A 120,667-nucleotide genomic window follows, 5' to 3' on the forward strand; every position below is an offset into this window, starting at 1 on the left:
GTGTGGACTGCAGCCCAGGCACATGCCGATGAAGCTCACCGCCTAGATATTAACTTTCCAGTGGGAGCAACAGCTGTGCCTAGGGAAGAGCCCAATTGGAATTATCAACATAATGCTCCTGGGCGGGAAAGCAGAAATAGGATGATAACTTGCTTAGTGGCTGGCCTTCAAAAGGCAGCCTATCTTCCTGTTAATTACGACAAATTAAACCACATTACTCAAAGGCCCAATGAAAACCCGGCGGAATTTCTTGAACGCCTTACAGTAGCGCTCCAGCGCTATACAAGGCTGGACCCAGAGTCACCAGAGGCTAAGGTGGTTCTCAATACTCATTTTATTGCCCAATCAGCCCCCGATATTAGAAAAAAGTTAAAAAAGGCTGAGAACGGTCCTCAGACCCCTCAACGAGATCTGGTGAGTATGGCATTTAAAGTTTTCAATAATCGAGAGGAACAGGAGATTGCCGATAAGACAGCCCGTGAGAGGGAAAACTATCAAATCCTGGCTGCTGCCATCCGGCCTCCTCTGAGGAGACGCACCCAACAAACACCACCTGGAGCATGCTTCAAGTGTGGGCAAGAGGGCCACTGGGCGAAATTCTGTCCCTCACCACGACCTCCACCTGGACCCTGCCCAAGGTGTGGACAACAAGGACATTGGGGAGTCGATTGCCCCTCCTCACCTCCACAAGGTAGGCCAGCCCCTCCCCCACCCCGCCCACCCAGGCAGGCGGAGCCAGACCGGTCGGAGATTTTCTGCTTGGCTACAGAATGAAGGTGCCCAGGGCCACCTGCTCCCAACAACCAGACCATCACAATGACGGAGCCCAGGGTGTGTTTCTATGTAGCCGGTAAGTTAATATCTTTTCTCTTGGATACGGGAGCGACTTACTCGGTGCTATGTCAATATACAGGCAAGACTTTTCCCTCCCAGATCTCGGTGGTGGGTGTAGATGGCCTACCTACCTGTCCCCCAACTACGGGACCAGTATCATGTAAAATAGAAGACTTTCCTTTTTCACACTCCTTCCTAATCCTACCTCACTGTCCTACCCCACTCCTAGGAAGGGACTTGCTCTCTAAATTTCAAGTCTCCCTTTCATTCCATATCCCCAAACAGCCCACACCTGTTCTACTTTTGTCTTTAGATGAACCTCCACCTGTAACTTCCCAACTAAATCCTTTCCCTTTACCTCCAGATCTTGTCAACCCTCTTATCTGGGATACTTCCACTCCTACTATGGCTAGACACCATACTCCTGTCCTCATTAAACTTAAAGACCCTACCCATTTCCCTGGTACTTCCCAATACCCCATTTCCCTTAGGCACAGGCAAGGTTTAAAACCCATCATCCTTCGCCTTCTTAAACAAGGACTTCTCAGACCCACTAACTCCCCCTTTAACACCCCTATCCTGCCAGTAGTTAAACCTGATGGGACCTATCGCCTAGTCCAGGACCTGCGCACTATTAATGCTGCAGTCCTTCCCATTCATCCTGTTGTGCCTAACCCATATACTCTCCTTTCACAGATACCTCCTGGTACCACCCACTTCTCGGTGCTGGACCTCAAGGATGCATTCTTCACAATCCCCCTGCATCCTGACTGCCAAGATTTCTTTGCTTTTACTTGGGTGGACCCAGACACTTCAAGGGCACAACAGCTGACCTGGACGGTCCTCCCTCAAGGGTTTCGAGACAGTCCCCATTTCTTTGGACAGGCTTTATCAAAGGATCTCCTCTCTCTTCAGGTGTCTCCTAGCATTGTTCTCCAGTATGTGGATGATCTTTTGCTTTGCAGCCCTTCCTTTGAGTTGGCTCGCCAACATACAGCTGACCTCCTCAACTTCCTGTTGACAAAAGGATATAGAGTCTCTCCTTCAAAGGCCCAGATAGCAAAGTCAGAGGTAACATACTTGGGTTTGTCCATAACTCCTACAGAGAGAAGAATTACCCTTGATAGAAAAGCCTACATTGAGTCTCTCTCTGTCCCACAGACCAAGGAGGACATTCTGTCTTTCCTGGGACTTGCAGGCTTCCTTCGTATTTGGATACCCGGTTTTGCTACATTGGCCAAACCTCTTTATGAGGCATCCAAAGGTTCCCTACTGGAGCCGCCAGACCCCACAAAGCCCATTGACACCCCATTTAAAGTTCTGAAGCAAGCGCTTCTTCGGGCTCCAGCACTGGCTCTACCTAACCTCAAGGAACCCTTTATACTCTATGTCACTGAGAAGTGGGGAATTGGCCTTGGGGTTCTTGGACAAATGTCAGGCCCCTCATTTAGACCTGTGGCCTACCTCTCAAAGCAGCTAGACCCAACGGTAAAAGGCTGGCCAGCATGTCTCCGAGCTTTGGCCGCAGCAGCCACCTTGGCACAGGAGAGCACAAAACTCACTTTTGGCCAACCCACTACCATTCGCTCTCCCCACAGACTAAAGGACCTTTTGTCTCATAAATCCCTGTCTTCCCTTTCCCCTTCCCGCCTACAGCTGTTTCATGTTACTTTTATTCAAAACCCTGACTTTTCACTGGAAAGCTGCTCCCCGCTCAATCCAGCCACCTTGCTTCCATCCAATTCTAACCCTCTTTCCCATTCCTGTACAGAGACCTTGGAGGAATTCACACCCCATTTTACAGGTATCTCGGAAACTCCTCTTCCTGACCCAGAAGACACCTGGTACATCGATGGCAGTTCCACATCTACCTCTTCAGGAAGCCGAGTTGCGGGCTATGCCATCGTTAATAACTCTACCATTCTTGAAAGCAGCCCTCTGCCCCCTAGCACTACCTCACAAAAGGCAGAACTTATAGCTTTAACTAGGGCCTTAATTCTAGCCAAGGGCCGGAAGATCAATATTTATACAGACTCAAAATATGCCTATCATATTCTCCATTCTCATGCAGCAATTTGGAAGGAACGTGGCTTCCTGACCACCAAAGGGACTCCCATAACTAATGCCTCACTTATTCTTAAACTATTAGAAGCTGCTTCCCTTCCCCAACAGGTTGCGGTCATCCACTGCAGAGGACACCAGACAGGATTGGATGCCATTACAGTCGGCAATTCAAAAGCAGACCGGGAGGCAAAGCTAGCAGCCCAGAGACAACTCCAGGGACAACTTCCAGCTCCCTTGCTTCTGGTATTGCCTTCAATTCAACCCTCTTATACCCCACAGGAGATCGAGGAACTTATGCACCAGGGAGCCTCCCAGGAAGCACAGGGATGGTGGTCTCTGGAAGGACGAGTTGTTCTTCCTGAGACACAAGCAGACAGCTTTCTTTCCCAGGTTCACCAGGCGCTGCATATTGGATACAAGCCTCTCTCCCACCTTCTTAAACCTTTAATCCATTGCCCTAGCCTAACTACTCGACTAAAGGCTATTACCCAAGCCTGCCCCACGTGTTCTCTTACTTCCTCACAGGGTGGTCTCCGACCAGCTGCATTCCCCACACACCAAGCACGGGGACACACCCCAGGGGAAGACTGGCAGATAGACTTCACTCACATGCCCAGATGTAAGCGGCTCAAATACCTTCTAACTATGGTTGATACCTTTTCAGGATGGATTGAAGCCTATCCCACAACGTCGGAGACAGCTGACACAGTTGCCTCTGTCCTTATTAAAGAAATTATTCCTAGGTTTGGCTTACCCAGGTCACTTCAATCTGACAATGGACCTGCTTTCATCTCCAAAGTGACCCAACAGGTGGCATCCTCTCTAAACATCCAGTGGAATCTTCACATTCCTTATAGGCCTCAGTCTTCTGGAAAGGTTGAAAGAGCTAATGCGCTCCTTAAGACACAACTTACTAAACTTTCTCTAGAGCTCCAACAATCCTGGCCAGAACTGTTACCCCTGGCGCTCACCCGCTTACGTGTTTCTCCCCGCAGCCCTACTTTCCTCAGCCCCTTTGAGTTAATGTATGGAAGACCTTTTCTCCTAGGTAATTTCCCTACTGACAATACCAAAACTCCACTAATAGACTACCTTCCCGTCCTAACCTTTCTTAGGCACATGCTGCGCCAACATGCTGACCAGTGTCTCCCTCAGCCTCATCAAGGCCCCTTTCCCACTCCCCCAATTTTGCCTGGTGATCAAGTGTTTCTCAAGACCCTTAATCCATCTGGTTTACACCCTAAGTGGACAGGCCCTCACCAGGTTCTGCTGACCACCCCCACAGCAGTCAAGCTCAAGGGACAGCCACAGTGGATTCACCTGTCAAGAATAAAAAGGTCTCCTGCTCCTGCCCCTTCTATGCCAACACTGACTTCGAGGTACACCTGTTCCCCCCTTGGGCCTACCAAGGTAAAGCTATCTCGCATCCCTGAAGATCCGGGTGAGTAACACTGAGCTAATTGCTCTCCTCCCCAAAGACCTCACTACCTCATCCCTTAGGTCACCTCCAAGCCATGGACATCCAATCTTTTCTTTCCAGTAATATATTTGCTTTTCATCTTTGTTCAGCCCCCTGCCTGAGAAGACTTCCTCCAGACTTCATCGAAGAGACTCACTTCTTGCAGACATCATGGAACTGGCAGACCAGGAAGCAGTCACCTCCTACTAGGTCACCTCTCTTCCCCCCCCTTTCCTTTTTCAGCCATGCTTCTCCACCATGCTGGGTGGGACTACAGTTCAGTAACTTCTTTTCCTGCCTGAATAGCGCATGGTGTTCTTTTCATCTACCCAATAACTACCCCTTTTGTGTGAACCAAAGTGCCTTGACACCATGCGAGATTTTTCACCAATACCATTTCTGGCCTTCACATCCACGTCCACACCACTTCTCTACTCTGGTGAGTGAAACTACTCTACGGCTCTCTGTCACTCAGTCTCTGTCCAGACGTGGCGCCACGCCAGAGAGCTCCTACGGCCTTTAGCTGAAAGGCCGGTCACCTCTGAAGCCGAGGACGCTTGGCTTTGGGGGCTTGGCCATTTCTCTCTAGAGGGCTCTGGGGGAAGTCGGGACGCCGCTTCTGCCTGGTCAGCTCTTATTCACTCACCAGACTGACTCTACTTTTTGGCTTGTGCCCTGAAGAGTGTGACGCAGGCTGGGTCCCGGGGACCCTCCCCTCTAGGTTCCCTCTCAAAGGCTAGCCATTCTAGGTTTAAAAATTGTCAGAGTTTCCATTTGTTCAGGTTTCCGTCAATGCCTCATGAAACTTCTCCAGACTCCGTCCAACAGACTCGCCTCCTCCAGACTTCATCGAGGAATCAACACCCAAGTGACAGCTGCAGCCTGCTGCCTTCTCCCAGCATGGACCACATCCCAGCCTTTTACCCCTACGACGCCCCTTGCCAGCAGGAAGTAGCCAGAGAGAGTCTTCGCCCTTTTTCATAATTATCAAAAGGCTGGAATGTAAGGTCCATTCCTGGACGACGAACAGACCTCGCCCAGTACCTGCGTTACCTAGGCAACTGGGATACCTGGAAGAGGTCACGTCCGCATCTGCTGAGCATTACCTAGGCAACTGGGATACCTGGAAGAGGTCACGTCCGCATCTGCTGAGGTCACATCCTAACCTGATGTGGCCACACCTTTCTCCCACCTGATCCCACTTCCCTTTACCTGGACACACCCTTCCCCGCCCCCTACCCTATATAAGGCCTAAACCGCCGCCAGACCGCCCTCTTTTTTTTTCTTTTGCCAGCCGCGTGGAGTGCCAACCTTGCCTGGTCCCAGCAGGTCTACTGAATAAACCCCTTACCTGAATACCACGTGCGTGGTGCAGTTTCAGTTCTTACTCGGTCACCTCTTTTTAAAACCTAACAGGCTGAAGCTGGGAGTGGTATGTAATATGAGGGTGATATGAGCCAGTGATAGAACTGTACCAACCAGTCATTCACAATCTGGGGGATCCTCACACTTGGAACCCATTTTCACAGAGTAAGTGTCTTGCAGGACATACAAGGGTAGGGCTTCACTAGCCACTGTGCTAGGCTTTCTTGCTCAGAGGTTAGCCCCACAAAACTATTAGGTCAAGGACTTAGCATCTACTCAGCAATAGCACTCTAGTGTTAGCAATTGCTCTGGGCCAAAGGCAGTGCTTGGGATTGTACAAGACGAGGATAGGGAAAGCCTTATTGTTTAATTCCATAAATGCACAACTGGCAAGGCTCATTAACCTTACCCAAATGGCATGCATGAGTTTCAAGTGGATCATTTCTGTGTAGCACCCCTTTCTGGAAGTCTGTAAGATATCCAGAGTTCTATACTGACTTTGTAGAGCTAGGGTTTGGGAAAAGATTTGCAACTCAACTTTGGTAAGCATAGAAATGTTACAATTTCTCTGAGGTTATAAAAATAATTCTACATATAAAAGCAGATGTGGAAAACTAACAGACTACCTGTCAGAACTAGGTTCAACTTACTTGATGGATTTAGAAATTTAGAAACTCAGTTCTTACAGATGATGTTTGGGGTCCATGTGATGCAGGCAGATCAAAGAACAGCAGCCACTCCACCCATTCCTCCTGCAGGTCTAGTACATGACCCTGCTTAAATCCCAGGACATGTTTGCATACGACCCCCACTACCTCCTACAACATTCCCCACTTAATTAATTACTTTTTGGCACTTACTTTCAGCATTCCTTCACAGCTTATACTCCCACTCTAAAAATAACAATAATACATACACTGGGCAAATCTATTATAAAAATGAAGAAATGTTTATAACTCTGTAAGATCATAAAATGCACATGTTAATATCATGAGGTATTAGAAGCTGCCAAGTTGGTAAGGAGGAAAGAAGGGTCAAGTTTTTGGTAAATATTTAAAGTATGGGTTGAAACTTGGTTCAGCAGAGCCTTTAAAATTAATCAAGGGCTTATGTCACCATCTGTAGGACTAAACCATGCTGATTTTACCCAAGTAGGACAGGTCAACCAGGTCAGATTTAAGAAGTGACCCAGATTTCCCAACAGGCCTTCTCCTCTTGATATTTTGCAATCTGAAGCTTTCTACTGCAAAGACCCACACTGTTATGGGAGGCTGGGGCTGGGGAAGAAGGTAAGTGAGCCAAATTACTCAAATCTACATTAGATACCTTCAAGCCTAAGATAAAACTACCTTGCCAAAGGCTCCAGGTGGAAATACCCATAATTGATCAAAGAAATACAGCATCCATCACCGATTCTTCAAAATACACTATGGCATTTGGTGGTTTTCTAGAAAGTGCAGCAGAGTTTTAGACTTTCGCAGAGTTGGAAGTTACCCAGGAAGCAGCCAAGCCTGGTGTGGAGCTGTGTCACGTGTCATTTGCCCCTTTTCTGTCTTTGTGTTGCCGTCTAGAGATGAAAGGAAAACAGTTACCTGAAAGCCCAAACACTATCTGTAGCTTCTAGAACAGAAAGGTAAGCTGTACATTTACACTTCTAAGGGAGGGGAAAAGAAAGAGTACCCTGATGCCACCAGCCTTGGCCACGTCTTTCCCAGTCTAATCCCAGGCTTCTGGCCAGCTAGAGAAGAAATACAATTCTTGTACTACCAAAAAGAATTCTTCCAAAAGAATTCCAAGAGTTCTTCCAATGTCCAAAAGAATTACAAAATCACCCAAACTTATGGTACGGATGCCATTATTTTAGGGGACCCCCCCCCACAAAACTACAAGAACGGCATGAAGACAAGTTGCTGAGATAAATTCTTAAGTAATTTTGTCTTTCTCTAGCATTTGTTTTTGCTCTTTTTTCCTTTAATGTAGATCTTTTTTTAAAAAACAAAACATGTAGACTATGATATAAATACAACAAAAAACAGATAAGCATAGACTTGTAGGTAGTAGTTCCTGAAATCCTCTGGGAAAAAATGAAATTGAACAAATGTCATTGAACAAGTTGGTTTCTTACTGGGCACAATGTTAAGGGAAAAAAAGGTTTAGTCTGAAGTTATACAATACAAAAAACCAAGTTGCTATAAATCAGATTTCTTTGGTGGAAGGTAGAGAGGAAGTAAAGGTGATGAAGGCTTCCCTTGACCCTCTCTCTCCAGAGCCTGCCTCCTGGTTGCTCAGCCTTTCCCATAGCCTCTCACACTATCTGACATGTCTTCCTATCCTAGAATGGAAACATTTCCAGGGCAGAGATTTTAATCTTCTACACTGTCAGTTTCACCATATAGTATACCTAAATCAATGTTTGAAACACAATGGGTGTTCAGAACATATTCTTAAAGACATGAAAGAATCTAAGCATATTCCTTGGCTTCTTTCTCGACAATGATTTTACTTTTATACATATCCTAACTAAAATACATGTGTAAGGTAACAATTCCTTTAGCAGTTATGAAGCTTCTGATGCCTCTGTAAGTATCTGGTGCTTCCCCTCTCTCACATAGGCTTGGTTAGTATGACACGATCAAAATATCATTCACTAATGAGAGTACAGTAAACGCCAAAAGGCTGGCAGTTGAATTAAAGCTTCGACAGGCAAATGTGCAAGCAAGTAAAGCTCTCCCTCAATTCTGGTGTGGCCTTCTGGGAACAAACTGACCTGCAGAATTCATTAAAAATATATAGAGAAGACAAACAAAAATAGATTTGATTTTTCCTTTCTTAAAGTGAAATTTATACTTACAACAGAGTAGTGAAGGATGAGTGGTTATAAGCTACACAGACAAGGTAGAGGAAAGATCTGTGGGAAGCCAAAGGGAAAAGCCTGAGCTTCGGTATAGAAAGGAGGTATAGAAAGGAGGGCATCTGGGTACTGCCACCTACAGTCTGAAAACCAGGGAGGCCAAACCCTCTGGTTTACCTTGGAGGGTTATACAGATGAATTTCAATTATAGCTGGGCTCCTATGGCTCAGACCTATAATCCTAGCTACTCAGGAGGCTAAAATCTCCAGTATCATACTTCACAGCCTTGGCAGAAAAATCCCTGAGAGACTCTGGTTCCAATTAATCAGTAACTAAGCTAGACTGAAATGAGGCTCAAGTGGTAGATTGTCAGCTGCAAGTGAATAAAAACAAGCAAGAGCACAAGCTCTGGTACTGGCACTAAGTAAATAAATGAATGAATAAATTAATACTGTTATATGATTGCTGTAAAACCTGTGAAGAGATTTTACATAAAGCTAGGAAACATCCCAGTCACTCTGATAGGCCCCAAAGATGGTGTGTAAATTACAGCACATAAAAAAGGTGTAAAAACTGAGTCACTTCTTTTAGTTATTCAAACAGGGCAAAGTTGCTGGACATCTTCCAAACACTAATAAGGATACCCTTCCATCACCTCCTTAACCTGTCTTTTAGGAAGCAGATCACCAAATTTGGGTAACTGTTAGAGAAAGCAAACTTGAAAATACAGCAAAAGAAAATCTAAAAATAGAAGAAGAAGAAAACAAAAACAAAAACAAAACCAGAAACTCAGTTCTATTCTCAGGACTATTAGTACTATGTGGTCAAGCATATATATAGATGAAGTTCCAGAAACTGAGGGGAGAGCCTGGGGAGAACATAAGACTATTTGATAATAGTGGCCAGAAATGTTCTAAGTCTGATGAAAATTATAAACTCAAATCCATGCTTATCCAATTTTCAAATAAGATGAACAAAGAAAACAACATTAATATATAAATAACTTGTAAAAAGTATTATGAAACAAAAAAAAAACTATAAAAAGCCAAGGAGAGAATGCATTTATATAATGTGGAAGGAATCTTAAAAATTATCACAGATGTCTCATTAGGAATTATGCAATCCAGAAGGCAATGGTTCCTTGGATGGATAAAAGGAATTGATGAACTTTGCCTGTGCTAATCAAGAAAACAAAAAGACAAAAATGTCTGATATGGGTATAAAAAGGGAAATATCATTTAAATAGTAAGAGATAATGCAAAGATGAAATCCTATGCCAAAGAACTTGAAAACCTAAACAAAGCAGACATATTTAAAAAGATATAAATAATCAAACTGACACAAAAGAAAGAAGAAAAGTGAAATAGCTATACAGCTACCACAAAAATTGAAATTGTAAAGAAAATTCCTGGCCCAAATGGCTTCACTGGTAAATCTGTCTGCCTTATACAGAAGAAACAAAGCCAATCTCACAAGATCCTTCAGAATACAAGCTTTGATATTCCTAATTCATTATAAGACCAGTATTATTCTGACACCAAAACCAGACAAAGTTATAACAAGTAAATGAAAAGGCAACATCCCTCATAAGTAGATACATAAAAATCCATAACAAAATGTTAGGAAATAAAAGTTAATGCTGTATATGAAAAGAAATAATATATACACTGAGAAAACATAGTTTTTCCCAAAAAATGCAAGGTCAATTGAAGATTAAAAAAGCAATCGCTTATGCAGAAAGGAGACTACTGGAGGAGAGAGGGAACCAGTGGGAGGAAGAAGAGAAATAAGAGAGGGTAAGAAGATAACTATAACTAAAGTGCATAGTATTCAAGAATGCAAATGTCACATTAAAATCATCATTTTATGAAATTAATAAAAAACAAAATTTTAAGTGAAGGGAAAGAAAATTGGTTCTCTATGATTCAAACATTAAAAGATATTCCTTTATTGAAGGAAAACTATGGCCATCTCATTAGATACAAAAATTATTTGACAAAATTCAATACTCCTGTGTACCTGGGCCCAGGCTCATGACTGTAATCCTAGTTACTCAGGAGGCTGAGATCTGAGAATCGCAGTTCAAAGCCAGACTGGGCAGAAAAGCCCGTGAAACTCATCTCCAATTAGCCACCAGAAAACCGGAAGTGGCGCTGTGGCTCAAGTGGTAGAGGGCTCCCCTTGAGTTGAAGATCTCAGGGATAGCACCCAGGCCCAAAGTTCAAGCCCCATGACTGACAAAAACAAAACAAAATAATAACAACAACAAAAACTCCTGGTGTAAAAGGAATAGAACACCATTTCTTTAACCTAAATATTGACATGAAGATTTAGAAATTCTAATGACTATATAATTTGTCTCTCTCTCTCTTACTTACACAAACACACACACACACACACACACACAATTCCTAGCTTTGGACACTATTAGGTATTAACATGCCAAGAGCAATGAACATAACTACTACCTACTACTCTAAAGCTTTACAAAGGAACAGTGTTCCCTGGGGAAAAGATTCATTCAAGTAATAGACAGGGAAAGGAAAGGGCCTCTAATACCCTGCAGCAGAAGTAAGGAAATATGAACACAGATGAAAGTTATACTGCAAGAGTTCCGGGAAGATGGCGGAGGAGAAGCTGGAATCTGAACAAGCTCTCGCATAGAAAGCAGTTTTAGAGTTCCAGTGAACAGTCCTAAGCCAGAGAATCACACCAAGTGTGCCATCACAGGACAGAGAGTTAGTCAAGAGAGGGGAAGCCAAGGAGACACATCTGAGCGCCTGCCAGCAGCTGCCGCTGCGGCGGAAGGGTCGCGGCGGTGACCACCACTGCGGGGTCATACCTGAGACACAGAGAGTCCGGGACGAAGGAGCCAGACGCAGCGGACGAGCGGATTCTACTCAACACCAACAAGAACCGACAAGGAGCGGACATCTTCATCCTGCAGTTTGCAGACCAGAGACGACCCAGGATCCAAGACTCGGCTTGAGTACAAGCCCGATGTCCTCACTCCTTCTCAGGGAGCAGAGGAGGGAAGGCCACCCCTCCGCCCCCAGCACCGGTGATCTCCATCTTGGATACCGACAAAGCTCGGAGGAGCTGCTAGCTCCAGCTCAGGCCTTGGAATAAAACGAGTCTTTTAGCAGGTCACAAGAACTTGACGGCAAAGTGACCAGCCAGATTCAGCTCCATCCAGGGAAAAGTCACCCAGCTCAGGCGCCAGCCATTGGAGTGGCTTGCCTCACGGGGTAACCAGACCAGAGGCTGCCCCTCCCTCTAGCAGCCTCCACAATCAATTGAAAAACAGAAACCCTGAGAATGGCTCCAGGCTGGGCTCTGTGAGCTTTATCACAAAATAGCCCCAGGGAAAAGCTATTGTTTGTTGAAAGGCCTCAACTCTACCCAGAACCTAGCCTCATCACCGCATCCCCCTCTTTTGTTATTCTCAAAGCAGATCACCCTCCCAGAAAACTAACCTGGGAGGAGGATCTCAAAATCTTGAGTAAAGCAGAGCATTTTTCTGCCTCTTCCAACAAACCAACTTAAGAAACCAATCAAGCCACAGGACCTCAAGCTGACCAGAGACTCCAACAAGAGACTGGTTACAGACAAAAGGGAGATACAAGATTCTTCCCACCCCTCCCCCCCTCCCAAAAAAAATCAAGACTTTTTTTTCTTTTCTTTTTTTCCTTCTTCTTCTTTTCTTTTTTTTGTTTGTTTTTTTTGTTACCTTATATATATATATATATAATTTTTTTTCTCTTCTAAAACTTTTATTAATCTTTAATTTTTGCCTCTTCTGAAAAATAATTGTTTTCCAGTAACTTTTTTTTTCTCCTCTTATAATTTGTATTTTAGGAACACGTGAATGAGCGTTTTCCTTTCTTTTCTTGTCTTCTTTCTCTTTTTCTTTCTTTCTTAATTATCTTTTTGTTTTTTGTCTAGCTCTACTGAACTTCTGATCTTTTCTTCTCCCTTTCCCATCCTTAAAGTTTTTCACATCTCCTCCATGTCCCTCCCTTTCTCTCAACATATTCACATTCCTCTCTAAATAGACAGTCTTTTAATCTCTATAATAACATTAACTTTTACGTTTCTATTTTTTTTTTCTGGTCTCTTTTCATTCCTCTTTTCGTCTCTTCTTTTTCTCTCTCTCTACTTGCATCCTACCCAACCCATTTCCTGCATTGTGATTAGGACACAGTTAATTCTCCCTGTGCCTCCCCACACCAATCTATTCCTATTTTTTACCCACATCTCTCCCTAATCCTAATAATTTCTGGTTTTCCAAATTCTTTTCTGCGGTTCGAAGTCCTTTAACATATAGTTGTTTGATGTTGAATAGATGTATCTGTTGAACTAGATTGAATCTGTAGACTATTGACTGTACAAACGCAAACTTTGGTTGATGGTTGCCTTAAGATGGTGTTCTAGCACAAAACTAGTGCTATCTTCATCTCAAATGGGCAGAGTAAGCCGGAAAACCACAAGAAAAATGGCAAATTCGGGTATCTCAATTCCCAATCTTGATAATCAGGGATTAGAACAGATAAAGAATAATCCAGAGGAGAGTTCCCAAATAGCTCTACAATCACTACTAGCAAACATGATAAATGAGAAGTCTGACAACTTACAAAGGACTCTGTATGAGCGTGATAGGGAGAGAGAGGAGGCATCCCAAAAGTTTATACAGGAATATCATAAGCGTGAGGAAGCTACTCAAAAACTGATACAGGATTTGCGTGAACAACTTGAGAATACTCAAAGAGAAAGGGAGGAATGGCACGAGCAGGCTGAGAACACTCAAAGAGAACTGCAGGAATCCCACGAATGGGAGGAAAGAGAACTGCAGGAATCCCACAAACGGGAGGAAGCTAATCAAAGAGTAATTCAGGAATTGAGAGACCAGGTAGAGAATACACAAAGATCACTAAAGGCATTCATGGAATCCATTAACAAAGAGCTGAAGGAAGTCAGGGAGACCACAAAGGGAATGCTGAATGGAACCCAACAGAAGGAATGGGAGTCCAAAGAAACCATAACCAATCAACTAAGTGATTTGAGAACAAACACTGAACACCAAATTAAGGAAGTAAAGAAATTCATACAAGACCTAAAACAAAGCTTCAACAAAGAACTTGAAGCCATCAAAGCTGACCAATTAGAAGGAAAAGGGATAAAAAACAAAGTAGAGAGTCTTGACAGCAGGTTAGACCATGCAGAAGATCGAATCTCAGGGATTGAAGACAGCCTAGATATTATAAAGAACATACAACCATCCAAGACAAGTCCAAGAAATATGATAGGTCTATCCAACACCTGGAAGACACCATCAGAAGGCCCAATCTAAGGATAATGGGTGTAGAGGAGCACCTAGAAACAGAAGTTAATGGTCTAGGAAATTTGTTTAACAGGATCCTAGCAGAGAACTTCCCAAACATACAAAAAGATAGGCCTATTCATATACAAGAAGCTTTTAGAACCCCAAATAGACCAGACCAGAATAGGACATCCCACCATCACATTATAATCCACACAGGATCAACTCAGACCAAGGAAAAGATCCTTAAAGCTGTCAAGGAGAAAAGGTTAATCACCTATAAAGGGAAACCAATTAGAATCACCTCAGATTTCTCAGCAGAGACAATCAAAGCAAGAAGAGCCTGGAATGATGTATGCCATGCCCTAAAAACAAACAACTATCAACCAAGAATACTGGACCCAGCTAAACTCTCCTTCATAACTGAAGGCCAAATAAAAACCTTCCATCGCAAAGAAAAATTGAAACAATACATCTCCACCAAACCAGCCCTACAAAAGATTCTTAAAGATGTCCTACACATAGAAAACCAACAAGACCTCAACAAAGGCCAAGAAACTGCACCCAAACTGAGAATCCAAGAACCATAGGAAGAACCCAGTTTTTGCAGCCCCCAAGAAGGTGGATAACATGGCAGGAACTCCCAAATACCTCTCAGTCCTATCTCTTAACGTTAACGGACTGAACTCTCCAATTAAGCGACATAGACTGTCTAGTTGGATTAAAAGACAAGACCCTTCTATCTGCTGCCTGCAGGAGTCACATCTTGCCCGTAAAAACAAACACATTTTCAATGTTAAAGGCTGGAACAAAATCTACCAAGCAAACGGCCCTCATGATCAGGCGGGAGTTGCAATCCTAATATCAGATAAAATAGACTTCAAATTAAAATTCGTGAGAAGAGATAAAGAAGGTCGCTACATAGTAATTAAAGGATCTCTCCTTCAGGAGGATATTACAATTCTAAATATCTATTCGCCAAACAATGGAGCACCCAAATTTATCAAAGAAACACTACTTTCCCTCAAATCCCATATAGATCCAAAGACATTAATTGTTGGGGATTTTAACACACCACTCTCCCCACTAGATAGATCAACTCGGCAAAAACTCAACAGAGAAACCGCAGATCTAAACAGCTGCATAGATCAACTAGACTTAACAGACATTTACCGAACATTTCACCCAGCAGCATCAGAATACACGTTCTTCTCAGCAGCACATGGAACGTTTTCTAAAATAGACCACATTTTAGGCCACAAAGCAAACTTGTCTAAATTCAGAAACATTGAAGTTATACCTTGCATTCTCTCTGACCACAAGGGAATAAAATTAGAACTCAACACCAAAAGCCACCAAAGAAAGTCCGGTATCACATGGAGGCTGAACAACACACTGCTGAATCAAGAGTGGGTCATGGAAGAGATTAGAAAGGAAATTCAAATGTTCATGCTATTCAACAAAAATGAACACACAAATTACCAGCTCCTCTGGGACACAGCAAAGGCAGTACTCAGAGGCAAGTTTATAGCTCTGAGCTCCTACATCAACAAATTGGAGAGATCTGAAACTAGCAATTTAATGACACATCTAAACCTCCTTGAAAAAGAGCAGCAAGATAAACCCCAATCCAGTAGACGAAAAGAAATAATCAAAATTAAATCAGAATTAAATGAATTAGTATCCAAAAAAACTATAGAAAGAATCAACAAAACAAAGAGTTGGTTCTTCGAAAAACTTAACAAAATTGACAGACCCTTAGCAAACCTTATCAGAAAAAGGAGAGAACACACCCAAATTAATAAACTCAGAGATGAGAACGGAAACATCACCACGGAAACAACCAATATTCAGAACATTATAAGGGAATACTTCTCAAAACTTTATGCTAATAAGTTTGAGAACTTGACATAAATGGACCTTTTCCTAGCAAATATTAACATGCCAAAACTAAACCAAGATGAGTTAAACCAGCTTAACAGGCCCATATCAAGCATTGAAATAGAAACAGCAATAAGAGACCTCCCAGCTAAGAAAAGTCCAGGACCAGATGGTTTTACAGCGGAATTTTACAAGGCCTTCAAAGCAGAGCTCACACCAATACTCCTCCAACTCTTCAATGAAATTGAAAGAGAAAGCTCACTTCCGAACACATTCTATGAAGCCATCATAACCCTCATCCCAAAACCAGGCAGGGACTCATCAAAGAAAGAGAACTATAGACCCATTTCTTTGATGAACATTGATGCAAAACTTCTCAACAAAATTTTGGCCAATCGACTTCAACAATTCATCCAAAAAATCATACACCATGATCAAACAGGATTCACTTCAGGGATGCAAAGCTGGTTCAATATACGCAAATCAATTAATATTATTCATCACATCAACAGGAGCAAGAATAAGAACCACATGGTTATCTCAATAGTTGCAGAAAAAGCATTCGACAAGATCCAACACCCCTTTATGATGAAGGTTTTGGAAAAATTAGGAATCCATGGAACATTCCTCAATACAATAAAGGCTGTATATGACAAACCTACAGCCAGCATTATACTCAATGGTGAAAAACTAAAGCCATTTCCTCTTAACTCAGGAACAAGACAAGGATGCCCACTCTCTCCACTTCTCTTCAATCTAGTATTAGAATGCCTAGCTACAGCAATAAGACAAGATGCAGACATAAAGGGGATCCAAATAGGGAAAGAAGAAATAAAACTCTCCCTCTTTGCAGATGACATGATCTTGTATTTAAAGAATCCCATAGACTCCACTCCCAAATTACTCAAGCTGATTCAAAACTTTGGCAAAGTAGCAGGTTATAAAATTAACCCCCCAAAATCAATGGCTTTTCTGTATGCCAACAATGAGAAAAGTGTGGCTGAAATTAGGAAAGCAACTCCATTTGTAATCGCCCCACAAAAAATAAAATACCTAGGAATTAACTTAACTAAAGAAGTGAAGGACCTCTATGATGAAAACTTTAAAATCTTGAAAAAGGTAATCAACACAGAACTTAAAAAATGGCAAAACCTCCCATGCTCCTGGATTGGCAAGATTAACATTGTGAAAATGGCAATACTTCCCAAGGCTATCTACAAATTCAACGCGATACCTATCAAAATTCCACCCTCATTCTTCAAGGAAATAGAAGAGGCAATCCAAAAATTCATATGGAACAATAACAGACCCCAAATAGCAAAAACGCTCCTCAACGGAAAGAACACTGCTGGAGGAATATCAATACCAAATTTCAAACTCTACTATAAAGCCATAGTAATCAAAACAGCTTGGTATTGGCATAAGAACAGACCTCAGGACCAATGGAATAGAATTGAAAACCCAGAAATGAACCTACATACGTATAGCCATCTAATCTTCAATAAGGGAGCTAAAACAATAGAATGGAAGAAAGACAGCCTCTTCAGTAAATGGTGCTGGCAAAATTGGTTAACTACATGTAGAAAACTAAAGCTAGATCCTTATATATCACCCTGCACCAGAATCAACTCCAAATGGATCAAAGACCTTGAACTCAAAGCAGACCCTCTGAAAACATTACAGGATGGAATAGGAAAAACCCTAGGTCTCCTTGGCTCAGGCCAAAATTTTCTGAATAGAGACCCAGAAGCACAACAAATCAAAGAAAGGTTGGACAAATGGGATTGCATAAGGTTTCAGAGCTTCTGCAGGGCAAATGACATAGCTAGCAAGATCAATAGAAAGCCCACCGATTGGGAGAAGATCTTTACTAGCCATACAACGGACAAGGGTCTCATATCTAAAATATACTTGGAACTCAAAAAATTAAACCACCCAACAACAAATCCTCAAAGAAACAACTGCCCAATAAATAAGTGGGCAAAAGACTTAAAGAGAAACTTCTCTGAAGAAGAAAGAAGGATGGCCAATAGACACATGAAGAAATGTTCAACATCCCTAGCCATAAAAAAAATGCAAATCAAAACAGCCTTGAGATATCACCTCACTCCAGTTAGAATGGCAAAAATCAAGAACTCTAACAACAACAGATGCTGGAGGGGATGTGGACAGAAAGGTACCTTACTTCATTGTTGGTGGGAATGTAAACTTGTTCAACCACTTTGGAAAGCAGTATGGAGTTTCCTCAAAAGACTTCACATAGATCTCCCCTATGATCCAGCAATCCCACTTTTGAGCATTTACCCAAATGTATACAAACAAGACCACACTAAAGGTACCAGCACAACTATGTTTATTGCAGCATTATGTACCATAGCTAAGATATGGAACCAACCCAGATGCCCCTCAGTAGATGAATGGATCAAGAAAATGTGGTATATATACACAATGGAATTCTATGCCTCCATCAGAAAGAATGACATTTCCCCATTTGTTAGGAAATGGAAAGGCTTGGAAAAAATTATATTAAGTGAAGTAAGCCAGGCCCAAAGAAGCATAGGTCCCATGGTTTCCCTTATTTGCAATATCTAGTATAGGTATGAGCCAAGCGGAAAAGGTCAGATAATGTGATGTTAGGAAAACGAACCCTTAAATATGTATTTTAATGTTTTCGTTTCTTTCATGCATGTGTTTCTAACGCATTTATAAGATTATTTCTTTGTTGCTTTGTATGTCCCTCCCCCACAGTGTAACCCCCGCTTTCACTATATTTGATGTCAGTATAACATGTGGAGGAGATGGGGACAAACAAGTCGTTTAAGGATTCAGGTGGACCTGTTGCAACAATGAGAAGTACAAAATGTCATGTCAAAACCAGCTTTACAATGTCGTTGTGGGGGGGGGGAGGGGGGTATGATTGGTTGGGGGGGACGGGGGAGGCTGGGAAGGGAGGTGAAGGGTAAACAAAGGAGGAGGCTGCAATGCTTGGTAAGAAATGTATGCATTATCCTGCCCATGTAATTGTAACCCCTCTGTACAATATGTTCTCAAATAAAATAAAATAAAATAAAAATTAAAAAAAAAAGAAAGTTATACTGCAGCAAGTTTCTGGAACTATATGTACATTAAATTTAATAGAGATACTATATTATAGCTCACTATATAAAATAAACATCTACAAACCCATTCTGATGTGCATTTCTTTTATTTTTTATTTTATTTTTGCCTGTCATGGGGCTTGAACTTAGGTCATGGGCACTGTCTCTGAGCTTCTTTTGCTCAAGGCTAGCACTCTAACACTTGAGCCACAGCACCACTTCAGACTTTTTTTTGTTTGTACTGGGGCTGCATATATGTTCCACAAGCTCTCTACCCCTAAGCCACATTCCCTAGCCCTGATCTACATTTATAAATGCTTATGTAGTAAGCAGAAAGGGAAATCTGTTCCATACAAAAGGATGCCAATGGATACAGAAGATATGATAGAAAAATCATGAGTAGATCGTAAAACAAATGGGTTGGATATGGAATAGGATACTTATGTCTTAGACATTTTACCCACAAGTAATTTGTTAATTTCAAGGGCAGTTGATAGTAGTGTGCAGTAGACACTATTCTGAGTGACTGGGGTTAATCTGACTAGCATTGGGAATACTGATCTCAATAGGATGCACTGAAAATGACATCACTCCTCTGGTGTCCATCCAAAGTATACAATCAAGAAAAAAACAAAAACTGTTAGACAAAAACTGAGAATCATTCTGACAAATAGGTGGACTGTACTCTTAAAAAATGACAAGTAAAACAACAGAAGAAATTCTTCCCAATTACAGAAAAAAAATACAACAAGCAAATAAACTACAACAAAATTGAAAAAATCTTCAGTTCTAGACCCTTGTACTTTTGGTAATCTTTAAGTTTCCCAGAGATAGAATACTCCTTGCCAAAGTGTTTTCCAGTGTTTTAGAGAACAATGGAAAAAAGTAGAGAACTAGTGTATGTCTAACACTTAAGTCCTACCAGCAACTCTGTCATTAAAAATATAAAAATTTTAAAAACCCTAGAGATAATAATGGAAAATGGGTTTTGATACACACTAACCAGCCAGAGTGCATCCACAACATAATAAACAAATACCAAAGACAGTCATTGTAGTAATAATGGCTAGTTTCAAAAATCAATGGTAAAGCACATCAATAAAACCACAAGTCAGAGGCTGGGAAGGTGGCTCAGTGGTAGAGCGCTTGCCTTGCATGCCTGAGGCCCTGGGTTCAATTCCTCAGCACCACATAAGCAAAAAGAAAAAAAGCTGGAAGTGGCGCTGTGGCTCAAGTGGTAGAGTGCTAGCCTTGAGCTGAAGAGCTGAGGGACAGCACCCAGGCCCAAAGTTCAGGCCCCACGACCGGACTCCAAAAAAAAACAAACTAGAAGTCAAAGATGATTATTATTATTCTTTAACACCACTTTGAATATCCTAGCATACATAAGAATACAAAAGACAAAAAAACAACAGGTATAGGTACTAGAAAGAATTACATATAGGGGCTGGGAAGGTGGCTCAGTGGTACAGCGTTTGCCTTGAATGCATGAGGCCCTGGGTTCGATTCCTCAGCACCACATAAGCGAAAAGAAAAAAGCCGGAAGTGGCACTATGGCTCAAGTGGTAGAGCGCTGGCCTTGAGCTGAAGAGCTGAGGGATAGCGCCCAGGCCCAGAGTTCAGGCCCCACGACCGGACCCCCTGCACCTCCCCCCAAAAAAAGAGAATTACATATAAACTTTTAGAATTCATGACCTTATTTTGAGTTGAATATTCAGGATAAATAAAAACAGAAATATTTTAGATTGAGTTTAGTTAATTGATTATTTAAACAATACACATATAAAAATCTAAAATTTACCATAAAATGACCAGTTAATAGCCTAAATGAAAAAACAGATTCCATTCAAATAGGAAAATGCCGAGACATTCTACTAAAAAGAATTATCTCTGAGATGATGAACAAAATCTCAGTGAAAGGAATAGTTAGGATCTGAATAAATATAGAGAATACTGTGTTTCTGAATGAAAACAATAAATTCTGTAAGAAAATATTTGATTTCCTCAGAATAACTTATGAGTCTAACAAAGTCATAATGTAAATCCCATCAGAACTTACTCTTAAAACCCAAGAAATTAATCCCACAGGCAAAATGGAAAATAAAAATGGTAAGAAAAATAACCAAACCATAGCTTTATCTCATGTGTTGTTTAAAAATATTATCTGCGTGATTTAAGTAATTAAAACAAAATAAAAAAACTACCAAAATAGTAGAAGAAAATAAAAGCAACTAGTTAAGTTTTCTGTAGAGGAAACACTTAAGTGAAACATATTTCAATGTCATTACTAATCAAGTACAATAAATTTCTTTGAAATATATTTCCACATATATAAGCATATATATGGATAGATATAGATATATCTTCATATTATTATTTATTTTAGAGGTTGAACTCAGAGCTTTGTGCTAGGCAAATGTCTTACCATTTTAGCCATGCCCCTAGGTTACTTTTGCTTTAGTTTATTTTTAAGGGTGGGTCTTGAACTTTTGTTTAAGCCAGCCTGGAACCATAGTCCTCCTACCTCTACTACCTACAGAGCTGGATTATAGTTACACAGAAACCAGTAAATCCACATTAGAAAATCTGTTCTAAGGACAAAAATATGTGGACAAAATATTTACATATAATCTGGTTCTTCAAATACTGAACATTTGTAAATAAATGGGGACATTACTTAAATAACCAAGTATCTAAACACCTGAAAATTATAGTCATAAAGGCATTTATTCACTTATAGTAATCAATTTTGGTAGAACTGGGATTGAACCTGAGGCTTTAAGCATGCTAGTCTAGCAACAGTGTTTCACCACTGACCTATAGCCCAGCCCTGAAATATCTGTATGAAGAATATCTAAGAGCCTGGGAAAATGTTCACAAAATGATATTCCAAAAAAGAAAGCTACTAAAGCGTCTATTCCTTCAATTTTTTTTCAACATTTTATTGAACGAAAATACACCAAATTATCTTTGGGCAATGAAAAGGTAGGAGATTATAATGTTTTTATTTTGATCTCTATTTTCTGAAAAATGTATTTATAAAAATAAAAAAGCACTTTTAAATATAAGCTTACTAAAATGTACAGTCTTGTTTCTATTTCTTTCAATACTCTGAAAACTATGTTTATAAAAGTTTATGCAAAGGTGCATAAACTAGCAAGCCATTCCTTCAAATAGCTGGTTTATGAGGACACTTCGAGGCTTGAGTTATTTCAATTTACCATGATCGTGAAGCTATACAATTAGTTTCCATATTTTGTTCAGAAATACTAAATCCAAAGCAACATTGAAGGATGAAAATTTCTCCCTGCTAAAGTGGTGATTAAAGATCAACATGAAAGAAGAATGAAAATGGAACATGTAGGAAACAAACATTTTGTTTTGCTTTATGAGATTTTATTTCTAAAGTTTCAGATCTTCCCAATTTTTTTTTTACTTTTTGCCCCAAAAAAGGTTTCAATACTTTTCATTCCGCTCTTGTCAACTTTAGCCAAAGCCTTCTGAGCTGCAGTCATTTTGCTACTTTTCTGTTGTGAAGATAAGAGAGAAAAGTTGTTATGAATGTACAACATTTGTAAATTAAACATGCAAATCAGACAAGACCGTGCAACCCTCAAGGTTTTCTCAGGGAGGTAAGCATCTGTTGCTAACAGCTTCATAAAGGAGTGAAGCAAGTTCTGATATCTATTCAGAATTCAGACTTCAGAGATGGAATATGTTAAGATAAAACTGCCACCTTCCAAGAAGGAATGTTACAAGTGGTGGTTTACTTTGGGGGAGTAATTCTGGAGGGTGCATTAAGTGTAATAACACAAACAATGGGACTGCCACAGGCGGCAATTGTCAGGGGGAGGAATTATAGCCTTGTATTACCACACGATGAATAATTCACAGCAATTTACAATCTGATTTTATTCACTCACTCTATGGAAAACCAAGGACAGCCTATATTCAAAAGATGACCTGTATTGCCAATTATCCCAGGCCAGCAGGATAGCTGTCCTGTTTTTTTCCTCCTAAAAGAAATGCTTTCCATAAAGCTGCCTCCAATATTTCTGCCCTGTACATTTCTCTCTCTTCCTGGTCACTGTATATATTTTTATTATGTCCTGTAAAATACACTAGAAGATGATAAATAGCAACTGAGTTCACTAGGAGGCATTACAACTTTTTAAAACAAGAATCAATAATGGAAATCAGAAAAGAAAAAGAAAGATTTGTCTCCTTAGGAACTCTAAGACCAGATCCTTTAAGGACACTGTATGATTCTGCCATTTTGCTTCTCAATCTGCCTACCTTTGGTAGGCTTATTTTGTGACTAGATGGTGAAAAGTGACAGTCTCTTTCAGACAAGTTTTCCTGTGCATTTAACTATAACTCTGATCCAACCCTCTTCTAGCACTGGTGGCTGGCCAAGTGAAAATACTGGGAAGTGTTATTTCTCCTGAAGGCAGGGCAGAAAGATTCTCTGAGAAAATGAAATGTCTCTGTCGAGAGCTAGCTATTTAGGTCAGTCTTAAACTGGCTCATTCTCAGATTGATTTCTACTTATGAATAAAAGAATGACATTTATGCAAACATTGAACACTATTCAAATCTAAGAGGAAGTTAACTTATCTTGAAATGGGCATAAACACAATAAAAAAAACCCATCTCTATACTTAACTTCAGAAAGTTTAATTGTTTAAAAAAAATCAATTGAAAAGGCTAAAAACACACCAGAAAATTGTTGGTACCATAAATGGGTATAAATAAATGGCTTTAGTACTATCCCAACATAAAAATAGGTAAGGAGAAGTGGCAATAGGTAAGTGGCAAAGCACTAGTCTTGAGCAGAAAAAATAGGCAAGGGACAAAAATAACTATGCAAAAATGCAAATAGACAATGAGCAACTAAAAAACCTTCTTCTATTTGAAAGGCAAACATTTTCAAGAATAAAACAATATTTAATTCTGTTAAGAATGCTGGAAGTGAAGCTTTGGCTCAAGTGGTAGCATGCCAGCCTTGAGCAGAAAAGCTATAGTACAGTACCCAGGCCTTGAGTTCAAGCCCAAGTCCTGACACATTAAAAAAAAGTAAATGAATAAGCAAAATAAATATACATTCACAATTTCAGGGGCTGGGAAGGTGGCTCTGTGGTAGAGGGCTTGCCTTGCATGCATGAGGCCCTGGGTTCGATTCCTCAGCACCACATAAGCAGAAAAAACAACGGAAGTGGTACTGTGGCTCAAGTGTAGAGTGCTATCCTTGAGCTGAAGAGCTGAGGGACAGCACCTAGGCCCAGAGGTCAGGCCCCACGACGGAGGGGGGGGGGACGGGATGGGACAAGATTTGAGCACAATTTCAATTATGTCAAAGCTCACGGTCCCCAATTTAGTTCTAAATTGTGTCAAATGAAATAATCAGAAATGCAGGCTGTAAAAAAATTATCTATCCTTTCATTAAAAAAAATCTAGAAGTAATCTGTATGGCTACATGTAGAGGACTGATTCAATGCCAAATCCCATATGATGTAATAAAGACTTATGATTGGGTATCACGAAACCATGATTATGATTTCAAAGAATGTGTAATGATACATGAACATTTCCACAATATACCAGTAACTGAAAGGGGCAGAACCAGAAGCTATGTAAGTATTACAATGCCAATTTTAAAGGCTACCTGTTATTATAAAGCATGTACAACTAAGTAAAAAATGTTATCCAACTCACATTTGTAAGGTGAATGCTGACTAGTGGAATTATTATTAATAATTTTTATCACTCTAATTTCTGGGAAGCTCTGGAGAAGTTAGGGTGACAAAGGAGTTACCTATAGTGAAACTTCCCACCTACCAACAAACATGGCAAAACTTGAGGGCATTGATGCTAAGCAGAATGCTTTTCTTTGGTGTGTAAAAGGTCGTAATGCCTTAATGCTTTCACTACCATACACTATTTTGAATGAACTATTAAGCCACAGAAATGCAAGTGAATAGTTTTCCCCAGTCAAAACTGTATCCACAATCAAGCATGCAATTATTTCTGGATGTGTACTGTATCACTCACTGAGGTCTGAGGACAGACAGTAGCCACTACACCTGGACAAACATACCTTTTCAGTCTTCAAATCTTTAGTGTTAAACTTAGTGTAATCTTCTTTTGCTTCTATAGGCTCATCTGATAACTTTGGTTTCTGCAATGTTAGAGCAGTGAAGAGCATCAAATATCACTCTGCCACTTATACCAATCCATTAAAAACAACCATGCAACTAAATGTGCAAATTTGTACCTACACAGGAGCACAAAGCTGGCAATGATTTTACTTTTATAAGCTGCTTTTTATTTGGACCAATCCCTAGGGAAGGAAGCCACACATCACTTCCAGAAAGAAACCATGGTGATGATGGGATATGACACAACCTGGCCTCAGCCCCTTAACAAAATAAACGGTTTGTATATACCAGCTTCAGTGGGCATCTGGGTGCTGTAGACTTAAAGGATGTTAAGAGGCAAAATGCACATCATGAAAGCTAAAGATGAGAATTCCCTTATAGGGAGCCAGGTGTCCAGCTGGTTTATGCTCAAAATGAATATAGGGCAGCATTATTCTATTATTACCATCTATGAGTAGCTTCATATCCTTCCCTCTTTTTTAACTCAACTATCTCAATTTATCCACATGAGAATGGCTATATACAACAATCAGCCAGTAAGAGAGGAAACCTAAATTAATAGCACCTAGTAGAGGGCTTCATTGAGATGTTAATTTTTATAAAAGTGTCCTTTCCATTAGGCTCAATGTAGCTAAGTTGAATCTTTGTATTTTCACCTTTCACTTAGTGTTTTGCACTCTAGTGAATGCATGTGAGAATCCTAGCAAGAACCAGACCTTAATAATAAATAATGGCCTTAATAATTATAATATAGAATGGCCACACTTCATGGAAAAGGTAAGAAGCAGGTCAGATTAGTCTTGTTTGACATGGAGGATTGATCATATGGTAATTATAATTTGGAGTTTTAAAGACCTTTAAGCTGTTAGTGGAAATATGCAGCAAGAGTCAACACGGATTTCCCCTAGGAAAGAGAGATCAGTCTCCAGATCTCTTCTTCATACCCCTGCCTTGTTAACCAAAGCACCAGTACAGGTGGTGCTAACAGATGTCAATGCCTCCATGACAGGTGGAGATAAAACTATTAAAGTTTTTCAAAAGCTTTGCCATCAAAAAAAAAAGGAGAATTCCCTTCGCCACAAAGCAATCTCTAGCAAATAAATCATTAAAAGGAAAAGACTAATTTACCACAAATCAATGACCCACCAACACAAAGTGAATGGATGTATCTCATGAATACATGTTCATGTTTAAAAGAAAATCGCAGTTAGGGAATGCCTATCGTAACTAGAAAGTTACCATCAACCAGTAAAGTGGAACTTACAGCTTATAATGCTGAAGGCCACAACTGTTTCAGAACTTGAAGACATGAGGATATATTCAATGAACTGTATCTCACAGATAAGTCATTATAAATACTTGGACATTATTATAGGACATTATTCACATTATTCACTTTTGCAACTTGACAGTTCAAGTTGTAAAAAGTTCATGGCTAGAACTTAAGACAAATATATTTCCAGATGAATATGAAATGTTTATTAAGGGCAAGGAGTTGGTCAGATCTTTTAATAGCACACATTCAAACAAGACATGAGTTACAAGTGCATCTAACAAAAAAAAATAATTGTTACACTTTCTTCCCATAACTAATTTTTGTTATTCTCAGCACACTGTTGGAAATGTTGGAAAAATAGGATTGTCATATTTATTGAGATTCTTGTTATTTAAAAGACCAAAACCCTATAGTTTGGAGAGATACTTCAGCAGAAAGAGATGAGTGTCTCAGAAGCCAGTACAATGGACATAACCAAAGGGAGAGAGTTCTGGAAGAGAACAGAAGAGCACCACAGAGATTAATGTCAGGCCTGGACTTACCATCTTGCAAATAGTTTAGAAGAAAGAGATTGGGAACGTCTCCAAACCCCTGACTGCATTCAGCTCTGCTAGTTGACAATGACAAAAGACTAAAGAAGGAATGGAGGAAGTCCAGCTTCAGAACAGACAGATATGTGATAATAAGGGACAATGAGGCAAAAAATAAGGAGAGTGAACTCCACCTATCCATTACAAATACAGACAGAGATGCCCAATGGCTGTCGGAAGGTATTTCCTGAAAATAATCAAGGATGTTGCTGTAAAAAAAAAAAATCAGTCAAACCCAGGGCACACACAGGTAAACTAGTAGAAACTTAGCTTACACTTGTTTAACCTATAGTACAATATATACCGTGTACCCCAGAATCCCAGGAAAACGTACAGAGAGGAAAGCCTTGAAAAGCAACTAATACAACCTAAGAAGTGAGGCTGAGGTTCAGTGACAGTATTCTGAGCTCTAAATCAGAAAAAGAAAAAGAGACAAACTATGCCCCCACTGGCCAAATCCAGCTGGCCCTGGATTTTATAAATGTAATTTTGTTGGAACCTGGCCATACTAGTTCATTTACAATGTGTTGTCTGGGATGTTTTCTCACCACAAAAACAAGAGTTTAGCAGAGACTTATGCTTTAGGAACCAGAATCTAAACAGACCCTGAATCTAAGTCAAAATCTAAAACAAAATACAAATGACCTAAATTTTAGAAATAAAATACAAGTGGAAAAGAGAAAAATAAACTATGGAATGCATTACTCCAGGAAATAACAGAGGTTAAAATCTTCAAGAACAAGTTTAGATGAATCAGTGGATATATTTGGGGAGGAAAAGAAATATTCCTAATTTTTCTGATGGAGAGAGATAAAAAGCAATTACTTTTAGAGCACCTACCTTCTTAGTTATAGCAAGATGGTTATTTTTCTGTGTTCCCCAAGCTATTCTCAGAGATTAATTCCTAGTTTTTCTAAGAGCAACTGATTTCCATCCAATGCTATTCTTCAGAAGAGTAAAAGATATATCTGCTTTAATAATCTACCAAACATGGCTCTAAATTAATACATGTTCCATTTTCTAGTAAGACTCAAGGTGATAAATGTTTTCAGAGCTGCCACCATTACCTTTATATAGGACATGATACAAAAAAAATCCAAAATATGTTGGTCCTTCTGAAGCCCAAGGAATGAATGAATGAACAGTAAAAGAAAGTTATTTAGCACCAACAATGTGGGCACTGCACATTCACAAGGCATCCATTCCTTAACTGAGCAAGGACCAACCAAACATAGAAGAGGTACATGTGCTTATTTTCCTGGCTTGGAGCAGCACTATACTTAGCTGAGATGTAGCCTAGTCTGAGACATGCTAGATTGCCATCAAGTGTGGTTTATGACTGACTGGCTCCTCTAGTCTTAGTATCTGGGCAATTAACACAATTTGTAGAGGAGTTGTGGGTGGCAGTATAGAAGTCTAGAAGAGGAAATGGATTCCCACTAACAGATGAGATTTACATACAGATTCTTCATTTCAAATTCTGAATAAAAGCCAGGTTATCTTTCTTCAAAGGATTCTTTGTTACAAAACTCATGTTCTGTATACCTTTGTGTTAACAATAATTATATTCAGCAAACTATGTTTAAATTGTGTGTAGAGTATTCTGGGTGATTAGTAAAACTAGCGATCCATCTACCTTAAGATTTCAGCTAGGCATGATGGTCCATACCTGGCATGCAAAAGCAGAAGTAGGAAAATCGTGAATTTGAGACCAGCTTGGGCTAAGTAGTGAGAACCTATCTTTAAAAAATAAATAAATAAAGATGTATTTATAATACTTTTAGAGAAGTATCTTTCTAAAATGAATTTAGTTTTCAGTATTCAGGTAAAGTCTAAAAACATAAGAAATACTATTGGAGAACAGTCTACATTCCACATTGCAATACTCCATGCAAGATGGATTTTGTATGCTTTAAAATACATGAGGACAAGCTAAATTCGTGTGGTAAAATGTGTTATATTGTTCCAAGCCCCTAGAGATAGCTTGGCCACAGTCTCTTACCTTTGATGGAGGGTTTGGCAATGGAGTTGAAGGCTCTGGAAGCCTAAGGAAGTTAAAAATAAGAATCATAGTCATGGTTTTTCATAGAGAATCTGGGCCAATTTAAGACTTAGGTAGTCCTTATTATAGCTTTACCTCCACATGTCTTTTCAGAGTGAAGAATGCAGAATGCAATTTGTTTAAATGAATGAATCTTTATTTTGCTACTTAATTCCATATATGGGAATTGTCTAAGAAATAAAATTGGAACTCATTTTTTCTTTGGCCTCCATAATTTCTCATTTGACACTGGCGTGTTTTGTCTTCATAAATAGTTCATTTGCAAGTGCAAATTATTCTAATTATTATACTGTCCAGAAAAGCCATACAACTCTATCTCTTCTATTAAACAGAAATTCTATTTCCATTATTTCTGCCTCCCAAATCTTTAGCCCAAATTTAAAATTTTCAGTGGAAAAGATCTAAACAAATAATGAAGTACCAAGACATAAAGTCTCTAGACAAGCATCTAAGAAATCCAGGCAAACATTTCTTTTTAGAGAATGTCATCCCTGGGGGCTGGGAAGATGGCTCAGTGGTAGAGAGCTTGCCTTGCATGCATGAGGCCCTGGGTTCGATTCCTTAGCACCACATAAGCAAAAAGAAAAAAGCCGGAAGTGGCACTGTGACTCAAGTGGTAGAGCTCTAGGCTTGAGCTGAAGAGCTGAAGGACAGCGCCCAGGCCCAGAGTTCAGGCCCTGTGACCGGACCCAAAAACAAATAAACAAACAAAAATACCATCACCACTACTACCAACAATAAAAACAAAATCCCTACATTTCCATTTCCCGGAGTTTATTTTAGTAAATAATATTTTAAATGTTCAGAGAAGTTACATCTTTGCATTCCTCTCCTAAGGGTATCCTTCCATTCATTAGTCTGCGTATGAATGCCTAGGTTAACATGCCCAGTTATATTTTAGCTCTCGCTAAATGTACCATTCCTGTCTCTAAACTTGGCTTACTTTACTTGGCATAATTTGTTCTAGGTCCATCCATTTCCCTGCAAATGATATACTCTTATCCTTTCTAAAGAATAAGTAAAATTCCACTGTGTATCTGAACCACATTTTATTAATCCACTTATCTGCTGTAGGGCATCTGGGCTGTTTCCATAACTTGGCTATTGTGAACAGCTGTGCTAGTTATCTTTAAGAGTCTCACGTTGTGCCACCAACCCTCAGACCTCCATGCCTAGGTGGAAAAACAGGCACATACCACTGTGTCCAGTGAGATTGAAATATTGAATGCTTTTTGGCCTCAGCTGGCCTGAAACCTCAGTTCTCACAATCTCAGCTTCCCACACAGTTTAGGATAATAGTCACATGTCACCATGCATACCTACCAGATGAGAGAGGGCCTCACAAACTTCTCTGCTAGGACTTGCCTCTAACTGAGATCCTCTCAACTTCTCAAGTAGCTAGGATTACAGGTATGAGTCATTGTGCCTAGCTTCTCTTACTCTCAAAATATTCATGAAGAACCAAAGTAGTTGAGTCTCAGTAAGGGATAAAATTTTAATAAACCTCATCCTCTACAATCATACAAAGCAATGATTCTAATTTTAACACTCACTAGTTGCTGCAGATCCAAATCAATTCATTCCAGTCAGTTAATTTGTATTAGAAATTAACTCTGACCCATATATGACATAGCCCACATCCACCAAGGAAAGCCATTGTTGGGGAAACCAAGAGGCATGAAGACTTGTTAATTACAACTAAAGATGAAAGACACGTACTTTAAATGTTTAGATAAGCCATCACTTAATTCTTTAGGGATGTAATCAGAGATCAGACCATGAGCATAATGAACATAATCCTCTGAAAGAGAAAAATGATGAAAGAAAAAATTAGTAAGATTATGATAGTTTTATAGTCAAATTGACTTCAGTTCAAATTATTCCTATATCTGGATTTTTCTATCAAGAAATTCATGTATGCTCTCACTTCAGTTTCCTCATTAGTTAACTAGGGATACTAATACTTATATGTAAGGACAGGAAGAAATACAGAAGATAATTCCAAAAATATGATATATTGAACATTAGGTGGCCACCAGATGCTAGTAAACTAAACTAAAATTCAAGGTTGCTTTCTTAGTTGAGGTCTCTAAATATGAAAAGCCAATTGTAACAATACAAGATATTCATATGTCTTTTTTTTTTCCCTGTGCTGATCCTTGGGCTTGAACTCAGAGCCCAGGCACTGTTCCTGAGCTTTTATGCTCAAGGCAACCACTCTACCACTTGACCCACTGCTCCAAGTCTAGTTTTTTGGTAGTTAATTAGACAGTCTCACAGACTTTCCTGCCCAAGATGGGCTTGAACCACAATTCTGAGATTTCAGCCTCCTGAGTAGCTAGGATTATATGTGTATTTCTTTTTACTTTCTTTCTTTCTTATTATTATTATTCTTTTAGTCATTGGGCTTGAACTCTGGGCCTGAGCACTGTTCCTTAGCTCTTCAGTTCAAGGCTAGCACTCTACCACTTGAACTATAGAGCCACTTCCGGTTTTCTGGTGGTTTATTGGAGATAAGAGTTTCACAGACTTTTCTGTCTGGGCTGGCTTTGAACCATGATCCTCAGATCTCAGTCTTCTGAGTAGCTAGGATTACACATGTAGCCACTGGCACCCGGCTACATGTGTATTTCTTTTAAGGCACATGCATTTCTTTTAAGGTAACTTTTTTTCTACAATGTTTTCATATAGAATAAATGTAATAACTAAGCAGTAATGAGTATTAGGATTTAAGCAAAATAAAATAAAAATAGTAAATAAAATCATCTCTTTGAGTTGCCTGTTAGGTATTTGCTTCCTAACAGCATTATATACACTCCCAAATTAAAAAAATAAAACTTTTTCAAAAAATGAAAAAAACTTAATAATTCATTTTCTAGCATCTGGACCTTTAACAATGACATCACATTAAATACAGTTACAACGAAATCTGTCTCCAAATCCTCTTTCCTAATTCAGTATTGTGTGTAAAATATGATGAACAATTGAATTTGACCTTCAAATGGGATAAGCACAGGGGCTATATAAAATACCAACAGTTGACCTCAGGTTTGCTGCTGGGATGTTCACTTACTTTCTTCTTCCTTCTTTTCTCTTCTACTTTCAATGTGGCTCAACACTATTTAGAAAATTACTGCCATCTGGTGATCACCTGACTTAATTTTTTTTCTTTTTTTTGTACATTTTTTTATTGTAAAAATGCTATACAGAGGGGTTACAGTTACATGAGCAAGGTAATGAGTACATTTCTTTTTTTGGGGTGGGGAGGGGGTCCAGCTCGTGGGGCCTGAACTCTGGGCCTGGGTACTGTCTCTCAGTTCTTCAGCTCAAGGTTAGCACTCTACCACTTGAGCCACAGCGCCACTTCCAGCTTTTTTCTTTTTTCCTATGTGGTGCTGAGGAATCAAACCCAGGGCCTCATGCATGCAAGGCAAGCACTCTACCACTGAGCCACCTTCCAAGCCCATGAGTACATTTCTTATTGAGCATTGTTGCCTCCTCCTTTGTTTTCCCCCTACCATCCTTTCCCTCCCACTTCCACAACTATCTCTCTCCCACTCTCCTCTCCCCCTCTCTGCCCAAAGTTGTAAAGTTCATTTTGAACATAGTGTTTTGTACATCTCATTGTTACAATGGGTCAATCTCTATCCTTATTTAACCATTTTGTTTTTTCCTTCCTCTTCCCGAATTAAAAAGGTATATATACAAGATACAAGCACTGACATCAAACTGAAACAATAACAAGAAAGAAAAAAGATACTGTGTCCCTATCTTGTTTGGGGTTCATTTTGCTTAACAACATCTTATATGGTCATATGTACATAGCTTTTGACCTTTTCTGCTTGTCCTACACATGTACTAGTTATTGCAAATAAGGGAAACTATGGGACCTATGTTTCTTTGGGCCTGGTTTACTTCACTTAATATAATTTTTTCCAAGTCTTTTCATTTCCTAACAAATGGGCGATGTCATTCTTTCTGATGGAGGCATAGAATTCCATTTTGTATATATATGTACACAGTTTCTTGATCTACTGAGGGGCATCTGGGTTGGTTCTATATCTTAGGTAAATAATACTGTGATAAACATAGTTGTGCTGGTAGCCTTAGTATGGCCTTGCTTGTGATCATTTGGGTAAATGCCCAAAAGTGGGATTGCTGGGTCACAGGGGCGCTCTATATGGAGTCTTGAGTAACCTCCATACTGCTTTCCAAAGTGGTTGAACAAGTTTACATTCCTACCAACAATGCAGTAGGGTCCCCTTTTGGACACATCCCCTCTAGCATTTGTTGTTATTAGAGTTCTTGATTATAGCCATTCTAACTGGGGTGAGGTAGAATCTCAATGTAGTTTTGATTTGAATTTCTTTTTAGTTTTGATTTGAATTTCTTTTATGGCTAGAGAGGTTGAACATTTCTTCATATGTCTATTGGCCATTTGTATTTCCTCTTCAGAGAAGTTTCTTTAGCCCACTTATTTATCGGGCAGTTGTTTCTTTGAGGATTTGTTTTTGGGAGATTTAATTTTTGGGTTTCCATGTATATTTTAGATATGAGACCCTTGTCCATTGTATGGCTAGTGAAGATCTTCTCCCAATCCGTGGGCTTTCTATTGATCTTGCTAGCTATGTCTTTTGCCATGCAGAAGCTCTGCAACTTCATACAATCCCATTTGTCCAACCTTTCTTTGATTTGTTGCATTTCTGGGTCTCTATTAGGAAAATTTAGGCCTGTGCCAAGGAGACCTAGGGTTTCTCCTATTCCTTCCTGCAATGTTTTCAGGGTGTCTGTTTTAACTCCAAGGTCTTTGATCCATTTGGAGTTGATTCTGGTGCAGGATGATATATAAGGATCTAGCTTTAGTTTTCTACAGATGATCACCTGATTTCAAAAGGTCTTTGGCAGATTATACTGTTCAATGTGTAAGTGAAAGTTTTGTTTGGACCCTTCTTAAAATATGTTCATGGTTATGCCAGGGTCCATGAAGAGATAAAGAAAACTATTTTAAGAAAGCCAACATACGGTTCGTTGGCTGTTACCACATGAAGTTAATGGTCTATAAGAGGAAGAATGTAAGGTGTAATAGCTTCTTGGACACACTAAAGGGCAGAACAGCCCAGCCCAGATCCTCAAATGGGGAATCTTAGCAGAAGCACTGGACTCAATGCAAAATACTTTGTTTACCAGCCAGAATAAGTCATCTATCTCTCTAGAACCATAGTTTCCCATTCCTAAAGTAAGATCTGCCTGAAAAATATCTAATATCCTTTCTCCTTTGTTAGAAAAATAATCATATGGTTTTATCAACTGATAGCGCCATCCATCCACCTATCCATCCACTTGATTTAATTCCTCCTCTTTTTTTCTTAAAGCCATTTAGGACCCTAACTGCTGGTAAACTCAATATAGCAGGTGTGCCATCTGCTACTCCTAGTAGCTACCTTTATGTACGAACAAGGTGTTAAAAATAGATTACTGCAAATCAAAGACTACTTGAATCACTACCACTCACAAACAGGCCACTGTTCCTCAGTCTATTTTCTGTTTGTATGCATGTGTGTGTTTGCTTTTTAATGGCTGAAGTCAGATTTTAGGAGTCACATAACCAGGTTAAGAAAATATTAAATTAGAGCTTAAGGTTAGAATAATTTCTACATCACCCATTTGGGAATGTTAACTGCAATACATAATTGTTCATGTATTTGTACATACAAAAATAAAAGGACACTATATTGAAAAGAGCAAAATAAAGTTCCTTGGTAACCAAAAGAAAAGAATTGCCAAGTCAATTAACTTCATCTAAGTTCAAAACATTGAGAGATATCTAAGGAAATATGCCTCAAGGGAACAAACTGCAGCAAAGATGAAGCCTATGTGCGGTTTTCCTATGTTAGTGTGGGTATAGTACGCCCAACAACAAGGTGAAGAGTAGAGAATGCCAAGAACCATCCACAGCTCAGCCCTGCCACTTGCTAGTAAGGCAACTCTAGAGTGAGCCTCAACTTTCCTGAGCCTTCCTGTGAGGTCAGATGAGAAATGTTTGTTATATAGTCCAGTTAGCCATGGGCCTGGCACATCACACACTCAATAAATGATAGCAAGGGTCCCTAAGGTTGTTCTCATTATTAATCTAAAGGAGCCATTTGCGGGCTGGGAAGGTGGCTCAGTGGTAGAGTGCTTGTCTTGCGTGCATGAGGCTCTGGGTTCGATTCCTCAGTACCACATAAGTAGAAAAGGCCAGAAGTGGTGCTGCGACTCAAGTGGTAGAGCCCTAGCCTTGAGCTGAAGAGCTGAGGGACAGTGCCCAGGCCCAGAGTTCAGGCCACATGACTAACCCCCCCCCCCAAAAGAAAAGAATTTTTTTTTTTTTTAAAAGAGCCATTTGCTGAATGAAATGACACAAGTAGCAACTAGTAGCAGTTATGATGTGAGGTAGAAATAGTGCTGAATTTTGAAAGAATACACTTGTCCCAAGACCAATGAGCATACTGGCAAGAATACGAAGAGTGACAGTATCTTAATTCTGGGACAGTAAGACTGTTAACTCCTTAGATAAGCATTTGAAGAAACAATAACAACAAAAAAGAACTTATTCCAAACAAAAATAATTTCTGATTTACTTACCTTCTTTGTCATTAGAAACCTGGTCACCAGAGAACAGAGATGACTGGACCCGGGCACCAACAATGACATTATTGGCTTTTAAAGCTGCCACAGTTTGATGAACCTAGAAGCAACCACAGGGGAATCGGGATTCTTTCACCTTAGTTCTAGAACTCCTTGACTTTACAGATAGCTCTCAATCCATTTAAGAAGTACCTGAGAGCCAGCTATCAGAAGATGGGATGGCTGAGGCTTTGGAGAGATTCTGAGAATCAGTGCTGGTGCTCTCAATACATGGACTTGCTTAGGTCTCCACAGTAGGGGAGATGGCATGTTGTGGTGACTGAGAACACTGACTCTGGAATGAGGCTGCTTGTATTTGCTCTGTGATCATGGGTTAGTTTACATCTCTCACCTCTCTGTGAAATTGGCAAAAAACTAGTACCTATTTCCACAGGAGTCTTATGAGTCCAATGAGTCCTATGAGTCCAATGTAAAGCCTTAGAACAAACCCTAGCACAAAACTTACCTGTAATCCTTCCTCCCTCCCTCCCTCCCTCCTTCCCTTCCTTCCTTCGTCCTTTTCCTTCTTGAGCTGAGGAACAACATCTCTGGAGGTAGCTGTGGGGTTACCACACCAAACAACATCAGGCCTGGCATGATCTGGTTTAGGGATATGAGTCTGCATTAACCAACAGCAGAAAATCCTTGCATTCAGTGGTAGGACCAGCCTTTTATCTTTTTATACAGTTTTTCTCTTTATAAAGGATATACAGGATGGCCTTTGGACCCAGTCTTACTGCCTTTGCTAAGGATTTTTTTTTTAGAAGCAACATTACTATTTCTTTTAATCAAAAAGCAGCAGAAGAATCTTATACATACATTTTTCTAATTTGGGGAAGGGAAGGGAAGTAACAAAATGCTGAAACAAGGATACAAATTGACCTGTTTTAACAATGAGACATACAAGACACTTTGTTGAAAACAAACTTTACAAACTGAGGGTGGGGGAGAGATACAAGAGTTAGGGAGTAACAATGCTAGAAAGGAAATGTACTCATTACCTTACTTATGTAATTATAACCCCTCTGTATAGTCTCTTTATAATAAAAAAATACTAAAAAAAAAAGCAGAAGAGAGGCACTATACCTTTTTCTCCAGCCACTTCAATGTCTTTTCTTCACTATACTTGTAATATTTCTTCTTGTCTATTTCTAAATTAAAAGTAGTACAGTAAGTTAAAAACACTACATCAATTACAAGTTAACAATTTAAAAATAGTTTATAATATTTTCTATTTCTAAAAAACCCTCATAAACCTGAAAAACATCATGAGATATTTTAAAAATGTTAGAAGTCATTCTACCATGAAATGAATGGGGGTGTAAGAAAGCTCTCAAATTATAGAAACAACTCTCTAGAAGTAATTTTGAAAACTCAGCCAACTAACACACTAAGCAATCTATTTCTTCTGGAGAATTTAAGCTCACCTTAATGTTTTCAATGAAAGACTTCCTTTCTAAAATAAAAACGGAAGTCACAAGGGGAAAAAAACAACATTGAAGGCAGGTGCCTATGAAGTTCACTGCATATATTCAGGGGGAAAGAAATCTTATTAACTACTCAATGCTGCCCTGGTGGGATTAGTGGAGTAAAAAGAAGAGATCTTTTAATGTATTACCAATATAAGCATAGCTATTTCAGGGGAATTTAGATTTATAGTGGGCTCAACTGAGCCCTTTACAGGGATTAAAGTTTCACCTCTTATAAATTATACTTCCTTTCCTTACAATGCACATAGCTTTATATGCCATGTGATTAAGCCAGGATTTCCTTTGCAATGCTTTTCATTCATGGAGTTTCTTTTTCTTTTACTTAGCAAGGGCCACAATCCCACTTTAGCAGAAGTCACCTTTATGACCACCGAAAGCCAATGCAAACTAACCATCTGTGAAGTAAACAGGATAGCCTTTTCCCTCCTCCCCTCCATATCATGGGAAATGGACATTGCTTATTCAGGGGTAGTTTTCTGCAGTCTGTAAAAGAATCCCCAAGAAAGGTACTAAAGATCCTCAATCTTAGTTTTGGTGTATTTGCATACACACCCTACCTCATTTGAGCCAATGGTTGACAACACAGTGGACAGGAAAAGACAGGATAGAGTGGGGACAGAACCCTAGCACCCATCTTCTGAGGATGCTGGAGTAATGGGGAAGGATGGCTGCATATGACATCCATCAGAAGTGTGAGAACTGCTCTTCTATTGCCAGATAGGGAAAATAGCTTATTGTAGAAGCAAAGCCCAGAAGACTCGATTCCATTTCTCTGGAAACAATGTCCCACTGTATGCATGTCAGAAATTATATGGGCACACAGTAGTCACTCAATACTTGTATAATGTTGAAAGCCTTTTAGGTTCTATTCCCCATCAGACTCTCCAAAAAAGTTCAGAACTCAAGTCCAAGACTCTGTTGTTAGCCTCTCTAGCACCTACCTCCAAATTTTCTGATAGAACTCCCACTCCTTGAATCCCCTGGGCCAGGGGGAGGGACTCTCCTACATCTCTTGAAGATGCTCTTGCTGAAGATGTGAACAACAAAGTGAGCCTCTGCCTGAGTCCATGTGAACCCTAGCACGCATCCTCTCTTAGGGGAAACACCCACCCTCTTGAAACCTGTTTCCTGGTGAGTGAAGGAAGTTTCCTAGGAAGCTCTTTTGAACATGAAATGAGTGGGATAATCTACACAAATCCTATTGCACAGTGCCTATCAACAGAAGATACTTCATATTAACTAAGAAAAAAATGAGGACAGTGATACTAGTTAAGTGCATCAGAAACTAATGTTTGTTCAGGCACTTTACCTACATCTTGTCTTTGATGGTGAGAGCAAATCTCAAGTGAAAATGAGCTTAGAAATCCCATGTTGGAGGACTGAGTTTCAGTGACATTAAGTAAATCGTCCAGAGGCAATGGCAAGTAAGTAGGAGCTTCAGCATTTCTACCCAAGCTGACTTCCTAGCCATGGACCCGATGTTCATTAACAAAAAGTATAAAGATCTGCACTCTGCTAGGTATCTCTGCCTACCCTGCTCTTAAGGGGAACGTTGATGAATGTGAATGCCACTCTTTTGGCTTCTATGAGACTGACTACTTCTCTGATTCTTTTGCCAGCTCTGCCTCCTCCATAACTGAACCTTTTTTCCTGAGGTAATAGGGTCCTGGTTCAGAATTACAATACAAACCCAACCAGGAGTATATATCACATTTTCTTGATCCATTCATCTCTGAGGGGCATCTAGGTTGGTTCCATATCTTAGCTATGGTGAATGATGCTGCAATAAACATAGTTTTACTGGTAGTTTTAATATGGCCTTGTTTGTGATCGTTTGGGTAAGTGCCTAAAAGTGGGATTACTGGGTCATAGGGGAGCTCTACATGTAGTCTTTTAAGGAACCTCCATACTGCTTGAGTCATATAAATTCTAGAGTCAGTTTATCAACTTCTAGCAAAAAATAAAGTCTGCTAAACATTGAATCTACTAAACAATATGGAATCTTTCAATATATGAATGTGTTGTATTTCTACCTATTTAGTTTTTCATTGATTTCTCTTGGCAATGTTTTGTAGTGTTCCTTATATTGATCTTACATATACTGGGTCATATTTACCCCTCAATACTTCATAATTTTTGAAGATCACATAAATGTTATATTTTGATTCTATTTTTTTCTCTTTCTCTTCTTTTTTTCTCTTTTTTTTTTGGGGGGGGGTCTGGTCGTGGGGCCTGAACTCTGGGCCTGGGAACTGTCCCTCAGCTCTTCACCTCAAGGCTAGTGCTCTACCACTTGAGCCACAGCGCCACTTCCAGCTTTTTTTCTTTTTGCTTATGTGGTGCTGAGGAATCGAACCCAGGGCCTCAGGCATGCAAGGCAAGTGCTCTACCACTGAGCCACCTTCCCAGCCCCATATTTTGATTCTACTATCCAGTTGTTCAATGCTAGTAGTCACACACTGTAGAGTGACATTTTAGATCATATATAAAACAATGGAACTGTAAGATTCTAATAGAATTGCATCTAGTGCTGTAGGTATTTTTTTTTTTTTTTTTTGGGGTCCAGTCGTGGGGCCTGAACTCTGGGCCTGGGCGCTGTCCCTCAGCTCTTCAGCTCAAGGCTAGCACTCTACCACTTGAGCCACAGCGCCACTTCCGGCTTTTTTCTTTTTGCTTATGTGGTGCTGAGGAATCGAACCCAGGGCCTCAGGCATGCAAGGCAAGTGCTCTACCACTGAGCCACCTTCCCAGCCCCATATTTTGATTCTACTATCCAGTTGTTCAATGCTAGTAGTCACACACTGTAGAGTGACATTTTAGATCATATATAAAACAATGGAACTGTAAGATTCTAATAGAATTGCATCTAGTGCTGTAGGTATTTTTTTTTTTTTTTTTTTTTTTGGGTCCAGTCGTGGGGCCTGAACTCTGGGCCTGGGCGCTGTCCCTCAGCTCTTCAGCTCAAGGCTAGCACTCTACCACTTGAGCCACAGCGCCACTTCCGGCTTTTTTCTTTTTGCTTATGTGGTGCTGAGGAATCGAACTCAGGGCCTCAGGCATGCAAGGCAAGCGCTCTACCACTGAGCCAACTTCCCAGCCCCCTAGTGCTGTAGGTATTATAATGTTGTGAGTGCAAGGAATCACACATGTCTTTGTGGTGATACTATTGTGAATAAACCTACTACACCGTTAGTTGTATAAAAGTCTAGGCCGCACAATTAAGTACAGCAAAATGACTTAATTATGCTAAAAAAAATTACACTATTCGCTTAGGTGCTAAGTACACTACTTTTTATTGTTCTTTCTGACTGTACTCCTATTTGTGAAACAGCCTCCACAGGTAGTTCAGGAAGTGTTCCAAAAGAAGCTGTAATGATCACAGGAAAGGAGAGCCCCATGAGTTAGACTGCCCCTGCAGTCCTTCCAGTGGGCCAAAAATGTGTAAGTGGCAGACAGTGATGAAGATCCTGATTCTGTGTAGCCTAAGCTCATGTGTGTGTTTGTTAACAAACTTTTAAAGAATAAGAAAAAGTTTACAGAACAAGGATATAAAGAAAACATGTTCATATAACTATATAATATGTTTCATTCAGTCATTTATAAGATAACCTAAGGAATTTGCCATGGATACACTTTAACATATTAGAAAGTGCTCTTCTGTTCTTGATTTGCTGAGAATTTATTTCAGGAATGAATTTTGTCTATTGCCTTTTCTGTACTATTAGATCTGCCCAAGTAGTTTTCTTTTGGTAAAGTGTAAATTTGTGAATTACTCTAAATTTCTAAGTTTCAAACAACCTCGCATTCCTATAATAAATCCCACTTAGAGCTCATGTATTTGATTTTTGTAGACATGAATTTTTTGTTGTTTTGTTTTGTTATTTACTTCATTTGGTACTTACATATATTTAAGCTATCACGGTCTACTTTTAGTTAACAGATTGTTTCAGGAACAGTATACGAACTTGTGACAATATACTTGCATTTATCTCTCTTGGCTTTTAATGTAAGAAATAAGAAATTATAGACTTGATTTTTCTAATAATCTAATAATACCTTGTTAAGAAAGTTTCAAGCTTAGCTGGGCGCTGGTGGCTCACGCCTGTAATCCTAGCCACTCAGGAGGCTGAGATCTGAGGATCGCGGTTCAAAGCCAGCCCGGGCAGGAAAGACCGTGACTTTTTTTTTTTTTTTTTTTTTGGTTGGTCTTGGGGCTTGAACTGTGGGCTTGGGCGCTATCCCTCAGTTCTTCAGCTCAAGGCGCATGCTCTACCGCTTGAGCCACAGCACCACTTCTAAGACCGTGAGATTCCTATCTCTAATAAACCACTAGAAAACTGGAAGTGGTGCTGTAGCTCAAGTGGTAGAGCGCTCACCTTGAGCTAAAGAGCTGAGGGATAGCGCCCAGGCCCAGAGTTCAAGCCTCACAACCGACAAAAAAAAAGGAAAAAAAAAAAAAGAATGTTTCAAGCTATGATGGAATAAGATGGTCTAATTTTCTTTTTATAACAATTTTAATTTTGTTAGCAGGGCAATTCTAGTCTAGTTTTGCAAAATTCCTTCCTCATCTATTTGCCAAAAGAGTTAGACAAGAACTATTGCTTTGAGTATTATTTATTCCTTAAGGTAGAATAAAATTCACTAGTGAAGCCCTTTGGACCTGGAGTTTTCTTTCTAGAAAATTTTAAAATTCTACCTTATTTTTAAATTAAACATTGCCTAAATAAAGTAATCGCCTTATCACAGATACTATACAAGGCCCAGTGAATAAACTATAGGTTATTTTTGAAATTTATAAATTCTGAAAAGTAAGAAAGTCTAAAATATTCATGAAGACTACACAAACTATTGGTAATTATGAAAAACATGACATTACAGCATGTCCTAAATTTCATACTATGAGTCAGGGGGTTAGAGAATATGTGTATGTTCTAGAGGGTTTCCTCCTTATGTGTCTGGTGCCTATAAAACTAGCCTGAAGCATCTGGAAAGTCTGGACTTACAAAATAAAGATGGAATAAATGTGAGTCCACAATTTAATTGCATGTTCAGCAATCGAGTAATCGGTTCACAAACTTGAATTTCCCCAATGTATCGTTGAATAAACTGCCTAGAGCACATTTTCACTTCTATTTTCTCAATGTTTTCCATAATTGAGAAACTCATATAGTCGCTTGTTTCTCTGTCTCCTGGGACAGAATCTTGGCAATTGTACTGGGATATTTTAATCAGGTAAGTTTTCTTGGCTCTTCTTGTTAATCACATCAGACAGTATGGTGCAGCTTTGGCTTGTACCATGAAACAGACTATTACAGGCAAGGCAAAGTTCATGACTCTTTACTAGTCCCTCCCGGGGTCACCTCTCCACTGAATGTGAGCTTTGTTGGCCAGAAATGTACTCTAAGCCCCAGAGTAAGCAAATGAAGACTTTATTTATTAGTGCATTTTCAGCAGTAATAAAGAAGTCAGGGCTAAGGTCATAGCCACGTTCATTCAGATCACCCAATGATAGTGGCAGGGCTTGCATCAGGGAGAAGGCAGAGGAAAAGGAAGGCTTACATACACCTGGAGATCAGGACAGGACTCAAATTTATTGCCACAGCCACTGCGGCCTTTCTTGGGCTGAATTTATTATGCTAATATCCAACTAGCAGGGGAGCCAGGGGATATTTCAGATTTTACTCTCTGTTCAAGGGACCATGGGGGAAAAAGTCCAAAAAAAATCAGCTTTTCTTTCTATACCTTTGCTCCCTCTTATAGATGTATTCTGATCCCACTTTAGTAGGCAGAAAAATTGACAAGATGGAGCCAAACACTAATTTCTAAGAAGACAATGATCCAAATTCAAATAAGCAACTGATATACTCAACACAATCACTCAATGATGGCCTGGGCACTCTCTACATAGGTAAGTGTCTGCTTCTGAAGCTGTTTCAGCACTGTCTCTCTTCCTGCCTCCATCTTCCACACAAAAGACAGTAATTAATGGGGATTTCCCAAGATTTCAAAAGTAAAGCATATTTCTATTTTAACTTTAGATACCACCTAAAAACTTTATCAGAATATCATGGAAGTAATTCGGAGCATTAAAAAGGAAGGGCAAGAGTTGCTATCAACAGACTTGGGGACAGATGCTGGATCTACTACTCTACATTCTTGGATGTCAGGCAGCTTACTTAAACATTTAGAGTCCGGGTTTCCTCATCTGTAAAGATGCAGATTACAAAAGCAATGAAAGGGAATTACTGAAGGGCCGTTAACAGACATAAATTATTAAGTACATAAATGCTGCTGTATGGAGAAGCCTGTCCTATACTCATCTTGTTTGGTAGGCTCTCATAATCAATTATAGGCCCCTAATGATAAACATTCCCTTGCAGATTTTCATAGAAAAAGATGTCCAGATTAGTACACAGACCTTACATACAGAAAAACTGCTCACATATTGTTAGGTTTTTAAAAAGAGGTAGCCGAGTAAGAACTGCACCAGGCACGTGGTATTCAGGTAAGGGGTAGGTTTATTCAGTAGACCTGCTGGGACCAGGCAAGGTTGGCACTCCACGCGGGTGGCAAAAGAAAAGGAATGTCTGGCCCTGGTTTAGGCCTTATATAGGGTAGGGGGTGGGGAAGGGTGTGTCCAGGTAAAGGGAAGTGGGACCAGGTGGGAGAAAGGTGTGGCCACATCAGATTAAGATGTGACCTCAGCGGATGCGGATGTGATCTCTTCCAGGTGTCCCAGTTGCCTAGGTAATGCAGGTACTGGGCGAGGTCTGTTCGTTGTCCAGGAATGGACCTTACACATATATTTTAGGCAAAATGGTGAAGTAAGTAATGGAGAATTACTTATACACATTTTGATAAAGAATCCGTTAGAGGCTGAGGCCTCTCCTTCCTTCCCTTCTTTATTTTAAAATTTATTGTTTGGGCTAGGTGCTAGTGGCTCACACTTGTAATCCTAGCTACTCAGAAGGTTGATATCTGAGGGCAGTAGTTTGAAGCCAACCAGGGCAGGAAAGTATGTAAGACTCCCATATCCAATTAACAAGCAAAAAGACTGGAGTGGAGCAATTGCTCAAGTGGTACAACACTAGACATGGGAAAAATGGTCAGGGACAGCACCCATGTTCTGAGTCCAGGCCCCAGGACCAGTACACACACACACACACACACACACACACACACACACACACACACACACACACACACACACACACACACACACACACACACACACACACACACACACACACACTCACACGTGTGTTTGGTTGTGTGTGTGTGTATTTTTTTGTATCAGTACTGGTACCTGAACTCAGGGCCTGGGTGTTGTTCCTTAGCTTTTCCACTCAAGGCTGGCTCTCTACCACTTGAACCACAGCTCCACTTGAACCACAACTCCACTTCTGGGGCTTTTTACTGGTTACTAGAGATTAAGAGTCTCACAGACTTTCCTGCACAGACTAGTATCCTGAATAGCTAGGATTACAGGCATGAGTTATTCAACCCTATGTGATTTTGTTTTTAAACCTTTCTTTACTTCAACTTTATAGACGATTGTTCTTTCATGGAAAAAAATTGATTCTGAGAAAATTGCCAAAACCTCTATGGTACATGTCTGTTGCATGTGACACTTATTCTGAATGACTTCTCTTTCACTTACTATCATTTAAACAAAACAAAGAAAAACATCAGGCCTAGGTTTTAGAAACCTAATTATATAACACACACACACACATACTCACACACATACACACACACACAAACACAACACAAACACAACACACATAAAAGTTGGTAACAGCTTTCAAAAAGAAAGTGCAGATCTTCTAAGAGTATTAGGTAATGTGGAAAAGTAAAGGGAACTGGGACAAATTCAGTGACACAACAGATAGCTGGAAGGAAGGAATGAGAGAGAGAAGGCCTGTTCTAAGACAGACTTGAAGCAAGCAAGCAGGAGGCATTAGTCCTGTTTTTGGCATCTGGGTTTCTGAGTTTTGTTTTAAGATGACTGTTTTTATATAGCTAATGGCAGAATTCTGGATAAGTTAATTGCATTTTCAACTCATGTTAAGTTGACAGAAATTAAAATGACTTGTAATTATTCTTCATTACTATAGCTTTCAAAAGTGGTTATGGGCTATTTCATTTGTCACCCACAAAAAGATTCCTGTCTCCGACAAACTCAGAATCAGGGAATGCCTTTAATGGGACTGCTTTGATAAGATCTTGGCGCCATGCACCCCCTAGATCCAAAGTGGAGCCATAAGTGTGGCCAAGAAAGAATTAGTAGACGTGAAATGCAACCAGCAAGGTTCTCCCTTTCCCACTGTAAACTTACACTTACTGGAATCACTGCTTTCTTAAGTCTTAGAACTGTCAGTTGGCCAGACTATCTATGACCCCAACAACTACAGCTTATTGGCCTGTTCTCATTCCCACACCATTTTCCAGATTAACCCTGAAACTATTGGGGTGGTTTTTTTTAACGACACTGATGTGAAGTTTTCTTTTCAGTGATTCTAACCTGTCAAAATACATCCATCCACAGTGCCTCGCTTCCTCCTTTCAAAATTCAAATAAATAGGGCTGGGAAGTTGGCTCAGTGGCAGAGTGCTTGCCTCTCATGCATGAGTCCCTGGGTTCAATTCCTCAGCACCACATAAGCAGAAAAAGCCGGAAGTGGCACTGTGGCTCAAGTGGTAGAGCACTAGCCTTGAGCTGAAGAGCTGAGGGACAGCACCCAGGCCCAGAGTTCAAGCTGCACAACCGACCAAAAAAAAAAAAAATCAAATAAATAAATGCTACAATCTACTTCTCTCCCTGGCCTGCTCGCTCCTCCATGCCGCCACCACATATCCTCCGGGTCAAGGAGCTAACCTAGAAATCATTCTTGACTCCTCCCTTTCCTTGACCACATTGGACCATGCATGTGATTAGTTCTGGGTCTAAATTGCTTCTTGCTTCTAGCTCCATCTCTTAAGCTCAGGTTAGATTACCGTAACAGTTCTCTGTTCCTGGTCTTGGCTTTTCTAGTACATTCTTCACATTGTCACAATGTCCTTATGAAACTTTCACAGGCATGCCATGACTCTTGGGCCAAGACCAGATACATAAAATCCCCCCCCCCCCCCACACACACACCATTCTGAACCTTTGCCCAGCTTTCCTGCCTTAATTCAGTGCAATTCCCTAAAACCTTACATGGCACTCTTAGAACTTTCCTCCATGACCACCTTTGCACATGCCCATGCCTTTGTTGTGTTGCTGTTTTGACTCATCCTTCTAGACTTTACTCAGAAGTCATCCCTCCCCACCTCCCAGAAAGCAACATAATATCCACCAATTCACCCCATCCACACCCAGCCCAAGCCCGTCCTATGCATCCCTAGAAATACAGGGATCACTTCTACCTGTCATACCTGTGCACTGCTTGTCACTTGCCTCAGTCAAACTCAAAGGAAAGTAAGTAAATGCACAGTGTCTTATTTATCCCCAAAGTCTGGACCTCAGAAGATATTCAATGTAAGTACAGTTTTATACACTTTGACAAATGAGAAAGCTGAAGACTAAAGCAATAAAGTCAGTTGCCTAAAGTCAAAGAAATACTGAGACTAAAGCCATGTTCTATGACTCCTTTTCTGTGGATAACCAGCAGATTTCACTGTGTGCAGCTCCAAAGTAGGCAATCTACTGACAAGTAGAGCCACCCTGCATAACAGCTTTCCCTTCCACCGATGAAGAATAAGCATCTGCAGCTGCTGTGTGACCTTCCAATCAGCCTGATCTCAGAGGCCCACATGCTGTACCTTTTTCCTCTGTCACATGGTGAAGTAACTTCTCAAGTTCTGGCAGTTTCAGCAACAAGATGCAATCTGGAAATACATCATCCACCACAACTTGATCTAGGGGCTGAAACTTGCCCTGAAAAAACACATTAATCAATCCGAATGCAAACACTCTCATGGATTAGCTACACATAAGAAGAGAAAAAGACACATTACCCCATGGCTAGTCCTTTAAACTTAGATGAGACCCCCTAGTTCCATCCAAGGAATCATTCAAATGGGATGAGCTTAGAACTAGATTCACTCTCTATTCACTTTAGGAAGCTTTTGTAAGCAAGAATTTTACACAGTAGGCACCAAATGAAGAAGGGGACAAAACCCCTGGTAAGCTTAGGAAGCCCCAAGATCTTGAGATTGCCCAAAGTGACCCAACCTTTCAATTTGAAGAAGGACCCACTATGGTCACAGAGAAGTCTGGATCAGCACAGGTCTGAGAAGATTTAGACATTCTAAACCAGCTTCTGCTAGGTAGGACTGTCCAAGCATGAGCTGTGTAGACCACAAAATTCAGAACCATATTCTTCTCAGTTATGATTAGCTTCTCTTAATCTTACAAATTACAAGGGAAACAAAGTTTGGCTAAGCAAAGATATCAGTGCCCTGATTTAGGGATGCCAGGCCTCTAACAGGTATGAGATTGCCCAGGTTCTAATTCTGATCATTGGTTTCTGTGACCAAGCTTTAGAAGACAGAAAATCTGATCAGTTTTCTTTCTGCAAGAGCAGCTTTCTTTAATTTTAAGAGTGAAATCTTATTCATTCAGTAGCATGTGTGACAGCTTGCCACACTATCAGGTTAACAAGTGCTAAGAAATGTTCTCATTTTCCCTCCAATCAGATTCCTCCAATCACACATCCCCAAAGTCTTGCTGTCTGTAGATTTCTACCTTACAACTATGGTCTTCTATGATCAGCTTAATATTTTAAATATTAAGTACCCCAAGGCAATACTTAGCACATAATGGACCATCACACAGTCACAATATAAAATAGCTTCAAAATTAGTATTTCTGAATTTCTTTATTATACAACTACACACACACACACACACACACACACACACACAATGAAAATACAGGGAGCAATTTGCAAAACTGGTATCTTTTTTGGCCTTTTTGTTGCACAGACACTTGGGCCTGAACTCGGGACATGGCCACTGTGTTTTAGCTTTTTCTGCTCAAGGCTTACATTCTACCACTTGAGCCACAGCTCCACTTCAGCTTTTTGCTAGTTAATTGGAGTCAAGAATTTCATGGACTTTCCTGCTTGGGCTGTCTCTGAACTGTGTTTCGCAAATCTCAACCTCCTGAATAGTTAGGATTACAAGTGTGAGCACTGTTGCCTGGCAAAACTGTTATCTTTTAAACTTCAAGTATATGGTGCTAGAGAATACAGTGGCAGCTAGGGTAGTTGATGTCATTACCCTGACTTCAGTTGAGGAGCTGGCAGTTTAATCCTCTAGATTTTGAATGATTAGTATCATATCCACAGTGAAGAAGCCAGTAGCATCTTAGTATTATTTATGACAATAATAATGTTTTGAGCTTGAGAATCCCAGGAAAGGGAATTAGGAATCCTCAAGGATTCATCAACAACAGTATGGAGACCTTGTGTTGGAAACTCTGAATGAACGAATTATTTGAACTGTTTATGAGACTGGTGGGTTTCTTTTAAAAATTGTAAAAGCTTGTAAGTTTGTTTTATGTGGTTCCTAAACTATATTATGTAGTTTGTGTGTGTGTGTGTGTGTGTGTGTGTGTGTATGTGTTTGATGTTAGCATTTTTCTCTTTTTTTGTATGTTTTTAATTGTAAAAATACTGTACAGAGGGGTTACAGTTACATGAGCAAGGTAATGCGTACATTTCCTATAGAGCATTGTTGCCTTCTCCTTGGTTTTGGTTTGGTTTGGTACGGGGTTTGAACTCAAGGCCTTGTACTTGCTAGATAGGTACCCTCCACTTGAGTCATGCCTCTAGAACCATTTGCTTTGGTTATTTTCAAATAGGGTCTCACTTTTTGAGTGGACTAGCATGGACCAAGTTCCTTTTACTTATGCTTCCTATGTAGCTAGGATTACAGGCACCTGAGACATTATCTTGGACATAAATGGAGAAGGGAGGTCAAGCAAGATTGTCTTTTCTTGTAACTTACATGCATGTATGAAAAACAGGATAGTGAAGCCAGTTAAAAATTGTTTAAAAAGTAACAAAGGAGGATGAGAAAGAGTAATAGAGGGGGAAAATTTTATCAAAGTACATTATATGCATGGATGGAAATATCGCAATAAAACCACTTTGTTCAGTTAATATACACAAATAAACAAAACAATCATAAAAAACAGTCTCTTCTGTCACTTCACTGCCAAGATGTCAAGGGGACAGTTTACCTGTTTGTCAGCTTTTATGAAGTAGTGGAGGAGCAGAAATAGAGGGTCCATAGGGGTGGCAAAGTGAAGAAGGCCTCCTGTGAATGAAAAAGAACAAAGTTGCTTAGAAGGACAACTTGGCTACTGCATCTTAATCTCATTGTAACAAACATTTGTTGAAAAACACATACGAAATATCAAATTGAGAAGCTTTTATACAGACCTAAGAAATCTCATTCTGTGGCTTGTGTGACAGTCTGTCATGCTTCCATTAGGTTAACAAGTGGCAAGAAATTATTTCATTTAAATGTACTCGTTTTTCTTTCAAATCAGGTATCTCAGGTCCTACTGTCTTTAGGTAAGGTTTTCTCATGATTGGTAAATCTCTCTCAAAAATTATTGTGGGCTCTGAGATTACCCAAACTCGTGTGGAAAAAAAGAGAGTTAAAACACCAGAATACAGTTTTAACTTTCCATTTCTTCTTTAGAAATCATTTTTATAGTCTCTCCCTTCCTCACCCTCCTTCCCACCCTCCCCCGGCCCCTCACCCACCCCTACAAAAAAAAAAAAAGAAAAAAAAGAAAAAGTCTACCTTAAGCTACAGGATAATGTAACTTCATGTGCCTCTGAGGATGAAGCTGACTGGGCTTTCTGTCCTGGGGCCTGGGGGTCATCATTCAGTTCACTCTTTTAGCTCCCTATTTCACCTCAATGCTTGCTCAAGAGGAAAAAGGCAAATGAGCAGTGTCTAACCCAGCAAACTGAGAACTCTGCTCTCTGGGCGGAAAGGAAAAAGGGCAACCACAAAAAAGACTACCCGCGTCCTCAACCCCGTCTTGGGCTCCTCTTTCTATAGAGCTGAACCACAGGAGCTATTTTCATTAATAAAACAATAAACACTTCATTTGCCTCATTCAAACTTTATTTTAGTTTCAGGAAACACATGTACTTATTTCTATTCTCAGACCAACCTACATATAGAAGCAAGATATCTTAACTCTAAATTATATGTATTCTAAGAAAAACATAATTTTATATTATGATGCCTTTTAATTATTTTTAAAAGGATGAAGTTTGTAAAAAATAACCTATCAAAAGCTTTTCAAGCTAATTTTACGTTTCTATTATACACAGAAACTAGGAATAGGTTTTTAGGTCTAACAATAGTATTATGGTGGTGGCTATTCTTTCTTTAAATATAATTTTATCATTATTATTAAAGTGTTGCACAGAGGGGCTACCATTTCATAAGTCAGATAACGAGTACATTTCTTTTTGGACAATGTCACCCTTTCCTTCACTATCCCTGTTTCTCCCTCCCATCATCCTTGTCCACAAGTAGCATAGTTTATATGTATATACTTAATACCACGACCATATTTGTCCACCTTTGTGGTGGCTATACTTTAAAATAGTTTTTTCTTTAGAATTAAATTTGCCAGTATTGTGGTTTGAACTCAGAGCCTCATGCTTGCTTAAGCAGCTGGTTCGCTACTGTTTGAGTTATAGCATGGAACTATGGCATGAAACCTAAAATAGGAGGATCAAGGTTCAAGCATGAACTTGGGCAGGAAAAAGACTTTATCTCATAAATAATCAGTGCAAAAAGGGGCTAGAGGTAAGGGTCAGTGGTATTATACTTGCCTAGTAACCATAAGGCCAGAGTTCAAAAACCCAGTCCCACTAAAATAAATATATTAGTTAATAAGTAAATATGAAAACATAATTTCTCAGCTGGGCGCCAGTGGCTCACGCCTGTAATCCTAGCTACTCAGGAGGCTGAGATCTGAGGCCCATGGGTCAAAGCCAGCCTGGGTATGAAAGTCTGTGAGACTCTTATCTCTAATACACCACTCAGAAAACTGGAAGTGGTGCTGTGGCTCAAGTGGTAGGGTGCTAGCCTTGAGCTGAAGAACTGAGGGACAGTGCCCAGGCCCCGAGTTCAAGCCCCATGACCACAAAAAAAAAGAAAAAAAATTTCTTACAAGCAGCAATCCTTTGTCCAGAGAGACAATCAAAGTGGCCTTCGTACCTTAGCATTACACATGGAGCCAACAGACAGAGGACACAGGGAGAAGCAGAAAACTTGTTGTGCACTTGATCATATTCAAAAGGCTGAGAAATGACAGCAAAGTGCTTTCTGACAACAATGCAGGTGTGAGCAGTGGGAATGCAGACTGCCTCAGATATCTACCAGCTACATAACCCCAACTCACTCCAAACCTGGATGAGAACATGGCTTTCTTGAGTCTTTTTTCCCCTCTTCACCTAGAATTTTGGCGGTGGTGGCTTTTGTGTATGGGTATATATATGGGTGGGTAGGGGAATCATATTTTGAATCTAGAATGGCCCCCAAAGGCCCATATATTAAACGTTTATTCCAGAGTGATATCTTGGGATTGTAGAACCTTTCAGAGGTGAGGGTCAGTGGGAGGTCTGGGGTCATTGAGGTGTGCTCTCAAAGTTGACTGTGGGACTCTGATCTCTTTCTATTCCTGTCTTTAATTCCTGGCCATGGGGTGAGTGGTTTCACCACACACTACTAACATGACACAGAGTGCAGGCCTCCAAAGCAAGAGAGCCAATGAACCATGGAATGAAACTTCCAAAACTGAGAACCTACATAAATATTCTTTCTTGTAGGGTTGGCATTCTCAGGTACTTGTTATCATAGTAGAAAGTAATTTATATCTTATATCATATTATTTATTTCTCATATCATCATTTATATATCATAGTGGACAGTAATTCACATGACAAAGGATGTTAAATTCAAATATATTTTAGATTTACATTAGGATGCTCAAGGGAATAAGTTAAAAACGTGGAGATCTTCACGAGAAGGAATTTCTAGTCAACTCAACATATATTTCACTGTACAAAGGTAATCTCACTTCTGCCTAAGTATGTGTTGATGTGTTAGGAGACAAATCAGAGTTGTTAAAGTTTCCTATCTGGACACACATTGAGGTACACTGTAAATTGAAATCCCAGTAAATTGAATGGATTTTTCCATTTCTTTCTTTTTCTGTGTGTGCTGGTACTGGGATTGCACTCAGTGTCTTACGTTCTCACTTGGCTTTTTTTGCTTAATGCTAGAGTTGTCTTTCTTTTCCTCTGGACTAACCCCTTTCTGATGCCATTGAAAGCTCTACCACTGACTGCAACCCCATGTGAGAAGCACAGAAAAGCTAAAGCATGCGTTTAGTTAATGTGTATATATACAATATATACGTATATATATTATGTATATGTATTATGTATATATATGTATATATACATATATATATATATACATGTACCAGTGGCTTACCTGATTGAACTGACTGATTTATAAACCAAGAATGATGTTTTTCCTTGAAAACTTTGATTTCAAACAGCTGCTGTAGACACATATTGAACAAGTAAATGGTCCCTTCCCCTGCAAGACAAATCTGTTTTTTATTTGTAATTTTTCTCACACATATACACACACATCAAAAGCCTAGACATAGTTCTGAAGAATGTTCCTAATATAAACATAAACATATATAGATATTCTCTATACAAACTGACTCCACAGAAAGCTTATGGCTATTATACCCAGATGCTTATTTTCCAGCTCCATAAACCTCACTGAATTTAAACCATAAAAGTAAAAAGTACAAGTCATTTATGTTAACTGCTACAAAATCTCTCATTGAATCTGCCATCAGATCAAGAGGGAAAAACAGACCTAAACTCCCAAACCCTAGTGATTTAGCCAGATGTTCTGAGCTGGCATATGGGTTCCCTCTCCAGACCAACATGTGTTTTCCCCCACCCTCCACACACATACACAGGAACTAAGCTGAGGACCAAGCTCTAAACCCCAAGGGCCAAACTAGGTAAAAAATGCAAGGACACAGCAAGTGAGTAAAGCCCCAGTAAAGGGGATGGATTTTTCTCTGCCTCCCTCTCTTCCTGCCTTCCTTTTTTCCTTCCTTTTTGTGCTGGTATTGGAGGCTTACATGCTCATTTGGCTTTTACACTCAAAGCTGGTACTCTACCACTTGAGCCATACCTCCATGCCTCCATTTTTTTTCTTTAAAAAAAGTGAAAGGGTAGAAGGAATGAAGCCTGTGCATATCTTATGTTTAACCTCCTCAACTCATGAATTTTCCTCCCCAATTATCAAGGACCTAAGTTTAAATCTGTGTCCATCACTTGCTCAGTATCACTAGGGAAGTTATATAACCTTTATGTGCCTCTGCTTCTACATCTGTCTATGGGACAGCATCAAATCTATTTCAAAAGGTTTTTATAAAGATTATGATAAACATGTAAATATCTTAAAACATAGTAAGTGCTTAGCTCACCCTTATGTTTTGATTGCTATTCTAGCAAATAAAAACACCTGCTCCTGTGTTGCCTCTGCACATTTAGAAACTTTGGAAAAAGGCTTGCTTTCTTTTGTACCTATATTTTTGTTAAATGCTTTGGATAGTTTACTATTACCTAAAACTTTTCTTGAAGAAATATTTCTTATATTAACTTATATTCAGGCATAACTAAAAATTTCAAGTAAGTAACCAATTACATTCAATTTAATTGAAGTTTTCCTCTCTCATTGTTGTATTTATAATCTTTCTAAAAAGGTACTCCTATTGCCGTTCCCTTACCTTCACTTATGTGGTCACTAGGGAATTTCTAACTTGCTAAATATCAGATGTCTACTCAAAACCTTACAAATTAATGGAAAAACAATTCTGCACAGAGATGAATGACATCACTAATATCACTACGTTGCTGAGTACTATTTCTAAAAAAAATTAGGAGATAAAATTGAATATGTATTGAATATAAAGTTAAAACTGTTTTCCAATAAACTATCTGCCTCTGTAATATGCAATGCTTTTTTTTTTTTAATCATTCCTGATTGGGGAAAAAATGTACCGCTTTTTGGTCAGAATAAAAGGAGGAAAGTACAGCTAAAAATGAAACTCATCAAAATCTCAGCATGCCAAATAAAAACCTTCTGCTTTTATTTTAGTTGTCTATTTTACTTCCTAACATAAAATGAACTAACTTTAAGAAAACTACTTTAAGAGAAGCTAGTGTAGGGAAGCCAAAAAAAAGTCGATCTGTTTTCAGGGAGAATTCAAGCATGCTACTTTTTTGTTATGCCAATAGTTCTTATGACTGAGAAGTTCTGTGAAGTAAAATTATAGGAATTTTTTTAAGTTTAAGTCAAATGAATAATCTGGGAAGGGTCATAATGCCATCAGCTTTCATCACTTCATGATGGCACCTTAACGTTAAAACAAATTAGACACAGGCAAATCAAATGCCAAATGTGCATTGGCCATAATGTTCAACAAGGAAGAAAGGAGATGGGAAGGAATACTGTGTGGAGAGACTTACCTGAACATGGGTTAATCAATTTTACAAACATAAGGCCACTTTTCATTTTCTTTGAAGTATCTTTTAAATATTCTGAAAAAAAATGGTTGATTTATAAAAATTAAAAGGCATTTTCTTTGATGTTCACTTTAGTTACCATATTTCTATTTCCTTTCTTCAACTTCACAATTGTCCTTTCCACAATTTTTAACTCAATGTATCACTTATAGGCTGTGTAGTCTGGAATAAATGATCAGTTTCTTGGCAAATCTGCAGTGGATTTCAAGTAGTTTTAAGTAGTTTCTTTGAGAAGTTATGAGGAGCAAGGCTCTACATTCTGATGGCTTATAATCTGTCACCCTGAGCAAAGGTCATAGTCTCCTGACTCAATTGCCATTTATAAAATACTGATAATAATTGCCCATTTGCTTCATAAAGAATCAAACTAGTTAATTTGTTGAGCACTTAATCAGACCAAAAAAAAATAAATGATAGCTATTGTGATTATTAATATTACCACTACTATCATGAAGTAAAACATTAAAAAATATACATTCATGGGATATTTAGATTTTTTAAACTCTGAATGTTCTGTTAACCTTTTTCTTTGCCCATGTATAACCCAAACAAAACAGCAATTAAATATATAAAACCACTGTCCTCAAGACACTGGGCCATGCTGGGCATGTAATCTCTGAAGGATGGGAACAAACAAGGTGAACCCTAATGCTTACTCCCTTTCCAGTTTAAAGCATATAGGGCACAGGGCTTGGAAGTCTATTATTTATAAGAAACATGTTTAATATAAAGACACAAGTAGAATAGAGTAAAATGAAAGCTTCTTCTACACATAGGTCAAAAGAAATATTTAAGAGGCTATACTCATCACAAAGGAAATTACCTGTAATATAAGATCATTTTATACTAATAGAAGAGTGAATTAACTAAGGAGATACAACACTCCTAAATATTTATGCATCAAATATAGAACTTCAAAATGCACAAAGCAAAATCTGATTCTCCTCATCCTCTGCCTCAGATCTCAGGCTCCTGAGTAAGTACAATTACAAGCAGGAGCCATTGGTGGCTGGCTTGAGATATTATTTTTGACGAGTTATTATCATTTCCCTTGATGAGTGTTTTAATAGAGAACTTTGGATCCAGTGATTCTTACACATTATCCTTCAGCCTTCCATTCTTCCATAGCCTAAAAGAATTACAAGATTTAAATTCCAGAAGTCTAAAAAATCTATATCTATATCTATATTAGCTGTCCAAGGGAAGAACTGTTTTTATTTTTCCCATGAAAGCAGTTAAGTCCAGAGGATAAGCTACTACTGACTGTATCAATGTATTATGCATAATACATTGTGAAATGTGTTCTGGGATATACAAATGTAGACAGACCTAAAATGTCTGTTTAGTAGGGGAATCTTTTTTTTTTTTTTTCCAGTTAGTTGTGGGACTTGAACTTGGGACCTGAGCACTGTCCCTCAGCTCTTTTGCTCAAGTCTAGCACTCTACCACTTGAGAAAAACCACTTCTGGTTTTTCTGGTGGTTAACTGGAGAAGAGTCTCATGGACCTTCCTGCTTGGGCTGGCTTTGAACCATGCTCCTCAGATCTCAGCTTCCTGAGTAGCTAGGATTACAGGCATGAGCCACCAGTGCCTACCTGAGATTTTTCTTTACACTGAATAAGACAACACAACTTGCTGTTGGATTGAATGTTTCAACCCTAATTTCAAGTGAGATGATGGAATCAGGTTTTTAACCTCTTTACTATGGAATATGTTTCAAGATTACTTTGTCTTATCTCTTTCACTTATTCATTCACCGAGTATTGACTAGTACAAAATAAATCCAGCATTGTTCACATGGAGTTCATGGAAACTCTACAGAAGAAACAGATTTTAAACATTCACAAATTCATTCTGCATTCACAAATGCAGAGTGTAAGTGTACAACTGTTAAGAAGGAGAAATAGTTTAATAGGATATGAAACCTTACGATAGAAGAGGTAAACAAGGAGGCTTGGCAAGCTTCCAATGCCTAGAACTGCTTACGTTGTCTACTTTCATAGCCAAGGAAATATATAGTTATGGGGTAAGTATGTTTTGATACATATATTCAATGTGTGACTGTATACCCATCATCTCAAACATTTCTATTCTGAAAAATACAGTAAATTATTAACTAGTAACTCTACTGTGAGACACTAGACCTTCCTGCTATCTAATTATAATTTTCACTCCATCAACCACTCCCTTACCCTTTTCTACCCTTTCCAGTAGTAACCACACTTCTACTCTATTTCCATGAGATAATCTGTTTTAGCATCCACAGAAGTATATACCAGGCAGCCAACTGACTTGACAAGGGTGTCAAAAACATTTGTCAGGAAGGGTCTAATCTCTTTGATAAACAGTGTTGGGAAAACGGAATATGCTCAAGAATATTCAGAGTGAAACTAAACTGCTTTCATTATATACTAAAATCAACTAAAAATAAAGACTTAAATAAAAAACTTGCAACTATGAAACTAGTAAAAGAAAATGTGGGAGTTTGCTCTGAATAAGATGATGTTTACAACAAAGTCAAAAATAGACAAATGGGATATATTAACTGAATTTTCTCCACAGGAAAGGAAACAAGAGTGAAGAGAAAGTCTGTGGAATGGGTGGAAGGTTTTGATATGCTTATTTAAATTTTTTTGAGTTAGATGCTGATATCTGAAAGCCAACTCGTTTTACATTCAGCACAAACTTCAAATATAAATATTTCCCCTATACATAAAAAATGTTACTGAGTAAAGATTTTGACTTTTACAATTAAAAACCCTGGCAACAAGAAACTCACACTGACAAGCAGCAACCACCAGGATCTAGTTCTTTTTGTTCCCCTTCAGTATCTTGTATACCATCTCATGATTAGGCTATCAAATGCTATGTCTGCCCTCCCCTCCCTCACCCACACACACCTTGCTTCCTACATTCTATGCATTCACAGCAGAACTGGTTAAATATTCAACATTAGGTGGCTAAACAACCACTCAGCCATAAACACCACTACATCTTGCTGAACATTTTTATACTACCAATTTCATGCTGCCAGTTCAGAGTGTCAGTTCCAGGAACTAGGAATTCTGCTGTGAACAAAACAAAGCTCTTTCCCTCATAGAAAGCCTGCGTAATGCATCTCTTTATCTCCGGTTTCTACAACTCCAAACCAAAAGGATCACCCTGATCTGCCTTCACCTCTCCATCACTCAGTCCCTACAGGGCAACAAGGTGGAGGACCCAGATCTACTGGAGCCTGGCAGGCCTGGTCTACAATTGCATTGATCAAAAGAAATAAAATGCATTCCACAAACCTGAACCTCATATGTAAATTTTTCTACAAGCCACATTAAACATGGTCAAAAGAAATTTTAGTAATATATTTTATTTATCTTAGTCTACCTAAAATATTTTCACCATGTAAAAAATTTCACTGGCATGCTATCTGAGTTTCTTGTAGATGCCTTTTATCAGATTGAAAAAGTTTCTATTAATAAATTGTTAAGTGGTTTTTCTTTAAAGTGTGAAAAATGTTAATTGTGTAAAATGTTTTTTCCTATGGTTAATGAGGTGATTAAATGGATTTTAGCTTTTATTCTATTAATATAGTGTATTAACATGTTTGAGCCAATTTTCATTCTTAGAATAAATCATACTTGGTCATAGCAAATAATCCTGTTTATATATTCCTGGATTTAGTCTGGCTGTTGTTGAAGATTTTTACCTCCATGTTCATAGGGAATATTGGATAAATTTTCTTTACTTGAAATGTCTTTGTCTGGCTTGGGTTTCAGGGAAAAACTATCTTCATAGAATGAGTTAGGAAGTATTTCTTTTTTCATTGGTGGGAAGTTTGTAAAGGATTGGAGCTTTTCAATGTTCAATAGACTTCTACAGTGAAGCTGTTTAAATGCCCTCCCCTGCACCATGGGGGGAGGGGGGAATCTGATAATTTAAACTTCTTTACTTGCCATAGTTGTATTCAGATTTTGATTTTTTTTTTTTTTGTTTTGTTTTTGGGTCCGGTCGTGGGGCCTGAACTCTTGGGCCTGGGCGCTGTCCCTCAGCTCTTCAGCTCAAGGCTAGCGCTCTACCACTTGAGCCACAGCGCCACTTCCAGTTTTTTTCCTTTTTGCTTATGTGGTGCTGAGGAATTGAACCCAGGGCCTCAGGCATGCAAGGCAAGCGCTCTACCACTGAGCCACCTTCCCAGCCCAGATATTTTTTTTTTTGTTGTTGGTCGTGGGGCTTGAACTCTGGGCCTGGGCACTGTCCCTCAGCTCTTCAGCTCAAGGCTAGAACTCTCACTTGAGCGCTACTTCCAGTTTTTTGGTGTTCCTGGCTGGCTTTGAACCATGATCCTCAGATCTCAGCCTCCCAAGTACCTAGGATTATAAACGTGAGCCACCAGCACCCGGCACAGATTTTGATTTTTGAGTCAGTTTTGGAGTTTATCTTTTTTTGTATTTTATCTTTTGTAGTTTATCTGGAAAATTTTCTATTTCTTCTGAATTGTCTGTTTCATTGGCAGACAGTTGTTTGTAATATTTCCTTACAATGTGCCAATTACAACCTTTTAATAGAAGTGCTTAATGCTTCACATTTAGTATAATTATTTATTTATTAGGGCAGGTCTTCTAGCAATGAATTTTGTTTTTTTCTTTATCTGAGAATATCTTGTTCCTTGTTTTTCAGTGATAATTTTGACAGACACTGAACCCTCTATTTTGAGTTATTTTCTTTCATTATCTTCAGCATACCATCCCAGACTCTAAGTTCACTGAGTTCCCTTTTGCTTGATAACTCATTTTTTTGCTGTTGCTTTCAAGATTCTTTCTTTTGACCATCTGATACTTGTAGAAATATATCTCCTTTATTTTATCCTGTTTAGAATATGTTTCACTTCTTAGCTGAATAGATTTATTAATAATCATATTTTGTAAGTGTTTGAACATTAATTCTTGAAATATTCTTATTCTTCTGGGAGATTTCTATTATGCATATGTTGATAGGATTGATGGTGTCCTACAAACCTAAGCCTATACTCAGTTTCTCTGTTCTATTTTCTTTCTGTTCCTTAGGCTAGATAATCTCGATTAATTTATCTTCAGATTTTCTAAAGCTTTCCTCTACCAGCTCTACTAGCTCATATCTGCTGTTGGGTACATCAGGGAATTTTTCATTTCCGATATATTTTTCAATCTCAGAATCTATATGTTCTTTGGTAATTTCTACTATCCATATTGACTTTCTCTATTTTATTTCATTGTCATATTTTTTAACACATGCAAAGCCCAGAAAAAGATATACCCCTATCGACATAGTCCCCTAGTAGCATACATCATCCTTCAAAGTTCTACATCCTAAAGTTTTTTTGGCCCTCCACACTATCTGGGGACAAAACATTCTACACAGAAGACTATGGGGGATATTTCTGTGGTATTACTGGAAATGAGATGCCCCTGCTTTAACTCACTAGAACCCCAGGATTTTTGTTTGTCTTGTCAGTACTCCCTCTTATGCTTTGGATATTTTAAAGATTTGGTCTTATATTTAGGCCCAGGCCAGCATGGACTGTGATCCTGTTATTTATATTTCCTGCACAGCTGGAATGACAGATATATACCATCATGCTCAGCTTTTTATTGGTTGAAATGAGGGGTCTCAAAAACTTAACGCTGGGGCTGGGAAGGTGTCTCAGTGGTAGAGCGTTTGCCTCGCATGCATGAGATCCCGGGTTCGACTCCTCAGCATCACATAAGCAAAAAGAAAAAAGCCGGAAGTGGCGCTGTGGCTCAAGTGGTAGAGTGTTAGCCTTGAGCTGAAGAGCTGAGGGACAGCGCCCAGGTCCAGAGAGTTCAGGCCCCTTGACCGGACCCCCCCCCCCAAAAAAAAAAAAACTTAAGGCGTCTGGGTGGGCTTGGGGAGGATTCTCAGCCAATGCAACAAAGGTAAAACCGAATTCGGAAATCCTTACCCGAAAGACCACACCAGAGACTGTCACCAATGTAAAAGCAAAGGAGTCTTTATTGCAAGCTCGAGCTTGGTCCCCCTGATACATGGCAGCAGCCCATGACGCTGAGAGGCCCCAAGCCCAGGGTTACAGCACTTGTTATACATTTTTTAGGGAAGGCAGGAGCTTTGCATACATCATAACTTCTTGTAACAAATGACTACAAACCACGGGAAAATCATAAAGCAACTTTATAGTATGATTGGCACACTACAATGCGGGGAAAGGACCAGAAACAAGTTGTTGGTTAGATCAAGGGGGCTGAGGTACTTTAAATGGGTTGGCTTGCACCACAGGGGAGTCTCAAGAGGATAGGTGCTAAACTGCAGGGTGTATGGTTTAGATAATGGTCACCAGATCCCAGGAGGGGCAGTTCTGGAATTTCAGATACCTTGATATACTGTCTTGAGAAAACACCATCTCTGGTTCCGAGAATTGTTTGTGCAAGTCTTGCTGTCCTAATTCCTAGCATTGGGGCTGAAGTGGGTCAAGGGTTAAGTTGCCAAACTGAGATGGGGGGGTCTTAAGTGAAATGGAGTTGCTTAAGTTCCTCAATATGCCACCATGCTCAGCTTTCTATTGGTTGAAATGAGGGGTCTCAAAAACTTTTTGCTCATGCTAGCCTCAAATCACATTACTCCAATGGCGACCTCTCAAGTAGCTAGGATTATAGTTTTAAGGTCTGCTCCTGGATGGGCTAGCAGACTCCACCCTCCTCGCAGCAAAGTCTCCACCCAGTACCTGCGTTACCTAGGCAACTGGGACACCAGGAAGAGGTCACATCTGCATCAGCTGAGGTCACATCTGAATTTGATGTGGCCACACCTTTCTCCACCCATACCCTAGATAAGGGCTAGCCCCAGGCCCAGGCTCTCTCTGGGTTCTATTCTAGCTTTCTCTCTGTTTGTTTCTAGCTCTCTGCTCTCTCATTGCTCTATTCTAGCTCTCTCTGCTACCTATCTATCTCTCTGTTCTTTTCTAGCTCTCTCTCTTTCCTAGGCCTTTCCCAGCCACGGGGAGTGCCAACCTTGCCTGGTCCCAGCAGGTCTACTGAATAAACCTACCCCTTACCTGAATACCACGTGAGTGCTGCTGCTGTTTTTACTGAGTATCTCTTTTTAAAAACCTAACAATAGTCATGGGCCACCACACTTAATTTGGGGTTTTTGTTGTTTTCCCCCTCCCCCCTCCTTTTTTTTTTTTTGTCAGTCATGGGGCTGGGCATTGTCCCTGAACTCTTTTGCTCAAGGCTATGTTCTACTACTTTGAGCCACAGCAACTCTTCCTGTTTTTGAGTGGTTAATTGGAGATAAGAGTCTCCAGGGGACTGTTCTGCAGGGGCTGGCTTTGAACCACAATCCTCAAATCTTAGCCTCCTAAGTAGCAAGGATTACAGATGTGAGCCATTGGCACCCAGACTGTTTTTTCCCTTTTTAATGTCACTGCAATTGTTGCTTGTTTAGTGACTTTCCTATACTAATTCTGTAAAGTCTGTATTCTCTGTATTGTGGAGTCACTGATACCTCTGTTCAGTTATCTTAGTGGCTTTGAACTAATAAGTTTCTCAGCCTTTGTTAAGAAAATAAAGCAGGTCTTCAGAGTCTCATCATCAGTCATTGAGAGGTTACAAAGTTTTCTCAAGTCTTTCCTGAGCATGCCCACATACATACATGTAACTTTCTAACTCCCTGGGAATTAGTCAGTTTTCCAAAGTTCCTTATGGACATCTTGCTCCACAGTATCTTCCCTTTAAGTTTCTAGCCATGGACTGGGAAGGTGGCTCAGTGGTAGAGTGCTTGCCTTGCATGCATGAGGCCATGGGCTCCATTCCTTAGCACCACATAAGCAGAATAAAGCCGGAAGTGGTGCTGTGGCTCAAGTGGTAGAGCACTCCCCTTGAGCTGAAGAGCTGAAGGACAGTGCCCAGGCCCAGAGTTCAGGCCCCATGACCAAAAAAAAAAAAAAAAAAAGTTTCTAGCCATATTATAATCTGCTAAGGTGGTATTGCTCCTCAGAAGCTATAGTGTTAAACAACTGCCATTGTTTTTGACTAATGAATGCCCTGGGGAGAGCACTTTTCTCAAAGAGTAAGCTTTGGCTCCAAGTCAGGTCAAATAACAACACAGCCTTGTATATGGGATTTTCCAGGGAATTGGAAGACAGGTCAAATAGGGACAATGTTGTGGGAAAGGGATTTTTTTTTTTAACAGCATCAAACCAGTCTGTCCTGTCCAGCACTTGCAAGGCTGCTGGTTTTCACACGTACCAACTTTGCAAACTGCTAAGTTTCAAGCCTACTACAGAATGGTGCAGAGGGAAATCGGAATAGTTCAAGTTACAATGCCACAAACCCTGCTGTTCCTAATGAAATTCAGCAGCTTTCCTTGAATAAACACTCTTCAGACTGTTGGAAGCTTTTGGCTTATTTCAAGAGTTGGGAAAAGTTATGGAATGACTGTCTTGCCATGTTTCATTGTGTTTATGGAATGGTGGGTTTGTTCTCATTGCATTTTGAAAGCTTAGCATGAAAAACTGCTATAATACCACTGATATGTTCTTTAATCTGTACCTGATATTAGTGTTCAAAATAAAGTGAGTGGTGGTCCATTTTTAAGACAAAACATTTGATTTTGAGTGGAAAATTAGCAGTACATTGCTTGCATAGCAATTTTCAGATGTGTTGGAAAGCCTGTAGATAAACAGACAAAATTAGAAGAGGGCCCAGCTGATTAGCAAGGGGAAGAATAAAATGAGAAAATGGGTAGAAACTGTAGGTACCAGCAAACACACAAGAATTCCCACCACAAAAGAACAAAGGTAAGTAAAGACAGCCAAAAGCTCCTTTCTAAATTTTAACCAGTCTCACATGGTACATGTTTTCAAATTACCCAATAGAAAGTAATGTAACTTAGGAGAAAGAATGTGAACCCTATATTTCTCAGACTAATTGGGGGAAAGGAGCTCTCAGCACTAGATATAAAATTGCTGTTGTAATCTTGGAGCACATGCCTACCATCACACAGACACTCAATCTTCTAAGATTACCATTTAAGTCTCACTTTTATTGTACTTCTTGTCTTGGAGTCAGTACTTGGAGCTTGAACAGGTGAATGAGCTTTTCACATCAGGACACAATATTACTTCTGCTTAAAGAATAAAAGCTCTATCAAAGTTATAGTTTTCACTTAAATTTGGAAAATCCTGAATTATTCCAAAGGCTGGCACCTCTACCAAGCTTAGAAGTGTTAGTATTATGCTCACTTTTGGTCCTCAGCTCCACCCACACCTGGGCCCCCTCCCATTCCTAAAGTTCCCTCCAAACAGCTGGCCCCTCCCTCTCTCCACCCAGACCCAACTGAACTCCCATCTACCTCATTTCCTATCCCTCAGACCCTCCTACTAAATGGATGGTGGCGGAGCCATGTGCTCCCTCTTGGGGGAAATATGGCTCCTCTAATAAACCTTATAATAATCTTTCTCCTGTGCCTGCCTGCCTCTGCATGGTCTCCTGGGACGGTTGTGTGGGCTCCTCTTTCACTGGTGGCCCGTACATGGGGATAGGCTCCCCAGTGGATTTGCTCCCCAATCCACTTGAGAAGGGGGTTTAACCAGCTGTTCTGGGACCTATCCTGAGATCCTACACTCTGGTCGCCAGAGGACCACCAAGTGACCTGACCAAGTGCTCTACCAGCCCATCCAGCACCGCTAATTAAGTCCTACTCCAGGATAAGTGTCCAGTTTATCCAAGGTCTGGGTTTCTGACTCCAATATCTCAGTGGTAAGGCCACCTGGGCCTTTGTGGGCTAACCGAGCCCCGGTCTGGGCAAAATCTTGGCCAAGTGCCCAGACCTAGCTGCAAGGGGTCTTACCGTGGCCCAAGGACCCCCCAGTGGACAAAGTGATGTTCTTCACTGGCGGGGCCTCCCCTCTTTAGGAGCCAACCAACACTATAGAGAACGCTCTACACAGTAGGCACTTGGCTTCAGGTCACTTACCATGGGAAGGACACTAAATTTCTTTACATTAAGGCCACCTGGGCCATGGAGGGCTGCTGAGCCCCCATCAGAGTCAAATTTGGCCCCAAATTTAAAACTCCACTTTTGTGAGCACTCGGGCAGATAAAAGTCTCTCTTTGTCTCTCTCCCTCTCCCCTTAAACTCAGCCCCTTGCTATTTCAAAATTCATTTCTGGTAACCTCTCCCTTCTTCCAACTAAAGGTATTCACAAGTATTTCATATGCTAAATCCTTGGTAAAGCCCTGGAAGTAGGTAGCTAATAATGGCTTGTTTATACTCCTTGAGATAATAGAATGGATGAGTTTTAAGTTTAAACTCACCCCTACCCCCCCAAAAAAAGGTCAACAAGTTTGGACATTACTGTAAGGTCCATTCCTGGGCGGCTAACAGACCTCGCCCAGTACCTGCGTTACCTTGGCAACTGAGACATTTGGAAGAGGTCACATTTGCTGAGGTCTCATCTTAATCTGATGTGGCCACACCTTTCTCCCACCTGATCCCACTTCCCTTTACCTGGACACACCCTTCCCTGCCCCCTACCCTGTATAGGGCCTAACCCAGGGCCAGACACGCTCTCGCTCCCTTTTGCCAGCTGCGTGGAGTGCCAACCCTGGTCCCAGCAGGTCTACTGAAGACCACGTGCGTGGTACAGTTCTTACTTGGCTACCTCTTTTTAAAAACCTAACAATTACCAAAAGTGTATTAAATTCTGTTAAATCTCCCCAGCATCGAGCCTGTGGTGGATTTGCCATCTTGGTAATTCAGCTGCTGTTTCGAACCGACTCTACTAGATTCTGTGACCTACCCCCCACCTGACCTGCGGTGCCATTATGCTAGGCCACCTGTCTGTTCGTGTCGTCTCTTGTTTACTAAGTTTCTTGTTGGCAAAGTTTTGTATTTTAAACTGACCACGTGGTTCCATCCTAATTAGGAAAAGTAATACCACTAAAATTTCAAAACTTTAAAACAGCCGATTTTAAAATCTAAGCACACTATAATCTGTGCACAAACATGTCTGTCTGTGTCTACTTGTCTATATGAAGGTTATCAAGTATTTTATGTACTAAAAGATCTTTGTCAATGAAAGGTGTGATTTCATCTAAATTGCTTTAAAACTTTGTGACCTGACTGACTATAAGCCAAAGAAAAAACAGGCAGTTTTAAAAGGCTTTTGGAAAGGAGTTTAAAAAAAAACAGTTTCCTTTACAAAGTAAGTAAGTTGGCTGAGATTTATGTCATTCCTATGTCCATCTATGCTGAGAGTTAAATATTGTACCTCTGACCATGGCTAGTAAACTAAGGCTAAGGTTTAATTCTCTGTTTTCTCCCCTGAGCGCCAATCAACTCCCTTTAAGATCAAGGGACTAAGGTAACTCAACAGTGTGGTGGTGAATTGGAAATGTCCAGGAAACAAAACAAAGTTGTCACAGCTGCCTAAGCCAGTGACACCAATATACAAAAGCTGGTGTAAACCAGGTCTTTAACCAATATATATAGAATCTTGCAGATAACCAACAGGAGCTGCAACAGTCTATACACGCTGGGAGATGCCACAGCCTTGCCCAGACCTAGCCAGCCTTGCTCCAGGACACATGACCGAAAGGCTGATGATTTGGGGTAAAACACAAGCCACTTCAGATATTTGGTTCTGTAAATGTTAATTCCCACTAGTTAGACCATAAGGGGTGTAAGAGCATAGGATATAAGTTGACTTCCATACTATTTTACAATTGGATGTATTTGTTAAAAAAAAAAAAAAAAGAGAGAGAGAGAGAGAGAGAGATGCTACAGCACCAGTAAAGTTTCAGCCAAGAGGTTAAAGGGTTGTAGCCCAATGTTTCAATGAGGCATTTAAATGCAAATTAAAGTAACTTTACAAAAAAGGGATTAAAATGACAGTAAAAATTTGGGAAGGTATAGGGAGTGGCTGGCCTCCCAGACTAAAGTTTAAAAGATAAAATTGTCCTGAAGGTTTATTTCAAAGTAAGAAAGGATAAATTAGGATTATTCCAGTTTGCCCTGAAAGCTTTTTTTGTAACCATTTCCTGCAGGCCCACAGTAAAAGACCAGACAAGTTTGTCAAATGTAACTTAATAAGTTCCAGGTGAAACCATGCTTATAAATCTACTTCCAATACCATCTTTGTTATTTTTAATTGAAGTAAAAGGGACCGTTTGTAAAAACTCATTGATCTGGGAACTACAGTTCAAAGCCAGCCTGGACAGACAAAAGTCCCTGTGAGACTGTCATCTCTAATCTGCCAGCAGAGTGCCCAAAAGCCCAGTTGCTTGGGTGCTCCAAGTGGCCAAGTGCTAACCCTGAGCTGGAGAGCTGAGGGGAAGCACTCAAACCCTGAGCTCAAATCCAGCAACTGACCAGGGAAAATGCCAAAGGTGCATTTATCCCAACATAAAAAAAGGCACTCGGGGACCCTGACAATGTTAAAACATCCAGAGGCAATTACAAACAATTGCTTGGATGACAAAAATGGTATCAGATCCTGAGTTACTTGAGTTTGGCAAAGCAGGAGGTCATGGAAAGATACAACACCCATGTTGTTCTAACTGGACAAAACTTGCCAGTCATCTGATAGCAGTATAAGTTAAGGTTGTAAAATGTAAATCCCAAACCCATTGTATCTGCTCAAAGTCCTAATTGGCAGTAACTTTTGAGCTGGTTAAATTCATCTGTTAAAAAGCTTGTAGAGGGCTGGGAAGGTAGCTCAGTGGTAGAGCACTTGCCTTGCATGCATGAGGCCCTGGGTTCAATTCCTCAGCACCACATAAGCAGAAAAAAAAAGCTGGAAGTGGTGCTGTGGCTCAAGTGGTAGAGCGCTAGCCTTGAGGTGAAGAGCTGAGGGATAGCGCCCAGGCCGAGTTCAGGCCCACGATTGGACCACCCCCCCAAAAAAAACCAAAACTTGTAGAGCTGAGATTATGTCCCTATTGAGATCTGTCTAAAGGCCTGCACAGGTAGGCATTGTTGGGGCCAAGAAATCAGGTTCCTCCGCCAGCCAAAAAAATGCTTTTATAAATCAAGGTGTTAAACAGGCTCAGCTGCTATAGCCCAAGGAAAGGCCTGTACATTTGTTAAAGGTTAAATGTTGTATGTAAGCCACTTTAAACAGGCTGCCCAGAGGCAGTGGGCAGTACTTACAGTGCCAATCAGTCCCAGGTTAAAAACATCTACTTTGTTTTATTTTTAAAAAGCTGACAAGTAATTGTTAATCAATTGTTAACAAGTTATAGGTAAGCTCTATCTCATTGATCTCCTTGTTGCTTTTATTGGAAATAAAAAGGGCTTTTGTAACCAGGACTCCTTTGCCACAGTTCAAAGCCACCCTGGGCACAAAGAATCCCTCTAAAACTCCCATCTCCCAGCTAATCAGCACAGAGCCAGGCTGGAGGCATGGCTCCAGACTCACCTCTAAGTATCCAGCCGAAGGCTCAAAGTGGCATTGACTCTAAGTGGTAGGGCACTAGCCTTGAGCAGAAGTGCTCAGGGACAGTGCCCAGGCCCTGAGTCCAAACCGTAAATGCCAACTAAGACAAGTTATCCCAGCAATGGACACTGTGACACCCACCAGGACAAAGTCAGTCCTGACAATGGAAAACCATGGAGAGGAGTAAAGAGATGACATTCTAAAAGGAGTCGCCCTTTCCGCTGTGGCTCAAGTGGTAGAGCACTAGCCTTGAGCTGAAGAGCTGAGGGACAGCGCCCAGGCTAAGAGTTCAGGCCCCACGACCGAACCCAAAAAAAAAAAAGTAAAAGGAGTCGCCCTTTCAAAATTAATCAGAGCCAGGAGATCAAAAGAGTTGCTTGCCCACTTAATGTCCATACCTGTCTACCTTCTAACTGGACAGAAAGTTAACAGTCTTGCCTTTGTTACCTGCTATAACTTCTGACTGGTACTCCCAAACAGTCCATTATGTTCCCCCATCCCAGTTACTCAAAAGACTTTAGACACTCCTTTCTACCTTCTTTTCCTGAGTCCAGTTATTTTACCTTCCCTGTAATGGGCTACAACTGGGCTTTATACTCCAAATGAAACGTTTCTGGCTCATGGCCAATGTATACTCTATGTCATTCATGTTACAATTAACCTGTCACCCTGTCAGCTTTTTGCTTGATCTTTTGTTAGCTTTTTGCCTGATCTTTCCCAAAGTCTCTTTCAACAGGATATAACATTCCCTGCTCAGGATACCACTTGGAAACAAGTCAAGGCCATCCTGTTCCTACAGGCAACCAGAGACATCACTTTGACTGCCCTGCCTTGCCCAGTGCAGACCCAGACCCTAAAGATCCCAGTTCCAGGGATTCCTTGATGCCCTGGTCCAGGAGGAAGTAGTCAAAAGAGCCCAAGACACCCTTTGGTTGTGGTACCTTTAAATATTTCTGCTACCCCCTCCTCCAGGATGCTGGGAGTCAGGACCATTCTGTCTCCAATAAGAGACAAAAAAAGTAATTTCAGGTCTTTGACAGCCCCTTCTGGAAATCAGTTCCTCCATGGCATATTCCTCTCTTGGGGTACTAACAACAATTTTTGCCTTTTATTAATTGTGTCTTACATTTAACTACTGTCATGGAAAAAGGAGGACCAGGCCAAGCAACAAAGCAGAGACCCCTTGGCAGCAGGAAGCAGCTCCAGAAGAAATGACCTCTGCCTATTGCCCCTGCCGCCACCCCGCCACCCCCCCCCCCCGCCTGGTACCCCTTATTCTTAGTAAACAACAGAGCTGGGAATATTAGTATTATGCTCCACCCACACCTGGGCCCCCCTCCCATTCCTGGAGTTCCCTCCATACAGCTGGCCCCTCCCTCTCTCCACCCAGACCCACCTGAACTCCCATCTACCTCACTTCCTATCCCTCAGACCCTCCTATTAATGGATGGTGGCAGAGGCCATGTGCTCCCTCTTGGGGGAAATATAGTTCCTCTAATAAACCTTATAATAATCTTTCTCCTGTGCCTGCCTGCCTCTGTGTGGTCCGCTGGGATGGATGTGTGGGCTCCTCTTTCAAGTAAGCAAGCAAGTTTGGAAGCAAACAAGAAAATAAGCCATGCAACAGGTACTGGCTCATGCCTATAATCCTAGCCACTTAGAGGCTGAATGGTTTGAAGCCAGCCTGGGTAGACATACTCTTGTCATTAACAAAAAGGTGGAAGTGGAAGTGCAGCTCAAGTGCCACTGATAGGTAAGAAAGCTGAGCAAGAAAGATTACAAGGCTCTCCTGATTTGGGGCAGGGGCAGTTGTCTGGGCAGGGAACAGAACATAATGTGTAAAACCAAGATAATACATGGTAAAATGCCCAGCAGAACTCCATAGGACGTATTCAATAAATTAATATGTGTACTTCAATTCTAGGAAAAACTCAATTAGAAATGATGAGCCAGCTGCCAGTGGCTCATACCTATAATCCTAGCTACTCAGGAGGCTGAAGCCAGCCCAGACAGAAAAGTCCACCTAAGACTTACCTCCAATAAACTACTCAGGAAAAGCTGGAAGTGATGCTGTGGTTCAAGTGGTAGAACACTAGCCTTGAGCACAAAGAGGCTCAGGGACAGTACCCAGACCAAATTCAGGCTTCGGGACAAGCCAAAAAAAGTAAATAAATGATGAGAACAAATTTTGATCCTTAAAAAGTCAAACTTCATTATATAGAAAAAACTTACATGAAGCACCTTCCTCCAAAATTGTACTGACACACTAGACTTCATGCTCTATTTTAAAAAGACTCAGCTTTACACTTTTTCCTTCTGACTTTTATGGAAAAGATGACAAAAATGCTGGATAAAAGTAGTATTTTTTTGTAAAAATAGAAAAAAGTTCAGACAAATTTGAAGTAGCTATCAGTTTTGCTGGCCATTTCAGATTCAATATGTTGGATTTCCCAATTATCTCAAGCATGCCACTCTGTTTCCTTATATCTAACTGATTTCACAGCAGTCTGCCTGTGATCTCTTAAAGGCCAACTGAATGCTCCATTGGGGGGTGCGGGGGACGGGGGGTCCGCTAATGACTAGCAGCAAATCTTTCTGATTTATTTCCCCCTGATCTCAGTACCACAAAGCAGTAAACTGCTACTTTCCAGATGTCATTTGAACTTGAACAAACACATACCAGTGATAAAGTGACAACTGTGTCCAATGAATATACAATCTAAAAAAAGAAAAAAGGTAATAGGTAATATGCATTGGTCCTTTACTATCTGCTAGGCATTAGTAAATCTTCTATATAGGTAACATAATGCAATCCCTATAACATCTCTATGAAACAGGTACTATCTTAAACTTCACTTTTTATAGGAAAGACTTGTAGCAAGGTCAAGGTACTAGTCAAATGGACAGCCAGGACTGAAATTCAGGCAAGTACTACTGCAGAGGCAACATTTTAAAGTGTAATACCCTAGAGATTCTCTTCATTTTAAAACCCCTCCTTCCTAATTCAAAAAACACAAACTGCACAATAAGTATCTCAATGTGACTTTCTCCTGTGAGGCAAATGTCTCAAACTATCTCTCCTCCCTGATGTCCTTCTCAAGGAACATCTTGACCCTACTGTGATCCAGCCAGTAGAATCTAGTGCCAGGGACAGCAAAGGAAGGAAGGGGGAGCCTTTTCAAGGCAAGATCAAAAAAATACATAAAAGGAGCAACAGATATTTAGTATGAGATATACAAAACATCTCAAAACAGACAAAGTTCAGGTTGATTAATGTGAAGTAAAGGAAACTGATCTTCCCATTCAGGATTATAATATTGTATATATAGCTGTATATGCTCCTTAGTAGTCTGTGACTTAATGTGTAAAACATACAACACCGCACGCATAAATGCACAGACATAATGACTCTGTAATTGTGAAAAATTTATCACAAAGTATATTACACAGTTTTCATCTGCAGGTCACTACACACACAGTTGATAAGAAATTATCAACCAGTCCTTTAAACTTGGCAGCTCTTCTTTATCCCTCTCTTGGTTAAGACATGTTTCTTCCTATTGGTCAAACTTCAAAGACAAAAGACAGGAGGGAGAATCAACTTTCTGCCAAATATTCTTATGACTTGGAAGTACTGGACATTGTTCAGGACCCTGTCTGATTTTTGTCCCAGACAAGATAAGCTCTGAGAAACACCCCATTACAAGAAAAAAAAAAAAAAAAAAAAAAAAGACTGACATCAAAGCATGATTCACTTTATTTTTAGATATTACATCAAGGCTATTCGGGTTCAAGAAGATCTAAAAGGAAAAGAAGAGGATGAGATTAGTTCTATCCTCATAACACTGCATCCTACACAGGCTCCAGTTCATTTTCTTTAGGCTTCCTCTTGCCTGATAAACAAAGACCTCCTTAGAAATACTTTGCTAGGACACAAATATAAAGCACACAAGATGAATCAGCATGATTTTCAAGTTCCTGATGCTTTCAGGAATGCTAATTTCAGTAATAACTATAGGCCTTCATTTCTCAAGACTTTCCTGACTTTGAAATTCTCTGTTTCTTCAAAGGCCACTGAGAGGCAAATCAAAAAGGAGTGAGAGAAGTATACACTAGGAAAATGATTTCCAAGCGACTAATACAACTTTCTTTTAAAGCTTTAGAGGAAAACTAAAAACTGGCCTTCACCAAGACCATGGAAATCAGTCTCCACTCTTTTAAGATGTCTCAATCAACAGCCAAACTTTTAGAAATGGCTTGTCACTGGGAAGTGGCTGGAGAAAACATCAAGTTCACAACCAGCCCAGAGCCACAATGACCAGCAACACATAGAGATGGAGCTTAAAACATCCTGCTACTCAAATAAAAAAATCATGAACACTGTTAGCATTCCTTTTATGAATATTTTTCTGTCCTGAGGGATAAATACATAGGAGTCGCTAATTCTTACTTGTTCCAGGTCTTTTGGAACAATTACTGAGCACTAGGATCAGGTTTCAGATACAGCCTGATCATACCAGCTGGCAAAGGATTTGGTCCATCAACTCTGAGTGTGCTCAACCAGCCAGACAAGCAGATTCAGGGGCCATATGAGAAAGGCAGGGCTCCACCAAAACACATTCTGTTAAGACAAAGCCAGGCTCAGGAATCATGTGGAAAATGTTCAAACATGTCCCATGTTAGAGACTGCCTGCAGGAAACCATTGAGTAAATGGCCTATCTTCTGAGCTAAGCCAAGCTTTACACAGCTTGTCTCAACGTTGAGCTTGGATTGGCCACATTGCCAAGGGAAGAGCAGCTTCTTCCATTTGAATAAGCTCTTCTTAAAATAAAGGAAGATTCAGCCATGAGGAATATTTCTAAGCACAAAGATACATATACATATACAAACAGCTACCTGCTTCAACTTTTCTTCTGCTATTATCCACATGCCTGATCCTCAGGTTAAAGAGGAAAAAAAGTTGTTTTTGTGTTTTAGGGACACTGAAAAATCAAGGGTGTCTACAGTAGTCCTTCTTTTGCTCTAAATTTTTACACATTTCCTTCCTTTTTAAAAAATCCTCTCCCAAACAAGAGGTGCTTCTTTTAGGCATATATATATATATATATATATATATATATATATACACACATATATATACATGTATATATACATATATATATACATGTATATATACATATATATACATATACATGTATATATATATTAAGGCAACAAGACTATATACATGTATATATGTGTATATATATATATATATTAAGGCAACAAGACTACAATCAGAATAACAACAACATAAATTTCCTCCATCACTAAACAGGAAAATTAATTTGGAAATTTCATAGTTTAAATATTTTAATGAGAATATAGTTCTACAGTGTAAATGTGCATTTGGAGAGGCAACTCTCATATTAGTACTTGTGATTATCAAGATGTTCCATCTTAAAAGATGCCACTGAATTTGAAATGTCTCTGGTCCTCAGACCTGGGAGCCTTATCTCCCAAAAACTAACCATATTCCACCCACAAGAAACTGACTACCACTTGTACTCCCTGTAGGGAAATAAATAACAAGTATGGTCTTTCTTAAGATATCTTTTAACACGTATTTTTATAAAATAAAGAGAAGGGCTGGGAAGGTGGCTCAGTGGCAGAGTGCTTGCCTTGCATGCATGAGGCCCTGGGTTCATTTCCTCAGCACCACATAAGCAGAAAAAGCCAGAAGTGGCGCTGTAGCTCAAGTGGTAGAGCTCTCGCCTTGAGCTGAAGAGCTGAGGGACAGCGCCCAGGCCTATAGTTCAAGCCCCACGACTGGCAAAAATAAAATAGAGAACTTTACACCAAAACTTGTCTATAACTGAAAGTTCAGTTGCTTCTAGGGACTTTTTACTCTTGCTTCGGGGTCATTTTATGATCAGGTTAAATGGACCCAAATGAGGTTTGAGGGTTTCAAAATGGTTTTGAAATCATTTCCATTCTTTCTATTTTTCCTCAAATAACATCGAGATGTCCCATTGTCTTAGTATTTGCTGAAAGTGACTCCTGTTATTAATTCAGCCCTGATACCTGTTGCAGATTCAGCTTGCAATACCCATAATCTCTTACTGTACACTCAATGTGTTCCCAGCTGACCCTCATACCCAGGTCCATCCCAGCTTCGTAGAATTGACAAGTATACAGAACTTGGACACACAACTCCAACCAGAGAAAATTATACAAAATATAACTCAAGTATTTCCTTTTAGGTCAAGAGAGAGGGATGGAAACTTCTAACATGTTCCAAAAAGTAGAGATGTCAATGGCCTCTGAAATAAAAGAACTACATACAACCTAATATTTCCAAGCCATGCTGGAAACATAGATCATTCCAAAGGAAAAGAAGTGTTTATCTTGCTTAAATTGTAAGTGGTTCTGTCTCCACCTGCCTATGGAAATTAAGGTCCTGAGTCTGAATATCTTACAGCCTCCTTTCTAAATTCCAGCTTTGGTTTAACTGGAATACTCAACTTTAAACAAAATTACAAACTAAGGGCAAATGGACCTAAACCCAAACTCCTTCATGATAATACATAGTGCTATGATATGAATTAAATGTAGTGGAAAAAGACGATCATCAGGCCACGTGGTCTTGATGGTCTCATGGATAAATCTCCACAGAGCTCTACTGGCTTGTGAAAAATGTTGGATAATGCACTCACTTTTCCATACCAAGTGAGTTCTTCAGATTCTAAAAGTTTTCTAAAACTGAGTACAAATTACCTCCATCTTGAAAATGTTTATATAATCTTTACTTTATTAAAGCCCAGTTTCACTGTAGCTACTTTGCTTGCTCAGCACGTCTCCTGCCTTTCTAACCACCTGGGATAAATTTCTACTTGCTGGTAGTAGTGAAAAAAAAAAACAAAAAACAATAAAGGTTGGGAAGGTGGCTTAGTGGTAAAGTGCTTGCCTAGCATGCATGAAACCCTGGGTTCGATTCCTCACTACCACATAAGCAGAAAAAACTGGAAGTGGCACTGTGGCTCAAGTGGTAGAGTGCTAGCCTTGAGCAAAAGAAGCTCAGGGGCAGTGCCCAAGCCCTGAGTTCAATTCCCAGGACTAGCAAAAAAAAAGAAAAAAGAAAAACACAATAAATACTGTGAAAGCCAGCCTCATACTACCTACTGCCATGTACTTCCTAACCATGCAAACTTTGGCCCGCCATCAAACAAACAGCCCAACCTGGGCTATTTGGGATGCCTACATCCTAATGTAGCTCCCAAGGGCCAGTCCTCACTATATTGGTTCCCAGGAGTGGATCTCAAGACCTATCACAGCAGCAGCATCTGGGAACTTGTTTTAAAAGCTCATTCTTGAATCCTAGCTCAGGATCTACTGCTCTTCGGAAGGAAGGAGAGAAGATTGGCTCCCAGGTGACTGATGCCTTCAAGTTTGGAAACCCACCATCACACTTTCATAGCTACCAAATCATGTTTGTATCCTGAGAGCCTGCAGGTGGCACTAAAGGCCACCTAGAAGAACAGAAAGAAACTCAAGTTTTAACTGCTATAAAACACCATGCTCCTCCCTGACCCTTGACCACAGGTTGCTATCAGTTCTTTAACTGCCACTTTCCCACCCTAATGTGTTAGCAAGTGATAATACAACTCAACTCAACACCAGAACTAGCCTAAAATTCTTAGTATGGTGCAACAGACATATTAAACTCACTGATTTCAGGGACATACTCAACATTTAATTTGTATTTACCATGACAATACGAAACAAAGAATGAAGATAACAGTATTGATAAAAAAAAAGATGACAAAATTAGAAACACAAATTATCATGAGGTATCCTACACATTTGAATAAAGCAATGAACTTGATTCGAAAAGGTTGTTTCCTACTATGAAAATCGAATTGTATGGTATGACAAAGAGAGTATCTATTATTTTTAAAGCAGTGATGTAGCTAGCCCTTTGCTAGAGTCTGTCAAAACCCTCAGTTTCTTATTAGCTGTTTTTCTACCCAAACATCTTCATTGAGGATGTGCAACAACAGGAACTCTCCTGCTCTTCTGGCAAGAGTGCAGATCGGTATAACCACTTTGAAAAACCATTTTGGAGTGGCTTCCAAAACTAAGTAACAAGCCATTCCACTCCAGGGTAGTGACATCCTAGAGAAATGGGTGGCAATGTTCTTAATCACAAATTGGAAACCAACCAATTAGATTGACATTCATAATGAACTCCAAACAGCAATGAAAAAAAATCAACCAACCAATTGCTGCATACAACATGGATGGATAGTACAGACATAATGCTGAGGGAAAGCACTTGGACGCAAAGGAGTATGCTAGTATCCAAACGTGCAAAACTAATCTCTGGTCCAAGAAGAGGTCAGCATAGAGAGACAAAATGCTGCTGGGTGAAGTTCTATCTCTTGCCATAGGCCATGACATATGAAAAGCTGGAAGGGTTTAAGTAAATCTGTCCTTTCATTTTTCTTATATGTTGTTAACTAGAAAGTGTGAGGCACTTATTACCTTACTTACATAAGTGTAACCCTCGATACATCACCTTGACAATAAAAAATATAAACGGTATACTGAAATGCTGGCTTGAGAGGATGAGACACAGAATCATAGATATCAAGTAATGGGAGTGGAGTTCTTCAAGAAAATTAACGTCAAAGAAAAAATTTAGCCCTTCGTGTCATCTGCATGTTTAAAAAAAAATCAAACTTATACACTGAAAAAAAAGTGTGGGGATGTTAAACATGCAAAATGCATGACTATCCTACAACGATTTTCAGTACACACACTCTAGAGTAGTGGGCAATTTTGTCATATCATATCGGAGTCAACTTCGCATAATACAAAATTAAATATAGTTAGCAAAGGCTCTTTTTCCTTTCTTCCAATATGATCCCACCAACTGTATCATCTAAAAGACAACCAAACATTCCTGGCTTGACTCCACAGTTCAAATTTTTACCCTGTGGCATTGGACTGCCCAATGTTTCCAGCCCCTACATGCCCTGGATGGCTGCTCACCACCTACAGAGAGGCCCAAGGGCCTGGCTCTGGTGGTCTTTACTCTCAGGAATTGTTTTGACCCCCTCTTGGCCTAACAGCAATCTCCATTCAGTTCTATCCCAGGCCTGAGCCACGTTAAGGCAACAAAGCACTTTCCCAGGCCACTTTGTGGGTCCTCGGATCCAATCCAAGTAAGAACCCTTCAAGCTGCCGGGTAGGACACCTTTACCCAAAAGGGCCGAGTTAGCAAAGGGCTGGTGGCTCACGCCTGTAGTAATCCTAGCTACGAAGGAGACTGAGATCTGAAGATCGCGGTTCAAGACCAGCTCCCACAGGAAAGTCCGTGAGATTCTGATCTCCAACTAACCACCCACCCCCCAAAAATGGACAGTGCCTAGACCCTGAATTCAAACCCCAGGACCAACACACACACACACACACACACACGCGCGCGCACGCACGCACGCACACACACACACACACACTCACACACACACACACACACACACTCACTCTCGCGCGCGCAGCCTGGGTGCCACTGCAAAACTCGGTCCTGCCAATCCCCAGGGACTCGAGAGCTCCACCCTGCACTTCCGGGTTAGAAGCCGCGCGACGCGACACGCCACGTGACCCAGACGTCCCCAGGGAAGCCGAGCCTCGGGTTCTCCCCCCCCCCCCCCACCGAGGTGAAGGGAGCGAGGGCGGGAAGGAGGGGGGGTCACGGCAGGAAAACCACGCCCCGCCGTCCCCGCTCGGGGCCGCCGTCCCGCCGGGCTTACCTGGAAGCAAGAACACTAGCTGCCCGGCCCCGGCCGCGTCCCCGCAGGCCACGCCTGCGGCCATGCCGCCCTCCTCCTCGTCCTCCCGGGCCGCGCGCGCGTCCTGCCGGAGACGGCGAGAACGGAGTCTGTCCCCGGGCTGAGGACCCGGCCGCTCCCGGGCGGGTGGTTCTGCTTCCAGGACCCGCCCGCGCTCGGGTTTTGCTTTCAAATTTAGCGCCGAGCTCTGGCAGCGCGGGTCGGCGGCGGTGGCCGGGCGGCAGCGGGGCGGGTCCCGACCTCCTTCTCCCGCGCGTTTTCCCGCCAATGAAAGGAGCTTCGCGCGCGCCCCGGGGCCGTGAGTGACGGGTGACGCGCGCGGGGCATTGTGGGGGTGGCCTGGGGACGCGGCGGGCGGAGGCGCCCGGGCCCAGGCGCGCGGCCCAGCGCCTGAGCGCGCTCCTGCGGGTTGGGGATGTGGGAGGCTGAGGGGGCTGGGGAGGGGGAATGCAGGACGAGTGGCCCCGCCACAGTCTTAGGGATTCGCCTGGAGTAGGCACACGTCTCCTTCCCCCCCACCCCCCCTCGCCACATGTCACACCTAACATTAAGGAAGCATATGCCTTATTCTTTGTGAGCCTGTAGTCTTGAACTCTCATTGTTGGTGCACAGCCAGGCGCCTGTGGCTCACGCCTGTCATCCTAGCTACTCAGGAGGCTGAGATCTGGGAATCGTGGTGTGAATCCTAGCTCGGGGCTCTAGTGGTAGAGTGCTCGCCTTGAGCTCAAAGAGGCTCAGGGACATCGCCCAGGGCCTGAGTTCAGGTCCCACTCCAGGAAAAAATAATAATAACAAAGAGAGGTGCACAGATGAGGGCTCCAGGTAGAAATTTATTTTTTTGGAGAACTCATTCTAATATAGGTGATGTTTAGAAAGTTTAGGGACGTGCATTTGTTAGAGTTTGAAACTTTAGAAAAGTAAATTTTAATTAAAAAATTTAATCCTTGAGACATGGTTTTTAGAAATAATTTATTTTATACTTTATAGAGAAGTATATCCCCCACCCACCCACACACACACATGCACCTCAGATTCCACATTTAATGGCAACATTTCTTCAGAATTTTCCCATGCAAATTCAAGTCCATGTGTCATCTATTGCACGGAGAGCAGTGTACATAATTCTTAGGCATGCTACTTTTCTTATTTAATCTTGAAGATTTCTATAGCTCTCCATTTCAGTAGATTAGCTGTTTCCTATGGATTGACTTAAGGTCTTGACACCCCACACACACACCAAAAAAAAAAAAAAAAAAAGGAAAAAGCAATGCTGAGCTATATCTAGTTATCAAGCTGGCTGAGAAGTGGAAGATTACAGTTCAAAGCCAATCCAGGCAGGAAAAAAAAAATCATTGAGACTCCATCTCCAATTAACCAGCAAAATACAGGTTGGAGCTGTAGGTCAAGTTATAGCACCAGCCAATGAACAAGAAAGCTCAGCAAGAGTGTCAGACACAGGACTGGAACAAACAACTTAGAAAAAAAAAGCCAAATTATGAAGGCAAATTACTTCAGCCCATCTTCATATGCTACTGTCTTATATAAGATTCAGGTGTAAATAGGAGAAAAATTGGGGTGAGGCAAAAAGTATGCATAATTAAGCAGTTTTGGACAAATTTGGATTATCCTTTTGGGATAATCTCATCATAGTGGAAAAGGGTTTCTGTTGTTGTTGTTTGGGTACTGGGAATACTTTACTACTTGAATCCAAGCTCTACTTCTGGCTTTGTGTAGTTAATTGGAGATAAGAGTCTCACAGACTTTCCTACCTGCTGTCTTCAAACCATGATCCTCAGATCTCAGCCTCCTGAGTAGCTAGGATTACAGCTTGAGCGACCATTGCCCAAGGGAACAACAACAAAAATCCCTTTTAGCCGCCAAGATGAGATTATCCAAAGGACCAGTTTGACTAAAACTGCTTAATGGTGTATATTTTTTGCCTCACCCCAATTTTTCCTCTATTTATACCTGAATCTCATGACATTAGCATATTACCTCATGCACTGAGGTAATCTTTTCATGGAGTGCTGAGTGTAAGGCTCTGCTGTTCCCAGAATCAAGGTGGCTACAGGTTAGAATAATGACTGGAAACTTGGAGACATTTTCCCCCCAGGGGCTGTGATTGTCTATAATAAGACATTATGAAAAATGACAATAAGATTCCTTAGTTACTCTTTATGTCTTCAGCCTTGAAGGGGGATGAGATAGGCATCATTTTATTTTTTATTTTTTTTAATTTTAATTTTTATTTTTTGTGAACATACTGTACAGAGGGGTTACAATTTCATGGGCAAGATAATGAGTACATTTCTTATCAAGCATTGCAGCCTCCTCCTTTGTTTACCCTTCACATCCCTTCCCAGCCCCCCCCCCCAGGCATCATTTTAAACAGACATTCCTTGACTGATTATCGTTGCCTGTGCACAGGTAAGCAGACCCAGCATTTGAGACACTGTAAATAAAAGCTGGGATGCCTGGTTATTCTCATAATTTTAGTTCATTTGTAGGACTTTGTGAGGAGTGGATGCTTTTAGCAAAAAATAGTTTGTAAGTACCTGTGATAGCAAGACAAGAGCTGATAGTAGAACATAGGAATGGAAAGGAGGCCTCTCTGGCTGAGGAGGGCACCCAATGTTTCTTCCTCACCTTCCACCAACACCAGGACAACTTTTCCACATCTGTCAGGTCTGTCAGTCAATGCCTTCTCCATACTTTGCCCTCCTACCTCCTTATGCTCACCCCAAGTATAAGTGAGATGTCTCCAGTCTCCCACTGATCACATGAGAGAGAAGAGCCTGTCAATTCTTGAGGGAAGGACATCATTCCAGTACCTCACCACTTTATCCTAAAAAATCCATAAAGACTCACTGAATACAAATACTGTACTAGTGGTCAACTTGTATTATTATCTCTTTTAGCTCTCCAGTAGCCCAAAGGGATAAGAAATATTATTGTGGTCATGCATTTAATATAGGAAGAAAGTAGCATTTAGAGAAATAAGTGATTATCTGAGCAGGAATTTCATCCTGAGCCCTAGGAATCCAGATGTTGGATTATTAATCTTCCTCCCTCTCAGTGGCCTAGTATCTAGGGCAAAGATACATGGGCACATGCATGGGCACATAACATGTATTGGACTAATCCTTCTTTAGTAAATGATTATATAGACGAATAGGAGGTGATGGTGGCTGTGGTATTCCCAAATCCCATAAATTAGAAGAAAATGATTATATTAATTTGACAAAACATTTTGTATTTCTATAAATATTTGATGAAATAGCCCATAAATTAATTTGTGTGCTCATCTGTACTAGTCACACTAACATGCACAGAGACTTCAGGTGTTCTCCAGAGAATAAGAGAAGAATACAACCACAACACCTCTGAGTTGAGAATCATGGAGGATCTTTTAAATGCCAGCTACAATAAATGTTAATTTCCTAGCCAAAAGAAAAAAGAAAAAAATAGTGGGGAAGGGAAGGAACTATCTTAGCAATGCTTAGAAGTAATCAGAACATAGAGAAACAATCTGAACTAAAGGTAATAAAAGAATCTTTTGATTATTAAAAAACAAACTTGAAACAACATTTCTTCAAAATAAAAAATGAGCTGGGCACCAGTCATGCATACCTGTAATCCTAGCTACTTTGGAGACTGAGATCTGAGGATTACGGTTCAAAGCCAGCCCACGTAGGAAGATCCCTGAGACTCTCATCTCCAATTAGTCACATAAACCTGGAAATGGAGCTGTGGCTCAAGTGGTAGAGTGTTAGTTTTGAGCACAAAGATTCAGGGACAGGCCCCAATCCCCAAGACCAGCAAAAAGTATAAATAAAAAATGAAACCCCACATACATTTTTATAATGATAAACATGAGGTTTCTTGTTTTATTACTGAATATTCATCAGGTGACAATAAGAGATAGCAATACTATCTTCAGGGCTGGGATAGAGAGAGGAGGGGACTGGTGAATAGTACTGAATTGTTCTTTCTGGGTGGGGAAACTGTTCTCTTAATGTTCTTTCTTGTCCAGCCCTACCTAAAGTTGAGTCATGCAAAAAAGGCAATCTGACACATAGGTACATATATACTTATAAGGTCTTCCATCTCCAGAATCAGGATTACTGAAACTATTTCAAAAAGGCAAAGATCAGACACAACATTGAAGTAGGGATGTTGAATCTAACCAGTGTCATCTTGGCCACATGGTAGATGATAGGGTATTGGGTTTAAGTGGCACCATCTTTTCTTCATGTTGGAAGCAGGAAAGTCCCACCTCCCAGGTGATAGGCATGCCTGAATTCCTAGAGGCAGGAGTGGGGACTGGGACAATAGATTACTAGTCCTGCTAGTCTTAGGTTGTGAACTCTCAAGCTCCCTGTGACCCTGACCCTATTTAGACCCAGTTCAGGTACCATTGTACCATACCACATGTCTCCATTTTCCTATCCTGTATCCTGACTCTTCTCCAGTCACCATTGCATCCCACTTCCACTCTCCTTTGAAACTCATATGGTTTGCTGGTATTGTTTTTCTGCTTTTTCTTTCCTCTTCTGGCTTTCGTGGCTAGTTTACTGACAAGGTTAAGTGTGTTCACCAGGCTACAGGTCTTTGCAACAAGAGTCGGCCTGTATTCATTGGCCTTTTAATAAAGATTCCCAATTCAACCTCTCAAAATGTGGTTTCCATGGTCTGAAAGAATGAATTACAAAAAGAAGTAAAAAATTAAAAGAAAATGTGGCTTCTCTGTTTTCTCACCATATAACAACATCAGAAGCTGGCCTGACTCTTGTGGATTGACCTTGCACTTCTCCCATCAGACATGAAGAATCTCAGAACACTTACCTCAGACAAGTCCACTCTCACCAGCAACACATGACCAAGCAAGGCCACTCCACAGTTTTGTCTGAGCTCAGACAAAAACAAGGTCACTCTGCCACCCAGGAAACACCAGACACCAATCTCTTGGCCAAGATGAGGACTGCCAGTTCTCCACCAATTACAGCTTTATTCTCATTCTAGTCTTCCCTCTCAAGATAAGAATCCCTAAATTCCAAATTATAAATAGCCCTGTTTTCTACCAGCATCCAATTTGGAGTGAATTCCTGCTTCCTCCCACACCCTCCCTCCACTCAGCCTGAGCCCAAACCCTGAAAAAGCTTCTAACACCTTCCTCCTGAGACACCTATGTGCAATGAGAACTAAATTAGACTTGTTCAACTACTTGTTCTTCTTTGGCTGAAGCATAGAACACTGTTTACACATTCACACATAGATAATGTGTGTACATGTAGATACAGTAATGAATATTACACATATATTTGTATATAATCAAAGTAGCTAGAAAATACAGGCAGTTCATACCCTAAAGTGCATTTTTTGTGTGTGTCTAAACTATCAGAGCAAGATTACCATAATCACATGAATCAGAGAATCTGGTCATTATTTTGCTACCTGTCAAACTAAACGATCACCATGTACTTTATAGGATTTTAATAACGTGTCCCAATTTTCACTTCATTTGTTTTTTTTTTGTTTTTATATACATTATTAATCCTTTCTACCTGTGCAGCACTTTTGAGATATATTGTTAATCAAGTTGTGCAGTGTGTGATGAGAAACACTGAAATGCTGGAGTATTTTTTATTTAAATACTTATTTTCAAAAATCAAGATATAACCTTGTTTAGCGAGTATACTCATAGGAAAAAAACCTTGAATAAAATACTGTCAAGACCTAACCATGGGTGCCCTTGATTTTTTTCTCTAATTTTCTAAGATTTTTTTTAGCTAATTTTTAATTTGGTAATGGAGATATTATTCATTTATAATTTCATTTTACTCTGTGCTTCCTCTTGTATCTCACACAATAGCAATCTGGTTCTCTTTTGGCAAAATCTGGTTACTTTTAATGGTGGTCTCTACAAGTAAGAGCCCCATAACAGGAGAGCAATCATACCTGCTGCTTTCTTTCTCCTTAATACTAAAACTATTAAAATTAACTAGTAAGAAGTGATAGTATTTTAATGACTCACTTTAACAAATCATTTGAGGACAGGAACTGAACTGCTAAATAAGGCTTCTGTATTGCCATAAAGTTAACATATTTTTCCAGTAATGTAAGATGTTCATCCAATGTTTTGTTCAACAACAAAACTAAAAAATACTGATTGTTCAAAGAGAAAGGTGGTAAGTACAACCATTCATGTTGAATCTTTTGATTGGGTTGATGATGTAAGAATTTCTCCAAATTTATTGTAAATATGAAGTATATTTATTTTATTATTTAAACTTCTACCCGGAACAAATGAGTATTGTTTATTTCCTTTAAAAAATTCTTTTTATAATTCTAAATTATCTTTAAGTAGTTGTACAAAGGGGTTTCAATAGCTTATTTCTGAGGAGGGTGAGATTTGAGGATTAAAGTTAGAAGCCAGTTTTAACTCCTGTTAGCCAGCAAAAAGCTGAAAGTGGAGGTATGGTTTAAATGATAGAGCCCTAATATTGAGTGAAAAAGCCAGGAAAGATGTAAAGTCTTGCTGGGTTCCAGTGGTTCCTGCAACCCTATCTACTCAGGAGGCTAAAATCTGAGGATCATGGTTCAAAGCCAGCTTAGGCCAGAAAGTCTGTGAGACTCCTATCTCCAATAAACTATCTAAAAAGGCAAAAGTAGAACTGTTGTTCAAGTAGTAGAGCCCTAGCCTTAAGCAAAAGAAGCTCAGGGACAGCACCCAGGTCCTGAGTTCAAGCCCTAAGACTATCATATACACACCAAAAAAAAGGTGTAAAGTCTTAAGTTCCAGTTCTTTCTCAAAGAGAAAGAAAATTAAAAAAAAAATTATACCAGAGGTGAAGAATTTGTAGTAAGTCCAACATCCTTTGTTTTAGAATTGGGGAGAAACTAAGGAGATTTTGAGAGTAGGAAAGGACTTCCCTGAACTTAAGACTGTAATATTTGTCCTATAGCTTTGCGATTGATAAACTGAATTGTGACTGTATTGACAAAAAACTGACAGATTTACTGAGGAACACAGACTTTTTCATCATCATTGTGGATGGGAACCCTGAAGACCTTTTTCTATGTATTTAAAAATTGTCTAAAAGTTGAGGAAAAGAAGTATGAGCAAGGCATGGTACAATATTTTGGGCTTCAGTGTTAAACACTGAGCTAAAAAGCTTTACAGTTGAATTTGTAGTTGACTTGCTTAGAGTGCAAATGTGGTTTGGGAAAGGTAGCTAGCTATATGTTTGGAAATAAAAGAAAAATATTAAATACCCTTGCTGAGTTTTTGTGAGGTTTTGTTTGTCTGATATCATGTCAATCTATTTAAAGTTACATCTTTTTGATTGTTTTCTTCATTGTTTTGTTTTGGGGTGTTTTTGTTTTTTGGTTTGGTTTTTTTGTTTGTTTGTGGGTTTTTTTGGGTGCCAGTCTTAGAGCTTGAACTTAAGGCTTAGATGCTGTTCCTGAGTTTTTGTGCTTAAAGATAGTGCTGTACCAGTGGAGCCACTTGCAGCTTTTATTTTTGGATAGTTAATTCAAGATAAGAATCTAACAGACTTTCCTGCCTGGGTTGGCTTTGAACCATGATCCTCAGATCTCAGATCTCAGCCTCTGAGTAGCAAAGATTACAGGAATGCGGGAGTACTACCAGGGTATCTGTTATTTTTATTATCAGATGTGTATCTTGTGTTCCAACATAAAATAGTATGCTTACAAAAACAATATACAGCTAAAAAATTATTTCTGCCATTTTGACAAAAATGATTTATGTACTGATGCTCTATTTCTTTAAAAAGTAACACTACTTTATAGCGGTACTCCTTATAACAATATCTAGCTCCAGCTATCTGTTTTTCATTGTTGGCTTTTGGTGCCAGTACTAGGGCTTGAACTCAGGGCCTTGTGTTATCACTTAGCTTTTCCACTCAAGGCTGGCACACTACCACTTGTGGATTTTTTTGCTGGTTAATTGGAGGTAAGAGTCTCCCACCCTCCACTTCCCGGACGGGCTTTGAACTGCCATCCTCAGATTTCCTCCTCAGTAGCTAGGATTACAGGAATGAGCCACTAGCTCCAGCTATAATTATGAAGGATGCACAAAGGCGTGATGGACATCATTTGGTCTAAGTGGTGTGCTCAGATCTAGCCATTTTGGAAAATGTCAGACAGGAAATGAATGCTATGTCCCAAGCACATAACTTTCCTATCTCAAAGAGCAGCTTTATAGTTTACTCCTCAAACTTGGGTAGTTCCAAGAAAAGGTGTATGGTGGGGGAAGGGGATTCAGGGCCCATTCTTTTTGCCCTTAGCTTTATGTTGCAAACCAACCAAGCCCACGGTTTATCCTCTGACCTCCTTTACCATTTCATTTCTCATGTTGGATAGCTAAGTTAGCAGAAGCACATGTGTTGCTGATTTTGCCTAGATTTGCTGTAGAGTTACTATAAATCTAACCAGAGGGCCATTTTTTAACTTTCAATACTTTCCTTGAAGATGGGATTCCAGGGAGTTAACAGAAGCTCTTAGTGTAATCTTGTAGAGCCAGATAAGGAATAGGCTTAGAAGAAGAAAAATCAATATATAATAGCTGTTTCAGCAGTGTTTTTTAAATAAAAAGGCAAGTTTTTAATTTTAAAAAAAAGCCTAAGAATTCAATACCAAATTTGCATCTGATTCTGTCTCTCTGCGTGATTCTGTGACTGTGTCTGTCTACTCTTGCTCTTTCTCTCTGGCTCTGACTCTGTCTCTCTCAATATCTGGCCAATCTGAATTAATTAATTCAACAATGTTGATTAACACTTTTCTGATTGTATGGATTAAATCAGTAAGCAAAACATTCAAAAAGTCTCTGGGAGGTTGCCCCCAGAGAGAGACAAACAAGCAATCCACAGAGAAGATAAGCCTGAGAGCTTCATACAAGATGGCCATTGCTACAGAGGGAAGAAATGCAGCAGGGCCAGGGGTTCAAGAGTACAAGAGTTGGGACCTATGTTTCTTTGGGCCTGGCTTACTTCACTTAATATAATTTTTTCCAAGTTCTTCCATTTCCTAACAAATGGGGCAATGTCATTCTTTCTGATGGAGGCATAGAATTCCATTGTGTATATATACCACATTTTCTTGATCCATTCATCTACTGAGGGGCATCTGGGTTGGTTCCATATCTTAGCTATGGTAAATAATGCTGCAATAAACATAGTTGTGCTGGTAGCTTTAGTGTGGTCTTGTTTGTATACATTTGGGTAAATGCCCCAAAGTGGGATTGCTGGGTCATAGGGGAGTTCTATGTGAAGTCTTTTGAGGAACCTCCATACTGCTTTCCAAAGTGGTTGAACAAGTTTACATTCCCACCAACAATGAAGTAAGGTTCCTTTCTGTCCACATCCCCTCCAGCATCTGTTGTTGTTAGAGTTCTTGATTTTTGCCATTCTAACTGGAGTGAGGTGATATCTCAATGTTGTTTTGATTTGCATTTCTTTTATGGCTAGGGATGTTGAACATTTCTTCATGTGTCTATTGGCCATCCTTCTTTCTTCTTCAGAGAAGTTTCTCTTTAAGTCTTTCGCCCACTTATTTATTGGGCAGTTGTTTCTTTGAGGATTTGTTGTTGGGGGGTTTAATTTTTTGAGTTCCAAGTATATTTTAGATATGAGAACCTTGTCCGTTGTATGGCTAGTAAAGATCTTCTCCCAATCCGTGGGCTTTCTATTGATCTTGCTAGCTATGTCCTTTGCCCTGCAGAAGCTCTGCAACTTTATGCAATCCCATTTGTCCAATCTTTCTTTGATTTGTTGTGTTTCCGGGTCTCTATTCAGAAAATTTCAGCCTGAGCCAAGGAGACCTAGGGTTTCTCCTATTCCATCCTGTAATGTTTTCAGAGTGTCTGCTTTGAGTTCAAGGTCTTTGATCCATTTGGAGTTGATTCTGGTGCAGGGTGATATATAAGGATCTAGCTTAAGTTTTCCACATGTAGTTAACCAATTTTGCCAGCACCATTTACTGAAGAGGTTGTCTTTCTTCCATTCTATTGTTTTAGCTCCCTTATCGAAGATTAGATGGCTATAGGTCTGTAGGTTCATTTCTGGGTTTTTCTAGTAGATGTATGAGTCCGGTGGAAAAGGTCAGATAATGTGATGTCAGGAAAATGAACCCTTAGATATGTATTTTAATGTTTTTTTTCTTTTATGCATGTGTTTCTAACGCATTTATAAGATTATCTCTTTGTTGCTTTGTATGTCCCTCCCCCACAGTATAACTCCTGCTTTCACTATATTTGATGTCAGTATAACTTGTGGAGGAGATGGGGAAAAACCAGTTTTTTAAGGATACAGGTGGACCTGTTGCAACAATGAGAAGTACAAGTTGTCATGTCCAAAACGAGCTTTACAACGTCGGTGCGAGGGGGGGGGGGAAGAGGGGGAAGGAGAAGGATTGGGATTGGGATTGGGGGGGAGGGGGGAGGCTGGGAAGGGATGTGAAGGGTAAACAAAGGAGGAGGCTGCAATGCTTGGTAAGAAATGTACGCATTATCCTGCCCTTGTAATTGTAACTCCTCTGTACAGTATGTTCACAAATAAAATAAAATTAAATTTAAAAAAAAGAGAGTACAAGAGTTGATTTTAAATATTATAAAGTGGCCAAGATAAACCTCACAAAGGAGGTAAGACTTCAACAAAGACTTGAATGAAGAGAATTCATTGTGTCTGAGGGAAGGCTGTTCAGGCAGAAGGAACAGCAGTACACAGGCTCTTCAGATTTAGCTTTCTGTGTGTGTTCAAAGTCAGCTAAAGAATGAGTGTGAGGTGAGGAAAGATAATAGGAGATGAGATTGGGGAAGAGAGGCTCTTACACAGCACTAACAGAGATAAAATGGGATCCAACAAAGGGCTAACCAGGCTAGCCAGGCACCAGTGGCTCAAGCCTATAATCTTAGTTGTTTAGGAGGCTGAGATCTGGAGGATCATGGTTTGAAACCAGCCCAGGTAGAAAAATCTAAGAGACACAAGCAGAAAGCTTGACTGGCCATGTGGTAAGATATCAGCCAAAGGAGCAAGCTGAATGATAGCAAGAGGTATTGTGTTTTGTTCTGGTACCCATTTTGATCCTTATTTAGCTAAGAGGAAAAAAAAAACCCAAAACTCAAGTTTCAAATGAAAATGGTTCAGTATTTCTCAAAATATTTTTATTGTAATTCCTAATCAGAAGTATATCTCATAGCCCTTGCTACCTGGGAGATCAGGAAGATTGTGATTTGAGGCCAGCCAGGTTAAACAAAAAAAGTTTGACGACACCCTCATCTCAGCCAACAACGTGGGGCATGGTGATTCACATCTGTAATTCTAACTACTTGGGAGAAATAGCAAAAAGAATCACTGAGGCCAGCCCCACCTCTATCCAAAAAGTAAAGTGAAGGGCTGGGGTCATGGCTCAAGTGGCAAGGGACTCACCTAGCAAGCATGCAGTTCAGACTTCAAATCCCAGTACTGCCCAAATGTAAACAAACCCATAAATAAATTAATTACATCTTACTGCATGACTCATCAGTTATACAAAGACAAATCCATGGTGATAAAGATTTTTACCAACCAGAACCTACATACATTGTGTACTGTATGTTTCTTTATTCAACACCAATAAAAGTGAGTTCATTGACTTCACAACTTAGTAATGAGTTGCCATCTGCAGTTAAAAAATCACTCCCATTGGCACTGGGATCATTTTGGTTACACCCTAACAAGAGGATAACATAATCAATGTCATGGTCAACTCTGAGCATGTTTTGGGTAAAAATTAGATCAGGACTAATGACTTTAAACATGAACCAACATGAGGTAATTAATCAAAATCTCATATATACGTATATATATGATATTCCTCTCTTATGACAGCTGTCAGTATATGAAAATATTGTAGGTGCTGGTCAATTCTAGGAAATACAAAACATGTGAAATCTGGGTGCTTTGTTTCTGACAGGCAGCCAATAGGTAGTTGGCTAAAGAGATTTTACTTCAAATACACAAATGTTTAACATTTCTATGAAAGAATAGCTCTGCCTCTAATTAGTAAATTTGCAAATAGATTTTTCTTTATTATCTCCAGACCTATCTTTAGATTTATTTGTTTTTAGAACACAGTGATGATTTTGGAACTGGATTTCAAAATGTTTTGAGAGGTTTTTTTTTTAAGTGTTTGAGAATAGCATGATTTTATGAGTATATAAACACTAATAATGTGCTGACCTGTTAAATTGTTCTCTCAAAACTCAACCTTCATTTTCAATCACATTACAGTTTTAAGTATCTTTTATTTTCCCACAGTCAAAAGCTCATAGGTTTACTACTGGGTGGGTTGGAGTGTTAGAACATACCAACATCCTTTCCTCCTGCCCACCTGCCACACTGCAGAGCCCAGTGTTTTCAGGCGGTTCTTCCTATGGCTTTTTGCAGTGGTAAAAAGACTCCTTATTTGTGCTGTCACTTGAACTGACCATTAGACATGATGTGACAAAGAGACATAATTGTTGATTCATGAGCTTTTTTGGTTTGTTTTATTTTTATGCCAGTAGTAGGGTCTTGAAGTCAGGGCTCCATTTTTTTTTTTTTTTTTTTTTTTTTTTGCTTAAGTTTGGGGCCATACCTCCACTTCTGCCTTTTTGCTAGTTAAATGGACATGAGTCTCCTTGATTTATCTGCTTGAGCTGACTTCAGACTGTGATCCTCAGATCTCATCCTCCTGAGTAGCTAGGATTACAGGTATGAGCCACCAACACCTGGATTGTGTGTGTGTATGTTTTATAAAATTGAATTTTATAAAATTAAATTACATTATGTTTTAATTAATTTAAATTTAATAGCTATGTGGAGCTGGTGGCTATCATATTGGAGAGTATAGTTTTAAAAATGAAGGAATAATCCTTCAGAATCCTTAGCCTGGCCCTCTCTACTATCATGAGTTGACCCCTGCAGTCACTGAGCTCTGGGTCTTCTACCTAATCCTCCAGCAGGTCAGGCTCTTTCAGCCCTCAAGAGCTTACAAATTGTTCCCAGGCAAGTTCTTCGTATTTCTATTCAACATTCCTCTCATTCCCTTCCCCCATTACCTGATCAGTGCCTACTCTTCTTTAGATCTCTTTCTCTCATTGGTATACTAATTCATTCATTCAGCCCAATATTTGTTGAGTTCCACTTCTGAGTCAGGCACTGTGCTAAGTACTGAGGAATAACTGCAAAGATAACAGACAGAATATTATAGACAGTCCCACTGTACTGTGGAGTTTGTAGTTTAGTTAAGATTACATTCATTATAAAAGCAAATAAATACTTTGGTGGGCATCTTTTTTATTCTTTAATTTTTTACCAATTTTTTTTTGGGGGGTCCGGTTGTGGGGCCTGAACTCTGGACCTCTGCACTGTCCCTCAGCTCTTCAGCTCAAGGCTAGAACTCTACCACTTGAGCCACAGCGCCACTTCCGGCTTTTTTCTTTTTGCTTATGTGGTGCTGAGGAATCGAACCCAGGGCCTACAGGCATGCAAGGCAAGTGCTCTACCACTGAGCCACCTTCCCAGCCCCCTTCTTTAATTTTTTAATAAATATCTTTGCTATACAAAGAATTTTCAGTTCAACATATCAATTTTCAACATATCAATTTACTAGTACAGTGCATCTTGATCAATGTCACCTCTTGTGATGGACATCTTTAAATGAAGCATAGAGCTAGATCAGAGGATGGTGGCAGGTGAGGAGAATATGACATTGTCAGAGGATATGACATTTTCAGTGAGGGAAAGGAGAACACTCAAGTGACACTCAAAAAGCAAAAACTAAGCTGGGGAGTGGTGGCTCATTCCTGTAATCCTAGCTACTCAGGAGGCTGAGATCTGAGGATTGAGGTTTGAAGCCATGAGGTTCTTATCTCCAGTTATCTTCAACTAACCACCCAAAAGCTGGAAATGGAGCTGTGGCTCAAGGGGTAGAGCACCATCTTTGTGCAAAAAAGCTAAGGGATAATGCCTAGGCCCTGAAGACTTAAACTGGCATACACACAAAATAAGTATTGGCACAACAAAAGTGAAGAAAAGATTTGTGATTTGATTACATGAAATATTTATGACATAACAGACTCAAAGTAACGTTGAAACACAGACTGGAAGAAGATATTTGTAAAGGAGTGAGAACACTGAGGCCCCCATGTCACAGCTGTAGCAAAAGTTTACCTTGTGATTACACATTTATTCATGAGACAGGAATCCTGAGTATCTTGCCTGTATTTTTGAAGCCTAGTGCCTGTTACTTAAATCTTGGTAAACTCTTCATAATGGATGCACACATAAATTTTTTGAAATCTAAATGCAATAGAAGAATTGCTGTACAACAAGTATAAATGGAAACGTATTATCAGTTATTTACTCTGACTTAAACAGATCGAAGGATTCTAACCAAAAAAATACAACCCATGGTGCTTATATGGTAATGTTCAACCATCAAGAGTCTGTTGCTTTTCATCATATTCTCAAAATGTCTTGGAGAAGCAATCATCCCTTTGCTCTCATCCCCAGTGCCCAAATTCCTGTTAGTTATTCAACTCAGCCAGAACGAAACTGTTCCTCTCATGTGTACTCCAGATCCCATCTTGGCAATGAGAAATCAGGTGTATGCTAATTCAAGATTGCATTGCAGGTTCAGACACCAAGCCCTCATCCATGGCAGTCCAACCAAATAAACTGTACAGATATGATATAAAATTAAAAAGGCATATCATCTTATGGGAAACAAGTGTTTTTATGAACTATAAATAGAAAATACAAGACACTAAGTTGGGGCTGGCACTGCAGTACTATGGGGCCCCTGGCTCAGAAACAGCTGGAAGCTCCATTCTATGTAAGTTATGATGACTTACATGTAACTCAACTCTGGAGAGGTCCACAAACTGATATTATTTAGGTAAAGAATCTGAACACTCAAAAATGATATGTAATGTATATGGGATGTATGTCTATATTTCTTAAAATAGATGCATATGACACATGCATATACACATACCATTTAGAGTATATATAAAAAGTACACACAACATGTCATGTACATATGCATGATTGTAGTATTATATACTATTTATTTATTTAAAATATTAAACCTGTTTAGTGAGGGTATGTGCCTAGCTTCAGAGTAGTCATTATCCTTCAGGAAAGCGAATAGACAATGATATGAATGTATATCATCTATGTCTACAATATCTTAATTTTTGTATGTAGATGTATTACCAGTACTGGGACTTGAACTCAGGATCTGAGTGCTGTCCCTTACCTTTTTCATTCAAGGATGACACTAAATATCATTTGAGCCACAGCTCAAGCTCCATTTCTGGCTTTGTGCTGGTTACTTGAAGGTAAGATTCTCACAGACTTTTCTGCCCAGGTATTTCAAGCAGTGATCCTCAGTTCTCAGCCTCGCAAGTAGGTAGTATTATAGGCCTGAGCCACTGGTACCTGGATCAGAAGAATGGTTTTGTAAAAAGTTTGACAATTGTTTCTTTAACTATAAATGTCTTTTAAACTAAATTCTAAAAAATTAAAGCATATGGCTGAGACTATCACTCAGCGGTATTGTCAGCCTTAGCACACGTGAGGCTTTGTGTTTGATCTTCAGAAAAATAAGGAAATAGCTCAGATCTCAGCCTCTTGAGGAGCTCAGATTACAGACATGAGTCACTGGCGACTGGCAATATCTTAATTTTTTTAAACAAATGTCACAACATTCTTCTGTTTCTGTAGGTTTGAACATTTAAAGGCTTGCCTCTTTATAATCAGTACTGCAGATGGTCATTTACCTTAAAACTGAGTCCAGATAGAAAACACAACACCTCGTCCTTAACAAGTAAAGAAGATAGTCTGGTAAATGCATTTTTACAAAACAGTTACATGGTGTAGACACGGTTTTCAGCAAAAAAGGCCCTAGTTTTTGTTTTTCCCTGAGAGATGAGATAAAGGGAATAGACTTGAGTTGCAGCCAGAGAACTTTAGATTAGAGGTTGAAAATAACTTCCTATCTCTGCAAGATACTCAAGACTGCCTGGGGATTTTGAGAACAAGAACATTGCTGAAGCAGCTTAGGTCCTGTCCAACTTGGAAGTAGAAGAGATTATCAATGTCACAGATATCTGTTGATATTTGACATTCTGTTTGCTCTGTCTACAGGTCTGAAATCTCAGCTGTTCTACTAAGAATCTAAGACAAGGCAAGAAGTCTTCTGTGGAACAGAACAGGAAGGCCTGGTGCTCAGACTTCAAGAACTTAATCTGATGTGAAAAGCAGCTAGTATCCCAGCAGGACCAGAAGCAGCAAAAGTTTGGGGATCGCAGGATGCATCGGAAGAGCATCCTTTACTTATCTCTATCCACTAGACATAATCATCTGAAGGCAAGCTCTCAAATTCCATGTCCTGCAAGGTGTTCTGTGGAATAAATTTAAGGAAACAATATCATTGTTTATTTTTATAAAGTTTGCAATCAAACCCATATGGATACATACACAGGAAGCAATTAGAAAGACCTACTAGACCAATTGGAGACACATAAATAGTTCTATTAAAACTAAGAAAATAGTAGTAGGGGCTGGGCCCATTGCAACTGAGGAGGGATTTATGAGGAGCTTCGAGGACAGGGTGGACTTGAACAGTCAGGGAAGATGGTAGAGAGCATTTCAGATGTGGGCTACCTATGGGTGAAAATCTGAGGGAGGAAGTGATGTTCATGAATATCAGAGCACATTGGTCAGTGGAGGCTTGGGATTTAGTGCAGATGCTTTAAGAGAGCTCAGGAGGTGATGAAGTGTAACCGTTGAATAATTAGTGGAGTGTGGTTACAGAATGCTTTGAAAACCAGCCAGAGATGTCTGGACTTGAAAGTAGAAGGCAAAATGAGCCAGTGTGAGTCCCTGGGTAAGGCAGAAATATATTGAAAATCACGTTTCAAAGCTTAGTGTTGAAGAAATTTTCATAATTGAATACAGATATTTCATATGAATTTGTTATATGATAAAAGATCAGCCTGATATTCCTATTCCCTCTCTTCCTTTCCTTCCTTTCCTTCCTTCCTTCTTTCTTTCTCCTTCCTTCCTTCCTTCCTTCCTTCCTTCCTTCCTTCCTTCCTTCCTTCCTTCCTTCCTTCCTTCCTTTCTTCTATCTGTCTGCCTTTCTTCCTTTCTCTTTTAATAGATGGAATTGTCTTGGGAAATAACCCTTTCTTTCCTTCTTTCTTTCTTTCTTTCTTTCTTTCTTTCTTTCTTTCTTTCTTTCTTTCTTTCTTTCTTCCTTTCTTTCTGTCTGTCTGTCTGTCTATCTGTCTTTCTTCCTTTCTCTTTTAATAGATGGAATTCTCTTGGGAAATAACTCATTCTAAGAATTGAGCACATCCATTCTGATCTAGCACTGGAAAAAAAAGGGGGTGGGGTGGGGGGACAATATGGAGTATATTGCTCATTATTTAGAGCCTCCTTCTCGTCCATTCCCTTTGGAGTAATGGTTGGATTTTAGCAAAAATTCCAACATCAGGGTACAACTTAAATTGAGTAGTTTCAATGGATTCTGAGACACTTATCTACACAACTAGATTCCAAAGGTAGAATAACATTGGCTCCATTCAAAGCCTAGTCCTCCTGCTCACAATGTGGCTTCCCGTGGCTGGGAGATAGGGGAAAAGGGGAGAATCAGTTTTTTTTTAGTTTATACAATATATACATATAAATAGTTTCAGATCATGTGCATACCCTTGTCCAAATCTCAGTGGATGGGGATTGACTTTGATTTGGCCTATACAGATTTTATCCCCGGTTAGTCTGATGGAGTCAGAGGACTCTGAGATGTATAGAAAAGTAGGTTTTTGAAAAACACTTTAGTTCTGGAAAATACTCATGCATATTTTTCAGGCAATGGACACCTTTCATGACTGATCTGGCATGAGGGCTGAAGAGACAGGCATCTACTAGCTGATGAAGATGCTCATCTGAGGACGCCAGAGAACTGGACCATTGACAAGATGGTAATTGTAATACTTTCATAGAAGTTTGGAAGGGCAGGTGTCATCAAACAAAAATGTAGTTTAGGGCTTGGCTCTGGTGGCTCACACCTATAATCCTAGCTATTCAGGAGGCTGAAATCTAGAGGATCATTGTTAAAAGCCAGATCCAGTAGAAAAAAATACATGAGATTCCTTCTTCCAAAATAACAGCAAAAACAGGTGGAGGTATAGCTCAAGTGGTAAAGCAACAGCTGAACAAACAAGCCAAACAAGCATGAGGCCTGAATTAAAACTCTGGTGCCAGCAAAAAAAAAAAAAAAAAAAAAAAAAAAAAAAGTCTGCTAAATCTAATGGTTTCAATTCTTTGTATGAATTGGATTTCTCATTCACAGTTATAGTTTTCAGCTGGAATTTGTATTCCAAGCAGCTAGAAGAAAGTCATTTAAGAAAAGTTCTGAAATACACATGGCATTGGAGACTTACAGCAAATGTACAGATGACGAACCTGCTGGCTGGGATTTAGGATGAATGAAAACTCAAGAAATGCTTTTTGACAGACCACTGGAGATCTAGTTAAAAGTGTTTTTTTTTCTTTTCCTTTTCCTCAATTTGTAGTATCATAATACTTCAACTCATGAACATCTAATCAGTTTTTTGATAGGTGGGTTTGAATTGCAGATATTCTAGTTCAACCTTTGTGCCTGTCATGGAATGATTTTCATGTTAATGCCATTTACATATGGCTCCTTTCTTTAATAACACAACCTGCTTGAACCAATTAGAGGTTGTACCATCTGTGGAAACCCAGCCTTTCTCAAAGCACCCACTTTGCATGTCAACAGCAAGCTTGGCTGGGGTCTAATGAATTTCTATGCACTTAAGTGTGGTTTTCTGATGAAGAAAATGAAACCATGTCTCCATGTCATTATGAGCTTAACATGAAAGCTAACTTTTTTGTTTAGCTGTGTATTTGAGTTATATTGAACAATGCTATTTGTACTTTAAAAGTGGGGAAAGGCATGGAGGTGGGGCTTAAATTTATATTACGTGCCTGTAAGGTACTTTAAAGAAAATCAAACCGTTTGGGTCTAATTTGATTTGTGTAAGATTACTGTGGAGGCAGAGGAGAGCTGTTTGAAACTTTTGTTAACAATCTGCTATGTGGACTTAATGAAAGCCCTCCCCAAACTGGTTGTTCACTTTCTCCTGTCAAATTCTTTGAAGATATTGGGTAGATGTCATTATGAAAAGGAAACCAGAACACAAGTAAAATCAGAAGTGTGTTCCTAACTGCAAGTGTTGAGCTTTTCTTAAAAACATCTGTCACATTGCCTGGTACTGGTGGCTCACACCTGGAATCCCAGCTTCTCAGGAAGCTGAGATCTGAGGATCACACTTCTGGCCAGCCTGGACAGGAGAGTCAGTAAGACCCTTATCTCCAATTAACAACCAAAAATCATGAAGTGGTGGAATGGCTCAAATGGCAGAGCACACTAGCTTTGAGTGGGAAAAGCTAAGGGACAGCACTCAAACCCTGAGCTCAAGTCCAAGTACCAGCACCAATGCCCCTGCCCCCCCCCAAAAAAAAACCCAAAAATTTGTCACATGACAGAAAATGTTCACATTTATCACCTCACATAACTTCCTTCACTTGTCTTTGGTATATGCATCATTTTTTGTCATTGCTCTCATAAATTTTTCTTTCTTTACATCACTGATTGTGTTACATGAACCATACTGGCACTCATCTAGCACACCAGGGAGCCCATGCAGAGTTGGAAGCCTACTGTTCTCTAGAATGTGAAAAGTTGACAGAACATCTCAGCCACCTTAATGCAATAATGTACTGAACTTACAGCAGCCAATAGGTCAAACTCAACTATTGGAGGAGAAAGAGGAGAGGAGGAGAGAAAAGGAGAGAAGTAGAAAGAGGAGAAGGAAGAGAAGAATAAGAAGGAGGTAGGTACTGGGGCTTCAACTCAGCCTCATGCTCACACTTCACTACTTCACACTTCACACCTCATCCACCTCTGGATTTTTGCTGGTTAATTGGAGATGAGAGTTTCTCAGATTGTCTGCCAGGCTAGCTTTGAACTACAGTCCTCAGATCTCATCCTCCTTAGTAGCTAAAATTACAAACCCAGAAAGGTTATTTTTTGTTTTACGTTTTATAGCTATCATCATCAGGTGTCCGTAACCAAGGATTCCACAGGCCAGGCTTCTCTGCTACAACCAAGGGAGTTTCAGAAGGCTCTGGAGTTACTCTCTTATTAGTTACAAATCAGATCCTTTCATTTTTTTTCAGATTTGAGATTTTTCTCTCATAACTTCACTTCATAGCTTTTAAAGTGCTATTCCTTTAGTCTGTTTCCATTTTGTTTCTAGGCTATGCATTTCAAAACCACAGACCTTCTGTTTCCTGGCTCTGTTTTTTCCTCTTTCATTCACGTTCCTGCTGTCTGCCTTGATTTTCTTTCCCTTACTTGCTTTCCTTTCTCCTACATTGTAGTGACTTTTTGGATGGCATTTGAACTGTATTTATCTCCAATCCAAGGCCCAGAAGGCCCTGCCCCTTGTTTTCTGTCCAGAGAACAGAGTCTGTTTCAGTAGGGGGGAGGGGGAAGGGAGGAGGAAGAGGAAGATGTTAAGAGATTGCAGACAAATCTTTTGAAAACTTTTTTTTTTTGGGGGGGGGGGGTTGGTCATGGGGCCTGAATTGTGGGCCTGGGTGTTGTCTCTCAGCTCTTCAGTTCAAGGCAAGTGCTCTACCAGTTGAGGCATAGCATCACTTCCGCTTTTCTGGTGGTTAATTGGAGATAAGATTTACATGAGCTTTCCTGTCCGGGCTGGCTTTGAACCTCGATCTTCAGATCTCAGCCTCCTAAGTAGCTAGGATTACAGGTGAGCCACCAACACCCAGCTTGAAAACAATTTTTGTAACCTCCCTCATGTAAAGTGAGGTGTGGGATTTAGGTTGAGTCTCTAATTTAGAAAAGAGATCTTTAATTTTTCGGTGCTTTCTGTCAGGGATAACTGACATAAGGAAAGAGATTTAAAAAAAATTAATGGAAAAGTTTGTGGATCACCTTGCCCTTCTCATTCTTTGTGGATCCCCTGGCTGTCAGCATAATCTCTGTATTCTTGCTTCTTCAAGCTGCCGTTTGCACGATGATGAAATTGTACCAGCTTTCACTTCCTCTTGATTCAAAACAGGATCTCTTTTTACACATATATTGCACTGTCATGCTGAGACTCCAAGACAAAGGCTCTGTGGTCACATTTCTCCTGGGCTGACCTCAGCTTCAAGATCCTTTTGCCTCAGTCTTTTCAGTGCTGGGATTCCAAATGGACACCACATATCCAGATTTTATTACCTTTTAAATATTACTGATGAAAATTGCATGAGATCATGTAGAATAAAGTAGAAAGGTCTGGCCCCTTTTTCATATTTTCTTAGGCTGTAGAGGTCCCATTTGATTAGGGACACCCTGTGTGAGGTGTTATCTACCCTCCTGCACAGAGTTTATATTGGCTGTAACTTCTGTTCCAGGAACAGTTTTCTACCTTAGTGTGTGGGGCTTTTTGTGGAGTCTTTGCCCATCTCTGTAGTGTAAATACCTCCAGTACTGTCAGTACTGTCAATTTCAAATTATCCCATTGGCATCACTGTGGTTTGCACAGTTCTTGGATCAGCTTATTATTATTATTTTAGTTCTAGATTCCATGTCTGAGAGAAACACATGCAATGTTTGCTTTCTGAGCTTGGCTTATCTTGTTCCTCATGATTTCCAGTTCCATGCATTTCCTAGCAAATGATATATCTTCTAATATGTAAAATTCCCTCTGCCTTTTTTCCCCCTTCGTTGATTGCACCTCTTCAAGTCCAACAGTCTAACTTGTTCCTCTGAGAATTCCCTTTGGCAAAAGACCTTGCTTCAAGTCTTCCCTCGTGTCTGCCAGATGGGATGAGGTGGAAGAGTCAACAGAGAGACCTGACCTTGCCTCTACTCAGAGCAGTCCTCAAGGGATACCTCAATTCTAGGGCTGCTGAAAACTAACTTTGCTTTATGGACTATTGTGACATTCTTTGTGGTTCAGATTTTCCCTTTGCCTCTTGTTTCTCTCATTCCTTACAGACTATCCCCAAACATTGCCTCAGTGTGAATGGGACCATTTCCCCAGGAAACCCAAGTGGTAGCATTGTACAACTTGATTTTAACATACACCATATGCTAAAGATTTTTTTTCACATTTATATATGTCCAGTGCATTTCTATTCCTCTTTTTCTTCCTCCTCCTACTCCTCCTCTTCCTCCTCCTTCTTGTTCCTTTATGTATGGAAACTTACATAGTTCTGTGGTATGTGGTTATAATATATTTCAGTGTAGATATCTTTGAGTTTATTCGCCCTGGACATAATTGAGCTTCTTGGATCCACAAATTCATGTCTTTCACCAATTTTTAAAAATGCTATTTAAAAATATTTTCAGTCTCTTTTGTGTTGTGGTACTGGGTTTGAACTCAGGGCTTTGCACTTGTTAGACAGGTGCTCAGCTGCTTGTGTTATACCTCTAGTTGTGTTTGTTTGCTTATTTTGGAGATAGGGTCTCAAGTTTTGCTGAGGCAGGCCTGGACTTTGAGCCTCTTACTCACACTTCACTTTGTAATTGAGACAACAGGTTCATGCTGTCACTCCAAGTTTTTCATGTTAAGACGGGGTTCTCAAAAACATTTTTTTGCCCAGGCTGACCAGCAGCCATGGTCCTCCAAATCTCAGCTTTCTGCATAGATGGGATGAGAGTACATACTACCACACCCAACTATTGGTTGAAATGGGGTCTCATACCAAGCTGGCTTCAAACCACAATCTTTCTGCTTTCTACCTCCTAAGTAGCTAGGATTACAAATATGAGCCACCAGTATCCAGCTCAAAAATATTTTAAGAATGGTTGAGCAAGTTTACATTCCCACCAATAGTGAAGTAGCATAGTAAACCCAATGGATAGTATAAGACAAATAATTAGACTTGGACATGATTAATTAAACATTCACACAGTGAGAACAAAGGAGGATATTCTTAGGAGAGGATCACAAGACCTCAATAGTAGATATCTTTGCACATGATCGTATAAAAATGATGCTTATTGAAATGAACTCCAAGAAATGGAAATGAGAGTTGTTTTTTTTGTTGTTGTTTTTTTTTTGTCAGTCATGGGTCTTGACCTCTGGGCCTGGGCACTGTCCCTGAGCTCTTCAGCTCAAAGTTAGCACTCTACCACTTGAGCCACAGCACCACTTCCAGTTTTCTTTTGGTTTATTGGAGATAAGAGTCTTGTGGTTTTTCCTGTCTAGGCTGGCTTTGAACCAGGATCCTCAGATCTCAGCCTCCTCAGTAACTAGGATTACAGGCATGAGCCCCTGGTACCTGGCTATGAGAGATTTTTTTTTTGTACCATTTGCAGGTTTTTTTTCTCTTTTCTTTGGTTTATTTCCTTTTGTCACTTTTTTATTTCTTTACCCTTTTAAAACTTATATACAAATAAAACTTTATCTAATTTGGGGAGGGGAAGGGAAGCACAGACACAGTAGAGCAAAGGGTAAGCCAATTCAGCAGTGATAGATACTATCATTAGACACTATGTTGGAAGTGAACTATACAACTTGGGGGGAGGGAGGGTAGAAATGAGGAGAAAATGAGGGAGGAGTGATACTATTCAAAAAGAATGTACTCATTACCTGACATGTAACTGTAACCCCTCTGTATATCACCTTTACAAGAATATTTTAAAAAACAAAATAAATACTTTAAAAATATTCTCTTACCGGGCGCTGGTGGCTCATGCCTATAATCCTAACTACTCAGGAGGCTGAGATCTGAGGTCTGAGATCTGAGATCTGAGATCTGAGATCTGATCAAAGCCAGCCCGGACAGGAAAGTCCATGAGACTCTAATTTCCAATAAACCACCAGAAAAACAGAAGTGGCACAGTGACTCAAGTGGTAGAGCACTAGCCTTGAGCTGAAGAGCTGATGGACAGTGCTCAGGCCCAGAGTTCAAGCTCCATCACTGACCAAAAACAACAACAAAAATTCTCTCTGGCCTTTTCTTTCTTTTTTTTTTTTTTTGGAGTCCTGTTATGGGGCCTAAACTCTGGGCCTGGGCGCTGTCCCTCAGCTCTTCAACTCAAGACTAGCGCTCTAGCGCTTGAGCCACAGCGCCACTTCCGGCTTTTTTCTTTTTGCTTATGTGGTGCTGAGGAATTGAACCCAGGACCTCATACATGCAAGGCAAGCGCTCTACCACTGAGCCACCTTCCCAGCCCTCTCTCTGTCCTTTTCTTTTTTTTTTTTTTTTTTTAATTGTATTTTATTTTATTTGAGAACATACTGTACAGAGGGGCTACAATTACATGGGCAGGATAATGCATACATTTCTTACCAAGCATTGCAGCCTCCTCCTTTGTTTACCCTTCACTTCCCTTCCCCGCCTCCCCCCTCCCCCCACCCAATTTTACCCCCCTCCCCCCACCCAATTATACCCCCCTCCCCCCCATACACCGACATTGTAAAGCTGGTTTTGACATGACATTTTGTACTTCTCATTGTTGCAACTCTCTCTGTCCTTTTCAAATTGATAACTGATCCTCCTGCCTCAGCCTGCAAATACTAGAATTTCAGTTTTGTACCACTATACCAATAGTTGTGCATAGTATTGCATCATCTTCTAATTTATAATCACACACATTATTTTTGTTTTTTGTTTTTTGTTTTTTGTTGGTCGTGGGGCTTGAACTCTGGGGTTGGGCGCTGTCCCTGTCCTCTTCAGCTCAAGCAAGTGCTCTACCACTTGAGCCACAGCGCCAATTCCGGTTTTCTAGTGGTTTATTGGAGATAAGAGTCTTACGGACTTTCTTGCCCGGGCTGGCTTTGAACTGTGATCCTCAGATCTCAGCCTCCTGATTAGCTAGGATTACAGGCATGAGCCATGGGTGCCCGGCTTCACTCACATTTTTTCTTTTAGTTATTTACATGGGTAGTTAAGTGATCAGTACTTTTATGCAGTTACAAAAGTGTTGTGATAAATGACTATAAATATACCCATAGTGCATACAGTGAGAGGTTCTCTATGGTCTGTACATAAAAGTGGAACCACCTCAGTTATAGGTTATATGTGCCACCAACTTTAATTAGTACTAAATTAATTTCCCAAGTGGCTATCACAATTTGCTTTCTATCCAAGGAGTTATTGTTGTCAGAAGACAATGGAGAATAATTCCTAGAATTATTTTCAAACTTATTATGGCCTGACAAAGTAAACAGTCTTTAAATAGAGTCAATGAGAACTTTGCAAAGTGTTTCTTAATATCTTCAGGCAAAGTTGAGAGCATCTCTTCCCTGAACCAGAATGCCTCGTTCTTCCATGATTTTATTATGGAATTTGTTAAATGCATTAAAGTTATTAAACTGTGAGTCTTTAAGAACAGATTTTTTTATTCTTCTTTGTATTCCCAGCTCTTAGCGCCATGTAGAAACATCAATGCTGACTCAATGAATGGCATTGAAAGTATCTATAGCTTTAAAGTTATCTTAATCTAATCAGTTCTATTGGAAAGAATAGATCCCTACAGCAGTCTATTGAGACTTCTCTCCCTGGCCACATATGGGCACAGGGCTATGATGCATTGCTTTGATGCCCCTTATAAGCCTTATTAGCTAGATCTTGAAAAGCATGTAAAGTAAGGTCATATTTTATAGCACCACACAGGCAAAATATGTCAATTCCATGAATAGCCCAGTCCTAGGTCAATTCATTTTGAGTATGACTTATACTTTCTTTTGGAAAGTCTAATTATCACTTCTTTTTTGAAGGTTGATCAACAGTGGTCCACAGGCTAAAGTCAGTTTGCTGCCTGTTTTTGTAAATCAAGTTTATTGGAATACAGTCATGCTCATCTACTTTTTTATTGTTAATGCTTGCCTTTTCTCTATGACAACAGTGTTGAATAGTTGTCACAGAGACTATATAGTTTGCAAAGCATAAATTATTTCTAATCTGAATCCTTTAAGAATGTTTTTAAAAAGTTTATTGTCAAGGTGATGTACAGAGGTTTTACATTTACATACATAAGGTAGTGAGTATATTTCTGGTCTAGCAATGTTACCCCCTCCCTCATTTTTTTCCAGTTTCCCTCTCCCCTAATCCCCCCAAGTCATAAGTTCATTTCCAACATACTGTCTTGTGAGAATTGCTGTTGCATTGGTTTGCCATTTGTCTCATCATTTGGTTATTCCCCTTCCCTAATTCAGATAAGTGTATATACAATACACAAAGTACCAAAATCAGATACAGTGACAACCATGGGAAGGAAAAAAAGAATGAAAGAAAAAGGAAATAATTTCACATAGTACATTAAAAACAATAACAATAAAGAAAAACATTGTTTCCATATCTTGTAGTTCATTTTGCTTAGCATCATCTTATATGGTCATATATGCACAGCTATTGAGCTATTGTGATTCTCTTCTAGGACTGTCCTAGATATATACTAATTATTACAAATGAGGGGAACCATGGAGTCTATGTTCCTTTGGATCTGGCTTATTTCACTTAATATTATTTTTTCCAAGTCTTTTCATTTTCTTATGAATGAGATGATGGAAGCATAGAATTCCATTGTGTACCTCATTTTCTTGATACATTCATCTACTGAGGGGCATTTAGGTTGGTTCCATATCTTAGCTATGGTAAATAATACTGGAACAAACATAGCTGTGCTGGTAGCATTAGTGTGGGCTGGGTAAATGCCCAGAAGTGGGATTGCTGGGTCATAGGGGAACTCTCTATCTTTTGCGGAACCTCCAATACTGCTTTCCAGAGTGGTTGAATAGTTTACACTCCCACCAACAGTGGAAGCAATCCAGAAGCTCATATGGAATAATAGGAGACCCTAAGAACATTTTCTGACCTCTGCTTTAGCTGCAAAAACTAAAATAGTGTAAGTAAACATGATTTTGTGTCTTATGTTAAGCATATTGGACAGTTCTTTGATTTAAGCTCTTAATGTGATTCCAAATGATAACTACTATGAAATGTATTTTTCCACTTTTTTTCATAGTCCCAGTTGATTCAGTAGAAATGAGTGCTATACAGTCATTTGGAATGGTCTGCTCCTGGATTAGCTGTTCACCCATGGTTTTCCTCTGACACACACACACACACACACACACACACACACACACACACACACACACACACACACACACACACACACACACACACACACACACGGCCCTCTCAAAATTACAGATGAAGACTCATTTTGAACTTGAATTAGTAACTTCTGTTAAATTCTACTGGACTACTTATTAAGTGAGCATCAACAATGGAAAAAAGTTATACAGAGAGAAGAGCATAATCAGCATAATCCCCTTATTAGCTGAATGCTCCCAGCACAGAGCACCCCAGATTCTTGCTTTTCCATGTAGAGCTCTGATTTTGCTGAAAGAAATGGAGTCTAATGGAGTCAGGCAGCTCCCTGCTGGCCGTGCATCTGTATAGAACTCAGAAGCATTGTTTATTTCAGCAGAGATCTGGAATAAATTATCCTTAATAATTTGGCTCCTGAAATGACTGTGGCAAATGTTAGACTGTGGTGAACTTACATATTGTGAGAGCACTCAGTTTTTTCAGAAGTCTGCTAGAATGTAGCATCCACAGGACTCTTAGCTTTATCCCTATGTCCTGCAACAATCCCCAGTGTACTAGGTATACAGTGGTTGGAAAGCTTATGTAAATTTTATCACAGATATGGAGGACCTCAAGGAGGGAAATTTTGGATACTAAAGAAAGTTTAAGCTCTGTCACATTTGGTTAGGATGTTAAAATTATAGGCCTTGAAGCATTCCTCGGCCATTTAAAAAGAGTGATGTTATGATATGTTATGTGTGTGTGAGCACATAAGGCAACAGTGATAAATACACAACCTATAGCCTGGGAATAATGCATAAACCCTGAGACAGTAAGGTTGTTTACTTTTGTATAAGATGCAGAGTTGCAGTGCCATTCTTTCTCTAACAATGAGAACAGGCCAGAAACACCACAAAACTGTATTATTTTATTTTATTTTATTTTTATTTACATGTGTCGTACCCATAAACCACCCAGGAGACACAAAGAAATTACATTAATGATATTTCAGAAAGGATCACATCTTCCTGGAAGAGAAGTACCCACCGTGGCTTTTATCCCTAGGGACACACAGGAAAGATCACAGAAAGGAGAGGGAGAACTCTGTCTATAAACAAATCTGGATGGTTGTGTGTGGCCTGGCATAATAGGCTAGAGTCACAAGATGTTGTAGTGACAATCTATACCTACTAGTAACTACTAAGCCCAGTGCAGAAATACACTGTATATTCATACAGGATAGGAGGACTAAGAAGAACCCCTCAATGTACACTGTTATCTTCCCAAAGCACAAGTCATAGATTAGTAGAAAACACATCCAAAGCATGTATCTGAGAAAGGATTTATGCCTATAGCTGAGCCTGGGCAGTTTTTGTTTGTAATCCTAGCTATTCAAAAGGTTCAAATCCAAATGATCAGGGTTCAAAGCCAAACAAGACAGAAAAATCCAGTTAAAAGCCTGGCTGGAGGTTTGGCCCAAGTGATACAGTGTTAGCTAGGAAAGCAAGCCAAGAAAGCCCAAGGCCCTAAATTCAAAGTTTGTCACTGAACCAAAAGAAAAGGACTTGAACCCGGAATATATACAAGGATTTTTTCAAAATTCAATAGTAAAAGAAGAAATTAAATTAAAAAATTGGGCAAAATTCTGAATACTTCATAAAAGAGCCTTCTCAGAGCTAGGTGTCCCCATGGCTCATGCCTGTAATCCTAGGTACAAAGAAGGTTAAAATCTGAAAACAGCGTTCAAAGCCAGCCCAAGCAGAAAAGTCTGTGACACTCTATATATAACCAGGAAAAAAATGTGCAGATGTGGAGTTGTGGCTCAAGTAGTATAGCTCCAGCCTTGAATAAAAAAGCTAAGTGATAGGACCAGTCCCTGAGTTCAAGCCCCTGTACTGGCACAAGAAAAAAAAAACACATACAGATAACAAATAAGCTTATATGAAGACACACAACACTATTAGTTATCAGGAATATTCAAATTAAAACTCATGAAAAAATATTCCAACCCTCTTAAAATGTCTAAAATTATAAAAGACTATCAGGTATTTGGGCAGAATAAGGAGTACACACATTTCTCTTGTGGTTTAACCTTGGGACGAATTTTTGATTCTTTGTTAAAGAGGTAAACATACAGACACATTAAAAAAAATTACGTATATCATTCTACCCGATGATTATTAATTTTATGTGTCATCTTGATTAAATCAGGAGTTGCTGGATATATTGTAAAACACTGTTTTGGGTGTGTCTATGGTGGTGTTTCTGGATAAAATTAATATTCAAATTGTAATAGACTGAGTAGAGTAGATGACCCTCCTCAGAGTGGATGGGCCTCATTCAGGGCCTTAAGAGTCTGAGTGGAGTAAAACATTGACTAAAAAAGAATTGTCTTTCTCTGACAGCTTTAAGCTAGGACAACAGCTTTCTCCTGTTTTGCAATTTGAACTCAGACTACAATTTACAATATTGGCTCTTGGGGGTCTCCAGCTTGCCAAATCCAGATTGTGGATGTGTCAACTTCTGTAATCCAATGAGCCAATTCCTTACAATCCAATCCATCCATCCTATTAGTTCTGTTTCTCTCAAGAGCCTGGACTATGAATGTATATTCATAGGTGCTTACCCAAGAAAAATGAAAACACATGTCCAGGGGCTGGGAAGATGGCTCAGTGGTAGAGCGTGTGCCTTGCATGCCTGAGGCCCTGGGTTCGATTCCTCAGCACCACATAAGCAAAATGAAAAAAGCCGGAAGTGGCGCTGTGGCTCCAGTGGTAGAGCGCTAGCCTTGAGCTGAAGAGCTGAGGGACAGCGCCCAGGCCCAGAGTTTAGGCCCCATGACCGGACCCCCCCACAAAAAAAAAGAAAACACATGTCCACATACATACTTGTGCATAAATGATTCTAACAGATCAATTCATAATAGTAACAAATTAGAAATAACTCAAATGTTTCAACAGGTAAATAGATATGTATGATATAGTATATCTATATAATTAAATACCATACAGCAATGAAATGAAGGAAAGTATTTATATATATATATATATATATATATATATATATATAAAACCACATAGGTGAATCTCAAAACAATCATGATGCTTAAAATAAGTTAGATACTATAAACTTGTATACTATAAGTTCCATTTGTATATAGTTCTAGGAAAAGCAGATTAAACTGAATTAACAAAAACTGATTCATGGAGGAAACGCTGGACTACAAGGTGCATAAACAATCTTTTCAGGGTGATAGCAATGTTCTGTGTTTGAATTAGAGTGGAGATTTAGTTGCTGTAGGCGTTTATCAAACACTTTAAGTGGATGTAGAATTTTGCATGTAGGTTGTATGTCAATGAAAAAGTGAATATGCCTTTCTACCTATGCAAATACATAGAAAATAGTTTGTGCACTCACTTCTTTTCAGGGAAATAGACTGGGAACTTTACTATTTTGATCTTTATAGTTCCAGATTTTTCAAGTATGCTATAAGCTGTATTAGCATATGTATTAAAAGATTAAAACCTAAAAGGCAACAATTCAGTTTATAACTAAGTTTGGAGAAGTTGACATTGATTCTTTGCTTGGTCAAATTTTAACCAGGCTCCCCAACTTCTCATCCGAGCACTTTTTTTGTTTTATTGTTGTAGTTTTAAACGTCTAGTTTTAGCCAAAAAAAAATATTTGCAAAGACAGTTTGATGAGAACTTTCACTCTTGATATCAGTCAAGACTTCAATATCATATTGGGTTCCTTGTCCATCATCTCCCAAAAGATGTCTGCTCTGACCAGATTGTTTTCAGCAGAAATTCTATTAGTTCTGTTTAGTCAGAATTCTTCCCCTGTAATGCTTCAACTTGGTAGATTTCTATTCACTGGCCCATACCCTGCTTCTTGGCTACAAATTCCCATTTCCCCAAGTTATACTGGGAGTTCAGTCTAATCTCTGTCCCTGCTGACAAGACTCATTGCCATGGTCTCTCCCCTAACAGGATGGCCTGGACAAAGAGTCTTCATTATGACTCCATAAATATCACTGATTTTTTAAAAGAAAGTATAGAAACTGTGCAGTAAAATTACAAATTTTCCATAATGTTATCACTCAGAAAGGACCTTCTTAACATTTTGATTCAACTTCAACTAGGATCGTGTGTGGATGTACTTGACTGCCCACAGGCACATAAAACTGAGGTCATTCTGTTGTAATTTTTTGTATCCTGCTTTTTAAAATTGAATATTATATTAAGAGTATTTCAAAATATCTATGCTTATGTTTAAAAAGCACGATTTTTATGGGAGCAAAGCATTATACTCTATAGAAACATCATAATCTATCTAACCAATTCCTTATGGTTGGGTATGTGGGTTTTTTTCATTTTTAAATTAAAATAATGTCCTAATAAATATACTTGCATCTTAATCTTTTTGTGCATGCTTATTTATTATCTGAAATAGATTCCTATATGTGAAATTTCTGGATGTAAAGCATTACAAATGCTCTCATTTTCCATGATGCTGACAGCACTCCTTTTCTATTTAACACAGCACCATGCAAAGAAAAGGCTGTCTGCATTTAAAGGTTACTAATGTGTATGACCACAAAACTTCCAAGGCATCCAAAAACTGTGCTCATTTACATTTCTACTTGCAACCTATGTTATGTCCAAGCCAAACCTGGATAATGTCACTTGTAAAACATTTGAGAGACAAAAAAATCATAGTATTTAACTTTTAATTGGTTTTCCATTTATTATAATGACATAACTTCTGTTACATGCTTGTTGGCCATTGGTATTTATCCCTTGGTGAACTGTAAACTGCTTTAAATTTTGAGGCAAAATGCTTTGCATAGGCAAAATGGAATTTTAATATGAGCTTTATTTCTCTATGGCAATCCCTCAGCTCTCCATAAAACTTTCAGATCTTTAGAATTACCACACTGTAATTCTTAAAAATGAATCTTATGTATTATCAGCATGAGTTCATATATCCAGTAAGCAAAAGCTGCCAGCATAAAAATAAATGAAAAATAAAAATAAACCAATATCTTCCTTTAGTGTAACTCAAAGCTTTCAAACCCACAAAATTTGAATTGACAAAAAATGCTAGTAAAAGTGTTATTATTAAATGTTTTATTGTCTTTAAGTAGTTGTATGAAAGGTTTCAATTCAACATGTCTACTTGTGTATACAATGCATCTTGATCAATGTTACCTCTACCCTAAATCCTCTCCCGTCTATCCACACACACACATTTATTCCTCATCTATTCCACACACATTCCCTAAAGTTACATTTTTACAAATCTATGGAGTATTATCACTCATTTTATGAAAAGAAACTGTATTTTTTCCTATATAAAAGTTAGAAATGGAAGTAGTTAAGGTCAGTAAGTGTATTTATAGTAGATAACTTTCCACTATCAATTTAACAAAGTCCTATTTGTAAATGAACTTGAAGAAAAAGAATAACATTAATGGCTTGAAACATATCTATTGAAATACAGGACAGAGAATATCAAACTAATACTGTCTTCCAGTTGAAGGCCTACACTCCGGGTTAGGCACATGGTAGGCTCTCAATAATGAACTTAGCAACTACAGCAAAGAATGACTAATAAATACTCTGCCTATTCCTTAAAACACTTGTTTTCATTTTTTAAAAAATTGAGATGTGGTTTACAGACATCCTTCACAGGACTTAAGTATTCAGTCTGAGTCTTGGCAGTTATTTATTCCTGTCTCATTACCACCCCAACAAAATATAAAACACTTTCATCACTCTAGAAAGTTCCTGTATGTACCTTTTTCAATTAATTCCCCTTCCTTGAAACCCAGAGGCAACTGGTCTCTGACTTCTACCAGCGTAAGTTTTACTCTTCAACATAATCCAAATTTAGTGGATAAATATGTGTTCTTTTATGTGGAGCATTTTACTCAAAATAAAAACTTTTAAGATCCATCCATTTGCTGTGTATATGAGCCATTTTTATCAGAGTTAATTTCACTGTATGGCTATTCTGCAATTTGTTTATCCATCTTCCTGCTGATGTATCTGAGATTATTTTCAGCTGGAGTCTGTTACAAACAAGGGTGTTGTGAACATTGTTATCCAAGTTCTTTTGTGCCTAAATATATTTTTTTTACATAAATTCCTGGGAGTGGCAATGCTCACTTCTGGGGACAATGTCTACTAGCTTTATGAGAAACTGCCAGACTATTCTCCAAACTGGCTATACTATTTTATGGCAGTACATTTGGCTTCTAGATTCTTCTAATCCATAGCAATGTGTGTCAGTCTTTTAAAAAGTTTTAGCCATTGTTATGAAGATAGAGTGGTGTTTCTGTATATGTTTGTGTTTTACTGAAGATATAAAATTTAATGGGTTTTGACAGTTTTATAAAACCAAATAATCACCATGTAAAACAACATACAGAACTTTTCTATTGTCTCAGAAATTTCCCTTGTGCCTCTTTTCAGCTTGTTTTCTCTTTTTCTGACTTAGATCATCATGGAATTTTGCCTCTTCCAGTAACTCAAGCAAATAGAATCATACAGTGTGTTACTTATGTATTTCTGTATAATCAATTGCTACATATTTAGTGGCTCAAAAAACAACCATTAATTATCTTACAGTTTCTATAGACCAGAAGCCTGGCAAAGTATGGGTGAATTATCTACTCAGGGTCTTGCAAGACCAGAATCAAGATGTTGGCTGATCTAAATCCTGATTGGGGATCAGAATCCTTTTCTCTGAACTGGTTGTAAAAACAATTTCTATCCTTCTAGCATTTTCCATTTGGAACTTCCATCTTCAAGTTAGTTTATTCTTCCCAAGTTTTAAATACTTTAGACTTTCCATTCCATCTCTCCTTTGAGCACTCCTATGATTAACTGGGTTTACAAATAAATCCTGAAAATTCTGTGTCTTAAAATCAATTGGTAAGAAACCTTAATTATAACTGCAAAGTTCCTTTTACTGCAGGTATAGCATATTTACAGACATTATATAACTAAGGAAATAGGAACCAGATTTGAAGATCTGAAAAGTACTCTTTGAAAAGTACTCTTTGTTCATTTATTGTGATCAGATTAATATCTGTAAGAATCATGCAGTTTTTGCAATTAGCAGTCATTTTATACCTTTTCTCTTTGAGAAGGACTCCATTCTGTGAAGATATCCTAGTTCATTTATTTAATGTTCCAGTGGACAGAACTGTGCTTTCTAGTTTTAGGCTATTGTATATAAGGTTGCTATGATTATTTATTTATATCTTTTATTAACATATGTTTGTATTTCTTTTGTTTTGTACCGAAGAATGTAATTGCTTAGGCAGAAAGGACATGTATGTTTGATTTTATTTAAAAAAAACTACCAAATATTTCTCCAAGTTGCTTGTACCATTTTTTTTTTTTGCATTTCTACCAGCAATGTAGGAGATTCAACAACTCCAAATCTGCCCCATTTGTGGTTGTCAGAGCATATACATCCCCCTTTAGTCATAGGTGTGAAGTTCTATCACATTGTGGTTTTAATTTGCATTTTCCAAATGACTAGCATGATGTTCAGCTACTTTTCTTGTGGTTGTCAGATGTTCACAATGTCTTTTTTCCTTTTTGGTAAACTTTCCAGGATTCTTTTTTCCCCCATTTTTTAAATTGAATTTTTAAATTATCAACTTGCATATAGCAGGCTTTGCCACTTTAAAACTTTACATCTATAATTGTTATTTGTAGTCTTTGCTACAACCCAACTTCAGGACATACTTGGAGTGGATCTTATGGGTTATCTTTACTTCCTTGGAATGGCCATGCTTTGAATGGCTATGCTTTCATGTCTATGAGTGTCAAGTACTTTTTGGACACTTGATTTAGTATATTGTAGTTACTCTGGATCTCAGGGGCATTCTTTGAGTATGGCTGGCTTTTTTTCTCTTAGGCAGTTACGTCTTTTGAATTTACAGTAAATGGTGTACCTTCCCCTGATGATACTACACCTGAGATCTTAGGCTTGTCCATAGCTGCTTTCTAACCTAGCCTCTTTTGCACCATTTACCAGTGAGCCAAGTCTTTGGGTATTGATGGGGGTCACCCAACTGCTGCCCTGGGTGGTTTCTTTGTTTTTAGGGATCCTTCTAATTTTCAGCTGCTCTCTTGACTATAAGATTCCTCCTGCCCCCATTTTTCAGATGTTTAAGGGCTTTCTTTTTCTGCTGACTGTATTGTTGTTTGTTAAGACATGTATTTGGGAATGGGGTTGTATGACAAATTCAAAAATCTGGCCCCAAGTGACTTTGTCAAGAGTAGGTTTCCCATTGTGTTTTTATTTTTTTGAACCCTCAGCAGCTCCTCTAAGTCTTTGGAGTTTAGCTTTTACATTTGGACTGAACTTATGTTCAGAATTTGTGTTTTCCTTTTCCTCTTGATTTCTCACTGCCAGGATTTTTCCTTTAAAATTTCAGCTGCTTTTCCATCCCTCAACCCTTATCTCTGGCACCTTTAACTAATAAAGATGTGGTTTCTTCTACAATTTTCCACAGTTATAGCCACAGGCATTGGCACTGCCCTTGGGCCAGAAAGCCACAACGCATAATTCTTACCCTTTCTAATTGCGGTGTTTTGAGCTTAATTCTCCTGCAGCTTTAGTCACACACACTTTGAAGACAGACCAACAATCTTAAAATGTTTTTTTTCTGCTTTCCACTTTTTATAAATGCTGAGTAAAGTGAGGGTTCATATGATAAGTATTCCTTTGCCATTATCAGAAGTAGCAATCAGTACCTGTCTTCTGTATAATTTAAAAATATATATTTGGAATCATTGTACACCAGCTATGTGACTTTATAAAAGTTCTGTGACTTTTTCAAAAGTGCAGAAGGCTTTGGATATTTTTTTATGTCAGTACTAATATTCTTTTTAATGCATTTCTTTAGAACAGTATACTATATTTATCCATCCTCCCAATTATGTAGATGAGGTTAAAGAGAATAGAATTTACAAAGAAATTGCCAGTTAGATGTGGTCGTATAGGCCTGTAATCCCAGTACTTTAGAGATAAAGGTATGAAAATGCTGAGTTCAAGCCCAGCCTGTTCTACATAGTGACACCTGGTTTCAGAAAAAAAAAAAAAAAAAGCTGGGCACCAGTGGCTGAGGCCTGTAACCTTGCTACTCAGGAGGCTGAGATCAGAGGATTTCAGTTTGTAGCTACACCAGGAAGAAAGGTTTGAGAGATTCCATCTCCAAATAATCTGCAAAAAACAGGGCTGAAGAAGTGACTCAAGTAATAGAGCAAGGAAGACCCTGAATTCAAACCCTGATACTGACAATAATAACCAAAAATTTCAAATGACCAAGACTCACCATTAATAATTTGGCAAGAACACAGATAGTATATTATTATTACATAACATATATAACAACCAAAATACATTATACTATGCTCCTGTATACTCATGCCTGTGTCTGTATCTGAAGAGGATGGGCTTCTTTGTAGCAGAATCAATTGACTCTCCATGGCTTACTGTCTTTCTTTTTCCAAGGGCTGTACCTCAGCAAAGAGGAATAAGAGAAATGCCTCAAACATGTCTTTTCATATTGGCTATTTAATATACCTCTTAGACAAAGGTGGCTTAGGGGACATAGATTTGCTGTATTCTCCTCTGCTCTTTGCCATATCTCCTATGTCTTTTCTTAGCAATGGCATTTGTGTGTGTGTGTGCTCACGCGTGTGCACATGCGCACGTGTACGCGTATGTGATCCTGGGGCCTGTGAACTCAGGGCCTGGGTGCTGTCCCTGAGCTTTTTCTGCTCAAGGCTAGCACTCTACCACTTTGAGCCACTTGGTGCCACTTCCTGTTTTCTGGTAATTAATTGGAGATAAGAGTCTCATGGACTTCCTACCTGGGTTGGCTTCAAACTATAATCTCAGCCTCCTCCTGAGTAGGTAGGATTATAGCCACTGGAACAAGGATGACTTTAACTTTTATCTGACAGGTACCATATCATGCTATCATTTTATTTTAAACAAAATACCTAGCCACATATTCAAACCCATGAAGAAGTACTAAAATTTTAAGTTGCAGCTAAAATTTTATAACTGAAAGCTCCTTGTATCTCTATAGAATACACAGACAGTGTCAATGTTCTTAATACTTTAATTTTGCATATTCCGCAGCATTTTCAGAGATACCAGGATATTCCAAGACTCCATAGCAGTGTCTTTTCACTGGCACCTGAGGTGTAGGGTAGGTAATACTTTGATACTTATAAATCATTAATGTCTCAAAATAGCACCAAACAAAAAAAATGAAAGGAAAGCAAGTTTGTTTGTATTTTTTTTGTATAACACTTTTGAGTGTTATATGTAATACAGATTTTTTTATATGATAAAGACTCTGCTTTCATGGATGGAATTAGGAGTCATTATAAAACAACTGAATGGGGCATTCATCCCTTTCCCACCCCCCCTCCCCCCCCCTGCTCCCCAGCCCTTTCCCCTCTGCTATGTGAGAGCAGTGAAACATGTTGACCTTGGGCTTTAGACTGTTTACTAAGATAAATTACCCAGTCTGTGGTATTATATCATAGCAACACAGATTAAGATAATACTCAATGATCATACCATTACTTATTATAAATAAAACCACATATGTATATAGACTATTTTTGTACCATTTCCCCATGTTTAGCATTTATGATAGCTTTTAAAACACGTGTTAGTATTTTATCATGGCAACAAAATTTCTGAGCCAAAATCTTAAGGGAGGAAAGACTAATTCTGGCTAATGGTTGCAGTCCATCTGGATAGTAGGGAGGCATGTCAGAGCAGCTCACCTCAGAGAGGTCAGGGGCAGGGAGGATGTATGGACTTCCTCCTCTTCCCCCTTTATTCCACAAAGCTTATTGGAAAGTCTTGTTGACACTGAATGTAGGCTCCATGCTTAGTTAATCCTTTCTGAAAAATGATGTACAGACACCTAGAAATTGTTTTTCTAATTTTCCCAGCATCCCCCAATCCATCCAGCTAACAATCAAGAACAACCATCAGAAGTCAGGCTAGGTGTGGTGGCTCATGTCTAATCCCAGCTACTCAGGAGGAAGAGATATGGAGAATTGTAGAGATCAGTTTGGGCAAAAGGTTAGCAAGACTCCATTTCGATCAATACGCATAGTAAAACATGCCTGTGACTCCAGTTATGTGAAAGTCTATGGGTCAGAAGATCATAGTTTGAAGTTAGCTCAAGGCAAAAATACAAGACCTTATCTGGTTGTTGTTGTTTTGTGGGGCAAAGTCCTAGCACTTGAACTCAGGGCTTGGGTGATGTCCATGAGCATTTTTTTCTTTTTAGCTCAAGGTTAGTGCTCTACCACTGGAGCCACAGATCCTCGTCTGGCTTTTTTGGATCGTTATTTGGAGATCAGATTCTCATGGACTTTGCTGCCTCTGGTGCCTTTGAACCATGACCCTCAGATCTCAACCTCCTGAATATCTAGGATTATAGGTGTGAGTCCCAATGCCCAGCACAAGACCGTATCTGAAAGGTAACTGAAGCAAAAAGAGCTGGAGTATGACTCAAGCAGTCACTTCTCAGGGAAGGGGGAGGGGGAGAAAGAGAGGAGAAAGGGAAGAAGAAATGCACTCAAACACACCTCCTTAAACAATGACCCTCTGCCTCTTGCCCTCAAATACTCATATTTACCTCAAAATACAGAATTCATTCTATTTCCACGAATCCCCTTTCAACCTTGTCCAAAAGTCCAAATTCAAAATGGTCTCTGAGACTCAAGACAAATGCTTAGCCCCCTGTGGTACAAAGAACAAACAAAACAAATACATACTACCAAAATATAATGCCATATAGTAATAATTCCTATTTCAAAAAGGAGCAATGGGAGCCCAGAAAAGAGGAATTGCACCAAAGCAAAACTGAAACTCAGCAGTGTAAAAATCAAAATCTTGATCCATGTTTTACCTCTCTCCCAAGGGTTTGGGAGCCCTCTATCACATTGCTAATTTCTGCTCATATTGCTTCTCTCTAAACCTAGCATTGTTCACCTGCTATGGCTTTGCTCAGCAGATATTCCATGAACTGGAATTTTCTGAGGGTTGCCTTTATTCTGACAGCTTCATGCAGTGTCCTTGCAGGGATACCTACAGGTAGGCTGACCTTCTAACACATCGCTGCCTGGCTTTCTAGGTTTTCCTTTGAAATCTGGGTGGAAGTCTCTATGTCCACAAACCTCTTGCACTCTGCATGCCTGAAAAAACCAGCATCATATGTTTGATTGCAAGGTCTACCACCAACTCTAACACTGTCTAGAGACCTTGGTTGAGTGCTTGAACACAGCAGAATGAATCCTAGAGAAATAACTTCTTAATTGGCCCAATGCAAACAGATGAGCTTTCTCAAAAGATGTTCCCTTCTTAAAAAAATACAATGGAAGGTTATTATATGAATTTATACTGTTATCTGCTTCAACTTGTGATGTCTGGAGGTTGAGCAACTCATGAGATGTTCTCAAGAGATTTTTCCTCTTGTCCTTTTGCAAAGGACTTCAAGTCTAATCCCAAGAGTCCTCATTTCCATTTGAAACCTTATGAGTGTAATCGTTATTGTCTACATTCTGGTCTTCTGAGTTGCACCAAAACTGCCCATTAACCTCCATTTGCATCATTTTAAGGTTTCTCTAGTCTACTTCTCTAAAGCCCTCCAAACGTCTTCCAACAAATTAGTCCAAATGCTTTGGAGCCACAGATAGTAATGACCCTACTTCTCTGGTACCAGTTTTCTTTCCTGTAAAATAGTTTTGTCACAACGACCAAATATTTGTGAGAAACAATGTAATAGATCTTTGATGGATATTTTGGCTCATGGTTTCAGAGATGTCAGTCCAGTATAGATGAGAGGGTATGGCAGAGCAGCATAGCTCACCTCATGGAGACCAAGAAAGATGAAGGGGGAGAGGGAGAGAGAAGAGATTTCATATTCTTCTTTTTATTTTACCAAGGACTATCCACATTCAGAGCAGATTTTCTCCACTTAGTTAATGCTCTGTGGAAACATCCAGTCACATCCAGAACTGTTCGTTACTAATCACTTAGGTATCTTAATTCAATTAATTTGGCAAGCAAAATTAACTATCACAAGCTGGGCACTGGAGACTCATGCCTGTAATTCTAACTACTCAGGAGGCTGACATCTGAGGATCTTAGTTTGAAGCCACCCCAGGCAAGAAAATCTGTGAGACTCTTATCTCCAATCAGTCACAGAAAGCCAGAAGTAGCACTGTGGCTCAAAGTGGTAGAGCACTAGCTTTGAGTGAGAAAAGCTCTGAGATAATGCCGAGCCTCTGAGTTCATTCCTCATGATCATCAACAAGAGCACGAATTTTTATTTATGGTAGAGACCATTCTTCCTAATTAATCTCATTTCAAAATTTCCCTAGCACTTTAATTCTAGATGAACTTGGGAGTGTGCTTACATACAATTACATAAAGCTTTAGTTAGGCTTTCACTGGAATTGCATTGCCTTTCTAGTTTAATTTGGAGAAATTCTGATAGCTTTATAACAGCTTATTCAACAAGAAAGAGGATATTTTCTTCATATGCTTATGTCTTTGCTTATAGTTTTTAGAAATTTTATGTACAAAGTTTTAGATTGTAGTTCATGAAAATGTTTTATTAGTTTATTTCCAGTTTGTTATTATCACAAATTAGATCATTTTCCTTCTCATATTTTATTGGTTATTATGGTATTTAAGAAAGCTATAGGAGGGGATATGGGAGGCAGTGGGGGAGATGGGAAGGGATAGGAAGGGGAAACAAAGGAGAAGGCAACAATGCTTGATAAGAAATGTACTCATTATCTTGCCCATGTAATTGTAACTCCTCTGTATGGTATTTTCACACACACACACACAAAATTCTATACAGTTTAAGCGGGGGTGGGGGGTGGGGGGAGTAGATGGGAGAAAATGAGAGATCAAGGGAAGGAGTGACATCATCCAAAAAATACACTCTTTACCTGACTTATGTAATTGTAGCCCCTCTTTATATCACTTTTATAATCATAAAATTTTTTAAAACTCAAAAAAGAAAGCTATATGAAATATTGATGGTATATATCATTTATTTTTCAATAGCTTCTCTTTAATTTTTCAGACAGACTTCTAGCATAGACAGTAACAGAATCTGTTAGTTTCTACAGTATGTTGCAAAACAGTTATGGTTAAAATTGGGAACTGAAAACATTAGCTTGAAATTTAGGGAAGCTACAGAAAAGTAATTTATAGAATAGTATAAATTGTATTAAATAAGTAAAAGGTTTCAAAGGAGACTTCTATGTCAGATATTTTATCCTAATATTAAAATAATAGTTACTCAAAATTCTTTTAAAAATAAATGACTGGGGGAAGGTAGGGAGGGAAGGGATGGTAGGGGATAAAACAATGGAGGGGGTAACAATGCTCAATAGGAAGTGTACTCATTACCTTACTCATGTAACTGTAACCCTCTGTATAGTATCTTTACAATAAAAAATTTTTAAAAATGACTGATAAACAGAATTGGCAAAAATACTAGATTTTTTTTTAAGTAAAATGAATTTGACAATAATAGTTCCTTCAATGCTTCTTTAACAAATCTACTATTGTCTGGGAATGATCCATTGAAGCCTATGATTACACTTTTGAGAAAGCTTAGATACTTGAATAGAAGCATAAAAAGTCCTTTGGAAGGTGGTTTCAATTTTTTTGAATGAGGGGCATAGCCCAAATATAATTTGAATATGACTTCTTAAACAAATTAAAATTTGACCACTTCTATGGATCATTTTGTGCTTTATGGTTAAATCAACTTTTCTGAGACTCCCCTGAATAACAAAAAATTATCCAACTGAGAGACAGATAAAGAGATTTTTAAAAAAAGATATCCTTTGTGCTAAAATATGTAATATCATATTTTTACATAAACATAAATTTAAGAATGTTTTCCTCTAATGATAAGAGAAACTCCAGTCATATCCAACAAAACTGTATTTTTAAGCATTTTTTTTACCTTATTTCACCTCTTCAGATGATTCTCAATAATATTTTGAAACAAAAATGATTAAAATGACCAAACAAATAAAATAAGCAGATCTGTTGGCGTCTCTTATTTTCTGAACATAGAGGGCCAAAGGAGAAAAGAAGTGATCTAGTTCTCAAAGCTGGTTTAGTTCTTCACTGCACTCCGGGTTATAGAGGAAGAAAAATCAATTGAATCGCCTGGTATGAAGTTTTAATTTCATGAAAGCATAGACAGTGGCAAACATTGAACAACAACAACAACAAATGTGTCTTTCAGATTCTTCTTCCTTTTTCACAATGATTATAAGGAAGAGAGCTCTGGGAAACACAAGGGAAAGGGAATAAAT

At 39.5% G+C, this 120,667-nt stretch overlaps 1 protein-coding gene across 3 annotated transcripts; it reads right to left on the minus strand.

The window, feature by feature from the left end:
* Nucleotides 1-5,619: 5,619 nt before the first annotated feature.
* On the minus strand, nucleotides 5,620-78,089 carry Rnaseh2b (ribonuclease H2 subunit B). Of its 3 annotated transcripts, XM_070000150.1 has the most exons (11): nucleotides 78,010-78,089; nucleotides 54,708-54,779; nucleotides 52,639-52,746; nucleotides 49,346-49,422; nucleotides 46,921-47,035; nucleotides 36,711-36,775; nucleotides 35,583-35,685; nucleotides 30,678-30,759; nucleotides 28,899-28,941; nucleotides 24,970-25,050; nucleotides 22,252-22,399 (listed from the first exon to the last, which is right to left on the minus strand). In XM_070000150.1, the coding sequence occupies exons 1-11, from the start codon at nucleotides 78,071-78,073 to the stop codon at nucleotides 22,283-22,285; spliced, it is 927 nt and encodes a 308-aa protein (XP_069856251.1). In that variant the 5' UTR covers nucleotides 78,074-78,089; the 3' UTR covers nucleotides 22,252-22,282. The 3 variants fall into 3 exon arrangements, with proteins under 3 accessions (XP_069856254.1, XP_069856251.1, XP_069856252.1); XM_070000153.1 differs by lacking the exons at nucleotides 22,252-22,399; nucleotides 24,970-25,050 and adding an exon at nucleotides 5,620-7,289; XM_070000151.1 differs by lacking the exon at nucleotides 78,010-78,089 and having other exon boundaries at nucleotides 52,639-52,759; nucleotides 54,708-54,768.
* Nucleotides 78,090-120,667: the final 42,578 nt, after the last annotated feature.

Source organism: Dipodomys merriami, unplaced genomic scaffold (assembly GCF_024711535.1).
Source record: "Dipodomys merriami isolate MVZ:Mamm:240054 unplaced genomic scaffold, mDipMer1.0.p SCAF_56, whole genome shotgun sequence".
Lineage (NCBI taxonomy): Eukaryota > Metazoa > Chordata > Mammalia > Rodentia > Heteromyidae > Dipodomys > Dipodomys merriami.

Bases quoted from the DNA above. Each gene is read 5' to 3' on its own strand.
- Rnaseh2b (XM_070000150.1), bottom strand. From the start codon at position 78,073: ATGGCCGCAGGCGTGGCCTGCGGGGACGCGGCCGGGGCCGGGCAGCTA. The intron at 47,036-49,345 runs GTAAACTGTCCC...GTGTTTTTTCAG, and splicing joins TCATAAAAGCTGACAAACAG to GGCAAGTTTCAGCCCCTAGA. The intron at 22,400-24,969 runs GTATGTTTGTCC...TCTTCACAACAG, and splicing joins AAGATTTGAAGACTGAAAAG to AAAAGTAGCAAAATGACTGC.